This window comes from Oncorhynchus clarkii, chromosome 32, assembly GCF_045791955.1.
Source record: "Oncorhynchus clarkii lewisi isolate Uvic-CL-2024 chromosome 32, UVic_Ocla_1.0, whole genome shotgun sequence".
Lineage (NCBI taxonomy): Eukaryota > Metazoa > Chordata > Actinopteri > Salmoniformes > Salmonidae > Oncorhynchus > Oncorhynchus clarkii.
Window position 1 is genome coordinate 30,030,296 of NC_092178.1, and position 122,684 is coordinate 30,152,979.

The 122,684-nt window shown below is 42.0% G+C and overlaps 1 protein-coding gene across 1 annotated transcript; it reads left to right on the plus strand.

Annotated features, from left to right (window-relative positions):
• Positions 1-6,527: 6,527 nt before the first annotated feature.
• LOC139392293 (atrial natriuretic peptide receptor 1-like) lies at positions 6,528-117,123 on the plus strand. The gene is made up of 22 exons (XM_071140176.1): positions 6,528-7,281; positions 8,250-9,032; positions 38,694-38,881; positions 44,276-44,389; positions 51,984-52,119; positions 85,829-85,923; positions 86,108-86,243; positions 100,176-100,260; positions 102,727-102,847; positions 102,984-103,058; positions 104,306-104,386; positions 104,571-104,675; positions 105,078-105,149; positions 105,966-106,125; positions 106,762-106,917; positions 112,266-112,434; positions 112,705-112,851; positions 113,136-113,259; positions 113,567-113,635; positions 114,414-114,588; positions 114,735-114,833; positions 114,942-117,123. The coding sequence occupies exons 2-22, from the start codon at positions 8,264-8,266 to the stop codon at positions 115,091-115,093; spliced, it is 3,228 nt and encodes a 1,075-aa protein (XP_070996277.1). The 5' UTR covers positions 6,528-7,281; positions 8,250-8,263; the 3' UTR covers positions 115,094-117,123.
• The last annotated feature ends 5,561 nt before the right edge of the window (positions 117,124-122,684 follow it).

Sequence of the window (122,684 nt, forward strand, 5' to 3'; positions counted from 1 at the left end):
TCAGTTTCAAGGTCCCAGCTTTGAGAGAAGAAGCCCAGTGAGGTATCAATCAGTCACATGCAGGAACCAAAGTTAATAATGAATAATGTAAATCATGCATATGACTTGTTTGTGTAGCAGTATATAAAGCCTGAAATGTTTCGCCCTTTTCAGAGTTTTCATCAAGCTTGGATTGAGTTTGTGAACCTCTTTGTTTGTGATAATAAAGAGTGATTCATTTAATTTTGACTTCCGGTGTCCTTGGTGTAGAATTTCCACGACATTAGCATCAGTGTTGGCAGCTACAAAGGCTAGGATTCTAACATGCAGCCATGTTGGATGTGGCTATGACCATATCAGGACGTGACTGTGAAGTATGTAACATGGGATTTCAGAAGGCAATCCTGACATAAACATCTTAAGGAAGCATATAAACTCAGTTTATGCCCCTTTTTCAGGACCCTGTCTTTCAAAGATAAATCGTAAAAAATCAGATCTTCATTGTAAAGGGTTTAAACACAGTTTCGCATGCTTGTTCAATGAACCATAAACAATTAATGAACATGCACCTGTGGAACGGTCGTTAAGACACAGACAGCTTACAGACGGTAGGCAATTAAGGTCACAGTTATGAAAATTTAGGACACTAAAGAGGCCTTTCTACTGACTCTGAAAAACAAAGAAAGATGCCCAGGGTCCCTGCTCATCTGCGTGAATGTCCATTAGGCATGCTGCAAGGAGGCATGAGGACTGCAGATGTGGCCAGGGCAATAAATTGCATTGTCCGTACTGTGAGACGCCTAAGACAGAGAGGCAGGATGGACAGCTGATCGTCCTTGCAGTGACAGACCACGTGAAACAACACCTGCACAGGATCGGTACATCCGAACATCACACCTGCGGGACAGGTACAGGATGGCAACAACAACTGCCCGAGTTACACCAGGAACGCACAATCCCTCCATCAGTGCTCAGACTCTCCGCAACAGGCTGAGAGAGGCTGGACTGAGCGCTTGTAGGCCTGTTGTAAGGCAGGTCCTCACCAGACATCACCGGCAACAACGTTGCCTTTGGGCACAAACCCACCATCGCTGGTCCAGACAGGACTGGCAAAAAGTGCTCTTCACTGACGAGTCGTAGTTTTGTCTCACCAGGGGTGATGATCGGATTCGCGTTTATTGTTGAAGGAATGAGCATTCCCCCTGGGCCTGTACTCTGGAGTGGGATTGATTTGGAGGTGGAGGGTCCGTCATGGTCTGGGGCGGTGTGTCACGGCATCATCGGATTGAGCTTGTTGTCATTGCAGGCAATCTCAACCCTGTGCGTTACAGGGAAGACATCCTCCTCCCTCATGTGGTACCCTTCCTGCTGGCTCATCCTGACATGACCCTCCAGCATGACAATGCCACCAGCCATACTGCTTGTTCTGTGTGTGATTTCCTGCAAGACAGGAATGTCAGTGTTCTGCCATGGCCAGCGAAGAGCCCGGATCTCAATCCCATTGAGCACATTTGGGACCTATTGGATCGGAGGGTGAGGGCTAGGGCCATTACCCCTAGAAATGTCCGGGAACTTGCAGGTGCCTTGGTGAAAGAGTGGGGTAACATCTCACAGCAAGAACTGGCAAATCTGGTGCAGTCCATGAGGAGGAGATGCACTGCAGTATTTAATGTTACTTTTGATTTTGACCCCCCTCCCTTTGTTCAGGGACACATTATTCCATTTCTGTTAGTCACATGTCTGTGGAACTTGTTCAGTTTATGTCTCAATTGTTGAATCTTGTTATGTTCATACACATATTTACATATGTTAAGTTTGCTGAAAATAAACACAGTTGACAGTGAGAGGACGTTTCTTTTTTTGCTGAGTTTATAAGCATATACTAACAGAGCAGTAGCAGCTTATAACGTGTATACAGATCAAATGCACACGAACCCTAACAAAGTCCACTTACATGTTCAGTGATGCACTAACACAGGGTTGGGGAAGTCTGTTACCTCCAGAAGGTAGAGCCTGTGAATGGCTGGCCCTGGTCAGCTGACTGAGTTCCCTGGCAAACTGGTCCTTAGCACACAGGTGTGAAATGCCCTATGCCTGAATAATAGAGTCAGGCTGAGGCGGGGGATGGTAGCCTACCTCAGCAGTAAAAGGCTACAAATTTTGTGTCTCTTCCAGGGTCAGAGAGAGGGTTAATGAGAGAGGGTTTTTAACACCCATGGTAGATCTGTAAACTTAGTTTCAGAAAAGTTAAGGGATTGCTTAAGAGATGGCTGTTATGTATACATCAGGAAATCAGCCGATGTCAAAGTGCTATACAGATACCCAGCCTAAAATCCCAAACAAGCAAGCAATGCAGATGTGGAAGCACAGTGTCCATTTAAAGCCTTCGTAAACTCCACAGTGGCCTATCAACATGAAACTTTCTTGGGTCTTCAAAACCAATACCATGATGAACCATGTTACATTTGGCATTGATATGAAAAAAAAGCTAACTATTAACAATATATTTGACTATGTAACACCAATGCTCAAAACCGTCTGCAATCATCTTCTTATGAACCAAACATCAGATTCACTCAGTCTTTACTGGTTTTAAGAAAAAATTGTTGCTGCATTCCTATAGATGCACTTTAGCACACATGCTACTGCTAAAAATACTTTAAAAATCTTCTCCTCATGAACCACACATCAGATTGACTCCAGATTTGGAATACAGACTCAATGAATTAGCCTCTAATCAATTTAAGAATGATTCATTTTTGCATTCAACGTCGGCAATGCAACACCACTAGATGGCACCATGTCACACCAGGGCTATAATAACTGAACAGATGGACATGGGGCCATAAAATTTGGTATGTAAACTTCATGTACATTTCTTTAGAAGCTGTGTGAATATTAAGTCACCGCAACCTTAGATGGCTGCACCGGACGAGTTGGTGGCACTATAGATGTCATTGGCACCATAGGATACTAGAGCACTAATTAATGATCAACTAGACTTTGTCTCATGCAAATGAATGTTAGATTTTAATTATGCAGACGAACAATGTAAAATATTGTGAAAATATTTCACAAATCTTAACATAAACCATTAGCCAAATCGACCCCAGAATTGGTATACAAACTCGATACATTAAGTAATGACTTTAAGATTGAATACCTGCTGCATTCAAAGACCACCAACCTACAGCACTGAGCACCTACTGTGCACAGTACGAACGTTTTCATTTTGACCCATTAGGAATTTAATGCTGGAGATTTTTTAATTTTTTTTAAGTAGGTTAAATCAAAACCATGTCTGGTGTGTTTGATGTTTTCGTAAACTGATTAAAGGGTAACCAATTAACTGTGTCTTTGATTGGTTGCATCCTTTAACTGGGCACGCATACTAATAAGTGTTTAAGTAATGGTCTAACAAATAATGCTTTGATTATATTGTCACAGGTGTGATTCATTTGCATGTTTATGAAATAAGCCTTTTTATTGGTTGATTAATGCATCTGTATTTAAACCCCCCAGTTTGTATGTGCCAGGTGGATGCCCATAGGAAGTGAATGCAGTCCGGAGGCATGTTGGAGCCCAGGTTTGGCCAGAGTGTGTTATGGCTTTGTTTGGTGAGAGCAATGGCTAATGGAGTTTGGTTAAGCTGAAATAGAGATATTGAGAAAATGGACGTGTGCTTCCTGGGCTGCATCACTTCCTGTGCTCCTTTTGTTTTCTGTTGGTTTGGTATGTATGTGTGATTAAAAAAAAAATAATAATAATTTGAACTACCATGGCTTTTAAAAGTAAAGAAAATTGAAATTATACGTATGGTAACAAAGTATGCTGAACTGAATTGACAATGGAATAAGATTGTGCTGTAATGTTCTGAAAGGAATGCTGGAAAACCTGGGAAACAACATTGATTCAACCAGTTTGTGCCTAGTGGGGGGGTTGTTTCAACTGTGACTCAGTTGTCTCACTCATGCAGTAGCAGCTCGACTGTGGCGGCCTCGCTATCTATCTATCACTCCTTGACTTGTCGTCTTGCCTCGCTGTTTCTTGTCCACACTTGTCTCCGTGCCCTCTGGAAAGTGATCAGAGCCTTGTGCAATTGGCTGCCCTCTCTTAAACTCAACAATTCCAGCTGCTACCAGGAACTTGCACTGCTGTGATTACCCATGGTTGGCAGCTGCACAACAACAAACCCCCCCTCCATACGGGGCATGGCGGTTTCCTGCGCTCCCTCTCATGGGCTAACTAATCAGAAATGAGTCATTCAGTTGAGCTTGTCAGCTGTGATGCCTTCTAACGAGCCTCCTGCGGGCTACGGCCTCCTCTGAGGGCAAAGGGTCTGTAAAAAAAGTTGGTAGCTGCTGTAACTGACTTTTTGCATCCTGAGCCAGTATACGACATATACACTGCAGGTCTATGCAATATGTTTATCTATACGGGACTTGCACCTGTTTATTTGTAGTTTTTTTTTTTGGTTTACATCAGCCTCTGCCCAGTGACTATTTGCGACGATAACAGTGATTTGTACCTCATTTGTTGTTATTTTCTTGCACTGGCTCAATGGGGTGGGGGTGTTTAATGTATGGGAATGTGAAAGGTCCTGCTACATATGGTATTTACCAAAAAAGAGGTGTGTGGTCTATGTTAACTTCCATTTTCAGCTAACGCCAAGATGTGTGTGTGTGTGTGTGTGTGTGTGTGTGTGTGTGGTACATTCCCTGCTTTTTACTAGACTGTAGCTTACTCACACACTCACAGGCAAACACACACGGTGATGGCAAACCATCATTAGTGAAGCTGCATCATGTCAGAACCATGGAGGCAAGTGGTAACTAGTTTTCTGTAGTAAGATCAAGGCACTCTCCCACTCCCACACAGACCCGCAAATGTGTGTGTGCGTCCACACACACACACATCAATATCTGTCACCACAGCGATGTTCGGCTCTCTATTTTACTCAGTGAGACCATTAGCAGCTTTGGAACAGTGTGATTCAGCAGGTTCAAAGGGACAGAGACCAGAGAGAAGGGGAAAAGGACACAGAGAGGTTAGGCATCATCACATGCAACTCGCTGGGCAGAAAATGCTAGTGGGAGTGCAGGGAAAGAGTCATCAAGAGCTGGAGGAAAGCAAAACACCACACAAAGGAATTGTGGAGGTTTTCTAGTCTTATATCTGTACGTTCATGTGTAAGATAGCTACATAAGAGACTACTTATCTCATGCTATTTTATCCGGAGGTATTCTGTCTTCCACCAGTTAATAGTGTGGGTAGGGAAGAGGGAAGCATGTGTTTAATTGTCAGAGCAGTGTGATGACCAATAACCTGAGTGCACAGGCCTAGTGGAAGAAAAGAGGGAGGGGGTGGAAGAGTGTGTGTGTGTGTGAGTGAGGTGGGGGGGGTCAGTCCGGAGGTCGGTGATAATATCCAGGAAAAGGCAGAGGGGAGAAAGGGAGTGCACAACTGTGCCGCATCCTGTTTTGTAAACTGTATCCTGCAGCCTTTTGGAGTGCGTCTTGGGCAGAAGGATGAGGGAACGAGAGGGGAGAGAATGGGTTAGGTGGGTGGACAGTAGTGGAGGAGGGTTGTACATTAGCCAAGAAAAAACACATGCCGGGGTAAGAGGAGCATGGTGAATGAACTCCTCCTCTGTTGGAAGTAAAGGCAGCATGCGTCCCGCGGATGATTTACGAGTGGCCATGACTCGGGAAGCTTCACCTCCGCTTGGCACTTTGCATACATACACACGTTCTTCCGCCTCCCGGCGTCCGGGAAGCAAGCGAGCGCTTGTTTTCCCTCTATTGAGCTGGAAGTTAAGCGAGCAGAACACGCTTGCAAGTGATGCAAGACACGAGGTAGGGCAAGGTGAAATTAAAGTGCAGTGAAGACTATTGAGGGGAGAAGGACTAAGTGGCAATAAAAGCTTAATGGACTTTTACAAAAATAGTATGTTTTAGAATGAAAAGGAAGCGGAGCGTGCGATGGGCAGAAATTCTTCAATATCTAGTTTAGCGACAGTCAGTAGTAGGCAATTTTAAATACATTGTTGCTCTCCTTTAGCAGAAGTCACGAACATTAACCTACATCGCTATCCAGTCATAATAGGAGTGACTGGATTACCGTATGCAATCACAGTTAACCTTAGTGTATTTTTTTTGACAAATGTCTATCTCAGCTTGCTTACTCAGTTTGAGGAACAATGGTTTCAGATGTGCACATCGAACAAGCTCACCCAATTAAGCATTTATCTGGAAATCAGACCACCAGCCCTGATATTCTAACTATTACAGTGCATGCATTTGGGGACACTGACAATGCATACGTTCCTTATGCACACAATCAAACAACATGTTTTGGCATAAATGTCCCTGCAATGGCACAGCTCCCCATCCATCCCTTAGGCGCAGATCTCTTGTTATTGATGACACATGGTAATGTAATGGTATATGCCTCACCCTTCCCAGCCCTGTGCACAAAAGCAAATATAGCCTATCACACTGCAGCGCACACAGACTGGTTACCCTTGTGCGCGGAGCTCCCCAGCGCTTATTCATCAGCGCGATAGATCCTTGTGTGTTGCTGTATGAGCTGAATGTTGGCGATGTGCGCAGAGAGGAAACCACCGCACGCAACGCTAAGAATGACACTTCGGTTTATCGGTCGGCTTCGAGAACTTTGGATGTTTAGTTGCTATTTTAACTTTGAGCATTAATGGAATCAACAAGAGACGAGTAAAATCGCTGCCTTCACAGCACCAGCAAAACATGTGTTGGAATTTAGGCTAAGAAGCAGCGGCTACAGATTGAAATAATTAGCCGTTTTTTTCATTCTTCAAAACAACAAAAGTGATATACATTATGCAATAATTCAGTCGCCTACTGCAGATATTCACCTAACTGTTGTGTTATTTATGATCCCAAATACCAGCCAGAGCTTAGAGAATTTTCCTATAGGCCTAGTGTTGCCAATTTAGCTTAGCCTATAGCCTAGTTCATAGACACTCCTGGCATACCTAGAGAGCTCTTTTTTTAATAAACGGTTTTCTGCGTTAAAGTAGGCAATTAAAGAAAACAACAGTTCAAATCTCCTGTTCAAACTAAACTGAAGGAAAGAGTCAGGAGATCAGGGATTTGCACTCCAGTAGGAGTGGTGCGCAACAAAATATTTCTCGCGCGAGGCGCAATGTCTTTACAGCCTCGCATCTTCCATTGACAGGACAGCCGGGAGACAATCAACTGAGAACATCTGTGCCACTTGTGGAAGAGATACAAAAAATGGCGAGAAATAATCATCAACATTAAGGTAAAATTTCATTTTAATTCAATTTAGGCCAATCATGGAAAGTTTCACGCAATAGTCCAGGGTTCCCCAACTGCCATCCAACTGGTGATTTTATTTGGCTCCCGGAGATTTGTTTGTGCGGAAGAGGGGGGACATAAGACTGTAAAATACCAGCAAATCTGTTATTAGTGATTTTAATTTTGGAAATCTCTCCCGAAGTACGCACGCACAATAGAGATGTGATCTTATACAAATGTAAGCACGGTTTGAAATGCTTGTTTTAGTCAACTTTTATATCTGTTTGGGCTTCTTGGTCAATTTGCAGTCTACAAATTATTTGTAGTTAAGTTCGAACCCCGTGACCATCTTCTCAAGAAAACATCGTCTGAATCTAGTTGATTGATGATCCCTACAATAGGCTATCTGATATTAACAGTTCGAGTAGCTAGCCTATTTGGCTGCAAAGATGAGCACGCACTGACAGCTGAGTTAGTTTTGGCTTCACACACGCAATGGCATAGTAGTGAATCTAGTCACAGGTTGGCTACGGGGTTATACTACATTTTTTGGTGTCTCAAGTAAGAAACTGACTGTTAGGCAATTGCTATATAAGCTAAGTATACAGTGGCAGGTCTAGCCATCCTCACTAACAAAGCAGTCAAATGCTAGACTTTATCATATCATGTGTCTTATCCACACACTAAATAAGTAGATTAGAACCTGTTAATACCATGATGCTTCCCTTATCCCCCACCACCACCTTTTTAAATGCTTATTCTGTCATCTCCATCCAAATTCCATGATATTTCACATAGAATAAATTCAACACTACTTTGGTAGTCTTATCTAGTGGTTATTCAAAATCCTGCAACAGAATTGAACTGAATCATTCAATATAAAGGCCACATGCCTCTGGGAGTTGGGTTGGTGTCATGTTATAAATCATTATTCACAGGCCACCTCATGCACTGTGTGTTTGTTCCTGCCAGCCCCTCTGTGGTTGATGGTGATGCCCGAGTCCAACCCAGCAATGCAGAGGACGAGAACCTGGTGGTGGCAGGGACAACTGGGGGTTCCTCTGCTGTTTCTGGTTTTCCCGCTCCTCAAGACCGAACCGCTCCAGCTCGAGCTGTCTTTCAATGGACTTTCGGAACCCCAGAATGTGACACTGGCTGCTATTCTGCCTTTGAGCAACACTGACTACCCGTGGGCCTGGCCTCGCGTGGGGCCCGCTCTGATGAGGGCTCTGGAGCGAGTCAATGACGACCCCACCCTGCTACCGGGCCACCGCCTTCGAATAGTCTACGACAGCAGCGAAAACAAGGACGGCGTCTGCTCCGACTCAGTGGCGCCATTGGTGGCCGTGGACTTTAAGTTCTCCTACGACCCATGGGCCTTCATCGGCCCTGGCTGCGACTATGCTTCGTCTCCCGTGGGCCGCTTCACTACCCACTGGGACGTTCCCATGGTGACGGCCGGGGCAGCGGCCATCGGCTTCCACTTGTACACGTCCATCACCAACACGGGCCCCACGCACAAGAAGCTGGGCGAGTTTGGGGTGCGCCTGCATCGGCATTTTGGCTGGCACAGACACGCCATGCTCATGTTCAGCGATAACAAGAACGACGACCGGCCGTACTACTTTACGGCCGAGGGGTTGTACTCGCAGCTGCAGCTGGACAACATCACCACAGCAGACAAGGTCTTCAATGAGCAGAATGGACCGGTCCAGTATGATAACCTCATCAGTGTCATCAGCCAGAGTGCCCGAGGTGAGCTCCATGTCTAATCTCTGTCCATCTGACCTTTATCCTTTTTCTACCTAAAATCTTCTGGACACCCTCTGCCATTATCTGGGTGACTGTTCCTTGTTCTCATCTTGATATGAAATGTTTTTGGTTTGTTTGTACAATTGCATACAGACACGTACATAAATGTTGACATGGTTTTCTCATGCCAAAGACATGAGAAAATAGCTATCAACCAGTCACAAACTCAGCTAGCAGTAGATTTGGTCCAATTTTTATGACCGCGCATTAAAGCCATATGTTTCACGTGTGAAAATAAGTGGCCTGAATAATTGCTTTTGGCAGTAATGGTATTTTAATTCCGTTATTTCATGAAGCTGTAGCGAGCAGTCATTCCCAGTTGGTCCTTATTTTAAGACCCCCATGTGTATGCTGTTTTCATTTCCAACCACTCTTTTAATTATTTTGAATTGACCTGTAAACTTACTAATTATGTCGACACATGACGTCCCAATTACCAGAATTAGGCCTACTTGCACATGCACAGTTTAAGTCCAATAGATTTAATGATATTATTTGAGCTTATGATTTGTTGACCTAGTGAGTCAAACAGATGGACCTAGATGGAAAATGTAACCAAAAGCCTAATTAATGCATTGCCCTGGCAGATCGAGTATTCAAAATGCTGTCAACTTGCCACAACGACAATTAACACACAACACAGTGAGGGAGAGAAAACAGACATCTGTTAACACACATTTAACAGACAGCATGACAATGTATACAACAAAGACAACAAACACAACTCATTTTTCACTCTCCACTTTTAAATTCCACCAAGAGAACAACTATTTTAGAGAAATTGGAATTAAAACAAGGCAACAGTAAACATCTCGTCCTCCACGAACGATCTCTGTGCCATCTCATTCACCCTAGTATCGTCAAAATTGGGCCAGTGCTGTGAGAGATGTCGCGTGTGACTAACGGACGGAGACAAATCCACAGTCCCCTCCCCGATTTCATTGTGGGGGACAATGAATCCTGGCAGGTAAAAAAAAATGGAGAGTGGAGAGGGAGTTAGAGTGAAAAAGAGAGCATGTGCACAAGCAAAGTGATGGGTCTGTCAAAGATATAATGGACGAAACAGGATGGTGAAAGATAAATAAAGATCTACAGATAGAGTGCAAATAGTTAGACGACGTAGTCCTGCTGTCAGAGAGACGGTAAGTGTTGAAGTACAATAGTGTTGAAAGGAAGTAGAATAGTACTCCCTGCTTTGCTGGGCTATGGATGGTATTTTTGGTATTTTATTAGGATCCCCATTAGCTGTTGCAAAAGCAGCAGCTACTCATCCTGGGGTCCACATGAAACATGACATAATACAGAACATTAATAGACAAGAACAGCTCATGGACAAAACTACATAAAAACATTTTTTTTACGGCACACGTAGCCTACCAATCAATGCATACACATAAACTATCTAGGTCAAATATGAATCATAACTAGTCCACTCCTCTGCTTTAGCTCCGTGTGTGGCAGTGGTCCTATCCATATGGCAGCAGGAGAACACCCTGTGTGCACATTCTGAAACGACATCTCACCACGTCTTCCCATTTAAGAGATGCTGCGTCTGGCACTGTGTCTGCAGGTGTGAGGAGCCTCGCTGGCATCACCTTGCTGCAGCTAGGCCACACAGGCACTAAAGTTTAGGAGAGAAGTAGAGGAAATGCGTCCAGGAAATGCTGACAGAACATGTTCCTGAAAACTCTCTCTCACACAAACACACACACACACACACACTAAGTTGGGCACCTCCCCACCAAATAGCAATGGAAAGTTAAGGCCAACGTCAGCAGAGGCAACTCCACTTGGCATACAGATAACCTTATTATGTACTTGAGTGCTTCATTGTTATTTCAAATATGTAACTAATTAAAGGTGCACAATGCCAAAATTTCTCCGACATTTCCTGGTTTCTAAAATTCAAATAGTTTGCCTAATTTTTATTTTATGTGAGCAAGTATAGTGTAGAGAATTACTACCATGTAAACCGCTGTTAAATATATTTTCCATAACCAAAAATATTGTTATTTCAGCTGTTTGAAGCTGATGTACAAAACTGAAAGTAAAAGACACAAAAACTCAACTTTAGAATGGAAAGCATAGAAATAGCGTACATAGACAAAATCTACCACTTCTTAGACTTGCTTTCAATGAGAATGACAGATCTATAATTCACATTTCTATGTGATTTTGTTTAGATCACCCAAAAAGTTACTATTGCAGTTATAAGTGCTCCCTGGCTAGCACCCTTAACTGAACCACCACCAAGCAATCAATATATCCAATATGAAGTTTGCGAGTACTGTGAACTTTAATTCGATGTGGCTTTAATTCGGCTTTAATTCGATAATTGGCTAGTTCAGATGTTGAAATGTGTTGTCAGACTGGGTCTTCCCCCAAGAGAGAGTCCAAGACATAACTGGAGGAGGCCACCTAGAGAGAGAGGATGAAAATAAACATGTTCTGGAGCCCTTCAGTTGGTGTGCTGTTTGAGCGTGAAGTTGACCTGAGACAAAGCTGTCATGTCCAGGCAAAATAACTCTTGTACAAAGGGCAAATGTGAACGGAAGAGGGAGATGTACAAAGGGCAAATGTGAACGGAAGAGGGACATGTACAAAGGGCAAATGGGAACAGAAGAGGGACATGTACAAAGGGCAAATGGGAACGGAAGAGGGAGCTTGTTTTACCTTCTAAGACCTACAGCATTTCATTAGCATTTTTTCACACTACTGAATTCTTTATTTTGGAATTAATCCACAAGAAACTGTATCTAGTTGGCTGTAAAATCCAACAATGTGTGAATGGGAACACTTGATTGGTTCTAGTTGGATTGTAATGGAGAAAGTCTTTGTTTCCTTCAAGTAGACATGCATTTCTGTTGCCAGTACTTTGTGTTCTTAGCCTCAGGACACACTGAAGAAGGTACATGAAAGCACATTGAATGATCAGAACTCATTGTTTTCTATAGATTTTACTTTTGACTTCTTCAAATTGATCATAAGCTATTTGATTATTATTAGCAGATGGTATTCATTTTAACACGGCTTCTTTCAATTTATTTGGCTTGCTGCATAGCTGTAAATGTGGAATTTTGATAGTGTGGCTCATGGTTTCTGAAAGAGGACATTACATGAACTTGAATGGTAGAATGTTGGTGGTATAACTGCCCTGTCAGGAACCACCTCGCGCTGTGCCCGGCCTCAGCCCACTCCCCCAGTTCCCACATGGGTACGACAACATTTCTAATTAAAAGTCCCAAACTTAAGCAAGAGGTCAATCCAGTGGCCCCTCTTTGACTTTATAAGGCAAACGGCTCGGGACATTTCTGACACCAAGATATTTCCTGTGAAACATAATTTGTCCAGATTTTTTTGTTCTCTAATGTTTTGTAGGGCTATTTCTGGTACCGGCCCCGTATGATCGCCATCTGAGTTTATTGACTGTCACACAGTCGTTTGTCTCACCGAGCAACCGGGGAATCAATTTGCAGGCTAAGCTGACCCAGCAGGGGTGGAGTGGTAATGAGTGGGAGAGAGAAGGAGAGAGAGAAGCGGGATGGCTGGCTCTTCAGCTCTACCCTAGTCCATTGTGAGGGATGCTCCGTTCTCACATGGTCTTCACTGCACTCCCTCACCAGGAGCCTGAAGTTTTCGTGGTTGGTCAAAAATAATACAGGACCATCAGTGCCCCCTCTGCCTTCCTTCAACAACCACCGCTTCACAAGATTAGGAAACCAATGGGAACCACTCTTAACTGGTCAGAACACACCGTTTAAAATGAATTATTCTTTCAATTACCCAGGGCTCCGTACAATATCAGAGTGTTTTCCTCTTGTATTTTTTCGGTTATAGCCTGTCCAAGCCCCAGGGCCTCTGGAATGATTTAAGGCTGGTGGTAAAAGGGGTTTGGGTTTTGGGGGAGAGGCGTTGGGGGGAGCTCTGTAACAACGTCATTTGATGAAGTGATTTGAAAGCAGAGATCTATATTGGAGCCAGCAGTCCCATTTAAAAGGCATAAATATAAGCCTGGTTTCTCTGGCTCTTTTGGGTTGGAGTGGAGGCAGAGAGCGCCCCTAATTCAAACAGCATGGAGACTTCCAGTGTGGGATTACTTAGTGGTGCTGTGGCTGTCTCATCCTTCTTGTTTACCCCCCAGCAGCATTTAGCAAATCAAAGCTGGGGATAGTGTCGGTTTGTTAGACTGGCAAGAGAAGGGGATAGAGAGAGAGAATGAGAGAAGGAAAACAGTTTTCAGAATGTTTTCTAACTGATTTGACATTGGGAATGTTTTCAAATAGTTCAGAGAACATTAAGAAACAACGTTCTTCTGGGGGAATTTCAGTACTTCAGCATAACGTTTCTTCAGGATTCTATTTAAAAATGCACTATGCAGAAATCTCTCCGCCGTTTCCTGGTTGCTAAAATTTGAATAATTTAAGTTTATCTGACAAAACAAGGAGTTATTGTGTAGAGAATCATTGTACCATCTAAACTGCTGTGAAATGCAGTATATTTTCCATAATCACAAGTATTGTATTTTGAGCTGTTTTTGAAGCTGGTGTGCAAAACAGAAAGTAAAAACCATCAAATCAAATTGTATTTGTCACATGTGCTGAATACAACAGTAGACCTTACTGTGAAATGCTTACTAAAAGCCCTTAACCAACAATGCAGTTTTAAGAAAAATATGTGTTATTTACTAAAATAAACTGAAGTAAAAAATATATATAAAAAAATAAGAAAATGTACATGTAGGTAGAGGTAAAGTGACTATGTATAGATAAGAAACAGAGTAGCAGCAGCGTAAAAATGGGGGGTGAGGGGGGTCAATGCAAATAGTCCAGGTAGCCATTTGATTAGCTGTTCAGGAGTCTAATGGCTTGGGGGTAGAAGCTGTTAAAAAGCTGAAAAGAAACTTAAGAACGGGAAGTATAGAAATAGTGCACATAAAACAGATCTACCATGTAGACTTACTTTCATTGAGAATGAAAGATCTATAACTTGCATTTCTATGATAATTGGGTCGATCATGTTCTCAAATTGTTCTGAGAACATTAAGAAAACTTTCCATAAAAACCACAACTTTAACGTTCAGAGAACGTTCTAAGAATGTTATTTAAAAATATACACGCCATTCTCAGCATCAACAAAACTCTTATTATCTTGTTTTATGTGTTCAGGTGTGTTGGTGGCACCCACTGATTGGCCACACCTGATCTTAATCAGTGCTTTGTTCCTTTGAATGGGGTCTGTTTGAATATACTAAAATGAACAGCTTTGAATGCGTAAAAAACTAAAGGAATGCTAGCTCCATTCTGGTGGGACAGTGGACTCATTCCATGGATAGAAAACAGAAGATTATAGGTTCAAATCTCACTGATGCCATGTCACAATAAAAAAAAAAAATGTGTTTGCATGTTTAGGCCTAATGACTAAGGTAATTAATTTCCATGTGTCCTATCTGTGATTGGTACAACAAAGTTAACTCAAAATGAGCTAGCAGTGTTATTAAAAGTCTTAATGAAATGTTCAATTAAAGTTTTTAGAAAGTTATTCAAAAACCTCCAAATAACCTATAATTCCCATTGTTAGTGTTAATAAAACCTCCCAGGAAAATCTCCAACGAACCAGAGTAAAACATTCTCAGAACCTCCCTGCAACCTAAAAATGAAAGTTCCCAGAACAGGCAACATTTTCACTTCTATTCTCAGAACGTTTAAAAAAAAAATCAGTTTACCTGTCAGGAAATGCATGACTTCGTTCCCACAACCAATGTGAAACCAAAAGCATACGTTCCCACAGCTTCCAAGAAACTAAATGTGCTAGCTGGGAGAGCTTTTGTAATACTGTTCCATTATTACTTTTAATTTCCCCGGTAGCATTGCGTCTTTCACAGTCATGCTGATAAAGAGTATTTGGATCAGAACATTAATTTGCCAGAGAGTCATAGATCTCACCAGAAGGGAAGACTGAGTGTGCCAGAATGTGGCAGCTTGTCGAACAACCCGAGGGGCAATGAGAAAACAGTTTGGTTTAACTTACTCCCAGAGAAATATGCAAAGTCATTTTTTTGATCGCATTCCAAACGATTTAGTTCTGGCTGTTTATCCTCCTGTTCAAATTTCAACCAATTGTAGTACCTTACTTGCATAAATATTACTTGCCCTGTGTAGATGCAAAGAAAGTTACAAAACAATTAGTTTGAAACATAGAAACGAGTGAGAGAAGTAAAGACAGAAAGAGATGGCGGAGTCTTGGCCAGTGAGGGGTGTCTCTGAGAAAGAAAGAAAAATACCAAGAGAGCCAAAACAGAAGGAACGAGAGAAATACACATTTAGTGTGACTGAAAGCACAGAGCTGCTTTGTAAAGCTCACTACGTCTAAACCGCATTTTAGCTGGATTTGTGAGTTTACCCTTCACTGAGGAGGGATTATGAGGCACTGGCATTGTCAAGGTATTTGGATAGATGCTCCATTTTCTTTCCTACTCCCGATGTGCCATGATCAAAGTTTGACGGAGAGGAGGATCCGCAATCATGTCTGAGCCGAGGAGATAGTTTCTATGGCGACAGGCAGCATCTGCGCAGGAACGTGTGGGCATGACAGGAGCTGTCACCTGCCCTCCTGTGTCGTATATTTTCATCGGGAGCACAGTGAAACTGTCAGTGTGACCACCACTCTTTACTCCCTCTCTTTCACATGCTCTCAAACATACAGAAGCACACAGTCTCTCTCTCTCTGTCTCTCTCTCTCTCTCTCTGTCTCTCTCTCTCTCTCTGTCTCTCTCTCTCTCTCTGTCTCTGTCTCTCTCTGTCTCTGTCTCTCTCTGTCTCTGTCTCTCTCTCTCTCTCTCTCTCTCTCTCAAATACACACACAATAAACATATGTTGGAAAACATGTCACTTTGTCTATGCATGTGCATCTGACAGGCTAAATTGAATGTGTGGATGTTCAATACTCCCAGATACACGTAAATCAAATCAAAGATTTGCTTTTTACCTAAACATCTAACTGGAATTGCCATAAATAATTTACAAGCCAGGACTTCGAGAACTGACATATGCATGCTTCAGCAGAGTAACTTTGGACTTGCCTTTACCAGACTGATTACTGCTGAATCCGTGTAGGTAAACTGAATGTAAGCTCGCAAGACTTCCAGAAGGTTGTACGAGGTTAACTTTGGAAAAATCCTATCTATTTTGACCCTCACCTCAATTGCTTTAAATTGCTTGTCTTTTTCTAAATACGAGGATGTAGAAAAAAGAACGGACCAGTTTCTACAGGAGCAATATGGCAGAGCCTTACCTCATCACACTCTAGGTGGGATATGTTGACAGGACTCTGCATTCTTAGAGTATCTACAGTGAATTGTACCCCAGGGGGAATTATTTTACATTTTAACTCTGGGGACGTGGTTACAAATTGAACAGACAAACTCGTGTTTGCTTTAATTGTTTGTTACATTGTTAGGTTGCTGAACTGTAGAGATTATTTGCAAGCATTTATTCACTTTTTTCAACTTGCCTGGATTTGATTTACTTCAAACTAGAAATTGGTTGTGCAAGCAAGGGCGTCCCTAGAAGTTTTGTCACGCACATTAAATCATGAATGGGAATAGTTGCTTTATTTTACATTAGGCTATGTTCATGTGTTTTATTTGCCACTATCGACAACAGTTCAAGTCAGCACTGACTGTTTGTCAATAGAATGGATTATAGTTTTTGAGTGAACACGCTCCCTGTCATCATTTCAAATGATATGCTTGAACAGAGGTTGATCATTGGTTGAGTTGTCACATCAACTGAGAAGGTAAACTGATGCCTTGTGCGCTGGGGCAAAATGATACGATATCGTTCCACTTCTCTGAATTGGAGAGAATTACTTTCACACCAGCTGGGAATCTAACATCTTTTCCTATTGGCAAACTAGGTCGCCTTTTTTTTCTCTTCATTTTGGCAGAAAATGCTATCACACCTGTTAAAAAAAATAAACAAGCAACCCCTTTCAAACGATCCAGGTTTGACAGATATCCACCTTAGATGGTCCATGGCGGTCAGTACGGGTATGAAGTACAGTTGACAGGACATTGCTGAACGCACCCTGAATCTAACACCCCCTCCAATTGAGCCAGATGTGAAAGACAACTGAAGAGGAATCCACCTGAGGGGGGTCAGTGTTTAGGCCTAACACTCAGACAGGACGATGCACCTGGACACCGGCGCGGCTACCCAACAGACGTGGCATGTTCTTTGGCTGAAAAACCACTGAGGCGCGGCTCCAGGGTCGTCGCCTCGCTAAATGGCACAACACACACACACACACACAGGAAAACACACAGAGGAGCGAAGGGTCTGACCCTATCTGATTTATTACGGCTGATACGGTTGAACATGACGCTGGTCGAAAGATTGCTGGTCCGGTTAGCATGGCAAACGCTTCCCTGGATTCAGTGGGCTATAATAAAGGGGGCCATCTGTTGCCACTGGAGATGCGAGGCCTACGTGCCGTGTGCCAAGACAGGAGAGGCTGTAATTGCTGCTGTTTGCCGTATTCAAGGCCTGCCGTCGCTCGTCATGGACGTGCTGGACGTAGTGTGTAAACAAGATGGGCCTGCTGCTGCTTTTCTTTCACCACGTAGAAGCCAACTCTACCATATGTACTTCCTCGACACAAGAAAAATGGGTTCGACGGAATGGAAATATGTTACTCCGAGCTAAACATTTGAACATAATGTCAGAGAGCTTAGTCAACCTGCTAATATTCCCTGGCAGATATTTTATCTTAAAAAAAAACTCCCAGTCCTTGGTGATGACAAGCATACCCATAACTTGATGCAGCCACCACTATGCTTGAAAATATGAAGAGTGTTACTCTGTTGTGTTGGATTTGTCCCAACATAACGCTTTGTATTCAGGACATGAAGTTAATTTCATTGCCACATTTTTGGCAGTTTTAATTTAGTGCCTTATTGCAAACAGGATGCATGTTTTGGAATATTTATTATTCTGTATGGTCTTCCTTCTTTTCACTCGGTCATTTAGGTTAGTATTGTGGAGTAACTACACTGTTGTTGATCCATCCTCAGAGTTTAATGGCTGCCATAAGAGAGAACTATCTGTTTTTAAAGTCACAATTGGCCTCATGATGAAATACCTGAGTGGTTTCCTTTCTCTTAGGAAGGACGCCTGTATCTTTGTAGTGACTAGGTGCATTAATACAACATTCAAAGTGTAATTAATAACTTCACCATGCTTAAAGGGATAGTCAATGTCATTTTAAAATGTATTTTACCCCATCTACCAATAAATGCCTTTCTTTATGAGGCATTGGAAAACCTCCCTGGCTTTGTGGTTGAATCTGTGTTTGAAATTCACTGCTCGACTGAGGGACCTTGCAGATAATTGTGTGTGGGTTACAGAGCTGAGGTAGTCATTCAAAAGTCATGTTAAACACTATTATTGCACACAGAGTGTGTCCATGCAACTTATGTGACTTGTTAAGCACATTTTTACTCCTGAACTTATATAAGCTTGCCATGATAGAGGTTGAATACTAATTGACTCAAGATATTTTAGCTTTTCATTTGTAAATCATTTGTAAACATTTCCAAAAACATAATTCCCCTTTGACATTATGGGGTATTGTGTGTAGTCCAGTGACACAAATTCTCAATATAATACATTTTCAATTCTGGCTGTGACACAACAAAATGTGGAGAAGGTGTGAATTTGTTCTGAAGGAACTGTACATCATCGACAAGATAGAGACCATGTGAGCAAGGGAGAGGAAGGGCAAGAGTGGGAAAGTGGGAAAAAAAGAGAGAGAGAGGGAAATGAGAGAGCGATGGAAGAGAGCAATGCAAAAGAAAGAGGAGAGTGACGACCGAGTATACATAATGAGTGATTATAAGGCAAAAGAGGAGAGAGATGGAGACAGAATGTGTGTGTGAGAAATGGATTAGCAAGTCCTCCAGTAATTAAGTCTCCCAGCCCCTCAGTCTTAAGTCTCTCACCACGTCTAATTTACATTAGCCGCTTCACAGCCACATCCAGCAGAACCATTTCATTTGGCAGAATTTGTTTAGAATAATGAACCTTTCTTTGTCGTGATGCCAAATGTAAAGCTTCATAGGTTGTTTCAGGTTAGGGAATAACTTGTCAGTTGGTATTGTTTTTGTCCATATACACCTGGTTGTTTTGTCAGGTATAGGGTGGATTTTTTCAGGAAAGGTTGATTTATGCCACAATTGATTAATTATATTGATCAGATACTATAGTGGCCACTTTTCAATTAAAGAAATGTCTTCAAAAATGGAAGGCAGTCTGAAGGAGATCAGATGGGACCATTCTAGCCAATGAGAGTCCAGATATGCGTGTGAACAACAGGCACAACGATTTCCACTAGTTATCACAGCCACAAAGTCAAAATTGGCTATATCATAAATATTCATGAAAACAAACGTGTTTTTTGGTCATATTTTAAGGTTAGCAATGTGGTTAGGGTTAGAATCAAAATGTAAGAAAATAAATTCTAGAAATAGGCAGGGTTTATGACTTTGTGGCTGTGGTAACTAGTGGAGACCAGGCATTAATCCGATATAAATTGTTTTTTCTCAAAGTTTCTGGTATGTCACAGTGGGTCAGAAGTTTAGATACACTCAATTAGTATTTGGTGGCATTGTCTTTAAATTGTTTAACTTGGGTCAAACATTTCGGTTAGCATTCCACAAGCTTCCCACAATACGTTGGGTGAATTTTGGCCCATTCCTCCTGACGACAGAGCTGGTGTAACTGAGTCAGGTTTGTAGGCCTCCTTGCTCGCGCACGCTTTTTCAATTCTGCCCACAAATTTTCCATAGGATTGAGGTCAGGGCTTTGCAATGGCCACTCCAATACCTTGACGTTGTTGTGCTTATGCCATTTTGCCACAACTTTGGAGGTATGCTTGGGGTCATTGTCCATTTGGAAGACCCATTTGCGACCAAGCTTTAACTTCCTGACTGATATCTTGAGATGTTGCTTCAATATATCCACATAATTTTCCTACCTCATGATGCCATCTATTTTGTGAAGTGCACCAGCCCCTTTTGCAGCAAAGCACTCCCACAACATGATGCTGCCACCCCCATGCTTCACGGTTGGGATGGTGTTCCTCGGCTTGCAAGCCTCCCCCTTTTTCCTCGAAACATAACAGTGGTCATTATGGCCAAACAGTTCTGTTTTTGTTTCATCAGACCAGAGGACATTTCTCCAAAAAGTATGATCTTTGTCCCCATGTGCAGTTGCAAACCGTAGTCTGGCTTTTTTATGGTGGTTTTGGAGCAGTGGCTTCTTCCTTGCTGAGCGGCCATTCAGGTTATGTCGATATAGGACTGGTTTTACTGTGGATATAGATGCTTTTGTACCTGTTTCCTCCAGCATCTTCACAAGGTCCTTTGCTGTTGTTCTGGGATTGATTTGCACTTTTCGCAACAAAGTACGTTCATCTCTAGGAGACAGAACGCGTCTCCTTCAAGAGCAGTATGACGGCTTGCGTGGTCCAGTGGTGTTTATACTTGCGTACTATTGTTTGTACAGATGGATGTGGTACCTTCAGGCATTTGGAAATTGCTCCCAAGGATGAACCAGACTTCTGGAGGTCTACAATTTTTTATCTGAGGTCTAGGCTGATTTCTTTTGATTTTCCCATGATGTCAAGCAAAGAGGCACTGAGTTTGGGGGTAGGCCATGAAATACATCCACAGGTACCCCTCCAATTGACTCAAATTATGAAAATTAGCCTATCAGGAGCTTCTAAAGCCATGACATAATTTTCTGGAATTTACTAAGCTGTTTAAAGGCACAGTCAACTTAGTGTATGTAAACTTCTGACCCACTAGAATTGTGATACAGTGAATGATAAGTGAAATAATCTGTCTGTAAACAATTGTTGGAAAAATTACTTGTCATGCACAAAGTAGATGTCCTAACCGACTTGCCGAAACTACAGTTTAACAAGAAACTAGTGGAGTTGTTGAAAAACAAGTTTTAATGACTCCAACCTAAGTGCATGTAAACTTCCGACTTCAACTGTATATATATTTTAAATATATCTAAAAATAATTTTAAAAACATTGACTTCCAAATGACACCACATTGTAGGAATGACCCAGCTATGCTTTCCCACCTTATTTACTAGCTAGGTAACTTACCATCTGACTGCAGGTAACATTACCCAGAGTAGCTAACGTTAATGTAAACCCCTGCGATTATTTTTGGTTTTGATAATGTTAGCAATCTACACACACACCAATGACCTGTAAATCACCAGCAGTAGCTACAGTACATTTGGCCAACTCATTTTCCTCATCTCTCCTTCTTAGTAGCTTATTAATGCCCCCCCCTCTCACAAACTATGATAGCTAGTTAGATACAGTGGGGAGAACAAGTATTTGACACACTGCCGATTTTTGCAGGTTTTCCTACTTACAAAGCATGTAGAGGTCTGTAATTTTTATCATAGGTACACTTCAACTGTGAGAGACGGAATCTAAAACAAAAATCCAGAAAATCACATTGTATGATTTTTAAGTAATTAATTTGCATTTTATTGCATGACATAAGTATTTGATACATCGGAAAAGCAGAACTTAATATTTGGTACAGAAACCTTTGTTTGCAATTACAGAGATCATACGTTTCCTGTAGTTCTTGACCAGGATTGCACACACTGCAGCAGGGATTTTGGCCCACTCCTCCATACAGACCGTCTCCAGATCCTTCAGGTTTCGGGGCTGTCGCTGGGCAATACGGACTTTCAGCTCCCTCCAAAGATTTTCTATTGGGTTCAGGTCTGGGGACTGGCTAGGCCACTCCAGGACCTTGAGATGCTTAAGGAGCCACTCCTTAGTTGCCCTGGCTGTGTGTTTCGGGTTGTTGTCATGCTGGAAGACCCAGCCACGACCCATCTTCAATGCTCTTACTGAGGGAAGGCGGTGGTTGGCCAAGATCTCGCGATACATGGCCCCATCCATCCTCCCCTCAATATGGTGCAGTCGTCCTGTCACCTTTGCAGAAAAGCATCCCCAAAGAATGATGTTTCCACCTCCATGCTTCATGGTTGGGATGGTGTTCTTGGGGTTGTACTCATCCTTCATCTTCCCCAAAAACACGGCGGGTGGAGTTTTTAGACCAAAAAGCTCTATTTTTGTCTCATCAGATCACATGACCTTCTCCCATTCCTCCTCTGGATAATCCAGATGGTCATTTGCAAACTTCAGACGGGCCTGGACATGCGCTAGCTTGAGCAGGGGGACCTTGCGTGCGCTGCAGGATTTTAATCCATGACGGCGTAGTGTGTTACTAATGATTATCTTTGAGACTGTGGTCCCAGCTCTCTTCAGGTCATTGACCAGGTCCTGCCACGTAGTTCTGGGCTGATCCCTCACCTTCCTCGTGATCATTGGTGCCCCACGGCGTGAGATCTTGCATGGAGTCCCAGACCGAGGGTGATTGACCGTCATCTTGAACTTCTTCCATTTTCTAATAATTGTGCCAACAATTGTTGCCTTCTCACCAAGCTGCTTGCCTATTGTCCTGTAGCCCATCCCAGCCTTGTGCACGTCTACAATTTTATCCCTGATGTCATTACACAGCTCTCTAGTCTTGGCCATTGTGGAGAGGTTGGAGTCTGTTTGATTGAGTGTGTGGACAGGTGTATTTTATACAGGTAACGAGTTCAAACAGGTGCAGTTAATACAGGTAATGAGTGGAGAACAGGAGGGCTTCTTAAAGAAAAAGTAACAGGTCTGTGAGAGCTGGAATTCTTACTGGTTGGTAGGTGATCAAATACTTATGTCATGCAATAAAATGCAAATTAATTACTTAAAAATCATACAATGTGATTTTCTGGATTTTTGTTTTAGATTCCGTCTCTCACAGTTGAAGTGTTATAATCTCCACCCGGCACAGCCAAAAGAGGACTGGCCACCCCACATAGCCTGGTTCCTCTCTAGGTTTCTTCCTAGGTTTTGGCCTTTCTAGGGAGTTTTTCCTAGCCACCATGCTTCTACACCTGCATTGCTTGCTGTTTGGGGTTTTAGGCTGGGTTTCTGTACAGCACTTTGAGATACCAGCTGATGTACGAAGGGCTATATAAATAAATTTGATTTGATTTGAAGTGTACCTATGATAAAAATGACAGACCTCTACATGCTTTGTAAGTAGGAAAACCTGCAAAATCGGCGGTGTATCAAATACTTGTTCTCCCCGCTGTAGCTAGCTTAGTTAACCCAGTTAACAGCAAGTTAGCTAGTTAGCAGATCAGTTAGCTATGCTTTCCCTCCTTGTAGCTAGCCAAAGATATTTAGCAATCCACCTCTGTTTGGATTGTAACATTAGTTAGCTAGCATCTGCATTCTTGAGAAAAGTCTACATAAAATAATTGTTTCGACTTGGACAGATTACAAAATGTTTAGAAAATTATTCAGAAAAAATGTACTTACAGTCCCCACTCTCACCTGTCCTCCACTTTTTGAAAGTCATCAGTGTGCTGTGTGGCTTTTGTGTGGTCTTGAGAGGAGCAAATGGTGCGAATGGTTCAAAGTATTTTGTCCCTCTAGCACTTGCGCAGTAAAGTTGTCACAGAAGCAAATGGTTGTTAAAATATCTAATTCAAATTGGTATGAATTCATTTCTTAAATTGTGCACCCATAAGATTACAGGCTGTTTTCAGTCATATTCTTCCTGTGTCAGAACATTTGACAACTTGACAGGGTAAATTTGACAGGGAAAAATATCCATATTTTGTGGATATTTCCATGAAGCCACCATCATTTTATCAATATAGGCTATGCAATACATGATTATTTTTGTGGATTTCATGTTTTCAATGAGTACAGCAAGCTAGAGGTAAGGCTGATCTTTGGTAAAATTTAGACCAAAACGAACTGACTATTTTTGGGCGAAATAGCGGCCATGACGGACCGACCAGATATCACCCATAATTTGACGAGTGAGATGTTCTCCAACCAGATATCAACTAATTGATCTTTTTTCCATGCAATGTTTTAATTCTGGGATGATTTCACCAATGATACTTCACTTTATCCTCTGTCTTAGCCTCAGAAATGATAGAACTGTGTTACACAGAACAAAGCCATTAGAGTCCCCTTCAAACCCGTATATGCCTTTTTCATATTTTGTTCCTATGGGCTCAACAGTAATTAGCTCTTCTTTAGTTGATTGTTAAGCGGCTCGTAGAGATTGACCTAGCATGTGAAGTCATCAGTGAAGCGCAGTTGACCCCATGGAGAGGGGGATATTGAGTTTCCCTCACTGTATAATAGATATAGAAATATAATGGGGGTTGGGTGAATTGGTTAAACTGTGTGTGTGCGTATGCCTGATGCGTAAGGGAGAGCCTGGATGAAAGTAACACGCCCATTTTCTCAGATAACACAGAAGCTAGAATGGTGCACTGAAGTCAGCATGTCTCTAATACGGAGGACGACCTCCCTTTTTAAAAAAGAGCCCAGTCCGACCATGTTTCGCCGAGTTATCAACAAAAAGTGGTTTTGAGCAATGAAAGTTTAAAAAAGCAGACATGACAAGGACAGCTGCAACACACCTGATTGATAGGCCTAAGCATGAATAGTAATAGAAAATCTCCCACTACATTTACATTAAAGTGAGATGATAAAATGATAGTTAATATAGCAATTATGTGATCCAATTTTGTCCGATTAATATTGTAAGGCAAAATATAGTGCTTGCGCAACATTACGATGTTGACGTATGGTTCATTTTCATAAATGTAGAACCTATAGCATTCATTATTCAAATCAACAAAAACATGAAATTAGAACTGATTTGTTTGTTGAAAGTAACAACCATTACAAACCAGAAACATGGAGATAAGACAGATATTGTGCACTTCTCGCCACGGGTTACTTCTGTCCCAGGGCTGTGTTACTGCTGCCACGCCGGCAGGTACAAAAGTAACGTTGTGGTCAATGTTCCCTCTAAGCTGCACACGTGCCCACTCAAAAGTAATATCAGCCTGCACAGAGAAGCACGAGATTGAATTTCACTCAACTTTCTAGAGTTTTCCCCGTTAGTCAACACATATCGTTTCCCTTTACTGTGGGAATTGTGATTGAATCAACGCAATATTAGCGGCCACGTGTGCACATTTGTTCATATCCTTTGCTCGCTAGTGAGTTATTAGCACAGTTATAGATTATTTGTAGTCAGCAATGGGGGAGTGATTGCTTCCTACAAGGACACAATGTGTGCATTTCTAGTGTCGTGTCTTTACTATCATTAAACTGAAGATTCATCTTTATCAAATGACTCTCTGTAATTATTATTACGCGATTAAACTGATTAATTATGTAACTGTAATTAACTAGGAAGTCGGGGCACCAAGGAAAATATTCAGATTACAAAGTTATAATTTTCGTAATATAACTTTTTCAGATATTTTCATATCTGATCAATAGTCTTCTGGTTAATGAATTCTTCTTTACCTCACGTTAGTCTCATTTCAAACGTCGTAAATTGTTGGTTATCTGCACGAACCCAGTCTTCACTATGAGTCATCCATACATCAATTGTCTTAAAATAATGTATTTACTAACTAAGTAATTCACAGAAATGCATTAACAAACAGTAGATAGTTACAAGGAAATTATAACGGAGTTTCCCTAGTGGGATAAACCGGCATCGCTGCTTGGTGTACAAAAGGGAAGCGGGGGTCGACTGAGATAAGACAACACATAGTTGATAATTATAACAATTGAAATGCTAATCCTTTGCACATGAACGCTCACCCATTCGGGAACAACTGCAATCAATATATATATTTACGCTCAGTGTGTCGTCGGGGTCTCTGTTGAAAAGTTTGTTTCTGTTGGAGAGTTTGTCCGCCTTCTCTGTCGTGGTTAGATTGGATAGTTCAGAGTGACATTCATTCATATCGTTATGGATAGATGTTTTGCCGGTTGTCGGTCTTTGTGTTCAATTATACCGAATTCCTTGCTGCAGACTAGTAATTCATATCAAAGACTTGTTCTTATTCTGTCGGTATCGATAGTCTAAGAGTTTAACCACGTGGGATGGTTAAAAGATTCAGCAGTCTGGTTTCAAACCTTGGCCCTCTCGTTATCGAGGTAAGCTGGTCTGCAACCTTTGTCCTCCTGTAATTGAGAGCAACATGGTCTGTTGAGAAATTCTCTAGGTGGGGCTTATATTCGGAATTGCAGAAAAGGGCCTGTTCCAGGATGCCCGACCATAACTGTGCTCATGGGCGGTCCTCTGATTTAGTTAAACTCAAAAGGGAATTGGAGTTTCCTTCATTAAACAGTCCAAAATCACATTACACAATTTTACAAACCGTATCATCCTCACTCATTCATCTTATACAACAACTAGATGTAAACCTCATATCTGAGGCTATTATATAAACAGCGTTATGGTAATGTGGCCGTATTGTCTCCCATGAGTTTCACAAAATTGTACCAAACGGACCAGTCCGTAGCTGGATTATTCACCGATCTTTTATACCTTCTCCGGAACATAAATGTTGTTCGGACCTCTACTCTCTCTCTCTATACTGTGACCATGAGGAGATAATCTCCTCCAGGAATTTACGACCTCTCTCTGACCACAGCAGCCTGGGTGTAGGAGACAGGGAGAGGGGGATGGGACTTGCTGTACCCAAAGAGGGCAACGTCATGACACTAGCCATCTTTGAAAAGTGAGTCGGGTAAAGATATATATTTTTTTTAAGGGGCAGTGTGGTATTTTAGAGAGGCTTAAATAATCTAAGTAGCCAATAGGCAGAAGGTTGCATAATTTGTCTGATTATCTGTAATAATGCTATGGGAATAATAATGCATTTTAATTTGTAAAGGGGTTTCTTGCATCAAACAACACAAAAACATTTTCAGTCACCTCCTTGTCTGAAGGACAAATAGCTAAACAGGTTAATGTCAAGCCTTGCATGTTTTTTTTCATAAGTCTCATTGAATCTAGGCCTAAATTGAACACCACATATTGGCTGCTACTGTAGGCTGAATGATAGAACAGCCATTTCCATATTAAAATGTTATGGGATATTTTCTCCATTGTTTTTGATGATGGGCCACTCTGTTAGGCCTACTTGACCACAGTAGCCTATTTGACCACTGTTAAAACTAACTTAAAGCAGAAAAAATGTAAGCGATCATTGGTTGCGGTAGTTCTTTTCTTGGTCTATTTCATTTAAAATCATTTACCCTAGAAATGAAATTACATTTGTTAATGGTAGATGATATATATAAGTTGTTTGTCATAAAATATGGTGTCTCTAGATCTATCGATCTCTGAGTAGTTAGGAAAAAAACTAAAAGTGTCACTTTCATCCCGGTTCTCCCCTATGTGTGTGTGGGCGGGTGAGGTGAATTGGCAGTATATTGTATTGCTAACAGCAACATGGGCCGTTCACATCATACTGTCATCAGCACATCTGCTGTGAATCAGTTTGAGACCTTCACACAGAACCTGTCAACATATTCGCTCTGTCTATGTAGCCTACTGTATGTCTTCCCCTTAGAGTGGTTCTTGGTATGTTGCAGAATGCACTTCATGTTGTGTGTCTTTACTAGTTGACCTTGTGTAAAGTATTCCTTTCACTTGTACCCTATAGTATAAGCAATAAAGAACACTATTTCTATGGAAAATCACCACAACGTGGGATGTAATGTAGTCGAGTATTATATCTTCTCTCTGACACAATGTACACTACAGGACCAGTGACGTGTATTCATGGATGCCAAGGGAAGCCAGGCTTCCCCCCAAAAATGTATTTTAATAATGTATCTTTCGCCTCTCTGTGTTTCACAATTTTGCTTCAATTCGCAAGAGGCTTAATGTATCTCACTGGAGAAAGCATCCAAGCGAGCGAAACAGCGCCCTTCTTTCTCAGGATGTGTTGCCCATGTATCTGAGGCTGTCTGGTAATTAAGAGTATGACATTGTTTTCGCCCGTAGCATTGAATGCAAGGGAAGCCAGCGAGTATTTGGCCTCCCTTGATAAAAAACAGTTATAATTATAGCCCATCAGCATTGAGCTACACTGAGTGAGCGCAACTGTGAATTGTCCTAAGCGGTCATGAACTTTCGTCAGCCGGTGATTGTCAAGCAATTAACTATCTGTCTCATGGTAATTGACCGTTAATTAACGGTAAATCCATGATTTATTTTAGTCATGTCTAAAGAAACATGATATGAAGAAAATGTAGTCTATTTCAGAAGAACAGAATAGCATATTCTGAGTTGTCCTGGTCTGGCTATGCCATATGGCTGTGGGCTACAGTAGTTTATTTAGCAGACAAGATTTGCTTAGAATTCCGTGGAATTATTTTATATATTTTTTTAGTATGAAGAATACAACCGAACAAAGCTGAATAAAATAGAAAGGATATTTTCTCCAAACGACTTCAGGGAGTGCGCACATGCGACGATTCTGTGTTGAGCGGTTTGCAAAAAAATAGGTGCTCCTATATGCTTTACATTTATTGATGTAACTGCAGTTCTACAAACGTTGGGCTATATGTTTTGATTTTTAATATATTGTAACGCTGCATGATGCGACTCTAATGATGATTTGAAAAAAGTTACTTGAAAGGCATGAGGTCTGCTTTGTTTTTTTTGCACAGGCTGTACACACTTCATCAGTCTCCCATTCACAATTTGAGGAGCACTTGATAATGCCTCAAATTTCCCAGAGGCTTCTCCCCAAAAATGTATTTTAATAATGTATTTTTCGTCTCTCTGTGTTTCACAATTTTACTTCAATTCGCAAGAGGCTTAATGTATCTCACTGTGTGGCCATAATGCACCCCAAAAAATCCATACCTTTTACAGCCCTTCTTCTCCCTGAGTGCTGCCTGCTCCGAAGCACCTCTCACTCACACAACTCTCCATCAGGTGATTAGGTCTTTCTCACAGGCTATAAGTGAAGACAGACACATAGGAGACTCAACTGCGCACATTCATATCCATATTGGATGAACTGTCCACATTTACTTTTCGTCAGTCAACAAGATGAGTAGGCCTAATGAACAGTGAAAGCACTAGCCTATGTCAATCTACTATCCCCCATAGTACAAAAGTTGACATATTCTGTGCGAAAAATAATTATTCCAAACTTAGTCTGGGACAGTTGTGGGATGCGATAGATCCCAAGTGAATACAACCACTAGTATCAAAAATATGTTTTACGCAATGAGGTTGGCGCAACAGATCGGAACGATTAGCTTAAAATGTTGATAAACTGTTAGGCTATTTCTTCACATTATAAGCACAGCAATTCGCACACACCAGTAGGCTGATAACCGCGAATGTTCCATTTGCGGGATTTTTTTTCTTTTTCTCGCACATTATCAAAAGTGACCACAAATGCGATTATGCATGTAATTATTTTAATATTATTAAGGTGCATTTTTATGGTGAAAATGATCTTCCCCAAAATTGGAACTCACGTGTTGCTTATGTACTGTTGAATTCGGAAGTTTACATACACCTTAGCCAAATACATTTAAACTCAGTTTTTCACAATTCCTGACATTTAATCCAAGTAAAAATGCCCTGTCTTAGGTCAGTTAGGATTACCACTTTTATTTTCAGAATGTGAAATGTCAGAGTAATAGTTGAGAGAATGATTTATTTCAGCTTTTATTTATTTCATCACATTCCCAGTGGGTCAGAAGTTTACATACACTCAATTAGTATTTGGTAGCAGTGCCTTTAAATACTTTAACTTGGGTCAAACATTTTGGGTAGCTTCCCACAATATGTTGGGTGAATTTTGGCCCATTCCTCCTGACAGAGCTGGTGTAACTGAGTCAGGTTTGTAGGCCTCCTTACTCGCACACGCTTTTTCAGTTCTGCCCACAAATTTTCCATAGGATTGAGGTCAGGGCTTTGTGATGGCCACTCCAATACCTTGACCTTGTTGTCCTTAAGCCATTTTGCCACAACTTTGGAAGTATGCTTGGGGTCATTGTCCATTTGGAAGACCCATTTGCGACCAAGCTTTAACTTCCTGACTGATGTCTTGAGATGTTGCTTCAATATATCCACAAAATGTTCCTCCCTCATGATGCCATATATTTTGTGAAGTGCACCAGTCCCTCTTGCAGCAAAGCATGCCCACAACATGATGCTGCCACCCCCATGCTTCACAGTGTTCCTCGGCTTGCAAGCCTCCCCCTTTTTCCTCGAAACAGAACGATGGTCATTATGGTCAAACAGTTCTGTTTTTGTTTCATCAGACCAGAGGACATTTCTCCAAAAAGTATGATCTTTGTCCCCATGTGCAGTTGCAAACCGTAGTCTGGCTTTTTTATGGCAGTTTTTGGAGCAGTGGCTTCTTTCTTGCTGAGCGGCCTTTCAGGTTATGTCGATATAGGACTGGTTTTACTGTGGATATAGATACTTTTGTAGCTGTTTCCTCCAGCATCTTCACAAGGTCCTTTGCTGTTGTTCTGGGATTGATTTGTACTTTTCGCACCAAAGTACGTTCATCTCTAGGAGACAGAACGCGTCTCCTTCCAGAGCGGTATGACGGCTGCGTGGTCCCATGGTGTTTATACCTGCGTACTATTGTTTGTACAGATGAATGTGATACCTTCAGGTGTTTGGAAATTGCTCCCAAGGATGGACTTGTGGAGAGATCTACAGTTTTTTTCTGAGGTCTTGGCTGATTTCTTTTGATTTTCCCATGATGTCAAGCAAAGAGGCACTGGGTTTGAAGGTAGGCCTTGAAATACATACACAGGTACACCTTCAATTGACTCAAATTATGTCAATTTGCCTATCAGTAGCTTCTAAAGCCATGACATAATTTTCTGGATTTTTCCAAGTTGTTTAAAGGCACAGTCAACTTAGTGTATGTAAACTTCTGACCTACTGGAATTGTGATACAGTGAATTATAAGTGAAATAATCTGTCTGTAAACAATTGTTGGAAAAATTACTTGTGTCATGCACAAAGTAGATGTCCTAACCGACTTGCCAAAACTATAGTTGGTTAAGAAGAAATTTGTGGAGTGGTTGAAAAATGAGTTTTAATGACTCCAACCTAAGTGTATGTAAACTTTGACTTCAACTGTATTCCAGTTAGGCTCTACAGCCCTTGTAAAGCTGATTAATGTTCTTAATTTGAAGAAGTTATTTTTCCACTTTAGTTGTGATACAAAGCTTATCAAAACATATAGACCTATAGGCTATGCTACATGAGGTGTGCGACAATGAAAAAAAGTCACAAAAAAAGGCATTGTTGCTTGTCTTACGCTGGGCATCATTCACAAGTGATAATATATCATTCACAAGTGATAGGCTAATGTTGTCCCCCATCAGACTATTCTAAATAATATGAAATATTTTTTTATTTTGAATGGAACATTACCATGCACCTGTCTCAATATACATGTCATCTCTGCGCTTAAGTAGCGAATGGAGGACGTTTTTCCCGTGGTTCATTTTCATGCCAGCCAGGTAGACTATACTCCTGTTGTAAAGATAAGCAATGTGCTTAATATTAGGAAAGTTTAGAAACAAATATAGTAGGCCTAGCCTATAGAAAGCTGATGGGATCCTCCTCTTTTTAATAGAGGCCATCACTCTGTTTTCTCGCACATTGCATAGCCTATAGAAATGTTGCACAACATGAGCTCATTGGCTCTCATGAAGTGTTTGATTAGATTTTTTTTAACACATTTGCATTTATGTCAGTGATTAGAGGGACAATAGAGTGATGAGTACCAGGCAGTTAGCAAGTTTGGTAGGCTACTAATGACCATCAGCAGCATCAGACCTTGGAGAAGCCTAATTACCGTGACTAAACAGTCATGTGGAAATTTGACTGCCTTCATGACTCGTGACCGCCGGTGTGGCGGTAATACGGTCACTGCAACAGCCCTAGTCCTGGCACACCTAAAACAATTGTCAAGGGAAGCCAGTTTTGATTTGCCTTCACACCAATCACATCAAAAACAGAACGTAATTTACAGAAAAAAATTGTTGCATCTCGTTGTGTCGTTGTCCTCCAAGGGATAGCTAGCTAAAATCATACCTTTCCTAAATTAGCCATGGATGGAGGTAGGGATTTGGACTTGCGGTTTTAATTAATTCCCCGCACTTGTCAATGATTATAACGGGGATTCTGATCCAACAATACATTGTGCCCCTGAGAGGATGGAAGTTCAATATGTAGCTAGATGTATTAGGCACATTTTAACTAGGTGGCCTGGCGCATAATTGCCCATTAAAGGTAGTTAGGCTTGCGAGCAAGCATTTTAGCCAGGTAGCCTAGGACAATTTAAAACTAAAAGCCAAACACAAACACACACACACAAATCAGTTCTATGGACAGCGAAATCATATTTAGCTTACTTTGATTGGACTAAATTGTTTTTGGTATCGTTTAGTTGTCACTGTATTAAACTAAGTATACAGTGCATTCGGAAAGTAATAAGACCCTTTGACTTTTTCCACATTTTGTTACGTTACAGCCTTTTTCAAAAAATCTATTAAATAGTTTTTTTGCTCATGAATCTACACACAATACCCCATAATGACATAGAAAACACTGGTTTTTAGATTGTTTTACAAATGTATAAAAAACTGAAATATTACATTTACATAAGAATTCAGACCCTTTTACTCAGTACTTTGTTGAAGCACCTTTGGCAGCGACTACAGCCTCAAGTCTTCTTGGGAATGACGCTGCAAGCTTGGCACACCTGCATTTGGGGAGCTTCAGTCATTCTTCTCTGCAGATCCACTCAAGCTCTGTCAGGTTGGATGGGGAGCGTTGCCGCACAGCTATTTTCAGGTCTCTCCAGAGATGTTCAATCGGGTTCAAGTCCGGGCTCTGGCTGGGCCGCTCAAGGACATTTAGAGACTTGTCCCGAAGCCACTCCTGCATTGTCTTGGCTGTGTGCTTAGGGTCGTTGTCCTGTTAGAATGTGAACCTTTGCCCTAGTCAGAGAACCTGCTCCAGAGCGCTCAGGACTTCATCAATGATCTCTCTGTACTTTGCTCTGTTTATCTTTCCCTCGATCCTGACTAGTGTCCCAGTCCCTGCCACTGAATAACATCCCCACAGCATGATGCTGCCAACACCATGCTTCACCGTAGAGATGGTGCCAGGTTTCCTCCAGACATGACCCTTGGCATTCAGGCCGAAGAGTTCAATCTTGATTTCATCAGACCAGAGAATCTTGTTTCTCATGGTCTGACAGTCCTTTAGGTGCCTTTTGGCAAACTCCAAGCGGGCTGTCATGTGCCTTTTACTGAGGAGTGGCTTCTGTCTGGCCACTCTACCATAAAGGCCTGATTTGGTGGAGTGCTGCAGAGATGGTTGTCCTTCTGAAAGGTTCTCCCATCTCCACAGAGGAACTATGGAGCTCTGTCAAAGTGACTATCAGGTTCTTTGTCAACTCTCTGACCAAGGCCCTTCTCCCCCGATTGCCCATTTTGGCCGGGCGGCCAGCTCTAGAATTAGTTTTGGTTGTTCCAAAATTCTTCCATTTAAGAATGATGGAGGCCACTGTGTTCTTGAAAACCTTCAATGCTGCAGAAATGTTTTGGTGTCCTTCCTCAGATCTGTGCCTCGACACAATCCTGGCTCAGAACTCTACGGACAATTCCTTTGACCTCATGGCTTAGTTTTTGCCCTGACATGCACTGGCAACTGTGGGACCTTATATAGACAGGTGTGTGCCTTTCCAAATCATGTCCAATCAATTGAATTTACCACAAGTGGACTCCAATCAAGTTGTAGAAACATCTAAAGGATGGTCAATGGAAACAGGATGCACTTGAGCTCAATTTCGAGTCTCATAGGAAATAATACTTATGTAAATATTTTGATTTTTATATAATTTATCAAAAATGTCAAACCTGTTTTCGCCTTGTCATTATGTGGTATTATGTGTAGATTGATGAGGAAATCTTACCCAGGCACCGCTACTGTACAGGACTACATAACAATGACTCTATTTCTCTGTAGTGTATTAAAACAGTCATATACAGTGGGGCAAAAAAAGTATTTAGTCAGCCACCAATTGTGCAAGTTCTCCCACTTAAAAAGATGAGAGAGGCCTGTAATTTTCATCATAGGTACACTTCAACTATGACAGACAAAATGAGAAAAAAAATCCAGAAAATCACATTGTAGGATTTTTAATGAATTTATTTGCAAATTATGGTGGAAAATAAGTATTTTGCCATATACCGGTATTTATGCACGGACCGGTTTGGGTTTTTACTTTACCTGCTAGAACAGTATTTTAATGTTTGGTTTGTTAATGAGATACGCCGTGTGTAATGTCCATTTTTATGTTTATGTTTTATGTACTCCACTCCTTGAGTCATCTCTCTCTCCATGCCGCTTTCCACCCAGACCTAGCCCCGCCCCCTGTCACTCAAGGAGAGCATTTGTTGTTGCTTGACCAGAGACACATTCTTTCAGTCTGCATGGTCAATGCAGCACATGCAACAATGTTGATGACAACGATGTTGTTTCCACTTTGATCTTAATATAAGTCCACAAGCATTTTATAATTACAATATTAGTTTGTGTTTCTTACATCTGCAAACAGCTAGTTTGTATTTTCTTAGCAAGTTAAGCAAATTAGCACATTTTATTTGTCACATACACATGGTTAGCAGATGTTAATGCGAGTGTAGCGAAATGCTTGTGCTTCTAGTTCCGACAATGCAGTAATAACCAACAAACCATCACTATGAATGAGTGATGGTACAGAGCGGCATAGGCAAGATACAGTAGATGGTATTGAGTGCAGTATATACATATGAGATGAGTATGTAAACAAAGTGGCATAGTTAGTGGCTAGTGATACATGTATTACATAAAGATGCAGTAGATGATATAGAGTACAGTATATACGTATACATATGAGATGAATAATGTAGGGTATGTAAACATTATATTAGGTAGCATTGTTTAAAGTGGCTAGTGATATATTTGTCACGTGCGCTGAATACAACAGGTGTAGGTAGACGTTACGCTGAAATGCTTACTTACAGGCGCTAACCAATAGTGTAAAAAAAGATATTAGGTGAACAATAGGTAAATAAAGAAATAAAACAACAATAAAAAGACAGGCAATATACAGTAGCGAGGCTATAAAGGTAGTGAGGTTACATACAGACACCGGTTAGTCAGATTGAGGTAGTATGTACATGTAGATATGGTTAAAGTGACTATGCATATATGATGAACAGAGAGTAGCGGTAGCGTAAAAGAGGGGTTGGCAGGTGGTGGGTGGCGGGACACAATGCAGATAGCCCGGTTAGCCAATATGCGGGAGCACTGGTTGGTCGGCCCAATTGAGGTAGTATGTACATGAATGTACAGTGACTATGCATATATGATAAACAGAGAGTAGCAGCAGCGTAAAAAGAGGGGTTGGGGGGTGGCACACAATGCAAATAGTCCAGGTAGCCATTTGATTACCTGTTCAGGAGTCTTATGGCTTGGGGGTAAAAACTGTTGAGAAGCCTTTTTGTCTTAGACTTGGCACTCCGGTACCGCTTGCCATGCGGTAGTAGAGAGAACAGTCTATGACTGGCTGGGGTCTTTGACAATTTTTAGAGCCTTCTTCTGACACCGCCTGGTGTAGAGATCCTGGATGGCAGGCAGCTTAGCCCCAGTGATGTACTGGGCCTGGGCCGTACGCACTATCCTCTGTAGTGCCTTGCGGGCCGAGCAGTTGCCGTACCAGGCAGTGATGCAACCAGTCAATGTTGCAACTGTAGAACCTTTTTGAGGATCTCAGGACCCATGACACATCTTTTTAGTTTCCTGAGTGGGAATAGGCTTTGTCGTGCCCTCTTCACAACTGTCTTCGTGTGTTTGGACCATTCTAGTCTGTTGTTCATGTGGACACCAAGGAACTTGAAGCTCTCAACCTGCTCCACTACAGCCCAGTCGATGAGAATGGGGGCGTGCTCGGTCCTCCTTTTCCTGTAGTCCACAATAATCTCCTTAGTCTTGGTTATGTTGATGGATAGGTTGTTATTCTGGCACCACCCGGCCAGGTCTCTGACTTCCTCCCTATAAGCTGTCTCGTCGTTGTCGGTGGTCAGGCCTACCACTATTGTGTCGTCTGCAAACTTAATGATGGTGATGGAGTCATGCCTGGCCATGCAGTCGTGGGTGAACAGGGAGTACAGGAGGGGACTGAGCACGCACCCCTGAGGAGCTCCAGTGTTGAGGATCAGTGTGGCTTTGAGGGTACTATGGTGTTGAATGCTGAGCAGTAGTCAATGAATAGCATTCTCACGTAGGTGTTCCTTTTGTCCAGGTGGAAAGGGCAGTGTGGAGTGCAATAGAGATTGCATCATCTGTGGATCTGTTTGGGCGGTATGTAAATTGGAGTGGGTCTAGGGTTTCTGGGATAATGGGGTTGTGAGCCATTACCAACCTATCAAAGCACTTCCTGGCTAGAGACGTGAGTGGTACGGGTCGATAGTCATTTAGGCAGGTTGCCTTTGTGTTCTTGGGCACAGGGACTATAGTGGTCTGCTTGAAACATGTTGGTATTACAGACAGGGACAGGGACATATTGAAAATGTCAGTGAAGACACCTGCCAGTTGGTCAGCACATGTCTGGAGCACATGTCCTAGTAATCCGTCTGGCCATGCAGCCTTGTGTATGTTGACCTGTTTAAAGGTCTTACTCACATCGGCTACGGAGAGCGTGATCACACAGTCACCTGGAACAGCTGATGCTCTCACGCATGCCTCAGTGTTGCTTGCCTCGAAGCGAGCATAGATGTGATTTAGCTCATCTGTAGGCTCGCGTCACTGGGCAACTCGCGGCTGTGCTTCCCTTTGTAGTCTGTAATAGTTTGCAAGCCCTGCCTCATAAGACGAGCGTCGGAGCCGGTGTAGTATGATTCAATTTTAGCCCTGTATTGACGCTTTACCTGTTTGATGGTTCGTCGCAGGGCATAGCAGGATTTCTTGTAAGCTTCCGGGTTCCGGGTTCCCGCATCTTGAAAGCGGCAGCTCTACCCTTTAGCTCACTGCGAATGTTGCCTGTAATGGCTTCTGGTTGGGGTATGTACGTACAGTCGCTGTGGAGACGACGCCCTCGATGCACTTATTGATAAAGCCAGTGACTGATGTGGTGTAGTCCTCAATGTCATCGGAAGAATCCCAGAACATGTTCCAGTCTGTGCTTGCAAAACAGTCTTGTAGTTTAGCATCGGCTTCATCTGACCATTTTTTTATAGACCGAGTCACTGGTGCTTCCTGCTTTAATTTTTGCTTGTAAGCAGGAATCAGGAGCATAGAGTTGTGTTTGGATTTTCCAAATGGAGGGCGAGGGAGAGCTTTGTACGCGTCTCTGTGTGTGGAGTACAGGTGATCTAGATTTTTTTCCCTCTGGTTGCACATATAACATGTTGATTTGGTAGAACTGATTTAAGTTTCCCTGCATTAAAGTCTCCGGCCACTAGGAGCGCCGCCTCTGGGTGAGTGGTTTCCTGTTTGCTTATTTCCTTATACAGCTGACTGAATGCGGTCTTAGTGACAGCATCTGTCTGTGGTGGTAAATAAACAGCCACGAAAAGTATAGGCAAGTAGTGTGGCCTGCAATTTATCACAACATACCGTCCTTCAGGTGAGCAAAATCTAGCGACTTCTTTAGATTTCTTGCACCAGCTGTTTACAAATATGCACAGACCACCCTCCCTCGTATTACCGGAGTGTGCTGTTCTATCTTGCCGGTGCAGCGTGTATCCCGCTAGCTGAATATCCATGTCGTCATTCCGTGAAACATAGGATATTGCAGTTTTTGATGTCCTGTTGGTAGGATATTCGTAATCGTACCTCGTCTAGTTTATTGTCCAATAATTGCACGTTGGTGAGTAGTATTAGCTTTCCCACTCGCCTTTTTCGGGTCCTGACCAGGCATCCGGCTCTGGTGTGTGTACAGCAGCAGAGGCTATGTTGTTCTCCAAAGTCTGCACAAGTGTACATTAATTGTGTCTGTCATTCCACTTTAGTAGTGTACCTAAAGTCTACTATTCATAATCAGTAGATGCTACAGTATTCTGTCTCTCTCTCTCTCTCCTCTCTCTCTCTTGCTCTCTTGCTCTCTCGTGCTCTCTCTCCTCTCTCGTGCTCTATCTCCTCTATCTCTCTCTCTCTCCTCTCTCTCCTCTCTCTCCTCTCTCTCCTCTCTCTTTAGTAATGCACATAGCACAGTCGTTGCTAAATTCTTTGTCCCTTTTCTTCAGTGATGCACCTGTATTTCCCATTAACAGTAGTAACCAATTCCCCTTATTGTTTTCTGTCCACCCTCTGTAGTTGCTCACAAACAGTACCACAGGGGTCGAAACTTTTTCCTGGAGTGCTGCAAGTACTGCAGGATTTTATTCCAACATAGGCACCACATCTGGCCAACTGAGCTAATTGATCAGTTCAGTGATTGCCTAAATTTAACACACACAGAACATTGGTAAATTCCACTGTGAATCACAAACCGTAGCACATGGGTAAATTCCACTGATATATATGTCTTTGATACATTCTCTCTTCTATGTCTCTTCTTCTTCAGTGGTGTACATGTGCTGCTCATGGGACACTTTCCGGATGCTGATGGTACAGTTTTGGAGGGAGGGCTTGCCCCCGGAGGACTATGCTTTCTTCTTCATCGACCTGTTCGGCCACAGCCTGAGGAAGCGGCCCGCTAGGCCCTGGTACAGAGGAGACGCAGATGACCATGCCGCTAAGAAGGCCTTCAGGGTGAGAGGGGGATGACAGAGGGATGGATGAGGGAGGTCTGTAGGAACGAAGGGAGGGGTAGATTGAGTAGGGGGTATAGGAGATGGATTTAATGGGATTTAGTGGGGACTGCATTACTGTCATTACACTGCAGTTATGAGTGAGATTTGACTGGTATGAAGGAGGGATGAGATAATTGTTTCATTTGATTTAACTCTACTTTTACCAGATAGCCTAATAAAGAGGAATGTAGGGGGTATATCATGAGTAGGGGATAGAGGAGAGGAATTTAGTTGTATGCTGTACTGTCGTTATAAGTGATATTACAAAGGCAGGGAGGGTAAAGGAGTGATGACTCAGCAGCAGATAAGAGAAAAAAGGCATCAGTCATGCAGCTGTATTGGTAGGTAATGAGAGGTACATGATACATTTTGAGAATATTGTGAAATAGGACGTTTTATCGCAAGTTCAAGGAAATAGCACAGTGAAATAGCACAGTGAAAAATTGGAGAGTGGTTGGCTAAACATGCATCTTTTTTTCTGCGATATATGTACCTTTTTCAAGAGAGAAATGGATGAGAGACGAAGGAATGAGGAAAAGGAATGACTATGGCAAAAATGGAACAAAGGACTATGGCAAAAATGGAACCAAACATATCCAGTTGTAGCATATCTCCCATTACACTGTCAGATAGAGTAACACTGAGTGAGGAATATAGGGTGTTAAGCATTCAGATGACTCGACTTGATGACAGTACCCAGACAGCAAAACTATTACGGCCCAAATCCAGTCCACATCTACAATGTTACAGCCAGTTATAACTTGGTATTACGGTCAATTAACCCAAGCTACTCCATTTTCCCGGCATACTAAACCATTTGACAAAACAAACTTGCACAGTGAATTGAAGTTATGTTTGTCTCTCTGGCGGACAGTTTAAATAGATGCAAGCTGCACCACACTACTGGGGGAAAAAACATGCATCTCAAGGGGGAAGGCCAGCTTTGTACAGCGCTGTCAGCATGTTTTCTCACCCTAAATAGCCATGTACTGCAGTCTGTACTGTAAATCAAATATTTTTCACTCCTTCACAAATAAAGTCTAGAGCTTCGTTAGCATACTTACTGTGTAGTACATGCTTACAAAAAAGGTGCTATCTGGAACCTAAAAGTGTTCTTCAGCTGTCCCCATAGGATAACCCTTTGAAGAACCCTTTTTGGTTCTAGGTAGAAACCTTTTGGCTTTAGCTGGAACCAAAAAGGGTTCTCCTATGGGGACAGCCGAATAACCTTTTGGAACCCTTTTTCTAAGAGTGTACAGCATAAAGTTTGGTAGGATTGTTAGATTTTTGCAGAATGCATGCTCTGAACATTATCGCCACATTCCTAAATTACAGCCATGTTTTTACTCACAAGCTCGTGGGAGATCGGGCCCATCGTCTTAAAAGTGTTATATGTAGCACAGAGCCCATTTGTCATACATTCCTAATTATTACATCGATAGAATATGTCTCACGTCCTGAGCATTATAGATTGCCTAAATGTATACAGTCATGTTAAATGACTAATTACTTGGTCTATGGACAGTATGTACAGTTCAGCGGGTAATCTTTAGAAAGTGCATCGGCGATGTTATACCCACAGCAATGATTAAAACATTCCCATACCAGAAACCGTGGATTGATGGCAATCAAGGCAATCAAACAAGCTAAGCGTCAGTATAGAGACAAAGTAGAGTCGCAATTCAACGGCTCCGACACAAGGTATGTGGCAGGGTCTACAGTCAATCACGTATTACAAAAAGAAAACCAGCCCCGTCGCGGACCAGACTTTTTCCAGTCTGCTGTTCCCACATGCTTCAAGAGGGCCACCATTGTTCCTGTTCCCAAGAAAGCTAAGGTAACTGAGCTAAACGACTACCGCCCCGTAGCACTCACTTCCGTCATCATGAAGTGCTTTGTGAGACTAGTCAAGGACCATATCACGTCCACCCTAGACTCACTCCAATTTGCTTACCGCCCCAATAGGTCCACAGACGACGCAATCGCAACCACACTGCACATTGCCCTAACCCATCTGGACAAGAGGAATACCTATGTGAGAATGCTGTTCATCAACTACAGCTCAGCAAATAACACCATAGTACCCTCCAAACTCTGGGTCTCGACCCTGCCCTGTGCAACTGGGTACTGGACTCCCTGACGGGTCGCCCCCAGGTGGTGAGGGTAGGTGACAACATCTCCGCCCCGCTGATCCTCAACACTGGGGCCCCACAACGGTGCGTTCTGAGCCCTCTCCTGTACTCCCTGTTCACCCACGACTGCGTGGCCATGCACGCCTCCAACTCAATCATCAAGTTTGCGGACGACACTACAGTGGTAGGCTTGATTACCAACAACGACGAGACGGCCTACAGGGAGGAAGTGAGGGCCCTCAGAGTGTGGTGTCAGGAAAATAACCTCACACTCAACGTCAACAAAACTAAGGAGATTATTGTGGACTTCAGGAAACGGCAGAGGGAGCACCCCCCTATCCACATCGACGGGACAGTAGTGGAGAGGGTAGTAAGTTTTAAGTTCCAAAGGCGTACACATCACGGACAAACTGAATTGGTCCACCCACACAGACAGCGTTGTGAAGAAGGCGCAGCAGCGCCTCTTCAACCTCAGGAGGCTGAAGAAATTCGTCTTGTCACCAAAATGACTCACAAACTTCTACAGATGCACAATCGAGAGCATCCTGTCGGGCATTATCACCACCTGCTCCGCCCGGCAACTGCTCCGCCCACAACCGTAAGGCTCTCCAGAGGGTAGTTAGGTCTGCACAACACATCACCGGGGGCAAACTACATGCCCTCCAGGACACCTACACCACCCGATGTCACAGGAAGGCCATGAAGATCATGAAGGACAACAACCACCCGAGCCACTGCCTGTTCACCCCGCTATCATCCAGAAGGCGAGGTCAGTACAGGTGCATCAAAGCAGGGACCGAGAGACTGAAAAACAGCTTCTATCTCAAGGCCATCAGACTGTTAAACAGCCACCACTAACATTGAGTGGCTGCTGCCAACATACTGACTTAACTCCAACCACTTTAATAATGGAAATTGATGTAAAAAATGTATCACTAGCCACTTTAAACAATGCCACTTAATATAATGTTTACATACCCTACATTACTCATCTCATATGTATATGTATATACTGTACTCTCTATCTACTGCATCTTGCCATCTTTATGTAATACATGTATCACTAGCCACTTTAAACTATGCCACTTTTATGTTTACATACCCTTCATCACTCATCTCATATGTACAGTGCCTTGCGAAAGTATTCGGCCCCTTTGAATTTTGCGACCTTTTGCCACATTTCAGGCTTCAAACATAAAGATATAAAACTGTTTTTTTTGTGAAGAATCAACAACAAGTGGGACACAATCATGAAGTGGAACGACATTTATTGGATATTTTTGCACGCCCAATTTTAATAATAATTTTGCACGCCCAATTTTTCAGTTTTTGATTTGCTAAAAAAGTTTGAAATATCCAATAAATGTCGTTCCACTTCATGATTGTGTCCCACTTGTTGTTGATTCTTCACAAAAAAATACAGTTTTATATCTTTATGTTTGAAGCCTGAAATGTGGCAAAAGGTCGCAAAGTTCAAGGGGGCCGAATACTTTCGCAAGGCACTGTATATACTGTACTCGATACCATCTACTGCATCTTGCCTATGTCGTTCTGTACCATCACTCATTCATATGTCTTTATGTACATATTCTTTATCCCTTTACACTTGTGTGTATAAGGTAGTAGTTGTGGAATTGTTAGGCTAGATTACTCGTTGGTTATTACTGCATTGTCGGAACTAGAAGCACAAGCATTTCGCTATACTCGCATTAACATCTGCTAACCATGTGTATGTCACAAATACAATTTGATTTGATTTCCATCTACACTACAATAAGAAGAGTGAACAAGAAAAATGAATAAAAATAGATTGGAAAATGTAAATAAGGCAGCATATCACAAAGATGTAGCTTTGCTTTGAACATATAAAAATACAGGAAAAAAAGAGGAAAGGATGATGAGTCGGAGGTAGGGAAGGGAAACAGAGGGTTTGGTCCAATATCCACACTAGCATACCACTTAACTTCCTAGACTAGAGTCTAAGCCTCTAGATGGCGACATGTACTAACTTATGGAATTGTTTTACGATGGTAATTTACCTACCCAGACTCCTTGCTCTGGCTAAACGCTACGCCACACCCACGGACGTTAGTTTCTTTTCCTCGATGACTTCCTAACGATTTCTAGATTGAAAACACATTCTAGTCCCAAAAACCGATGGGTTGGGCCAACTATATTGATTTGGGGACAGGTCGAAACACACATGAAACATTTATGGACATTTAGCTAGCTTGCTGTTGCTAGCTAATTTGTCCTGGAAAATAAACATTTGGTTGTTATTTTACCTGAAATGTATATAGTCCTTCTTTGTCGAATTTTGACCCATGTCGAGTCATACAAACAATGTTCTAGTTGGTTTTTCTCCTTGTTCATTCTTTGTTTTTGTTCATTCAAAATTTTCTTTGGATTTTTACAAATGTAAAATATATCTGTCAGCAGCAATGAAAGAAGTTCATAGGATGCCAGAAAGGACACAAGATCAGTTGGATAACAAGCAGGCCCTCTATCGTGTAGGAACTACCTTCCTTTATGTGCCATTATGAGACAAATACAACATTTGGAGTGAATCTGACTATGGTTCATGAAGAGAGAATTATTTTGAGAATTAGCATTACATATGCAAAGAATGAGTTGCTAATAGTTTCCTTGTTTTTCAAGATGGCAATACCAAATTCAGTGTGGTTTTTGAAGTATTTGTAGCATATCTTAGCATATGTACTAATATGCATCTACTAGAATATTGTGGCCATCAACGTTATTTTCACAATCTCCTTAGGGACAATTGTGATGAGTTCAAAGACTACATTTGGAGTGAATCTGACTTCTAGTCTAAGAGAAGATTTTTACATAATCAAAAGTGAATTGTTAATTGTTTCCTTATTTTTAAAGATATCAGTGCCAAACATGGTTCATCATGGTAATGTCTTTGACGATCCTAAAAAGTTGATTTACAAAGGAGTGGATTTACAAAGGATTTAAATGGACATGTAAAATCCGATTTCCTGATTTATCAATAACTCAGCTATCTCTTAACCAATCCCATAGCTCAAACTAAGTTAAGAGATTTACCATGGTCATACATACTGAATTTGGTGTTATTTCAAAGATTTTGTGTTTTTCAAAGATTTTCAAAAAGTTCCAAGATGGAGGAAAGTCTGTCCTGATGGACCTTATTTGTTATTGTGTTTTTCTGACTGGTTGTCATTCATTTTTCTTGACAGAGTGTGAAGATCCTGACCTACAAAGAGCCACAGAACCCAGAGTACCTGGAGTTTGTGTCCAACCTGAAGACGGACGCATTGAACATGTTCAACTTCACCGTAGAAGACTCGCTGGTAAGTGGGGATAACTGATTGGTTGCTTGACTGGTTTGTTGGTTGATTGACAGGCATTGGGAGGTCAGAATAGAAAGCAGGTAGAAATAAGTCAGTAAGAGTGGTAGAGACAAAAAATCGAGGACGTCTCTCTTACTCACAGGATGAACACTCAAGAAAATCCAACTTTGAAAAGCATTGTACCTATTTCAGACCCACAGGCAGAATGAAATAGACTAAAAGTATTCATTATTTTTTTTGTTTTTTTATTTCACCTTTATTTAACCAGGTAGACTAGTTGAGAACAAGTTCTCATTTGCAACTGCGACCTGGCCAAGATAAGGCAAAGCAGTTTGACACATACAACAACACAGAGTTACACATGGAATAAACAAAACACACAATCAATAATAAGGTAGAAAAATCTATATACAGCATGTGCAAGAGAGGTAAGGCAATAAATAGGCCGTTGCGGCGAAGTAATTGCATTATAGCAATTAAACTCTGGAATGGTAGAATGTGCAGAAGATGAATGTGCAGAGATACTGGGGTGAATAGGAGCACGATAAATAAAAAAAATACAGTATGTGGATGAGGTAGATTGGATGGGCTATTTACAGTTGAGCTATGTACAGGTGCAGTGATCTGTGAGCTGCTCTGATAACTGGTGCTTAAAGCTAGTGAGGGAGATATGAGTCTCCAGCTTCAGAGATTTTTTGCAGTTCGTTCCAGTCATTTGCAGCAGAGAACTGGAAGGAGAGGCGGCCAAAGGAGGAATTGGCTTTGGGGGTGACCAGTGAGATATACCTGCTGGAGCGCGTGCTACGTGTGGGTGCTACTATGTTGACCAGTGAGCTGAGATAAGGCGGGGCTTTACCTAGCAGAGACTTGTAGATGACCTGGAGCCAGTGGGTTTGGCAACGAGTATGAAGCGAGGGCCAGTCAACGAGAGCATACAGGTCGCAGTGGTGGGTAGTATATGGGGCTTTGGTGACAAAATGGATGGCACTGTGGTAGACTGCATCCAATTTGTTGAGTAGAGTGTTGGAGGCTATTTTGTAAATGACATCGGCGAAGTCGAGGATTGGTAGGATGGTCAGTTTTATGAGGGTATGTTTGGCAGCATGAGTGAAGGATGCTTTGTTGCGGAATAGTAAACCACCTATTTCTCAGGACCAGATGCTAGAATATGCATATAATTGACAGCTTAGGATAGAAAACACTCTAAAGTTTCCAAAACTGTAAAAATATTGTCTGTGAGTATAACAGAACTGATATTGCAGGCGAAATCCTGAGAAAAATCCAATCAGGAAGTGGCTCTTATTTTGAAACCTCTGTCTTTCTATGCATCCCTATTGCCCATTGAAAGGGATATCAACCAGATTCCTTTTTCTGTGGCTTCGCTAAGGTGTCTACAGCCTTTAGACGTAGTTTCAGGCCTTTATTTTGAAGAATGAGCGTAAACGACTACATTGCGCCAGTGGCCAACTGAGGGCTCTCAGAATGATTCTTGCGTAAAAGACAGAGGTAGTCATTTTTCCTCTCACTCCTACTGAAAAGCCAATTGTCCCGGTTGATATATTATCGAATAGATATTTGAAAAACACCTTGAGGATTGATTATAAAAACTTTGCCATGTTTCTGTCGATATTATGGACATAATTTGGCGTTGTTGTGACTGCTATTTCCAGTGGATTTCTCAACACAACGTGACCAACAAAAGGAGGTAATTTGGGTATAAAAATAATCTTTATGGAACAAAAGGAACATTTGCTGTCTAACTGGGAGTCTCGTCAGTGAAAACATCCGAAGATCATCAAAGGTAAACGGTTAATTGGATTGCTTTTCTGATTTTCGTGATCAAGCTTCATGCTGCTAGCTGGACATAATGCTATGCTAGGCTATCGATAAACCTACACAAACGCTTGTCTTGCTTTGGCTGTAAAGCATAATTTCAAAATCTGAGATGACAGGGTGATTAACAAAAGGCTAAGCTGTGTTTCACTATATTTCACTTGTGATTTCATGAATATGAATATTTTCTAGTAATATTTTTTGACCGTTGCGCTATGCTAATTAGTGTAGTTGATGACAATTCTCCCGGATCCGGGATGGGTAGTTCCAAGAGGTTTTAAGAGCCGTTGGAGGCCATGGAAGGAGAGTTGTATGGCATTGAAGCTCATCTGGAGGTTAGTTAACACAGTGTATTAAGAAGGGCCAGAGATATACAGAATGGTGTTGTCTGCGTAGAGGTGGATCAAAGAATCACCATCAGCAAGAGTGACATCATTGATGTATACAGAGAAGAGAGTCGGCCCGAGGATTGATCCCTGTGGCACACCAATAGAGACTGCCAGGGATGGGCAACCCCCTTTTGTAGGCCCGCTGACCAATAAAAAAAATCTAACCAAAGAATATTTTGGAACTCAGTCCTGGCCTCAACTTACTGTTGAAAGTTATAACAATATAATACAATAAAATGTTAGAATAATAGAAGGTGCAATTTCAAAATTTGGTTGTGCATCAGCAGTCACTCAATTATCCCATGACGGCAAATTATTTTTTAGATTGATACGGTAGTCTAGCGGCCAGCTATCGAAACGTGTAGTAATCATGGTCAAATCCCCAACCGGGGTCGGGCCAATTGATCATCAGTTATCATATTAAAAACAGCTAAATCTTTCCCTCAGCCGCATGGCAAAATGTGTAGAATTACAGGAAATGAACTTAACATTTTTTGTTTTAGTCTTCGCTGTCATGAAGGGGATTGCTAAAATGTTTTGCTCGCAAGGTGGGTAACTGGCTCACTGTTACCGATGTGAGCCCAAACTGTACCACCTCTACCTGCCTTCACAATGCATGACCTTTCAAAGGCTGCTGGGACCAAGAGAGGACATCCAAGAGGCTGTAGAATTTTCATGATATCCCCTCAGTGCTAATGGATCTCATGGTAAAAAAACGTAGGTAGGTTTATTCTTCACCAATACGGATGTTCTGCAATGGGATGTGTGCAACACTAGTCCTTAAATGGTATTTGAATCGCAACCGTAGATATGGAATATTGTCATTTGATGCACCATTGTCAACGATTTAATTATGTCCAATGAGGAGTGGATGGAAAATTGTACGATATACTGCTATAGTAATTCCTCATTGTCCCCACTACAGATCCTTGGGTTGTCCCATTCCATCAACAGGGTTTACTGGATAAATATTGCTTGTATGAGTTATTCAGGGCAGAGCATGCCAGTGAAGCTTCTGGTGACATAAATGGGGGTGGTTAAGACTCTGGCCCCTCATATATCAAAAAACACCTTCACAATTTCCTCTACCCTCTCTTTTCTCCTCTCCCACTCCCACTCTTTCTCTTTATTTAGATAGTTTTGCTCTCTCTGTCTCTCTCTCCTTTCCTGTTCTGAAACCAGCTGTAATTATTTATATAAAGGTGAAGATTGGAGTCTATGCTTTGAATCTACACCCTTAGAAAAAACAAAATGTTTTTGGGGGTTGAACCCTTTGAAGAACCCTTTTTGGTTCCAGGTAGAACCCTTCTACCTGGAACCAAAAAGGGTCCTCCTATGTGGACAGCTGAAGAACCCTTTTGGATCCCTTTTTGTGTAGAGAATTAACATTCTGGCATTTTGCCTTCTGGCTCTGGCTGGATTTGCTAGTATAGAATTACCTTAATTACCAGTATGCAATTATCAAACTGTAAGTATAGGTGTTGCATTTAAATTCCACTATTTTAAAGTCCGTCAGTGATCGCTGTGGGACATCTAGAAATGGTAATTTCCTTGCACTTGGTTTGCACAATCCCTAAGTATGAATGTCAAGTAAAATGACAACTTAATTAGACTGTTGTCTGGCAACAGATTTAGATGTTCCACTTAAATGCTAAATTCTGCATGTTGGGACATGCAGTTCTGGTAACCATTGCTATAATAAATGGTTAGCTATGCATTCATAAAAAAAAATGTTATTTTTGGCTATGCTAATATAGTATAGGTTATAGAACCGATAACAAGCTCACAATGTGATATACTGTACAGAAGCATCTTACAGAAATTAAAATAGGCTGAGTGCCAGTGGCTTACTGCTTTTTCTGTCTCTGAGAATCCTGGTGTTGAAACATACAGTAGTAGCATTCATGAATCTCATGCGTCACCCTGTTTTCTAAGTGGATTATTGGGCTTGCTAGAGTGTATATTTTCCACACAAACCTGGCTTTTGATGGATGAAGTTATGCCACAGGTCTTTTTACACTGCAAACAGGGATTTATCTGTCAAATAGAGCATATTGAGTTACATATCTCCCCTTGGGAAGATTTTGGGCGTCTTTTTGGTGTGTGGCATCATGTTGTTTATGGAAAATAACAAACTGTTGCTTTATAGCCACTGCTGGGTTCAATGTCAGTGAGCTAAGGTTGTTGGAAAGTCTCTCACAGACTCTCATAAGCATGGTGGGGCTGACCTAAATTTGAGTGATAGGGCTGTGTGTCACACTCCAGTGTCTCTAGTCTCAGCCCAATCAATGGCCCCTCAGTTAGGAAGCTAGCGAGCTGGTCACTAATTAGCGCAGCAGCAGTCCAGGAAAGGTAGAAAGTTACGCTTCCCCTCTCATTTGGCACTTAGGAAAACGTGATGATATCCTAATTGCCATAGCAACACAGATCCAATGTAGAAATGGCAGCCATTATTGCACAGTATACTTGAGCAGCCCTGCTTATTACACTAGGAGACAGGCTAAAGTTCAGGCTAAACATCTATGTGGATTTGTCAGCTCGTGAAAGCAGTTCCATGCATCTTTAGATCACATTGAATTTGTGTGGTAGACATAGTAAGTTTCACCTAAATACACAAATGAAAATGTCTCTGAACATTTTGTAAATTACACGGTTTGTGCAAGACTTTAAATGTGTGAAACCATGTCAAGGTATATAAATGATGTTATTATGTTTGAGTTGTGGGTGGTAATAGAGTGAGGTGTAGGGCGAGTGTGGGTGTAGAGAGCTGCCTGGCTAAAATTCAGGGCTTTCCTCTGTAAGAGAGCTTAAATTGGTACTCAACGTCCCTAGGTGGTGCCTGCTAAAGTGCTGAACGAGAGATGTGGGGGGCAGGCGCTCCACCTTTATTAGAGCCAACAAGGGATGGAGTGTGGGGAATGTTGTTCGCTCAGGGGCCAGCTCATGTACCTGTGTCTGCCTGCCTGCCTGTTAAAGGTCCAATGCAGCCATTTTTATCTTAATATCAAATCCTTTCTGGATACAATTAAGTACCTAACTGTGATTGTTTTCAATTAAAATTGTAAAAATAATAGCTTCTTAGCAAGAGCAATTTCTCAAGCAAGAATTTTACTAGGACTGTCTGGGAGTGGCCTGCAAACTAGCTGTTATTGGCAGAGCAGAGAGGTTTGGAACTCTCTTTCTTATTGGTTTATTTACCAATTTACAGTGATGTCACCAGACAGGCCAAAACTCCATCCCACCAAACAGCTCCTACACTAAAAGGGCATTATCATAATTTTCACAATTTCACAGTATTATTCCAACTTCATAGTGTGGAAGAATATATAAAGCACAGAGAAATCACGTTTTTGACTGCACTGGGCCTTTAAGCCACATTTATGGTAGAAAGGTGGCGTCCTGGTGAGTCAGACACAATTCTGTGCGACTCCACTGTGGCCAACACCTACTTAATTTTGTCTGCTTTGCCGTCACATCGGTCTGCGACTCACCAGGACGAAACTTGCCTTTTCGAACATAAATTTGGCTTTTGTCTGTCTGTCCGCCCGTTAGTCCGTCCGTCTGTCCTTCCTTCTGTCTTTTGCCAGTGAACAGCTCTCTCCACACACCAAGCTTTATTTTTCTCTCTTCTATGTGTCTGTACTGGGCTTGAATCAGTCCACCTGGCCACTGTTTCACAGTCTTTCAGCCGCCCAACACTTTAAATGCCCATATTGGAAGTTTATTTTTCTCACCCCTACAACTACTTCTGCATGCTTTGGAGATTCATATGAAGGAATAGTTGGTTGGTTGGATGGTTCGGTGTATAGTTTGTCGGCAATGTTTCAGCTAACATTGCTTGGATTTTAAGGTTTGCTGGTGGATGGGTGGGAGGATGGATAGATGGATGGCTGGACGACAGGTAGCCTAGTGGTTAGAGCGTTGGACTAGTAACCGAAAGGTTGCAAGATCAAATCCCTGAGCTGACAAAGTAAAAATCTGTCATTCTGCTCTGTACAAGGTACCCACTGTTCCTAGGCTGACATTGTAAATAAGAATTTGTTCTGACTTTCCTAGTTACATAAAGGTAGAATAAATGGACATACAGTCAAGTCCAGAATTATTGGCACCCTTGATAAAGATGAACAAAAAGACTGAATAAAATAAATAATACAAATATTTATTTATTATTGTATCCTCCCAAAAACATTTTTCTTTTAAACTAATACAATTGCTCAGAGAAAGGTCCTGGGACTCTTCTTGAGGTCAATGGCATCATGAACCTTACCCAGTACCTGGACATTTTAGCCAAAAACCTGTTTGCCTCGGCCAGAACATTGTAGGCAAGTGGATCTTCCAGCAAGACGATAACACATACAAATCCACAAAGAAATGGTTAATTGGCCAGAAAATCAACATTTTGCAATGGGCATGTCAGTCTCCCGACTTGATCTGAAAAGATTGTGGAGGAATGGTCTAAGATCCCTCCCAAAGTGTTCTGCAGTCTTATAAAACATTTTAGAAAAAGTCTCAGTGCCGTTATCGTCACAAGGTGAGGTATTGAAAACAGGGGTGCCAGTGATAAAGAAGATAAAGAATTATTACTTGTTAAACAAAATCTCTTTCTCTGAGATTTTTTTTTTAGCATACTCTATAGCTCAGTATTTGCATTATTTATTTTATGCAATCTTTTTTTCTCATCTTTTATCAAGGGTGCCAATAATTCTGGACCTGACTGTAGATGGCTTGAATTATGATTCAGTGAAAGATACGAAGCTACTCCGAGGATATTCCAGTGGACTGTGCCATTTACAGCATCGTCAAGGTTCATTTACAGGGCTTCTCCAGCTGTCCCAAGTCCGCAGTGGGAGGTTAGACATATTTCTAACCTCAGGGGAATAGGATCTATTTCTCCATGTCTGAGTGATGTGGAGATATGGCCAGTTTTGGCACAAGTGTAAATCCAAGCTCCTAGTCTGGGCTCTAACTCAAACAAATACAGGTTTTTACTTATGAGCCTGTGTTAGGCATTCTATAATAGTTCATATTTATAGTTACACAGTTACATTCGGGGCCAGTAAATAATCCCTATGTCAGCGTGAACTCTTTCGAGGGCTATTCAAGACACCCAGTCGTGCTTACAAACACCGAGTAACATACAGGCTTGACTCTGGCTCACACGCACACACACCCTTACACGCACAAACAAACACACTGTTATGCATACTCTCAGACGTGAGACGTGTGTCAGAGAGGTAGAGGACTAAAAAGTGACTGAAAAGATAGACAGGTGGAAAAGTAACAATAAACAGATGAAGAGGAGAGAACAACAGATGGTATGAGAGTGGATATAACCAGATTTGATGACGGTCCTCCTCCCTCCATCTTTCTAGACAAACCTGATAGCAGGAGGCTTCTATGACGGGGTAATGCTGTACTCTCAGGCCCTGAACGAGACCATGGCCGAGGGAGGGGGCCGGCCGCGAGGGGACATCGTCACCAAGAGGATGTGGAACCGCACGTACCATGGTGAGTCAATGCAGATACACACACACACACACACACACACACAATGCCCGTATCAATACAATATTCCAAACTTATTTTGCAGTAGTGCCATACCATCCATTTGAAATGATATGGTTGTTTTTGGTAAGATCACTATTTAGCTCACTTTAAGGCCTGTGCGTTGGACAGAAAATGTCACCCATCATCTGTACACTTTTGGGAAAAAAGGTGCTATCTAGAACCTAAAGAGTTCTACCTGGAACCAAAAAGGGTTCTCCTATGGGGACAGCCGAAGAACCCTTTTGGAGCCCTTTTTTCTAAGAAGTGTACATATAGCTTTCACAATGAGATAGATGCCACAATATGCTGTACAAAATATTACAATAACAATCCCACATAAAAAATACTATGGTATACAATGGTATAAATACTATAGTATTCAATGTAGTGTTTTTGAGAACTTTACTGTAGTATTTACTGTAGTATACTGTAGCATTTATAGTTAACTATAGTATAAATAATGTAGTAAAATAAAACTGTAGTATATACTATATTATAAAGTGGGTGGTTCGAGTCCTGAATGCTGATTGGCTGACAGCCGTGTTATATAATGGCAATAAGGCACTTCGGGGGTTTGTGGTATATGGCCAATATACAACAACTAAGGGCTGTATCCAGGCACTCCGCATTGACCATACACCACACCCACTCAGGCATTATTGCTTAAGTAATTAATGTAGTGTTTTTGCAGATTGTGGTATACTGCAGACTGTAGTATATACCGTAGTTTTTGCAGACTGTAGTATATACCGTAGTTTTTGCAGACTAGTATACTGTAGTGTTTGCAGACATTAATCTATTATTTACCATAGTGTTAATGTCTTTGACTTATAAATGGAGTCGTTCTCCTTTTATTTATTTTTACAATGACAGCCTAGGAACAGTTGGTTATCTGCCTTGTTCAGGGGCAGAACAACACATTTTTACCTTGGGGATTCGATCTAGCAACCTTTCGGTTACTGGCCCTACTCTCTAACCACTAGGCTACCTGCTTCCCCAAATTCCTCCTTGAGGAATTAGTTTTATTATTATTATTTTAATTGAACCTTTATTTAACTAGGCAAGTCAGTTAAGAACACATTTTTATTTACAATGATGGCCTACCAAAACGCAAAAGGCCTCCTGTGGAGACGGAGGCTGAGATTAAACATTTAAAATAAAATAATAAATATAGGACAAAACACACATCACGACAAGAGAGACACCACAACACTACATAAAGAGAGAACTAAGACAACACAGCATGGTAGCAAACATAATGGAGAAATAATAAAATAGCACATTTTCCATAACCTCTAAATCAAATCAATCAAAATCCAATAAAATTGAATGTTATTGAGTCACATGATTCGTAGAAAACAGGTGTAGACTAACAGGGAAATGCTTACTTACGGGCCCTTCCCAACAACGCAGAGAGAAAGATAAATAATATCACAAGGAATAAATAGACAAGGAGTAACGATAACTTGGCTATGTACACGGGGTACCAGTACCGAGTTGACGTGCAGGCTGCGAGGTATTTGAGGTAGATGCAGTATGTACAGTGCCGTCAAAGTATTCACACCCCTTGACTTTTTCCACATCGTGTTGCGTTATAGCCTACATTTTTAAATCACTGGCCTACTCACAATACCCCATAATGTCAAAGTGGAATGATATTATTAGAAATGTTTAGACATTTATAAAAAATGAAAAGCAGAAATGTCTTGAGTCAATAAGTATTCAACCCCTTTGTTATGGCAAGTCGAAATAATTTCAGAAGTAAAACATTTGCTTAACAATTTGCATGCTCACTCTGCAATAATAGTGTTTAACATAATTATTTTATAACTACCTCATCTCTTGTACGCCACACATACAATTATCTCTAAGGTCCCTCAGTCGAGCAGTGAATTTCAAACATTGATTCAGCTACAATGACCAGGGAGGTTTTCCAATGCCTTGCAAAGGATGGCACCTATTGGTAGATGGGTAAAAGAAAAAGCAGACATTGAGTATTGAGCATGGTAAAGTTATTAAAAACCCTTTTGATGGTGTATCAATACACCCAGTCACTACAAAGAAGCAGGCGTCCTTCATAAATATTGCAAAACATGCATTCTGTTTTCAACAAGGCACTAAAGTAATGATGTAATTCATTTTTTGTCCTGAATACAAAGTGCTCTGTGTTGTATTAGATTTGCATCCCTAACATTACTGAGTTAAATCCTAGAAGAAAACCTGGTTCAGTCTGCTTTCCACCAGACACTGGGCGATGAATTCACCTTTCAGCAGGACAATAACCAAAAATACATGGCCAACTCTACACTGGAGTTGCTTACCAAGAAGACAGGGAATGTTCGTGAGTGGCCGAGTTACAGTTTTGACTTAAATCTACTTTAAAATCTGTGTCGGTGGCTAATAATGATCAACAACCAATTTGACGGAGCTTGAAGAATTTTGAAAGGAATAATGGGTAAATGTTGCACAATCCGTTCCCTGAAAGTGGCAGCTCTAGCCTTTACTACAGTGCGAATGGTACCTGTATTTTGTGGCTTCTGGTTGGGATATGTACATGCCAAGGTTTCCCTTAGGAAAATGTGGCACCGGACAGCGTTACCGGGAAGATTTTAAATTAGGGCGTCCACCCACTGTGCTCAAAATGACAGAAATCACATTTAAATGATGGTAATGCGTCTTAACAGAACATGCAACTAATGTAATGAAGCAGCCAATAAAATGTCATTTTCAAACATTTGCCAAAATGCAATTCACAGGAAAAGACCAGTTCTAAACAGCACACCTGATAGCGGTTCCATATGTGACAGATGAAAATCTCTTTTAGAAACTTAGAAAGAGGGGTAATCTAAAAATTCAACAACTAGGATGGATTGCTAATATGACTAGGATTGTGCCTTTGGCTTCATGGAAAACTAAATAAAGTTGATATGAAAATCAATAGAACGGGAAAGAGAAAGCATAGCGGATCCAATAGGGAAGTAAACAGTAATCAATTTGCCAAAATTATTCCTGTCTTTACAGAAATAAATAAAATAATTCAAAATACTTCACCAGAAAGCATGACTTAGCCACAGAGGAAATGAGGATCATAAGCTTCTTTAAAAAAATATCTGTGGATTGTTTCAAATCCCAAGCTCGTAGGCCTATGCCTATTTTGGAAGCCTGCAATTTGGGCAGCGTGACGATAGGCCTAGCTGATTACTGAGTGGTGGCAGTCAGTGAAAAGCATCTAAAATATGTGTGAAGATAATGTGTCTTGAGTATAATTTTAAATGTTGAGACAAGAAGGTAGGGATGTGTGGCGAAGATACGGTGCATCTCAAAAGTATTCAGACCCCTTGACTTTTTTCATATTTTGTTACATTACAGCCTTACTCTAAAATATATATTTTTATCCCTCATAAATCAACACACAATACCCCATAATGACAAAGCAAAAACTAGGTTTCAGAAATTTTAGCTAAAGTTTTAAAAAACGGAAATATCACATTTACATACGTATTCAGAACCTGTACTCAGTACTTTGTTGAAGTACCTTTAATAGCAATTACTGCCTCGAGTTTTCTTGGGTATGACACTATAATCTTGGGGCACCTGTATTTGGGGAGTTTCTCCCATTCTTCTCTGCAGATCCTCTCAAGCTCTGTCAGGTTGGATTTGGAGCGTCGCTGCACAGCTATTTTCGGTCTCTCCAGAGATGTTCGATCAGGTTCAAGTCTGGGCTCTGGCCGGGCCACTCAAAGACATTCAGAGACTTGTCCCGAAGCCACTCCTGCGTTGTCTTGGCTATGTGCTTATGGTCGTTGTCCTGTTGGAAGGTGAACCTTCGCCTCAGTCTGAGGTCATGTGTGCTCTGGAGCAGGTTTTCATCAAGGATCTCTCTGTACTTTGCTCTGTTCGATCCTGACTAGCCTCCCAGTCCCTGACGCTGAAAAACATCCCCACAGCATGATGCTGCCACCACCATGCTTCACCGTAGAGATGGTGCCAGGTTTCCTCCAGACATGACGCTTGGCATTCAGACCAAAGAGATCAATCTTCTTTTCATCAGACCAGAGAATCTTGTTTTTCATGGTCTGACAGTCCTTTAGGTGCCCTCTGTAAAACTCCAAGCGGGCTGTCATGTGCCTTTTACTGAGGAGTTGCTTCCATCTGGCAACTCTACCATAAAGACCTGATTGGTGGAGTGCTGAAGAGATGGTTGTCCTTCTGGAAGGTTCTCCCACCTCCACAGGGGAACTCTGGAGCTCTGTCAGAGTGACTATCAGGTTCTTTGTCAACTTCCTGACCTAGGCCCTTCTCCCCTGACTGCTCAGTTTGGCCGGGCGGTCATCTCTAGGAAGGTGGGTCCAAACTTATTCCATTTATGAATGATGGAGGTCACTGTGTTCATGAGAACCTCCAATGCTGCAGATATTTTTTGGTACCCTTCCCCAGATCTGTGCCTCGACACAATCCTGGCTCGGAGGTCTATGGACAATTCCTGAGACCTCATGGTTTGGTTTTTGCTCTGACATGCACTGTCAACCGTGGGACCTTATATAGACAGGTGTGTGCCTTTCCAAATCATGTCCAATCAATTTTGAGTATCATAGCAAAGGGTATGAATACTTATGTAAATAAGATATATCTGTTTTTTATTTGTAATACGTTTGCTAAAAAAATCTAAAAACCTGTTTTCGCTTTATCATTATGGGGTATTGTGTGTAGATTGATGAGGATTTTTATTTATTAAATCCATTTAGAATAAGACAAAATGTGGAAAAAGTAAAGGGGTTTTAATACTTTCCAAATGCACTGTATAGGCAAATCTCTCTCCAGAATGTCTCAGCTGTCCCCCGCCAATTCTTGCGCATTCATTGTTCCATTGTGTGAATTATTTTCCCTTTGTTTTTTGTTTTCAATCAATTCCCCATTACATATGTCACCAGTAGTCAATGTACCCTTAATCCCTGTCATTTGGTTACATCAATTTCTGTTAATGCATGTATTAATCACAGTCATTTACTGTTCTCATTCTCGGAGTGGAAACGTTGTTACAACCTGTTACCCTTGTGAGAAACAAGTTTTGAATTATTTCATAACCAACATATATGAGATTTGGAAAAACATTTATGTTGTCTTTTGTTTGGAGTGCACCATATGAGCATGTGTCTGGTTTCTCCTTCCTGATAATGTTTAGTCACTGGAAATGTAGGAAAGTGTTGTTGTTTTTTTTACATCCATTACGAATGATAATATATTAACCCTATAAGTTCCTCACAGTAAGCTATTTGAAAAATCTTTCCAACAATCTCCACCTCGATAATCACCAATCCTCAGTGTGAAAGAGACATGGAAGTTAAAGGCCTAGTGCTGCATTTGGCCTATAGGCTATGAGTTCCATGTACTCATTTCTTTAGCTGCCAATGGATCACGATGTATCAATGTGTCCATATGGCAGAGACAGAAATGCATATGCGAAAATCATAACTGGCATGCCGAATGGTAGAAATGGCAGGCAAGTATTCTAGCGGTTAAGAGCGTTGGGCCAGTAACGAAAAGTTTGCTGGCTTGAATCCACGAGCTGACTAGGTGAAAGATCTGTCCATGTGCCCTTGAGCAAGGCACTTAACCCTAATTGCTCCTGTAAGTCGATCTGGATAAGAGCATCTGCTAAATGATGTAAATGTAGGATGAATTGTAAGCTTCCCCAAACTTGAAAGTCTTTATAAAATAATTGCCTCCACGTCCATGGTCAGATTTAGCCTAAAAGCTACTTTGAAGTAAGATAATAATATTCAGAGTTCAAATAATGAATTATGTTTTCAAAATGCATACTGCCTCCAGCTCACATTGTAAAGTGGTCGGTGACACACTGATAGCTTGTTGCCTGCGCTTAATTGGTGAATGGGAGACGTGCTTCAATTACCAGTTGAGAAATAAAAATAGCAGTTCTTTTTACTCGTTCCCCAAAAGTTTTTTAACATGCGATTGCATTTAGAGTTGTTGCGTATTGAATTGGCTTTGAAAAGCACATTTTTTACTACAGTAGAAATCCAGTTCAAAATAGTCTCTGTATACAGTACTGTCACGTTGGTATGAAGGGTCAGGAGACAGGCGCAGGAATGCGTAATAGTTTTTTTTATTAAGCCCAAATTACGGCGTGCCTTTCGTGTAAAGGCACGGGGACGGGCCAGTTGCAGCTGCCGAAGTTGCGTCGTCGGACGGACCCGTTGTGGCAACGTTGGACGGGCCAGTTGCAGCTGCTGAAGTTGCGTTGTTTTTTAAAAACAATTAAGCCCAAATGACGGCGTGCCGTGTAAAGGCACGGTGACGAAGACCAAATAAACACTATACAAAACACAGGGTTGAAACGCAAAACAAAAGAGCGAGGAGTACCTTGAATAAATAACACGCACGCAATGATTAACACACGGGACGAGACTCGTAATCATCTGCGCAATCCACAATGGCACGAAAGCCCAAAACAAACAGCACTGGTACTCACACAACGGACATAGTAAAAATAATCGACAAGACCATGGTGAACAAAGGGCACATATAAACAAATAGAATCAGTGGTAATAGGGGCCAGGTGTGCGTAATGAAAGTTCTAAAGGGATCTGTGACAAGTACGCATGTAATAGTTATGTTGGATAAATTAGATAGGCCTACATGATGACTAATGAAAATACACACAGGCCAATTTAATTCCACAGAATTATGCAAACTAACCTACAGACCAATTAGCAAATCTATTAACATCGACTGGTATTTCCATCAATGAATAAACAGCATTATTTTGCAACAGGATTTTCTTCTCCCTGTCATTTTGGTCGGCAACAATTTTAATTATCTGCTTTTTTTTCTTTCAATTACCAGTTAACGGAAACCCTGGTATGTATGGTCACTGTGGGGATGACGTTGTCGATGCACTGATGTGGTAAACTGCTCAATGTTATCTGATCAATCCCAGAACATATTCCAGTCTGTGCTAGCGAAACAGTCATGTAGCTTAGCATGCACTTCATCGGACCACTTCCGTATTGAAGGGCGTGCGTCACTGGTACTTCCTGTTTTCAGTTTTTGCTTATAAGCAGGAATCAGGAGGATATAGTTATGGTCAGATTTGCCAAAGGGAGGGTGAGGGAGAGCCTTGTATGCGCTTCTGTGGGTGGAGTAAAGGTGACCGAGTTTTGTTGCACAGGTGGTACAGCTGGTAAGAAATAGGTCAAATGGATTTCCGTTTCCCTGCGTTTAAAATCCCTGGCCACGAGAAGTGGCTGCTCTAGATGTGCATTTTCTTCTATGCTTATGGCCCTATACAGCTCGTTGAGTGCGTTCTTAGTGCCAGCATCAGTTTGTGGTGGTAAATAGATAGCTACAAAAAATAGTATAGTCTGCAGCTTATCATGAGGCATTCTAACTCGGCAAGCAAAAACATGAGACTTCTTTAACATTCTTTAACATTCGAGAGCACCAGCTGTTAACAAAGAGACACACCCCTCCCTCGTTCATCTTACCCAAGGCTGCCGTCCGGACTTGATGATGCATGGAAAAACCAGCGAGATGTAAATTAGGAGCCTGTCAGAAGCCTGTAAAAAGGCTGCTATCCACTGCGGCGCCATTTTCATAGGTAGGTTGGATTGAGGTCTAAACAGATAGTCCAGGGCTTCTGTTCTTTTCTATAACCTGTAGGGAAGGTAATACAGTATATGATCTATACTTGGCATGTTCAGTAGGTTTCTCACTTATGGGTGGCAGAAATTGGGATAGAGGGGAATGGGCAGGGTATATGCAAATTGTATACTCTAGTATTTACTATAGTTAAAGTGTCATATTTTTGCGGAATGTAGTGTTTTTGCGGGCATTACTGTAGTATTTACTACAGTGTTTATTTCCAGATAGTACTGTAGTATTTTCTATAAACTGTAGTATTTTTTCATGTGGGTAGCGAACTGGGCTGTAATTCGGTACATTTTCTAAATAGACTAATCCAGTTACCTAGGCATTATCTGTGTGGAAAAGAATCTAATGACACACTTCAAAGTGCTTAAATGTGCATAAAATCTGATAAAATAATTTAAAGTGGTGCAGTAATTGGAGGCCTGCAGTGACCACACACTGTCAGAGCTTTCAAACGTTGAAATGTTAGTATACTTCTCACAGTCAGTCTTTGCATCAAAGCGCTACTTCACTCTGCACCCTGCACAGCATGGAATACAACCCCCGTCTCCATAACAACAGTCTAACCCCCACACACCCCGACTACCCATCCCCCACCCCACCTCTAAAACTGATTACGCTGATGACTGTAGAGCACACATAAGCTCCTCTCGCTGTCCCCAATAAGCACTAACCAGCCAATCAAAGGGTCAAAAGGCAATTTAAGCATTTCTAGAACGTTCAATATCAAAGATGTCAGTGCAGGCACACACACACAGAATGTATAATCACCTGTATTTGTGAAGAGTTGACCGATGAAGGGAGAATATTGAACTAATGCATTCCTGTGTGTGCTGGCGACTAACTGAATCTCAACTTGTAGAACAAATCATCAGGGCCGGCCCTAGAGTTTTGGAGGCCCTAAGTGACGTTTTATCCCTCCAGGATACTGCAATTCTGTGATCGCACGTCAACAATTTCCTACATATTATGCAAGGGATTGCAAATTTGGGTAACACTTTACTTAACACCTAGCGTCATAACACGTTATGACACTGTCATAACCATGTCACAACTTGTCATAACCTTACCATAATTTGGTCATAACACTGTCACGACCAATATATTCAAACCTGTTGTGACACCTTCATTATCGTTTCAAAACCCACATTTATTGAAATGTGTTTTTTCCCTGCCAAGAAGTTTCCTTTCATTTGAACGTTTGTTTATTAAATCCTTTGTTGTTGCTATTGTATTAAATCCTTTGTTGTTGCTGTTGTATTAAATTCTCTTTTTTTTTCATCCTATTTTAAGTAACTTGTAGAAAATACACTTTATGACACTGTCATGAAGCATTATGACTATACTGTGTCACATTACTTGCACTAAGAAAATACACTTTATGACACTGTCATGATGCATTATGAACGTCATAATCATATAAGCCAGATAGGCCTGCCCTTGTCAGCCCCTTTCAGAAAATGTTAAAAACAAAAAAATATATACTGTTGACAGGCTATGGTGTAATGGAATGTTTTGTGGGTTTCGACACTCCTATGTAGGTTTCATAACCAGCCATAAAATACCTACCGTGGTATGTTATGTGGGGTTTTGACACTCCTATGTCGGTGTCATAACCAGCCATAAAATAATGCAATACAGTATGTCACAGCGTGTCTAAATATATTTTTCATGACAGTGTTATGACAAGTTATGTCAGCTTTTTTAAAGAATGACTACCTGCCTAAATGACTACTGCCCCGTAGTAGCACTCAAGTCGGTAGCCATGAAGTGCTTTGAAAAGCTGGTCATGGCTCACATCAACACCCTCATCCCAGAATCCCTAGACCCACTCAAATTCGCATACCGCCCCAACAGATCCACAGATCAATCGCACCACACACTGCCCTTTCCGACCTGGACAAAAGGAACACCTATGTGAGCATGCTGTTCATTGACTACAGCTCAGCGTTCAACACCATAGTGCCTTTTAAAATGATAAACTTGGATAAACTAACACAACGTGCCATTGGAACACAGGAGTGATGGTTGCTGATAATGGGCCTCTGTACGTCTATGTAGATATTCCATAAAAAAATCTGACGTTTCCAGCTACAATAGTCATTTACAACATTAACAATGTCTACACTGTATTTCTGATCAATTTGATGTTATTTTAATGGACAAAAATTGTGCTTTTCTTTCATAAACAAGGACATTTCTAAGTGACCCCAAACTTTTGAACGGTAGTGTATATACTAGGCGTGTCAGAGGAAGGCTCCAAAAATGGTCAAAGACTCCAGTCACCCAAGTCATAGACTGTTTTCTCTGCTACCATACAGCAAGCGGTACCTGAGTGCCAAGTCTAGGTGCAAAAGGCTCCTGAACAGCTTCTACCCCCCAGCCATAAGACTGCTGAACAATTAATCAAATGGCCGCCCGGATTATTTGCATTTTTTTTTACACTGCTGCTACTCGCTGTTTATTATCTATGCATAGTCACTTTACAGTTGAAGTCGGAAGTTTACTTGCAACTTAGCCAATTACATTTAAACTTAGCTTTTCACAATCCTGACATTTTAATCCTAGTAAAAATTCACTGTTTTAGGTCAGTTAGGCACCACTGTATTTTAAGATTGTCAAATGTCAGAATAATAGTAGAGCGATTTATTTCAGCTTTTATTTCTTTCATCGCATTCCCAGTGGGTCAGAAGTTTACATACACTCAATTAGTATTTGGTAGCATTGCCTTTAAATTGTTTAACTTGGGTCAAACGTTTCAGGTAGCCTTCCACAAGATTCCCACAATAAGTTGGGTGAATTTTGGCCCATTCCTCCTGACAGAGCTGGTGTAACTGAGTCAGGTTTGTAGGCCTCCTTGCTCGCACATGCTTTTTCAGTTCTGCCGACAAAATTTCTATGGGATTGAGGTCAGGGCTTTGTGATGGCTACTCCAATACTTTATGCCATTATGTCCTTATGCCATTTTGCCACAATTTTGGAAGTATGTTTGATGTCATTGTCCATTTGGAAGACCCATTTGCGACCAAGCTTTAACTTCCTGACGGATGTCTTGAGATGTTGCTTCAATATATCCACATAATTTTCCTACCTCATGATGCCATATATTTTGTGAAGTGCACCAGTCCCTCCTGCAGCAAAGCACGTCCACAACATGATGCTGCCACCCCCGTGCTTCACGGTTGGGATGGTGTTCTTCGGCTTGCAAGCCTCCCCCTTTTTCCTCCAAACATAAGGATGGTCATTATGGCCAAACAGTTTTATTTTTGTTTCATCAGACCAGAGGACATTTCTCCAAAAAGTACGATCTTTGTCCCCATGTGCAGTTGCAAACCGTAGTCTGGCTTTTTTATGGCGGTTTTGGAGCAGTGGTTTCTTCCTTGCTGAGCGACCTTTAAGGTTATGTCGATATCGGACTCGTTTTCCTGTGGCTATAGATATTTGTATACCTGTTTCCTCCATTCATCTTCACAAGGTCCTTTGCTGTTGTTCTGGGATTGATTTTCACTTTTCGCACCAAAGTACGCTCATCTCTAGGAGACAACGCGTCTTAATTCCTGAGCGATATGAGAGCTGCGTGGTCCCATGGTGTTTATACTTGCGTACTATTGTTTGTACAGATGAACGTGGTACCTTCAGGCATTTGGATTTTGCTCCCAAGGATAAACCAGACTTGTGGAGGCCTTGAAATACATCCACAGGTACACCTCCAATTGACTCAAATTATGTCATTTAGCCAATCAGAAGCTTCTAAAGCCATGACAAAATTTTCTGAAATTTTCCAAGCTGTTTAAAGGCACAGTCAACTTAGTGTATGTTAACTTTTGACCCACTGAAATTGTGATGTGAATTATAAGTGAAATAATGTCTGTTAACAATTGTTGGAAAAATTACGTGTGTCATGCACAAAGTAGATGTCCTAACCGACTCGAGTTTTAATGACTCCAACCTAAGTGTATGTAAACTTCGGAGCGAAAAAGAGCCCCTCTGTCTCTGTGTGTGTAGGCCATCTATCTATAAACTGAGTGAGCTCAACTATGAATGGTCCTGGTGCAGAACAAAAAGTGTCAAAGGAAGCCAGTTTGGATTTGGCTTCACCCCATCACTGAGAAATGTGTCACTGTTAGAAACAACTTGAATTGTTGCATCTCATTGTGTTGTTGTCCTCCGGTGGCTAGCTAGCTAAAATTGTCCCTTTCCTAAATTAGCCATGGATGGAGATAGGGATTTGGACTGGTTGTTTTTCTTAATTCTCTGTTCTGGCCAATGATTATAACGGCGAATCTGATCCAACCATAAAATACATTGTGCCCCTGGACTGAGAAGATGGAAGTTTCATATGTAGCTAGATGTAGAAGGCTAATATTAACTAGAAAACATTTGCCATGAGAGGAAATTAGGCTAGCCAGCATGCATTTTAGCCAGGTAGCCAAGGACAATAAGAAATAAAAGAGTGTAGGTCATGTACCTGTTTGTTACATGCAATATGCTTTGTGGACTTCACCGGACAGAGGTTGCTCTCCAGTTTTGTGATGAAACAAAGGTGTGGTTGAATTTATTCTGCCGCTGTGTTTTCTTATTGTGTTGGCCTTAGGCATATAACACAGTCACAAGGCATATGAACTAACAGGTTATAGAGTAAATGACACAATTATCACAATACCTATGTTGTAATATGGCATTTTTTTCTGGCTTGACTTCCCCAATGATTTTACCCACACACCGCGACTGACTATTTCCTCAAAAAACAATCAAAGCATTGCAATATTATCGCATAAAACTAACCCATCAACACAGTACAAAAAAAAATGTTTGCTCTCAATTTCAACCATTCACCGCACATTTACTGCATAACATGGTTCAATCGAGCCACACATCAACAAAATGTTTCCCTCGTCAGTGCATATTGTCATGTGAAATGTCAGTCGCCAGAGCAAAATCAAGCATTTTTGGCCACAAATATCACAAAGAAATCTCTCTGAGAGATCCTGGAGGGACTGAAACCATAAGTGGCCCCCGTATCGATGGCTGATTTGAGGTGTAGAGAAAATGATGCAGTTTTAAAGCGAGTTTGCAGCAATTCTACACATTTTGCCATGGGGTGGCGAGACATTCTTGCTGTTTTAAAGCTAATTTCCTGCAATTCTACACATTTTATCATGACTTATGCCATGTTCATATGATATCTGAGTGAGAGTGACTAACTAAATCAATGGGGGCCCTCTAGATAGCTGATAGCTGGCTAGACTAACTTACAATCAAAATTGAGTGACAGACATAAGAGATGCACTGCCAATGCACAGCCACATTTCGAAATGGCACCTTGTGTATTCTACTATTCTAACGCTCAACAGGAAGTTGAGACGCCAACAGAGTTCCTATAAAATACCACTTATGTCGCTTATGCCCTGCCTATCATCACCTCGCAGCTAAACCTTAACTTGATTGCACTGATTAAAAAAAAATACAATTATAAGATTACAAATGATCCTCAGGGGTTTCTCATTCTAACCACAGAACGATTAGCTTGTCGTGCCGAAGTCCTACTTCTCACTTGAGGCCTTTCCGAGCTCTTATCTCTGGTTTTGTTGTTGATGTCATCGTGCTAACGAGTTAGCTGACTGGGCACCGTTTGCGTCGCTACACCAGCGGGCCTTCTTTTCATCATGAAGATAAGCTCACAGCGACCGATGGTCACATTCAGCGACAGCCTGTTACAGCACCATCGATTCGTATCTGTGTTTGATAGGATTGCACTGTAAGATGTTGTATGGGTACATTGTCATATTGACGGTTTGCCTCGAAGGATTTATATTGGGCACATTGTGTTTGGTGGCTGACAGGGAATAGCATAATGTAGGGAGAGAAAGCATGTGAGAGAGAGAGCGGGGAGAAGAGATATGTAGAGGAAAGAAAGAGACAGATGGATAGAAAATGATGAGAGCGATGGAGACGGACACTGATTAATACAATAAATGTTGATGAAGGGTCTATCAGGTGTCTTAACTGTCGGCGCTATTAGGGAGAGCACCAACTTCAGCTCTATTCTGTTCTCAGTTAGTCCCTCAGGGTTTTTGTGTCTGCTCCGACCAAGGCACACAAGAGCCAGTCACCTACCACAGTCATCCCACGCGTGTGCGTGTGCGCGTGTGTGTGTGTGTGTGTGTGAAAGAGAGAGTCTGTGTGTATTTGGTATTTACTATTTTAATAGGATCTCCATTCACTACTAAAGCATCAGCTACTCTTCCTGGAGTGCCGTGCGTGTGTTTATTGAGACTACTTAGTGGGAGGAAAGCTTTCTGTTCTACAGTTGGTTATTTTAAGCCATCTCTGCTGGGTTGTCTTCATGTGTCGGCAGATAGGAGTAAACACACTGGGACATGAGATAGATAATACGTAAAGGGTAGAGGTGAACTCCTCCGAGACAGCACGCCGACACTGGAATGTGTGTGTATATTATACAGTATAAACACCCAGGTCTGTGCACCTTCTTGACTGGATTCAAGTGTGATACTTGTGCGTGAATCTGTATTAACAGGACTGCACATGGTCAGCACAAGTTCATCGCTCTCCATGTTTATGTTTGTACCTACTGTACCTGGATCACTAACCGGGGTTGGGGCCTTGTGGTGGCACGAGCAGCACCATGAAAGGTACTGCTGGCAAGTACAGCATAAATACTATGTTTTGAAGCTTTCTAAAGCTGCCCTGATCCCTTTACATTACATTGAGGAGCCTTGCGTGATCCAGGGGCGCTGCTCTGCCGCACACCTCTCCAAAGTGTGCACAGTTCCTAAGTCATTTCAATGCACTTTTATGACTCAAGGAAAGAGCCTTTAACTACTAGGTGCTCTTTTAAGCACTCAAAGCTGTGCCGTTGAAGGACTGATGCCAGCACACTTGTAGTTTTTGGTTTGGAACACAGCCGTGCATCCCCCACCCTCACACGATGACCATTGTTGTTTATTCGTTCCGTTACAAATCGCAAACTGGGTCCCGAGGGCATCATTTGAAAGCTTATTCGATTGCCAACATGACTAGCTAAGTTCTAAAGTAAGATCTTACAGTGTTAGGTTCTCGCAAAGCACAGAGAAACACATTGTAACTGTTGGTGCGTAGAGAATTGCATTCCGTGGCTACGTTTCTTCAGAATACAGCGAACAGAGGCTGATTCTTTTCAGAACAACCGGGGGTGTGACACCATGTCATCTTCGTAACGGTACATACTGTGACACTTAGCAGTTCTGAATGTCGATACTGTAAATGAAATGAGTTTTGTTGCATATGCGTTTCAAGAGCACATTTGGACTCATGGGTGTGTGGTTTGCTTGTGTGACATCAAAGTCTTATTCATTATAATCCTCAAGGTTTCATCTCGAATTTACTGCATTCCCTTCACTTTACTCAGACAACACCAACGTGTGCAAAAGTAACCCCATTGGCAGGAAGGATGTGGGCATCTTTCTGTTGCAGGTCCTGCTCCCGCTTGGAACGTATTTCAGTTGAATCGCATACAGCTCTGTAAAGCAGAGACCCTGAGCTCTGACATCATGTATAGCATGTTACTGTACAGCAACTGTTCCTATTTACACGCTTATCAGTGGACAGAATCTGCTACAGCAAGCACTTGTTGAACTTGTTTCAAACAAACAGAACTTAACAGGCGTTAAATAGGGTTACACTTGATCAGGGCGCAGGATGCAGCACGGTTGTGTTGTCAGTACCAGAATAAAATGAATCTTATTTAAGAAGCGCAAAACACCTGCTTTCCTAATATTAAGCGTCATTTATTGCACTTACCTTTCGACAAACAACACTTTAACTGACGTTTTAGAGGGTTGCTTTTGAGATCGCTTTAATGTGCCATCTCTTCATTCTGGCCTTCTATGGCACTGATAATGTCATCCTTATATCAAGCTTCATCCTTCAATGAAAGACACCTACTGTATTGATGCCAGCCCTTGATTAGCTGAAACCACCTTCAGCTGGGGCTGAAGATGCAAGGTTCCAAAAGGGTTCTTCGGCTGTCCCCATAGGAGAACGCTTTTTGGTATCCAAGTAGAACTCTTTTGGGTTCCCTCTGGGTTCTACAATGGAACCCAGTAGGGCTCTACCTGGAACTCAAAAGGGTTCTTCAAAGGGTTCTTCTATGGGGATAGCCAAAGAACCCTTTTAGGTTCTTGATATAACCTTTCTTTCTAAGAGTGTAGGTTGTGTGTGCTCATGGGACGTGTAGTCTTTGTGGGCAGAACAATGACTGACATCTTCACGAGATATACCACAAAATGCCACTCCGTAGTAAACCTCATTCTGGCTTAATCCCTTCTCCTCTACACTGACAGACCCAATCTGTTGACCATTTAAAAAAAAAAAAACAGATGCTCAGCCCGCTGCCTAAATGACCTGTCTGCTCTACTCTCCTCCATGTCCATTATCACCATCCCTCCATCCTTTCACCTCTTCATCTCCATCCTCTCCTCACCACCACCACCGCTTGATACAGTGCCTTGCGAAAGTATTCGGCCCCCTTGAACTTTGTGACCTTTTGCCACATTTCAGGCTTCAAACATAAAGATAGAAAACTGTTTGAAGAATCAACAACAAGTGGGACACAATCATGAAGTGGAACAACATTTATTGGATATTTCAAACTTTTTTAACAAATCAAAAACTGAAAAATTGGGCGTGCAAAATTATTCAGCCCCCTTAAGTTAATACTTTGTAGCGCCACCTTTTGCTGCGATTACAGCTGTAAGTCGCTTGGGGTATGTCTCTATCAGTTTTGCACATCGAGAGACTGAACATTTTTCCCATTCCTCCTTGCAAAACAGCTCGAGCTCAGTGAGGTTGGATGGAGAGCATTTGTGAACAGCAGTTTTCAGTTCTTTCCACAGATTCTCGATTGGATTCAGGTCTGGACTTTGACTTGGCCATTCTAACACCTGGATATGTTTATTTTTTAACCATTCCATTGTAGATTTTGCTTCATGTTTTGGATCATTGTCTTGTTGGAAGACAAATCTCCGTCCCAGTCTCAGGTCTTTTGCAGACTCCATCAGGTTTTCTTCCAGAATGGTCCTGTATTTGGCTCCATCCATCTTCCCATCAATTTTAACCATCTTCCCTGTCCCTGCTGAAGAAAAGCAGGCCCAAACCATGATGCTGCCACCACCATGTTTGACAGTGGGGATGGTGTGTTCAGCTGTGTTGCTTTTACGCCAAACATAACGTTTTGCATTGTTGCCAAAAAGTTCAATTTTGGTTTCATCTGACCAGAGCACCTTCTTCCACATGTTTGGTGTGTCTCCCAGGTGGCTTGTGGCAAACTTTAAACGACACTTTGTATGGATATCTTTAAGAAATGGCTTTCTTCTTGCCACTCTTCCATAAAGGCCAGATTTGTGCAATATATGACTGATTGTTGTCCTATGGACAGAGTCTCCCACCTCAGCTGTAGATCTCTGCAGTTCATCCAGAGTGATCATGGGCCTCTTGGCTGCATCTCTGATCAGTCTTCTCCTTGTATGAGCTGAAAGTTTAGAGGGACGGACAGGTCTTGGTAGATTTGCAGTGGTCTGATACTCCTTCCATTTCAATATTATCGCTTGCACAGTGCTCCTTGGGATGTTTAAAGCTTGGGAAATCTTTTGTATCCAAATCCGGCTTTAAACTTCTTCACAACAGTATCTCGGACCTGCCTGGTGTGTTCCTTGTTCTTCATGATGCTCGCTGCGCTATTAACGGACCTCTGAGACTATCACAGTGCAGGTGCATTTATACGGAGACTTGATTACACAGGTGGATTGTATTTATCATCATTAGTCATTTAGGTCAACATTGGATCATTCAGAGATCCTCACTGAACTTCTGGAGAGAGTTTGCTGCACTGAAAGTAAAGGGGCTGAATAATTTTGCACGCCCAATTTTTCAGCTTTTGATTTGTTAAAAAAGTTTGAAATATCCAATAAATGTCGTTCCACTTCATGATTGTGTCCCACTTGTTGTTGATTCTTCACAAAAAAATACAGTTTTATATCTTTATGTTTGAAGCCTGAAATGTGGCAAAAGGTCGCAAAGTTCAAGGGGGCCGAATACTTTCGCAAGGCACTGTACTTATTATCTCACCTAAAGATCAGCCTCCCTTTTGATAGGCGCCTTAATTCCATCTAAAATATTTAGCGACCACATCTAGCTAGAATTGAATCTTGCTCTCTTTGTATTGCTGCTGTTCTGAAGATGGACAAGCCATCAGAAATCAGTAATAAAGCCTTTAGGCCTGAGAGAATGAAAGGGAGATAGAGGGGAGAGTGAGATATAGAGAGGGGAGAGTGAGATATCGAGAGGGGAGAGTGAGATATCGAGAGGGGAGAGTGAGATATCGAGAGGGGAGAGTGAGATATCGAGAGGGGAGAGTGAGATATCGAGAGGGGAGAGTGAGATATCGAGAGGGGAGAGTGAGATATCGAGAGGGGAGAGTGAGATATCGAGAGGGGAGAGTGAGATATCGAGAGGGGAGAGTGAGATATCGAGAGGGGAGAGTGAGATATCGAGAGGGGAGAGTGAGATATGGAGAGGGGAGAGTGAGATATAGAGAGGGGAGAGTGAGAATGAGATATGGAGAGGGGAGAGGGAGAGTGAGATATGGAGAGGGGAAAGGGAGAGTGAGATATAGAGGGGAAAGGGAGAGTGAGATATGGAGAGGGGAAAGGGAGAGTGAGATATGGAGAGGGGAAAGGGAGAGTGAGATATGGAGAGGGGAAAGGGAGAGTGAGATATGGAGAGGGGAAAGGGAGAGTGAGATATGGAGAGGGGAAAGGGAGAGTGAGATATGGAGAGGGGAAAGGGAGAGTGAGATATGGAGAGGGGAAAGGGAGAGTGAGATATGGAGAGGGGAAAGGGAGAGTGAGATATAGAGAGTGGAAAAACTGAGAAAGCAGAGGCCCAGAGGGTCCCTCCACATAAAGAGTAACTTTATATATATAATTATTTTTATTGTCACATAGATGCAGTGAAATGTTTTGTATTACAGGGTCAGCCATAGTAGTAAATCAGGGTTATGTGCCTTGCTCAAGGACACATTGACAGATTTTCCACCTTGACGGCTCAAGTATTCAAACCAGCAACCTGTCGGTTACTGGTCTAACACTCTAACCGCTAGGCTACCTGCCGCCCTATAAACTGGTCTCTCAGTCCTGAGCAAACTGTCCCTCAGTATATTTATAGTCTAAAGTGGGGATCTGGGGGAGTTTGCCCTGGATTTGCGTCATGAGAGGCCGCGCGGTCAGCTAATTGCTCCTCTGTGGCTAGCGGGTGTAAACGGCCAGGGGAGAGATGGAGACAGATGTGGTGTAGAATTGGAGCGAGCCCCGCTTATCACATTAGTTGATGGGGCCTGATTGAATCTGAACTGGGTGATATAGCATGGTTTTTATGTTGGGAATGGTTACAAAGTTTTCAACACAACAAAATACAATCATATTCACCACCCCTGTAGATAAAGCAAGCAATGACCATAATCATTTTCATTCCTTTGAATTTGACATTTCTGCTGTTATGCTGAAACCCCTCCAAAAGATCACCCTACCAAGTGCTGATCTCCTGAAGAGCTCAAGTTACCCTAATGAGCACAAAGATCAGGAATGTTACCTTTTCCCAGGAGCAATGTACTGTAGTTTCAATTACTTGAAATGATGTGTCAGAGTAATGGCCTATGGGAGGAATTTGGCTCAGTTCTGCTGAACTAGGTTGTCCTGCTGGGTTGTCTTCATGTGTCGGCAGATGGAAGTAAACACACTGGGACATGAGAGAGATAATACGTAGAGGGTAGAGGTGAACTCCGACCAGACAGCACACAGACACTGGAATGTGTGTTTATGCTCATGCTGATATGCATATGTGTGTGCGTGACTAGAGAAATGCGCGCGCGCGCATGTGTGTGTGCGCGTGATGAGGATACATACAGTAAGTCCACACCTCAGTGAGTCAGTCAGTGGAGGGAGTATCCATGCGTTGCATATCCCCCCCCCCCCTCTCTGTCCAGTCCAGTCCAGTCCTGCAAAACACCCGTGTGGGTTCTGTCAGGACACACGGCGCTGCAGGACCTCAATAATAAATGGGAGGGAATCTAATAAAGGGGAAACAGTGTCCTGTTTATCTCTCCCATCTGGGTCCCGTCTCGCTCTGCCTCCGTCATACAGAGAACAGCACAGCAGAGCAGCACCCTCCCCTCTGAAATCAGTTTTACCCTCACACTTTGTCTCTGTCTTGTTGCTAGTCCTACCCAGTGTGCTGGTGGCGGTAAAGTTATTATGGAGTGTTTTGGGACGTCACGTTCAGGTCGTTTACTAGTTATAGAAGGACGTTTTCTAGACATTTTTTGAGTGATCAGAAAAATACATCTTTCACTGGTTGTAATCTGGTAATCTGACCAGAATAATGTATTTAAGTAACGTCTGGATGACGTCATGAAAAAAGACGTCTCGACATGGTTCACACAATAATCTGACGTCTCTACAACCACAAAGCTTGTTTTCAACTAGATAATGACATCATTATGCAAAATGTTGCCTTTATTTTTCCCCTCCTCAAAACTGCTGTGTCCTTTTAAATTGGTCTCATTCTGTCCATGCTCTCGATTTTGTGGTTTATTTTACCCTCTTTTTATTACCCCTTTACCTGTCTAACTTCTTTATCCTGTTCATCTTGTACTCTTGTTACTATCTTTCTACTTTACTTTTACGGTCTGTCTGGCTACTTTGTCTTGTTTATCTTCTCTTTTCATTACCCCATCTGTTTATCCTTTCTTCTCTCCCTTGGTCTGTTCCTTGAAGCCAGGATTCCACAACTGGCGGCCCGCCGGCCAAAATTTGGCCCACAATATTTTTATTTGGCCCCCCAAGTGATATGAAGAAAACAAATTAAGGCTGTTCTGAGGGCAGAACTGGGTGTGCAACTCAATATTAGGAAGGTGTTCTCAATGTTGGGTACAGTATGCTCAGTGTATGTGACCGTATACAAATGTAAGCAAGGTTTGAAATGATTATGTTTTGGTCAAATATGATATCTTCTTGCGCTGAATTTGCAGTCTACAAATGATTTGTATTTATGTTCCAGCCCCCAGACAATCCTTTCAAGAAAATAAAATCAGCCTACAGCTGAATCTATTGATGATTTGCTGCTCTAAGCTCTCTTTCCCTTTCTTGATGCTCCCCGACTTCTGAGGTCTCTTCAAAGTTTTTTTTTTTTGCTATCCATCCCTCTCCACACTCTATTTCTCCTTCTTTCTTCTCCTTTTCCTTTCTAATTTTACACAGTGGGCTCACTCTCTCTGACCCGCCACCCCCAACCGAAGACTTTCTCTAACTTTGCTATTACCTCCTGAACATGTATTTTAGACTTTCGTTGCTTCAAACACCCCAGTCTCCCCCCTCCTTTCTCCCCCTCTTCTTTCTTTCCTCATTATCAGAAAGTATTCAGACCCGTTTACTTTTCCCACATATAGTTCGGTTACAGCCTTATTGTAAAATGGATGAAATTGTTTTTCTCCCTCATCATAATCCACACACACTACCCCATAATGACAAAAAAAAATTTTTTTGTGAAATTTGTGCTAATAAAAAATGGAAAAAACGGAAATATCACATTTTCCGTAAGTATTCAGACCCTTTACTCAGTACTTTGACACTTTTGGTAGTGATTACAACCTAGAGTCTTCTTGGGGGTGACGCTACAACCTTGGCACACCTGTATTTGGGGAGTTTCTCCCATTCTTCTCTGCAGATCCTCTCAAGCTAAGTCAGGTTGGATGGGAATCGTTGCTGCACAGCTATTTTTGGGTCTCTCCCTAGATGTTCAATCGGGTTCAAGTCCTGGCTCTGGCTGGGCCACTCAAGGACATTCAGAGACTTGAGCCACTCCAGCATTGTCTGTGCCTCGACACAATCCTGTCTCAGAGCTCTATGAATAATTCCTTCGGCCTCACTGCTTGGTTTTTGCTCTGACATGCACTGTCAACTGTGGGACCTTATATAGACAGGTGTGTGCCTTTCCAAATCATATCCAATCAATTAAATTTACCACAGGTGGACTCAAATCAAGTTGTAGAAACACATAAAGGATGATCAATGGAAACACAATTTTGAGTGATAGCAAATTGTCTGAATTTCTATTTATTTTTTACCTTTATTTAACTAGGCAAGTCAATTAAGAACCAATTCTTATTTACAATGACGGCCTAGGAACAGTGGGATAACTGCTTTTTCAGGGGCAGAACCACAGATTTTTATCTTGTCAGCTTGGGGATTTGAGCCACCAACCTTTCCGTTATTGTCCCAACGTTCTAACCACTAAGCTACCTGCCACCCCAATACTTATATAAATAAGGTATTTCTATTTTTATTTTTAGCAATTAGCAAACATTTCTAAGCACCTGTTTTCGCTTTGTCATTGTGGGGTATTGTGAGTAGATTGCTGAGGATTAAAAAAAAAAGCAATTTCAGAATAAGACAAAATGTGAAAAATGTCAAGGGGTCTGAATACTTTCCGAAGGCACTGTAAAAGACAGTCTGGACAAAGAGCAGAGACACATCATCACACCACCAGAGCCGTGTCAGCTGACCCTAACCGGCACAAAATGGACGCTGGTCGCCCAGTCACCCTTATGAGTGGGAAGGAAAACCAAGGCAGCCGCTCGCCTGATGTCAGTCTATGCCTTTCGCTTGGTCATTATTCTTGTACTGTAGTTCTGACGGACAATGTACAGTGTTGGACTGTCATAGCCACATGCTGTGTTGGTATAGTGCCCTTCTTATCCCAGTTTGGTCTATATGACTCACTATATGTATAATTATTTGGTGTTCTTAACATAAAGTATTCCTTACCTAATTTGCGTCAAACGTATGCTTATTGGTTTGCTTTAGCTATCATGGATGTTTTATATGCTAGTCAATTGTGTAAATAAAATGACAGAATATGCGTTATTTACATGCAGTAGGTCACTTGGTGAACTCATACGCTTCCTAACTCATACACTGCATGGGTAGATCATTCAGTAATTGATTGGTTGAACTTATGGGCATCAAGTAGCCTCAAGGTTAGTGCGTTGGCCAGTAACCGAAAGGTTGCTGGATGGAATACCGGAGCCAACAAGCTAAAAATAAATACAAAATCCTATCGCTGTACCATTGAGCAAGGCACTTAATCCTAATTGTTCCAAGGGCACTGTACAATTGTGACCCCACTCCCTGCGGGTGTCTTGGGGAGGGTTGGGATATGCAACAACAACAAAAATATATTATACACTTGTGTGTAACAGGACAAATATAAGCACCCCCCAACTGATATTATTATCTTGATAGAGCCGGTCAGAGGTCACATTACTCTAAGTGGTCTGAGCCTGACGTCTTCTTCTTCAGCAATGACCAAACAGGTCTGAGGTCAGTGGATCATGGCTTTGAGCGTCTGTTCGGAATGGAGTGACAGTCCAATGTGACTGTTTCTGCACCTTTATACTACTTAACCAATTTACTCAGACTAATGTGTGTTTTACTGTACCTCCAAACCATTTATTTTACTAAGTTCTAAATGGTTCTAAACTGTGTTGTGGAATGACGGCTCCTGTGTGTACGTAAAATAGTTTACAGGTGCACATTGGTTGAGTTGTGCTTCAGAAATGGAAACATTCAGTTGCAGTTCATTGCAGCACAGCTTAGAATGTGATCGTTCAGCTGACTTCAGGGTTTGTTTTGGATCCAGTGTGGTTCGTTTCTATTGAGAGCAAGTGTCAAAAGTTTTGCTAACAAAGTGAAACAAACTGCACACGGTCCACATGACTTCAGAACCTGACAACGGTTCAACCCCTGGATTGATTCGATAAATCGCCCTTGACGCTTATGTATTATGTTTTATTAAGTCTGGTTACAAGTGGTTATTCAATCTATTCAGCCCTGGGGGATGTAGAGCTAAACCCTAAACAGCCATAATGTTGCCAGAGGCTGCCTGTGGGTAATGTGAGCTCTGTGGTGTGCTGCTGACTACTGAATCATCATGGCCTCCTGTTACACTGAGGTCAGCCTGCTTCCCTGTGTACCTCTATCCCCACTGTACTGACCTGTGTGTGTGTGTGTGTGTGTGTGTGTGTGTCCACCCCCACTGTGCTGACCTGTGTGCTACTGAGCCTTTTCACCCATCTGGACTACCTGGAGGAGGGAGTTTGTCATGAAGGCCTAAGTGAAGTCTTCTTTGCATAGGGGTTCATTTAAAAAAATATATATATGAAATGTAACCTTCATAGGACTAGGCAAGTCAATTAAGAACACATTCTTATTTACAATGACGGCGAAACCCAGACGACGCTGGGCCAATTGTGCGCCACTCTATGGGACTCCCAATCACGGCAGGTTGTGATACAGCCTGGAATCAAACCAGGGTGTCTGTAGTGACGCCACTAGCACTGAGATGCAGTGTCTTAGACCGCTGTGCCACTCGGGAGCCTCAAAATTGCAGGTAGCTCTTTGATGACTGTTGGTTTCTCTCTCTCTCAGTCCCCCTTCTCCCTCTCTCTTTATTTTTCAGTGTCTCTCTCTCTCTCTCTCTCTCTCTCTCTCGCATGCTCCCTCTCTCTTTGTCTCTTTCTATCTTTTTATTTTTCTCTCATAAAAGTTGTTTTGATTGACCAAAAAATCTGTTTTGGGAATTAGAAGATCTTTCCAGCTCCCAATTGTTAAATGTAAGTACCTCTTTGAATTATGGCCCTCTCCCCTGAATGAATACCCTCTCCCCTGAATTGAATACCCTCTCCCCTGAATTAAAACCCTCTCCCCTGAATGAATACCCTCTCCCCTGAATGAATACCCTCTCCCCTGAATGAATACCCTCTCCCCTGAATGAATACCCTCTCCCCTGTTTTTCTCCACCTCCCCATCTCTCCTCTCACTGATTAGATTAGCTGCCAGCTGCAGCTGGGCCCAGCCTGTCAATTCCCTTGACACACTTCCTGTGTCCATGTGTGCTTCCAAATGGCACCTATTCCCTATACAGTGCACTACTTTTGACCAGAGCCCTATGGGCCATTTGGGAAGCACCCATGTTTTGAATAAGAGAAAGTGGAGTCCCTCTTTTCTGTGGTTGGTTTCCAGGCACTGGTGGTACTTCTGTTTTGGATTTTGCACAATGTTGATTGGACAAATGTTTTATATATGGTAATATACTTAATGGTTTTATTACGGTATAGGACAGCTGGTATGAGTTGTATTTTGAATGGGAGAAAGTCCCTTGCTGCTGGTGGCACTGTACTTTTCCCTCGCATCTGGATCGATGTTTCTACCGCACTGTTGATTTTGAGTTGGACTAATATTTTAGTGTCATAAACCTGTAAACCTTTATATTTGTACAGGACACAAACATAAATGTTTTGATGATCAGATTGCCTGTTCTTGTTACAACCACCGAAGAAGCATTGGAATGATTGGGACTGGAGTAACACTGACACGTCAACAGTGTGATAATCGCTCTTGCTACTAATCATTGCCAGTCTGCCTTCCCTCCTTTTCCTGACGTGTGACATCAACCAGTGCAGAATTTCATTAGGGCTCTAATCAGTAGTAATCAGCAGTAAATATAGTCCATTCAGCGCCGGGGGCCTAATTGACAAAGCACTTCTATACTGAACAAAAATATAAACGCAACATGTAAAGTGTTGGACCAATGTTTCATGAAGTGAAATAAAAGATCCCCCAAAAATTAAGTCGGACAAAAAGCTTTTTTCTCTCAAATTCTGTGCACAAATTTGTTTACATCCCTGTTAGTGAGCCTTTCTCCTTTGCCAGGATAATCCATCCACCTGACGGGTGTGAGGGATCAAGAAACTAATTAAACAGCCTGATCATTTTTGAGGGAGTGTGCAATTGGCATGCTGACTGCAGGAAAGTCTACCAGAGCTGTTGCCAGAGAATTGAATGTTAATTTCAACATAAGCCACCTCCAACGTTGTTTTAGAGAATTTGGCAGTACATCCAACTGGCCTCACAACCGCAGACCACATGTAACCACGTTATTGTTGTCTCTACCTACTTGACCTTTGTGCTGATGACCTTGCCCAATAATGTTTGTACCATGTATTTGTGACGCTACCATGTTGTGCTGCTACCATGTTGTTGTCATGTTGTGTTGCTAGCATGCTGTGTTGTCATGTTGTGTTGCTACCATGTTGTTGTCATGTTGTGTTGCTAGCATGCTGTGTTATGTTTTGCTGTTATGTTGTTGTCTTAGGTCTCTCTTTATGTAGTGTTGTGTTGTCTCTCTTGTTGTGATGTGTGTTTTGTCCTATATTTATATTGTATTTGTTTTTATTTTTAATCCCCGTCCCCGCATGAGTCCTTTTGCCTTTTGGTAGGCCGTCATTGTAAATAAGAATTTGTTCTTAACTGACTTGCCTAGTTAAATAAAGGTTAAATAAAGATTAAATAAATAAAACCACACCAGTCAGGACCACCACATCCGGATTCTTTACCTGCGGGATCGTCTGAGACCATCCACCCGGATAGCTGATGGAACTGTGGGTTTCCACAACCAAAGAAATTCTCAACAGTCAGAAACCATCTTAGGGAAGCTCATTTGCGTGCTTGTCATCCTCACCAGGGTCTTGACCTGACTGCTGTTCGGCGTCTTAACCGAATTCAGTGGGCAAATGCTCACCTTCGATGGCCACTGGCATGTTGGAGAAGTGTCCTCTTCACAGATGAATCCCAGTTTCAACTGTACCGGGCAGATAGCAGATACGGTGTATGGCGTCGAGTGCCCATGGTGTCGGTGTGGTTATGGTATGAGTAGGCATAAGTTACAGACTACAAACACAATTGCATTTTATCAATAGCAATTTGATGCACAGAGATACTGTGATGAGATCCTGAGGTCCGTTGTTGTGCCATTCTTCCTCTGCCATCACCTCATGTTTCATCATGATAATGCATGGCCCCATGTTGCAAGGATCTGTACACAATTCCTTGAAGCTGAAAATGGCCCAGTTCTTCCATGGCCTGCATACTCACCAGACATGTCATCCATTGAAAATGTTTGGGATGCTATGGATCGACGTGTACGACAGCGTGTTCCAGTTCCTGCCAATATCCAGCAGCTTCGCACAGCCACTGAAGAGGAGTGGGACAACAATCAACAGCCTGATCAAGCTATGTGAAGGAGATGTGTCTCACTACTTGACACAAATGGTGGTCACACTGACTGGTTTTCTGATCCACGCCCTTACTTTTTTTTAAAAGGTATTTGTGACCAACATATGCATATCTGTATTCCCAGTGATTTGAAATCCATAGATTAGAGGGCCTCCCAAGTGGCGCAGCAGTCTACGGCACTGCATCGCTATGCTTGAAGCGTCACTACAGACCCGAGTTCGATCCCAGGCTGTGTCACAACTGACTGTGACCGGGAATCCCACACAACTGGCCAGGTGTCGTCCGGGTAAGGGGAGGGTTTGGCCGGGGGGGGCTTTACTTAGCTCATCGTGCTTTAGCGACTCCTTGTGGCCGGGCGCCTGCAAGCTGATTTCGGTCGTCAGTTAAACAGTGTTTCCTCCGACACATTGGTTCGGCTGGCTTCCAGGTTAAGCGGGCAGTGTGTTAAGAAGCACGGTTTGGCAGGTCATGTTTCGTAGGATGCATGACTCGACCTTCACCTCTCCCGAGCCCTTTGGGGAGTTGCAGCGATGATCGTAATTGGATATCACGAGAAAGGGGGTAAAATACAAAAAATAAATGATTCATAGATTAGGGCCTAATGAATATATTTCAATTGACTGATTTCCTTATATGAACTGTAACGTTTAGATTTTTGTTCAGTGTAATATAGATAGAAATAGAAGGCCTGAAATACACACATACAAACACAAACAGACAGGCTAGCTTGGATGATTAATGAATAAACAAATCTTACATTTGAATCCCCTACGTGGAGAAATCTCAATGACTGAACCAAAATGACAATAATAGGCAAGACTGGAAATGAAAGGCACAATCCCAGTTATCTGATGGTAGTTATTTAGATGATTACCTTAAATTAGTTTAATAGTATAATGTAATATATTCCAACCAAATAACCACCTACCACATCAAAGCTCACAATACACCTTTACCTGACGCACATAGTGGCTCCATGGCCTCTGTACTTCAATGAGCAGTTAAATAATGACACACTCTGAAAGCTCAGGGCCCTTGAGAAAAACAAGGACATTATCGTCTTTCAAGATATGATTTTACCCAGCTAAATGGTTGCCAAGAAACATCCAGAACTACAAAATGTCAATAAATCTGTTGAAAATCAACCACTCTGCCTTACATTACGCCGATTTTCAGCATAGCCTTCACTAGCGATATTGTGCCAAATTTAGCGTCACTGTACAATACCACATCCTTGAATCATTCTGAGAGTACATTTTTAGAGGAGTTGTATCGATTGAGCACATACAGATGTAGAATCGTAATTTGAGACAGTTTTCTACAGCAGGAAAATGATCCTGCAGGAACAGGAAATGTGCATTTTTATGTGGATTATAATTATTGGACATTTTTTTGTAGGGGTTGATATAAATAAATTAAGTGGAAAATACAAACTGGAAGCCTTTTTAAACCTCAATACACTACGTTTGCATGTCCTGCTATGCAGGGAAATTCTCAGCAACAAAAGAGTGATCAAATTAAGGTCCTACATCTGTTCAACTCTTATCGACAGAAATCAGGACCCACTAGCTCCTGAAGCAAAAGACGCTCAACCAAAAAAATCCCCCTCTTTACTCCATAAATTAAGCCTCGTCAACCAATCACCTCAGAGATAGGAAGGCATCTACCCAGTGGGGGTCCATGGAGGCTGGAGGTTGATGTTGTTCTCTTGTGATTTCCATCTTTCGTCTTTTCCTAATCCCAACCTGCGAGTGGGATCACTCGCTCTCTCCTTTTCCCACAGCCCACACTCTGAACTCCACAAGCCTCTTCTCATAGCTCTTCAGTTACCCACAACCCCCTCGGTGACAATACGGGGCGGCACTGTTGCATATCATAAGGGAAAGCCTGTATTATTGCATGATGAATCCATATGTGGTCATATGTGTGTGGTTGATCATTGAGCAGTGGTTGGTTCCTCTGTGACTTCTTGGCTGGTTTCTTCGGTGTTGACCATTATAAGAGGCCCCCGTTAGATTGAGACATGCATGTTTTGGGTTGTCTAACAGCCGTGGGTTCCTACGTGTTTCCTTGCTGATTGTTTCAATGTGACATGGAAGATGCCACTACATTGGAATGTATTGCTTTTAAACATACAGGGAAAAGAAAGGCTTGTGAATTGAATTAAAATATGTGAGAGATGGCCTTCATAATTGACATTTCTAAAGCAAACACGCATCTTCACAGTGAAAATTACAAAGGAAATGTCAACTTAGCTCGTTATCGAGTGACCTTCCTTTGCCATTTATTAATAATGTATAATATATTAATAAGGCATGAATAAAACATGAGTAAGGCATGAATAAGCTATATTAACAAGAGGGACCTACGCTGAAAGGGACTCGATTAATGTAGGTTTCAAAGAACAGGGGTAAGACAGGTACTTCTTCATTGACCTGAGCAGCAAGTGACAGATGGGTAGAGTGCTCTGCTCTCATCACAAAGGGACAGATTGGTGGAGGAGAGGGAGCTGTTAGTGGATTGGGCTATGTAATCACCACAATGGGTTAGCCAGGTCTCTTATAGAGACCTATACAGAAACCCACTGAGCCTTGCGACTCAGGCAGATTGGCAACAGATAGATGGAGAGATTGGAGGAGGTTACAAAAGTGTGGAGGAGTGGATGAGATGGGAAGAGGAGAGATGGATAGAGGAGAAGGGAAGAGGAGAGATGGATAGAGGAGAAGGGAAGAGGAGAGATGGATAGAGAAGATGGGAAGAGGAGAGATGGATAGAGGAGAAGGTAGGGTGATGGACTGAGGTGGTTACAGAGAAGGAAAGGAGAGAGGGAAAGAGAGGAGGAGAAGAGAAAAGGTTGAGAGAGTGCTTTTAGAACGAGTGGGTAAATAAGATGGGGAGTGGAGCAGAGAGGGGAAGGAGAGGTGAGAGAGATGAAAACAACATTGAACGACACAGAAATAGGAAAACAGTGAAGGGAATTAAAAGATACAGTAAAGAGAGAAATACATTAATATTGGACTAAATACAGTCAGGTCAACAATTATTGGCACCCTTGATAAAAAAACAAAAACACGGTTTAATAAATAATCCAAATGCTGTGCTATATTGAATGATCAGATTTGTTTACAAATGATATTATTTATACTATTAACCTTACTGTACATAGCAAAAATAGAGGGAGAATGAGGCAGAGTGGTCCTGTGAAGTGAATGACAGTGTTCAGTTAGGACTTGTCCTGCCAATGGAGCAGCACAGGCACCAGGGGCCAGAGCATTGTTTCAGTTTCTACACAGAGGAGCTCTTATTACAATGACTAATGGACCAGGGGTTGATGTGTGTGTGTTTTTTCAACATATGAGACTGAAAGCCAGAACGCTTTTTTCATCTTGTTTTTGTCAAATCACCCTGTGTGAAATTAAAAGCAGCATCACTGTTATCATTCAGTTAAATGCAAATTCTCTTCTTTTTTTTGTGGTGGTGCATGGCCCTCCTCGGGTTCTGCCTGTCTAAGAGCTGGGAAAACATGTCAGACGAGATCTGCTTCTCTTCCTCTCTCTCTCTCTATAAACACACACACACACACACACACACACACACACGCTTTACTTGCTTTAATTACAGTTCTGTTTTCAATGCACCCCTCGACCACTCCCCTGTTCACCCGTCAAGTTGAAAGCACATGCCACTGCTACCACGATTAGTCTTGTCAGAGACGAGCGCTGCTGCCACTGTGCTTTTTACTCCCACGCTAATTAGCCGGGTATTTTACAACACAATGGATGTAGATTTTAGAACAAGGACAGTTTAACCACCTGGCGAAGAGACGTGGAGAAAGAAAGAGCGATTATATTTTACATTTAGACAGGGCCCTGCTAGAATACTTTTCAAATGCATCCTTCCTTCCTTCAGTCCTTCCCTTCTTCCTTCCTTTCTTCCTTCTTTGAAGTAATCCTAGATCTGACATTTTTGAACTAGGTTCAATTATGTAGTGGAACCCTTGCTTTCACCTTTCCAGTTGTGTACGATTAGTGATAATTACTTCAAGGCAGGGAGCGGAGGGATACATTTCACAACTATTCAAAACGGTTTTAGTCAGATTTACAAGTGATAGATATCTGTCCTGGAGATTCGAAGTTGGGTAGCTGCTCAAATCAAATCACATAGTTAGCAGATGTTAATGCGAGTGTAGCGAAATGCTTGTGCTTCTAGTTCTGACAGTGCAGTAATATCTAACAAGTAATCTAACAATTCCCCAACAACTACCTAATACACACAAATATAAAGGGGGAATGAGATAATGTACCTGTAAGTATATGGATGAGCGATGGCTGAGCGGCATAGGCAAGGTGCAATAGAAGGTGCAATAGATGGTATAAAATACAGTATATACATGTGATATGAGTAATGTAAGATATGTAAGCATTATTAAAGTGGCATTATTTAGAGTGGCATTGTTTAAAGTGACGAGTGATTCATTTATTAAAGTGGCCAGTGATTGGGTCTCAATGTAGGCAGCAGCCTCTCTGAGTTAGTGATTGCTGTTTAGCAGTCTGATGACCTTGAGATAGAAGCTGTTTTTCAGTCTCTCGGTCCCAGCTTAGATGCACCTGTACTGACCTCGCCTATATAGTTTGACATTGAGAAGCCATAAATTGCCAGTATCATCATGATTCCTTATAGATGGACATCATGTATTGTAGAAACAAATTAGATCCTTTTTAGGGAACGCGTTTACTGTACATTATGTCCTTGGGGGTCTGTCATATGTATGTCAGAATAGACTGTGTCTGTTGAAATGATGACTTTGAAAGAACCATAGCCATCTGTGCCAAATACCTTTGGAAATAGAAACGCAGATGAATTATACGATGACTAACCCCCATACAATGTAAAGTACTTTGAGACCTAGGCCTTGAATGTTATATAAATGCATTCCATCCGTGATTCACCCTGTTAACCTTAGAGATCTTGTAATATATAAGCAGTAATTTGGTAGAGTGAGCTGTACTACCTCAGTCAACTATGAGCCTTATAGACTCAGGTCAGGGACAGCCACTGTATGATACCTTGCATATCTGATCTGAGGTCAGAGCAGTAGAACATGTTGGACACAGAGATAAATAAATGTATTAAATGAAATATGATTATGCAATGATTAATTTCTGATGGCGTTGAGCAATGTAGAGACTCAATCATAGAAGTAGTACATATAACATAATAAAGTGATTGTCACGACTTCCGCCGAAGTCGGTTCCTCTCCTTGTTCGGGCGGCGTTCTGCGGTCGACGTCACCGGGCTTCTAGCCATCGCCGATCCACCTTTCATTTTCCATTTGTTTTGTCTTATTTTTCCACACCTGGTTTACATTCCCTCATTACTTGTTGTGTATTGAACTCTCTGTTCCCCCCATGTCTTTGTGTGAGATTGTTTGTTGTAAGTGCATGTGCACTTCTGACTGGTTTTGCGCCGGGTTATTTTACCCGTATTTTGTTCTTGTGGGTACAGCTTGTTTTTGCATTATTAAAGTGCTCCAGTTGTTACCCATTTCTGCTTTCCTTCGCCTGACTTGCTGCAGTCAGTTACGCACCACTTACAGGGATCTTATTTCTATGGGCTCAAATCAAATCTGTTCAACTCTGACTCAAGAAGATAGAGGAATTTGAGAGTGCCGAAGGAGAGAGATTTTTTTCCAAAACTTTATTACTACACTCTTCCAGCACAGTGGTGTGAAGAAGTGGGAGGTTTGGGTTAGGAGGCTTTTCACTGTGAGGTTGCAGGTTCAGTTTCCAGATACTGTGTGTCTCTGTCATTGATCAAATAAGCCTAAGAGGTGAAGTATGGGAAATGCCTAGGTGCCTGTGAAGTTCTAAAAACTTCCAAACTAAAAGTCAGCTCACGCCACTTTATTTGGCAGAATTATTGCTGCAGTGCATGTGCAACACAGTGCTATAACATCTTCTAGTACAAGTTTTCTTTGAAGTTTTTTTTTGTAACAAGCTAACTTTTTAGGTCTTACAACTGTAGGGCCAAGAGCCAAACTAAGAGATGGTTTGAATCAACTCATATGTTTTCCTTGGTTTCCCCTAAACCCTATTGATATTTTAAACCATGTCTGTCTCAAGTGTGCACGGTGTAGTTTAAGTTTTTTTAAAAGCGAGCTTGATAAATGTGCCGTATGGATTATTTAACCAAAGACTTGATTCAAGAGAGGGGCTTTACATCACGCTCCTATTTCCCATTACCCCCTCCACAACATTAAAGACGGTGTACGGAAGTTAAGTTGTTAATTTACCTCAAATTTTGACTTGAGGTGTAGGATCTTAATTTTAAATCTGAAACTTGTTGTGTATTTCAGGTTTTAAAAAGGTTTCTGAAGTTTGATATTCCCTTACGAAAAATGTATCAATCCCTACAAAAATGTCAATTTCTAATCCAGATAATAATTCACATTTCCTGTTGCTGCGGGATCATTTTCCTGCTGTAGCAAACTGGCTCAAATGACGATCCTACATCTGTACTTGTGACTTGGCAAGGCTAACTTTCTGCATCCTGTTGGTTTGTTTTACTGCGGGGGACAGGATATAACAACACACAGGGACTGGCAACAGGTGGTGCTACACAATATGGACCCAGCTGGCTAGTTTGTTCATTTATTTTGTGAAGGGCAACCAAATCAACTAACGGGATTGAACAAAGGGCCCATCTCTCAATCTTGAAAGCAATGAGGAAAAAGCACAGCTTGCGCCCAGATTGTGCACCTGAATCCTTTGTGTTAATCCCTCTGTTCTCTCTGTCTCTCTCCTCTTCTGTGGCAGGTGTTACTGGCTTGGTTCAAATTGATGGAGAAGGCGATCGGGAGATTGACTTTGCCTTGTGGGACATGACCGATCTTGACTCTGGGGTCTTTCAGGTAGGCACTGACTGCTCCTCTAGCAAAATGGTGGTTAGGCACAAACACACACATAAATACACGCTCACACTCTGTAGCTGTGTTCTTTGTCCTCTTCCAGTGTAGCAGCTACAAAACCTGCAATGACATGCACTTTCATTCAACACCCAAAGTTAGGCTAACCATCTATCCTGTGTATCTCCAGATCGTATCCGTCTACAACAGCACCCTGAAGGAGTTGGTTCCAGTGCCGGGCATGAAGGTCCAGTGGCCGGGGGGCGCCCCGCCCCAAGACATCCCCGACTGTGGCTTCAAGAATGACAAGCCTGCTTGCTTAGCACGTATGCACTGAGGAACCCCTGGGGCCTCATTTATCAATATAAAAATACAGTGGGGAGAACAAGTATTTGATACACTGCCGATTTTGCAGGTTTTCCGACTTACAAAGCATGTAGAGGTCTGTAATTTTTATCAAAGGTACACTTCAACTGTGAGAGACAGAATCTAAAACAAAAATACAGAAAATCACATTGTATGATTTTTAAGTAAGTAATTAGCATTTTATTGCATGACATAAGTATTTGATACATCAGAAAAGCAGAACTTAATATTTGGTACAGACACCTTTGTTTGCAATTACAGAGATCATATGTTTCCTGTAGTTCTTGACCAGGTTTGCACACACTGCAGCAGGGATTTTGGCCCACTCTACAGACCTTCTCCAGATCCTTCAGGTTTCGGGGCTGTCGCTAGGCAATACGGACTTTCAGCTCCCTCCAAAGATTTTCTATTGGGTTCAGGTCTGGAGACTGGCTAGGTCACTCCAGGACCTTGAGATGCTTAAGGAGCCACTCCTTAGTTGCCCTGGCTGTGTGTTTTGGGTCGTGGTCATGCTGGAAGACCCAGCCATGACCCATCTTCAATGGTCTTACTGAGGGAAGGAGGTTGTTGGCCAAGATCTCGCGATACATTGCCCCATCCATCCTCCCCTCAATATGGTGCAGTCGTCCTGTCTCCTTTGCAGAAAAGCATCCCCAAATAATGATGTTTCCACCTCCATGCTTCACGATTGGGATGTTGTTCTTGGGGTTGTACTCATCCTTCTTCTTCCTCCAAACACGGCGAGTGGAGTTTAGACCAAAAAGCTCTATTTTTGTCTCATCAGACCACATGACCTTCTCCCATTCCTCCTCTGGATCATCCAGATGGTCATTGGCAAACTTCAGACGGGTCTGGACATGCGCTGGCTTGAGCAGGGGGGCCTTGCGTGCACTGCAGGATTTTAATCCATGACAGCGTAGTGTGTTACTAATGGTTTTCTTTGAGACTGTGGTCCCAGCTCTCTTCAGGTCATTGACCAGGTCCTGCCGTGTAGTTCTGGGCTGATCCCTCATCTTCCTCATGATCATTGATGCCCCACGAGGTGAGATCTTGCATGGAGCCCCAGACCAAGGGTGATTGACCATCAACTTGAACTTCTTCAATTTTCTAATAATTGTGCCATCAAATGTTGCCTTCTCACCAAGCTGCTTGCCTATTGTCCTGTAGCCCATCCCAGCCTTGTGCAGGTCTACAATTTTATCCCTGATGTCATTACACAGCTCTCTGGTCTTGGCCATTGTGGAGAGGTTGGAGTCTGTTTGATTGAGTGTGGGGACAGGTGTCTTTTATACAGGTAACGAGTTCAAACAGGTGCAGTTAATACAGGTAATGAGTGGAGAACAGGAGGGCTTCTTAAAGAAAAACTAACAGGTCTGTGAGAGCCGGAATTCTTACTGGTTGGTAGGTGATCAAATACTTATGTCATGCAATAAAATGCTAATTAATTACTTGAAAATCATACAATGTGATTTTCTGGATTTTTGTTTTAGATTCCGTCTCTCACAGTTGAAGTGTACCTATGATAAAAATGACAGACCTCTACATGCTTTGTAAGTAGGAAACACTGCCGATTTTGCAGGTTATCAAATACTTATTCTCCCAACTGTATGTATATTTGCATATGAATTAACAAAACCCCTGTAGATTTTATAAACACTGAGAGAAACATTAAAATGTTGTGCTGCTCACAATTATGGCTGTTGCGGTGGCCATATTAACACCACACCGGTAGTCATGATGATAGGAGACAAATTTCCTGTGACCGTTGATCACAGTAATCTCAATCCAAAACTATGCAAATTAATGGCGCTGATGGGTAGCCTACCAAACTTGCTAATGGCCCTTGCTAATTACCTGGTACTCAGCGCTCAGCATGCTTTTTGCAGTTTGGAAGAGTTTGTGCAAATATTATGATGACATTTTGACATTTTTGTTAATTTTGGACTCCGCTAAGGATTTTTACGTCAAAATTATTGACAGATTTCTTCAGTTATCTTAGACTAATTCTGCCTATTTTGAGGAAGTGTATGCTGGCTATGGCATCTTAAAATGGTCAAACAGTACTACTGCCGATTTAGTTTCTCATTCGGTTCGACTAGCCGACTTTGGCTAGCCACCAGCCGAACTGAAGCGTTCTGACTCCTTTTAGAGTGCTGTTATGAAATGGACACGGTAAAGCCTGACCCGGACCCATTATGCAGACATTTTTTAAACCTGTTCCGAAAGGACCAAAAGGACAAACTGTCCAATACAAGTGAAGGAAGCAGCAGAAATTGTTTTGCCAATTGCCAAATGTTTTTCTACTTTATTCAACCGGAGCCATGGAGAAAGGGGGAGAGAGAGAGAGGCAAAGAGCGAGCAGCTGTAGGCTATTAGGAGGAGTGGGGGCCGTTTGGTGTGTGTGTGTGTGTGTGTGTGTGTGTAACACATGGAAAGCTCAGAGCACCATAAGGCACAGAGGGAGAGACCACAACCACTTATCTCATGCTAGACTAACTTCTTGCTAGTTATTTATCATCCCATCTGGTTACATAGTAGCGGTCTTCAAATCAAATGTATTTATATAGCCCTTCTTACATCAGCTGATATATCAAAGTGCTGTACAGAAACCCAGCCTAAAACCCCAAACAGCAAGCAATGCAGGTGTAGAAGCACGGTGCTCGGAAAAACTCCCTAGAAAGGCCAAAACCTAGAGAGGAACCAGGCTATGAGGGGTGGCCATTCCTCTTCTGGCTGTGCCGGGTGGAGATTATAACAGAACATGGTCAAGATGTTCAAATGTTCATAAATTACCAGCATGGTCAAATAATAATAATCACAGTAGTTGTCGAGGGTGCAACAAGTCAGCACGTCAGGAGTAAATGTCAGTTGGCTTTTCATAGCTGATCATTGAGAGTATATCTACCGCTCCTGCTGTCTCGAGAGAGTTGAAAACAGCAGGTCTGGGACAGGTAGCACGTCCGGTGAACAGGTCAGGGTTTCATAGCCGCAGGCAGAACAGTTGAAACTGGAGTAGCACGGCCAGGTGGACTGGGGACAGCAAGGAGTCATCGTGCCAGTTAGTCCTGAGGCATGGTCATAGGGCTCAGGTCCTCCAAGAGAGAGAAAGAAAGAGAGACAGAGAGAGAGAATTAGAGAGAGCATACTTAAATTCACACAGGACATTCGATAAGACAGGAGAAATACTCCAGATATAACAGACTGACCCTAGCCCCCTGAAACATAAACTACTGCAGCATAAATACTGGAGGCTGAGACAGGAGGTGTCAGGAGACACTGGGGCCCCATCTGATGATACGCCCGGACAGGGCCAAACAGGCAGGATATTACCACAGCCCCCACACCACTAGAGGGATATCTTCAACCACCAACTTACCATCCTGAGACAAGGCCGAGTATAGCCCACAAAGATCTCCGCCATGGCACAACCCAAGGTGGGGCGCCAACCCAGACAGGAAGACCGCGTCAGTGACTCAACCCACTCAAGTGACGCGCCCCTCATAGGGATGGCATGGAAGAGCACCAGTAAGCCAGTGACTCAGCCCCTGTAATAGGGTTAGAGGCAGAGAATCCCAGTGGAAAGAGGGGAACCGATCAGGCAGAGACAGCAAGGGCGGTTCGTTGCTCCAGAGCCTTTCCGTTCACCTTCACACTCCTGGGCCATACTACACTCAATCATAGGACCTACTGAAGAGATGAGTCTTCAATAAAGACTTAAAGGTCGAGACCAGGTGTGCGTCTCTCACGTGGGTAGGCAGACCATTCCATAGAAATGGAGCTCTATAGGAGAAAGCCCTGCCTCCAGCTGTTTGCTTAGAAATTCTATGGACAATTAGGAGGCCTGCATCTTGTGACCGTAGCGTACGTGTAGGTATGTACGGCAGGACCAAATCGGAAAGATAGGTAGGAGCAAGCCCATGTAATGCTTTGTAGGTTAGCGGTGAAACCTTGAAATCAGCCCTTGCCTTAACAGGAAGCCAGTGTAGGGAGGCTAGCACTGGAGTAATATTATTCAAAAAATAAATAATTTGTTCTAGTCAGGATTCTAGCAGCCGTATTTAGCACTAACTTAAGTTTATTTAGTGCTTTATCCGGGTAGCCGGAAAGTAGAGCATTGCAGTCATCTAACCTAGAACAGGTAATAAAAGCATGGATTCATTTTTCTGCATAATTTTTGGACAGAAAGTTCCGGATTTTTGCAATGTTACGTAGATGGAAAAAAGCTGTCTTTGAAACAGTCTTGATATGTCAAAATAGAGATCGGGGTCCAGAGTAACGCCGAGGTCCTTCACAGTTTTATTTGAGACGACTGTACAACCATCAAGATTAATTGTCAGATTCAACAGAAGATCTCTTTGTTTCTTGGGACCGAGAACAAGCATCTCTGTTTTGTCCAGTTTAAATGTAGAAAGTTTGCAGCCATCCACTTCCTTATGTCTGAAACACAGGCTTCTAGCGAGGGCAATTTTGGGGCTTCGCCATGTTTCACTGAAATGTACAGCTGTGTGTCATCCGCATAGCAGTGAAAGTTAACATTATGTTTTCGACTGCATCAAACCGAAAGAAGCTAGCTAACTAGGCTAATTGAGCCTAGCCATAACATTACTGAGCTTTTCACTGTCCTACAGTTAGCCTACACATTTTTTTATTTTTTATTTCACCTTTATTTAACCAGGTAGGAGGGTTGAGAACAAGTTCTCATTTACAACTGCAACCTGGCCAAGATAAAGCAGTGCAAAGCAGTGCGACAGAAAAACAGAGTTACACATGGGATACATAAATGTACAGTCAATAACGCAATAGAAAAATCTGTATACAGTGTGTGCAAATGAAGTAAGGAGGTAAGGCAATAAATAGGCCAATAGTGGTGATGTAATTACAATTTAGCCATTTACACTGGAGTGATATATGTGCAGATGAGGATGTGCAAGTAGAAATACTGATGTGCAAAAGAGCAGAAAAACAAATATGGGGATGAGGTAGGTAGTTGGTTGGATGGGCTCTTTACAGATGGGCTGTGTACAGCTGCAGCAATCGGTAAGCTGCTCTGAAAGCTGACGCTTAAAGTTAGTTGGAGAGATATGTCTCCAACTTCAGTGATTTTTGCAATTTGTTCCAGTCATTGGCTCGCAGAGAACTGGAAGGAAAGGCTGCCAAAAGAGGTGTTGGATGACCAGTGAAATATACCTTCTGGAGCGTGTGCTACTGGTGGGTGTTGCTATGGTGACCAGTGAGCTGAGATAAGGTGGAGCTTTACCAAGCAAAGACTTATAGATGACCTGGAGCCAGTGGGTTTAGCAACAAATATGTAGTGAGGTCCGGCCAACGAGTGCATACAGGTCGCAGTGGTGGGTAGTATATGGGGCTTTGGTGACAAAACGGATGGCACTGTGATAGACTGCATCCAATTTTCTGAGTAGAGTGTTGGAGACTATTTTGTAAATGACATCGCCGAAGTCAAGGATCGGTAGGATAGTCGGTTTTACAAGGGTATGTTTGGCAGCATGAGTGAAGGATGCTTTGTTTCGAAATAGAAAGCAGATTCTAGATTTAACTTTGATTGGAGATGCTTAATGTGAGTCTGGAAGGAGAGTTTACAGTCTAGCCAGACACCTAGGTATTTATAGTTGTCCACATATTCTAAGTCAGAGCCGTCCAGAGTAGTGATGTTGGACAGGCGGGCAGGTGCAGGTAGCGATCGGTTGAAGAGCATGCATTTAGTTTTACTTGTATTTAAGAGCAATTGGAGGCCACGGAAGGAGAGTTGTATGGCATTGAAGCTTGCCTGGAGGGTTGTTAACACAGTGTCCAAAGAAGGGCCAGAAGTATACAGAATGGTGTCGTCTGCGTAGAGGTGGATCAGAGACTCACCAGCAGCAAGAGCAACCTCATTGATGTATACAGAGAAGAGAGTCGGTCCAAGAATTGAACCCTGTGGCACCCCCATAGAGACTGCCAGAGGACCGGACAGCAGACCCTCCGATTTTACACACTGAACTCTAACAGAGAAGTAGTTGGTGAACCAGGCGAGGCAATCATTTGAGAAACCAAGGCTGTCGAGTCTGCCGATGAGGATGTGGTGATTGACAGAGTCGAAAGCCTTGGCCAGATCAATGAATACGGCTGCACAGTAATGTTTCTTATCGATGGCGGTTAAGATATCGTTTAGGACCTTGAGCGTGGCTGAGGTGCACCCATGACCAGCTCTGAAACCAGATTGCATTGCAGAGAAGGTATGGTGAGATTCGAAATGGTCGGTAATCTGTTTGTTGACTTGGCTTTCGAAGACCTTAGAAAGGCATGGTAGGATAGATATAGGTCTGTAGCAGTTTGGGTCAAGAGTGCCCCCCCACTTTGAAGTTCGGGATGACCGCAGTTGCTTTCCAATCTTTGGGAATCTCAGACGACACGAAAGAGAGGTTGAACAGGCTAGTAATAGGGGTGGCAACAATTTCGGCAGATACTTTTTGAAAGAAAGGGTCCAGATTGTCTAGCCCGGCTGATTTGTAGGGGTCCAGATTTTGCAGCTCTTTCAGAACATCAGCTGAACAGATTTGGGAGAAGGAGAAATGTTGAAGGCTTGGGCGAGTTGCTGTGGGGGATGCAGTGCTGTTGACCGGGGTAGGAGTAGCCAGGTGGAAAGCATGGCCAGCCGTAGAAAAATGCTTATTGAAATTCTCAATTATGGTGGATTTATCAGTGGTGACAGTGTTTCCTATCTTGTGGGCAGCTGGGAGGAGGTGTTCTTATTGTAAGCCAGGATTCAGACACAGCTAGAACATCCGGGTTGGCAGAGTGTGCTAAAGCTGTGAATAGAACAAACTTAGGGAGGAGGCTTCTGATGTTAACATGCATGAAACCAAGGCTATTACGGTTACAGAAGTCGTCAAAAGAGAGCGCCTGGGGAATAGGAGTGGAGCTAGGCACTGCAGGGCCTGGATTCACCTCTACATCGCCAGAGGAACAGAGGAGGAGTAAAATAAGGGTACGGCTAAAAGCAATAAGAATTGGTCGTCTAGAACGTCTGGAACAGAGAGTAAAAGGAGGTTTCTGGGGCCGATAAAATAGCATCAAGGTATAATGTACAGACAAAGATATGGTAGGATGTGAATACAGTGGAGGTAAACCTAGGTATTGAGTGATGAAGAGAGAGATATTGTCTCTAGAAACATCATTGAAACCAGGAGATGTCATTGCATGTGTGGGTGGTGGAACTAATAGGTTGGATAAGGTATAGTGAGCAGGACTAGAGGCTGCTGCCAATAAACACTAACCAGAACAGCAATGGACAAGGCATATTGACATTAAGGAGAGGCATGCTTAGTCGAGTGATCAAAAGGGTCCAGTGAGTAGAGAGGTTGGTTGGGGGTCACGGCGATTTAGACAGCTAGCCAGGCCATTGGTAGCAAGCTAGCATAGGATGGAGGTCTGTTATTAGCCACCTCTTGCATTCCGTCAGTAGATTAGTGGGGTTCCGTGTGGTAGAGGGGATTAATCCAAATAAAAAATAAAAAAAATAATAAAAAAAACAATAGATATAGTTATAGAGGCCCAAGAAGAAAAAAATAAATAATAAAAAATAAAAAATAAATTGTCCGATTGTCTATTCAGATAGCAGCCGATAAGACAGCTAACGGTTAGCGGGCCGCATATGGGCGTTCAGGTAACGTCGCGACGGAGGAGCCAGCCGGATAACTCCTTCGGGCAGATAACGTCGGCAGTCCAGTTGTGAAGGCCCGGTGGGGCTCCGTGTAGGCAGTAAAACGGGTCCGGATAGGTGATTGTAGCCCAGGAGTGATTGATGGAACTCTTCAGCTGGCTAGCTCCAGAATAATTGATGTTTGCTCCGGAATCGACGAAAGCCGATAGTCACACGGATAGCAGCTAGCTAGCTGTGAGATCCAGGTATGAATGTCCAGAGTTAGCGGTTGAAATCCAGGGACATGGAGAGAAAAATTGGTCCGGTATGTTCTGTTCCGTGCCGCGCTGCGCCTTACAAAACTGGCGATAGATTTTCGAGCTAAAGGATAGCTGATGACCACAAACCGTGGTTAGCTGAATACTAACGATTAGGCAGTAAAGAAGCTAACTAGCTTCTGATTAGCTTCTGATTAGCTTCTGGATTAGCTTCTGGCTAGCTTCTGGCTAGCTCCTTGCTAGCTTCTGGCTAATTTCTGGCTAGCTTCTTGGAGGATTACAGATTTGAGGTAAATAATACTTTTTTATAAATATAAATTGGTGAGGCGGGTTGCAGGAGAGTGTTTTGAAGATGAGTTTATGGAAAATTTAAAAATATATATATAAAAAGGTATGTGAAAAAAGTTGTAATACGGGACACGACAAGACGAGGACAAAAGACGTCTGAACTGCTATGCCATCTTGGGGGGGGGGGGGGAAGTATTTCAAGGCCTACCTTCAAACCCAGTGCCTCTTTGCTTGACATCATGGAAAAATCAAAAGAAATCAGCCAAGACCTTAGAAAACAATTGTAGACCTCCACAAGTCTGGTTCATCCTTGGGAGCAATTTCCAAACGCCTGAAGGTACCACGTTCATCTGTATAAACAGTAGTATGCAAGTATAAACACCATGGGACCACGCAGCCATCATATCGCTTAGGAAGGAGACGTGTTCTGTCTTCTAGAGATGAACGTACTTTGGTGCAAAAAGTGCAAATCAATTCTAGAACAACAGCAAAGGACCTTGTGAAGATGCTGGAGGAAACAGGTACAAAAGTATCTATATCCACAGTTAAACCAGTATTATATCAACATAACCTGAAAGGCCACTCAGCAAGGAAGAAGCCACTGGTCCAAAACCGCCATAAAAAGCCAGACAACTGTCTGCAACTGCACATGGGGACAAATATACTTTTTGGAGAAATGTCCTTTGGTCTGATAAAACAAAAATGGAACTGTTTGGCCATAATGACCATCGTTATGATTGGAGGAAGAAGGGGGAGGCTTGCAAGCCGAAGAACACCATCCCACCTTGAAGTACGGGGTTGGCAACAGCATGTTGTGGGGGTGCTTTGCTGCTGGAGGGACTGGTGCACTTCACAAAATATATGGCATCATGAGGCGTGAAAATTATGTGGATATATTGAAGCAACATCTCAAGACATCAGTCAGGGACTTAACCTCTCTGGGATCGTTAGGGACGCTAGCGTCCCACCTCGCCAACAGCCAGTGAAATTGCAGGGTGCCAAATTCAAAAGAACAGAAATCTCTTAATTAAAATTCCTCAGCCATACAAGAATTTTACACCATTTTAAAGATACACTTCTCGTTAATCCAACCACAGTGTCCGATTTCAAAAAGGCTTTTCGGCGGAAGCAGAACGTATCATTATGTTAGGTCAGCAACTAGTCACAGAAAGCATTCATCCATTTTCCAACCAAAGAGAGTTGTCACAAAAAGCAGAAATATAGATAAAATGAATCACTAACCTTTGACGATCTTCATCAGATGACACTCCCAGGACTCAATGTTACACAATACATGCATGTTTTGTTCGATCAAGTTCATATATATATCCAAAAACCTTAGTTTACATTGGCACCATGTTCAGAAATGCCTCCAAAACATCCGGAGAAATTGCAGAGCCACATCAAATAACATAAATACTCATCATAAACTTTGATGAAAGATACATGTTTTACATGGAATTAAAGATAAACTTGTTCTTAATGCAACCGCTGTGTTAGATTTCAAAAAAGCTTTACGGCAAAAGCACAATATTCAATAATTTGAGAACAGCGTTCAACCACAAAAGCAAGCCATACAGTTACCCGCCAAATTGTGGAGTCAACAAAAGTCATAAATAGCATTATAAATCTTCACTTACCTTTGCTGATCTTCATCGGAATGCACCCCCAGGACTCCCACAAGAAAGGTTTGTTTTGTTCGATTACGTCCCTATTTATGTCCAAATACCTCCATTTTGTTTGCGCGTTTAGTTCACGATTCCAAAGGCACAATGCGTGAGCGAAAAATCAAGACGAAAAGTCAAGAGTTCCATTACAGTTTGTAGAAACATGTCAAACAATGTTTACAAGCAATCTTTATGGTCTTTTTATAGTAAATCTTCAATAATATTCCAACCGGAAAATAGTGTATTCATTACACCCGCGTGACCGCACAGTAAACAACTGATTGGCCTCAGCCTAATCCACTTGTTGAAACAGCTCTTATTCGACACCCTTCCACAATAGAAGCCTCAAACGACTTTCTAGCCTTGGGAAGTGCAATCTGGCCCCATAGACACAGCATATTGGATAGGCAATCACTTAAATGAAACTACAAACCTCAGATTTCCCACTTCCTGGATGGATTTGTCTCAGGTTTTCGCCTGCCATATTAGTTCTGTTATACTCAGACATCATTCAAACAGTTTTAGAAACTTCAGAGTGTTTTCTATCCAATACTACTAATAATATGCATATATTAGCATCTGGGACAGAGTAGCAGGCAGTTTACTCTGGGCACCTTATTCATCAAAGCTACTCAATACTGCCCCCCTGTCACCAAGAAGTTAAAGCTTGGTCGCAAATGGTTCTTCCAAATAGACAATGACCCCAAGCATACTTCCAAAGTTGTGGAAGAATGGCTTAAGGACAACAAAGTCAAGGTATTGGAGTGGCCATCACAAAGCCCTGACCTCAGTCCTATAGAAAATGTGTGGGCAGAACTGAAAAAGCGTGAGCGAGCAAGGAGGCCTACAGACTTGACTCAGTTACACCAGTTCTGTCAGGAGGAATGGGACAAAATTCAAGCTTGTGGAAGGCTACCCGAAACATTTGACCCAAGTTAAACAATTTAAAGGCAATGCTCCCAATTACTAAAATAACTTTATAAAGTAAAGTAAAAAAAAATAAATGTAAAAATAAGTAACACAATAAAATAACAATAACGAGACTATATTCAGGGGGTACCGATACTGAGTCAATGTGCGAGGGTAAAGGTTAGTCGAGGTAATTTGTACATGTAGGTACGGGTAAAGTGACTATAAATAGATGATAAACAGCGGGTAGCAGTAGCGTAAAAAAATTACGGGGGGGGTCAATGTAAATAGTCTGGGTGGCCATTTGATGAATTGTTCAGCAGTTTTATGGCTTGGGGGTAGAAGCTGTTAAGGAGCCTTTTGGCGCTCCGGTAATGCTTGCCGTGCGGTAGCAGAGAGAACAGTCTATGACTTGGGTGACTGGAGTCTTTGACCATTTTTTGAGCCTTCCTCTGACACCGCCTAGTATATAGGTCCTGGATGTCAGGAAGCTTGTCCCCAGTGATGTACTGGGACATACGCACTCCCCGCTGTAGCGCCTCACGGTCAGATGCAGAGCAGTTTCCATACCAGACGGTGATGCAACAGATCAGGATGCTCTCGATGGTGCAGCTGTATAACTTTTTGAGGATCTGGGGACCCATGCCGAATCTTTTCAGTCTCCTGATGGGGAAAAAATGTGTTATCGTGTCCTCTTCACGAATGTCTTGGTGTGTTTGGACCATGATAGTTTGTTGGTGATGTGGACACCAAGGAACTTCAAACTCTTGAACCGTTGCACTACAGCCCAGTCGATGTTAATGGGGGCCTGTTTTGCCCGTCTTCTCCTATAGTCCACAATCAGCTCCTTTGTCTTGCTCACATTGAGGAAGAGGTTGTTGTCCTGGCACCACACTGCCAGGTCTCTGACCTCCTCGCTATAGGCTCATCGTTGTCGGTGATCAGGCCTACCACTGTTGTGTTGTCAGCAAACTTAATGATGGTGTTAGAGTCGTGTTTGGCCATGCAGTCATGGTTGAACAGGGAGGACAGGACGGGACTAAGCACGCACCCCTGAGCGGCCCCAGTGTTGAGGTTCAGCATGGCATATGTGTTGTTGCCTACCCTTACCACCTGGGGGCGGCCTGTCAGGAAGTCCAGGATCCAGTTGCAGAGAGAGGTGTTTAGTCCCAGGGTCCAGAGCTTAGTGATGAGCTTTGTGTGCACTATTGTGTTGAACGCTCAGCTGTAGTCAATGAACAGCATTCTCACATAGGTGTGTGTTCCTTTTGTCCAGGTGGGAAAGGTCAGTATGGAGCGCGATTGAGATTGAGTCATCTGTGGATCTGTTGGGGCGTTATGCGAATTGGGGTGGGACTAGGGTTTCCGGAATGATGGTGTTGATGTGAGCCATGACCAGCCTTTCAAAGCACTTCATGGCTACCAACATGAGTGCTATGGCGTGGTGATCATTTAGGCATGTTACCTTCGCTTCCTTGGGCACAGGGACTATGGTGGTCTGCTTGAAACATCAAATTGTATTGGTCACATGAACATATTTCGCAGATGTAGTGAAATGCTTGTTTTCCTAGTTCCAACAGTGCAGTAGTGTTTAAAAACGATTCACAATACACGCAATCTAAAAGTAAAAGAGTGGATTTAAGAAATATATAAATATTAGATCAAGCCATGTCGGAGTGGCAGCGACTAAAAAACAGTAGAATAGAATACAGTATACACATATGAGTTGAGTAAAGCAGTATTTAAACATTATTTAAACATTATTAATGTGACCAGTGTTCCATTATTAAAGTGGCCAGTGATTCCATTTATATAGGGCAGCAGCCTCAAAGGTGCAGGGTTGCGTAACCGGGTGGAAGCCGGCTAGTGATGGCTATTTAACAAACTGATGGCCTTAAGATAGAAGCTGTTTTTCAGTCTCTCGGTCCCATCTTGGATGCACCTGTACTGACCTCGCCTTCTGGATGATAGCGGGGTGAACAGGCCATGGCTCGGGTGGTTGATGTCCTTGATATCGTTTTACCCTTCCTGTGACATCTGGTGCTGTAGGTGTACTGGAGGGCAGGTAGTTTGCCCCCGGTGATGCGTTGGGCAGACCGCACCACCCTCTGGAGATCCCTGCGGTTGTGGGTGGTGCAGTTGCCGTACCAGGCGGTGATACAGCCCGACAGGATGCCCTCAATTGTGCATCTGTAAAAGTTTGTGAGGGATTTAGGGGCCAAGCCAAAAACATGTACGTATTACAGACTCGGTCAGGGAGCGGTTGACAATGTCAGTGAAGTCCTGTAGCGTAGCATCCACGTTATCTGACCACTTCCGTATTGAGGGAGTCACTGGTACTTCCTGCTTTAGTTTTTGCTTGTAAGCAGGAATCAGGACGATATAATTATGGTCAGATTTGCCAAGTGGAGGGCTAGGGAGAGCTTTGTATGCGTCTCTGTGTGTGGAGTAAAGGTGGTCTAGAGTTTTTTTTTTTTACTCTGGCTGCACATGTGACATGCTGGTAGAAATTAGGTAAAACGGATTTAGGTTTGCCTGCATTAAAGTCCCTGGCCACTAGGAGTGCCGCGTCTGGATGAGCATTTTCTTGTTTGCTTATGGCCGTATACTTCTCATAGATATGGCTTTATACAGCTGCGTCATGCAGCCCTTATGTTTTGATTTCTAAGACATTCTCAGGTTTAGAAGCCTATCACAACTAATTAAATAATAGATTTTATTGTGATGGCTATATTAAATGGATTTATTTACTTGTTTAAGCAACTTATATTATTTGGTTATTTTTACCTACCTTAGCTGAATGCACATGCTATAAGTGGCTATGGATAAGAGGGTCTGCTCTGTGTATGACTCAAATGTTAATGTATTTATTTTATTTATTTAACCTTTATTTAACTTGGCAAGTCAGTTAAGAACAAATTCTTATTTGCAATGACGGCCTACTCCGGCCAAACACGGACCAAGCTGGGTCAATGCTCCTCCCTATGGGACTGTAGTAGCTATATGAACAAAACATTGCCATATACTACACATACTATGACAGATGTTATTGAATTTGCCCTGGGTATAACTTCATAGAATTCAATAACATAGTTTGTTCTTTTGTCCCAGGGACTGTCACTATGCACCAGATGGTGGCCATCGTTGTGTGCTTCATCTTCATCATCATCGCCACCGTCACCGTCTTCATCTACAGGTCAGTGGTACCCCTTTTTTTACCGTACAGTGTACCCCTTCACTGAGCAAGACACTGGTCGATGGTTATGGGTTCTTATGCCACCCCTCCACTCCCGACCCCTCCTCCACCCATCCTCTATTGCTCTCGCCATTCTGTTTACTCTCTTCCCACACTCTGCACATCTTTCCTTTTCTCTATTTTATCCCCCCTATCTCTTCCTCTTCTGTTTGTTTTTCTACCTTCTACAATCATGGTATGCTTTTGCCTCCCTGTTTAACTTTTTTACCCACATTGTTACTCTGTCTATCTCTCTCTTGTCCTCTTCACCCTGTGACGCTCCTCTTTTCACTATCTTTCTTCCTCTGCCCTCTTTTTCCTTACTCTTTCTTCACACATTACAGGGAGATCACTGCCAGGCCAAGAAGGAACGAATAAAAGTGTTTCTGTCTCGTCTTCAGTGATGACTCACCACCAGGGTCATGTTCATTAGGCACCACACAGAAATAAACAGACAGAAACAGTGAGGGACTACCTGGACCTGTTTTAGTAAAAAAACATTCATTTTCGTTTTCCATTGAAAAGTGTTTTTATTTACCTCCAGCCCCGTGTTTGCCCTTTGACCCTGCTCTCTGGCCTGTTTCCAGCTCCATCAGTCTTGCAGCTGAAAAGGTCACTTGCTTTATAGCTTGTCATGTCTTGTGATAAAATTGTTTAACATTGAGTGCAACTCCAGGTGAATGTATACCTTACTTTCTAAATAATAGTTTTCTCTGGAGGAATATCAGGCCTAAGGTCGAAGTATATTATGTCCTGTATCAAATATAAAAAAGCAATATGTTTTTACATTTTCTAGAGATTTATGTTAACTTTGATAGGTGAAAAGTGAAATAGTTCAAGTTCAGTGACATATTCTAGCCAATAATTATGCTGAAGTCACTTTGTGTTTGATATAACTTATCCTCAATCTTTACTTTTGTCTGATAATTCCGATATTTCACATTTTATTAAAGGAATACTTCAAAATGTTGTCAATGAGACCCTTATCTACTTCCCCAGAGTCAGGTGAACTTGTGGATACCATTTTTATGTTTCTAGCGCTAGCACAATTGCTAACTAGCGTTAGCGCAATGACTGGCACTCTATGGGTATCTGCTAGTGTGCTATGGGTATCTACTAGCACTCGAGCAGATAACCATAGACTTCCAGTTATTGTGCTAATGCTAGCTAGCATTGGCTCATGAAAGTAACTTCCTTTTTAAATGGATACACATTTTATCCACAAGTTAATCTGACTCTGAGGAAGTAGATAAAGGGCCTCATTGCCAAAATCCCAAAGAATCCCTTTAAATGTGCTGTAAAATTACAGACCCTTTTTTTCACTTTTTTTTCACGTTATAAAATAGAGCAACGTGTAGTACATTTGAATAGCACATAGCCGTAGGCAAATACATTTATGAATGTTTATTTTCATATTCTTGTAAAAAAAAGTGCTTATTATATGAATGACTTAATCTATGGATTACTTAGTCTATCTGTAAATGTATTGCTTAAAGTAAATGGAAGCTACTGTATGATGTGTTTGTATGTTCATAGATTTTTTTTAAACAACATAAATGTGTTATTACTACACATGAATAGTGACTTTTTTACCTTTTCTTACATAATGTTCCATTACAGTAAAGAATGTTAGATCAAGCAGAGGAGGCTACTGAGGGGAGGACGGCTCATAATAATGGCTGGAATGGAGTGAAAGGAATAGTATTGAACACATGGAAACCATTTGTGTGACGTGTTTGATACCATTCCATTGATTCCGTTCCAGCCATTACTATGAGCCCTTCCTCCTCAATTAAGGTGCAACCAGCCGCCTGTGATATCAAGGTACATGTCGGAACAACTTCACACAGGCAGCACTGTTGGTGAATGATGACTCGATTAAGTTGTATTCACAAATTGAGGGGCGACACTCCAATCAGGTCACCCACTATAATAGAGCACTATAATAGAGCTCAGATATTAATTTCTATCCAAACTCAATTAATTAATCCCTTCCCCAATGCTTTAGTTAGGTTGCATTTGTTTCTGAGAAATGTGTGTGTGAATACAGTTTGGTGGTGGGTGATAGAGGTTCTGATTTTGGAGTGTTGATGGCCTGTGTGGGTAGAGGTTCAGTCCTACACAGTGTACACTCACGCTGAAACACATCCATCCCTCTCCTTAATCTCTCTGTCCTTTATTCTGGATTCTCTTTCTCTTTATTGATTTCTCTTTCTCCGTCGCCCTCACACAATTTTGTCTTCCACCATCCTCACCTCCTTTCTCTACTCTATCCTTCTACCTATTTCTCTCTCTCCCTCTCTCTCTCTCTGAACCTCTCTCAAGCCTCCTCTTTCCATCACTCTTTGTCTCCCTTTCTCTCACCTTCCACCTTCTCTCCCTGTTTGTCCCTCTCTCCCCCCCCCCCCCCTACACCCTCTCCATCAGGAAACTGAAGTTGGAGAATGAGTTGGCTGCTCAGCTCTGGCGGGTGCAGTGGGAGGACGTGCAGATGAGCGACCTGGAGAAAGTGATGCGCAGGGCCTGCAGCAGACTCACCCTGTCTTTGGTACTGCACGGAGAAACACACACGTACAGCATATAGAGGCTTGAAATACAGTGCACCTACACAATTACACAGGGAAACACACTGTTGAAAAGGACACTGTTCTCATTCCCTCTCTATGTCTCTATATGGTCCACAGAGAGGCTCCAACTATGGTTCCCTCCTGACCATGGACGGAAACTTCCAGATCTACGCCAAGACTGGCTACTACAAGGTCTGTCCTTTTACACAGGGATTGTTGTAATAGACTGACAATGCTTATGATGTTTGCTTTATTAAGGATTTGTGTAGTGATACCTACAGTAGTTGGATACATAAAGGCTTCATAAGCACTACATAAATGCTTCACAAATCATCTATAAGCGTATGACATACTCTATAAATCAGGGGTTCTCAAACTTTTGGGGGGGCTGGGGATCCCTTTTATGATAGCAAATTCATCAGGGACCCCTCATAATCAGAACACAACTGGAGTGAGATACAAATATCATAAAAGGAGTATGATTATGACTCTGGCAGTGCCGGACGAACCAAGTCTCGGCCTTGGGGATGACATTTAAATCCCGCCTCTTAAGAATCTGAGAGAAAATGTTGCCGTTTTCAAGCTAATTTCCTGCAGTTTGACACATTTTGTCATGGGGCAGAGATTTTTTTTTTTGATTCAGCTTTAAAGGATATTTATAGGTAATATCCTGCAATTCCATGTATTTTGCCATGAGGCAGAGAGAAAACTTTATAGTTTTGAAGTTTAAATTACAGTGCATTTATGTTTTAAAAACAATTTTTGGGGAATACAAGAAGTATTCAGTTAAAACCTTGATAATTGGTTGAGAACTGTGGATACTAATAACCCGGTGACCCTCCCAGGTTCCATGTTGCCTTGGGTTAATAACATACATTGTAGATGAATAATATTACATTGTAAACGTACATCTAAACGTATTCGTACATCTAAACGTATTCCACAGATCCCTTTGCCAAAATGAGTTCAATCTGTTGTCGTTAGTAATATTCACACAAAAAATATCTGTCCGCGGACCCCCCTGCAGTACCTGGAACACACTTTGAGAACCCCTGCTATAAACAGTGTATAAACATACATAGTGTGTTATGTCACATTTGGCGATTTGCTCTACAGTAGGAATGATTATGTCACCTTTTATTAACCATTTATAGTGTATGACATACGCTTACAGATTATTTGTGATGCATTTATGTAGTGCTTATGAAGCCTTTATGAATGCTATATAAAGCCTTTATATTGGGACCCAATATTTGCCAGTGAGAAGTGTTCGTCCCGGGATTCTGATAGGCTTCACCTGGGCATTTGCATAGTTTACATCCTTGGAGTCGGGATTACAAGTGAATTACAGTCATTTTACATCACCCCATATTACCGACGGACACAGATAGTAAAATCATGGTGAAATATTGTGTTAATTAATGTGTCCTCCTTTCCAGGGAAACATTGCGGCCATTAAGTACGTCACTAACAAGAAGCGCATCGAGCTCACCAGGATGGTGCTCTTTGAGCTTAAACATGTGAGGGTTTTATTCAGTAGGCTTGTAAACATGTTGCCAGAGCAACAATGTCCTTTCTAGTATTCTGTCTACTCATTATGTTGTAAGGTGTATACTTGTCTCAGGTGTAAATGCTTTTGTATGTTGGTGATTATATATGCAGTTGCTAGTATGTTGGTATTGATGTTAATCTTCTTTCCTCCAGATCCGTGATGTTCAAAACGAGCACCTGACTCGCTTTATCGGAGCCTGTATTGATCCTCCCAACATCTGTATCATCACAGAGTACTGCCCCCGGGGCAGCCTGCAGGTACTTCACACAGCCTATAGGATCTAATTGTTCTAACCTATATTATTCCATTCTATTCTTTAACTTTATATAACCTTAGGGTTGTGAACCAAAACCCCTATTGGTCTCTTATCTCCCTCATCACACATTCTCACAATGAATTCATGAACCATCTAGCCTACAATTACAACCCTTGGGTCTTGAGATGGTTGGTTCATCCTCTAGGCTACATGTGTTGAATACCGACAGCCTGTGTGAAAGGAGTATGACATGTCATGTATATTCTGATGTTAGCATTGTGGACTGGGATTATTAACCTCTGGGTGACTTTCATGTCTGGCTGATTTGAAATATGTTCTGAATATTTGTGTGTGTGTGTCTGTGTAAATTGTCATGTTTATGTTCATGTGCTGTGCTGTGCAGGATCTTATGGAGAGCGAGACCATCACCTTGGACTGGATGTTCAGATACTCTCTCATCAACGACATTGTTAAGGTGTTTCTCCATCCTCCATTCAGAGGTTTTAAACAAAGACATAAGACACTGTAGGAGGAAAGAGAGGAGGAGGTTTGTGATTAAGTTGCGATTGGTCCAGGATTCTCAACCAACGGGGTCACGGGCATATATGTATTGATTGTACTGATACTTAATGTTATATTCACAGTATGGGGGCTAACGTTGTGCTAGGGGAGAGGTAGAAAATATTCAAATAATATTTATTCTATCATACTACTTCAGGTTTTTTTATTTATTGTCAATACAAAAAGTTATGCCAGGCATGTTACCTCTCGCTTTATTTCATGCTCTTACGCTGATTTGTATCATATATTTTCAACAAGATGTTTGGGATTACACCAGATCCAACCAACCCGTCATGTGTATTGCCTGCAGCAGGAGTTGGGGTTGTCCAGGCTTTGTAGATGCATGCAGCCAGGCATGTGCAATGCTTATAACGAAGGGTAGACGGATGGTGTCTGACACCTCCTGGTGTCCTGGTTAGAATGATGAACGACGAGTTCACGGCTTTTACTTGAGTTAGCCTCGATTTAATGCCCCTCAATGTGCATTCTATCAGAGATAGCTGTCGTGAGAAGGCTACCTCCGTACTTTGCAAAGGAAGCTATGCACATCTTCAATGGAAGTTAATGAGAGGGTACAGAATTGTTGGTTATTTACTTACAATGCATACTGTAGATTGTTCAGCAAATGCAATTTCGTTGGCCTAAAGCATGTGTGACAGTTTCCGAAACATTTTACACAGGGTCATCCACTGGTTGCATACCTTGTGAATCACACTGTCTTTGATTCTAGGGGATGGCCTTCCTTCACAACAGCGTCATCGTCTCCCATGGTAACCTGAAGTCCTCTAACTGTGTGGTGGACAGTCGCTTTGTTCTGAAGATTACTGACTACGGGCTGGCCAGCTTCCGCGAAAAGTCCAATATGGAGGACACACACGCCTACTATGCCCGTGAGTTACCTGAGCTGCAGAAACACACTCACTCGTAGACAAAGACACACAGATTCGAACCCACGAGTAAACACACACACACACTCTAAATAACTCAAACCAAGTGATTTCCCTGCCATTGTTGTTATTCAAAAACCAAACATGCCCATTTTCTGATACAATTGGCTGTTTGTTTTACACAATAGATTTCTGTCTAAATGTTGTGTAACAATGTCCCTTCCTGAGAGAAAGCCCTTGCTGGCTCCATTGAAATACATGTCATTGATGTGGCGCAACAGTCAAATCACCTGGCTGAAAAAGTCTTGACTAGTTGCTGATTGAAAAGGTGGGTATTAAAACTCTCAGTTAATCTGGCTCTTTCTCTCTCTCTAAGTACATCTTTGGCTAAAGAAAACTCATAATACATCTTGAAATGGCCTTTTATTCTTATGTCACGTTAAATGTGTAAATATATATTTTGTGTATTTAAGTTGTGTTATACAAGGCGGATTTGAAAAAGAGACCTAGGTCTCAATACGTCTTCCCTGTTAAAACAAAGGTTCAATTAAAACAATTAAGGATACTGTATCCACCTCTTCTCTCTCCCTCTTTCCCCCTCTACCTCCCTCTTTCTTTCTCTCCAATCCCACTTTACAGGGAAATTGTGGGCAGCTCCAGAGCTGCTGAGGGCAGAGTGTCCCCCACCATGTGGCACTCAGAAAGGGGACATCTACAGCTTCGGCATCATCCTGCAGGAGCTGGCCCTGCTCCGAGGGGTCTTCCACATCGAGGGGGACACCTTCAGCCCCAAAGGTGTGTGTGTCAAATCAAATTAAGTGTTATTTGTCACATGCGCCGAATACAACAGGTATTTTCAACCTTACCGCGAAATGCTTACTTGCAAGTTCTGAATCTCTTGGCGCACCGATCCCTTTAGCGGGATAATTTTCGTCAACATCAGTTTAAGAAATAGAGTTAACTAAACTAGAGTTTAAAGTTTAAAAAATTACATCAAAAAGTAACACAATAAAATTACATAACAATAAAGAGGCTATACACAGGTATAGGTTAGTTGAGGTAATTTGTAAAGTGACTATGCATAAATAATAAACAGCGAGTAGCAGCAGTGTAAAAACAAAGGGGAGGGAGGGGGGGGGGGGGGGGGGGGGGTCAATGTAAAGTCCAGGTGGTCATTTGATTAATTGTTCAGCAGTCTTATGGCTTGGGGGTAGATGCTGTTAAGGAGCCTTTTGGTCCTAGACTTGGTGCTCTGGTACTGCTTTCCGTGCGGTAGCAGAGAGAAGAGTCTATGACTTGGGTGACTGGAGTCTTTGACAACTTTTTGGGCCTTCCTCTGACACCACCTAGTATACAGGTCCTGGATGTCAGGGAGTTCGACCCCAGTGATGCATTGGGCCATACGCACTGCCCTCTGTATCGCCTTACAGTCAGATGCCGAGCAGTTGCCATACCAGGCGGTGATGCAACCGGTCAGGATGCTCTCGATGGTTGCAGCTGTATAACTTTTTGAGAATCTGGGGACCCATGCCAAATCCTTTCAGTCTCCTGAAAATATTTGTGTGTCTGTGCGTGTTCTTCAGGCAAGGACAGGCATGTACAGTGCCTTCCGAAAGTATTTACACCCCTTGACCTTTTCCACATGTTTTTGTATTGCAGCCTGAATTTAAAATTGATTCAATTGAGATTTTTTTGTCGTCACTGGCCTACACACAGTACTCCATAACGCCAAAGTGGAATTATATTTTTAAAAATGTTTACCAATTATTTAAAAATGTCAATAAGTAAGCCTAAATATGTTCAGGAGGAAACATTTAAGTTGCATGGACTCTGTGTGCAATAATAGTGTTTAACATGATTTTTGAATGACTACCTCATCTCTGCACCCCACACCATTATCCCTCAGTCAAGCAGTGAATTTCAAACACAGATTCAACCACAAAGACCAGGGAGGTTTTCCAATGCCTCGCAAAGAAGGGCGCCTATTGGTAGATGGGTAACGGGGAAAAAAGCACACGTGAATTGTGCATTGTAAAGTTACCAATTACACTTTAGATGGTGTATCAATACACCGTCACTAAAAGATACAAGCGTCCTTCCTAACTCAGTTGCCGGAGAGGAAGGAAACCGCTCAGGGATTTTACCATGAGGCCAGTGGTGACTTTAAAATAGTTACAGAGTGTAATGGCTGCGATAGGAGAACACTGAAGATGGATCAACAACATGCAACCGTGTAGTTACTCCACAATACTAACCTCATTGACGAGGTGAAAATAAGGTGAAAATAGGCACTCAAGTATAACTGCAAAAAATGTGGCAAAGCAATTACATTTTTGTCCTAAATACAATGTGTTATGTTTCGGGCAAATCATATACAACACATTACTGAGTACCACTCTCCATATTTTAAGCATAGTGGTGGCTGCATCCTGTTATGGGTATGCTTGTAATTGTTAATGACTGGGGAGTTTTTCAGGATAAAAAAGAAACAAAATGGAGCTAAGCACAGGCAAAATCCTGTAAGAAAACCTGCTTCAGTCTGCTTTCTACCAGATACTGGGAGATTAATTCACCTTTCAGCAGGACAATAGCCTAAAACAGAAGGCCAAATCTACACTGGAGTTGCTTACCAAGAAGACTGTGAATATTCCTGAGTGGCCGAGTTACAGTTTTGACTTAATTAAATCTGCTTGAAAATCTATGGAAAGACCTGAAAATGGTTGTCTAGCAATGATCAACAACCAATTTGACAGAGCTTGAATAATTTTGAAAACAATAATGGGAAAATGTTGCACAGTCCAGGTGTGGAAAGCTCTTAGAGACTTATTACCCAGAAATACTCACAGCTGTAATCACTGCCAAAGGTGCTTCTACAAAGTATTGACATTTACTTATGTAAATGAGTTATTTCTGTATTTCCTTTTCAATAAATATGCAAACATTTCTAGAAACATTATGGGGTATTTTTTGTAGATGGGGAGAGAGAAAAAATCTATTTAATCCATTTTGAATTCAGGCTGAAACACAACTAAATGTGGAATAAGTCAAGGGGTATGAATACTTTCTGAAGGCACTGCAATTATATAAGAATATATATCAAGGTAAATACGGTTAGGGTTAAAGATGAAAGTACAGACAAATATGGATGGGCACTTGGAACAATGAAAATAAAATAAAAATGAATGAGGTTGGCGTCTTTTATTTTGATTATTTTTGGGAAAGACAAAGCGTTTCATTGCACAATATTGTACAAATAAATATGACCTTTATTTATCTAGGTTAGTCTCATTGAGATAATAACTATTTTTCAAGAGAGACCTGGACTATATAACCTTCTGTGTAGAACACAAATCATTTTGAAAAGAAGTTCAAACAGGTGCCATTAATACAGGTAACGAGTGGAGGACAGAGGAGCCTCTTAAAGAAGTTACAGGTCTGTGAGAGCCAGAAATCTTGCTTGTTTGTAGGTGACCAAATACTTATTTTCCACCATAATTGCAAATAAATTCATTAAAAATCCTACAATGTGATTTTCTGGATTTTTTCTCTCATTTTGTCTGTCATAGTTGAAGTGTACCTATGATGAAAATTACAGGCCTCTCTCATCTTTTTAAGTGGGAGAACTTGCACAATTGGTGTCTGACTAAATACTTTTTTGCCCCACTGTACCTAGGTGTCTGGTTAGACTGTAAACTCTCCTTCCAGACTCACATTAAGCATCTCCAATCCAAAATTACATCTAGAATCAGCTTCCTATTTTGCAACAAAGCCTCTTTCTCTCATGCTGTCAAACATACCCTCGTAAAACTGACTATCCTACCAATCCTCGACTTCGGCGATGTCATTTACAAAATAGCCTCCAACACTCTACTCAGAAAATTGGAGGCAGTCTATCACAATGCCATCCGTTTTGTCACCAAAGCCCCATATACTACCCACCACTGCGACCTGTATGCTCTCGTTGGCTGGCTCTTGCTTCATACTCGTTGCCAAACCCACTGGCTCCAGGTCATCTACAAGTCTCTGCTAGGTAAAGCTCCACCTTATCTCAGCTCACTGGTCACCATAGAAGCACCCACCTGTAGCACGCGCTCCAGCAGGTATATTTCACTGGTCACCCCCAAAGCCAATTCCTCACTGGCCACCTTTCCTTCCAGTTATCTGCTGCCAATGACTGGAACGAACTGCAAAAATCACTGAAGCTGAATCACTGAAGCTCACTAACTTAAAGCACCAGTTGTCAGAGCAGCTCACAGATCACTGCACCTGTACATAGCCCATCTGTAAATAGCCCATTCAACTACCTCATCCCCATACTGTATTTATTTTGCTCCTTTGCACCCCAGTATCTCTACTTGCACATTAATCTTCTGCACATCTATCACTCCAGTGTTTAATTGCTATATATGGCCTATTTATTGCCTTACCTCCCTTATCTTACTTCATTTGCACACACTGTATATATACTTTTTCTACTGCATTATTGACTGCATGTTTGTTTATTCCATGTGTAACTCTGTGTTTTTGTATGTGTCAAACTGCTTTGCTTTATCTTGTCCAGGTCGCAGTTGTAAATGAGAACGTGTTCTCAACTAGCCTACCTGGTTAAATAAAGGTGACATTTTAAAAAATTTAATAATGCCTAGGCATGCTTTTATGAAAGCACATTAAAATACTGTACCATTTTCTATAGCTCAATCGGTTGGTACGTTGTGGAGCGGACGGTCACATGTGTTGGTGAGGTAGAGCAGGGGTTCCCAACCTTTTCCCCCAGGGCCCCCTGTTTCACATTTTCATTGTCATTTTCTTTGTCATCAACATTTTCATTATTGAGATTGTCTATTTTAAATACACCACCAGCTTGGTTTTGTTTCATTTGAGGGACCTAGGAAAAGTATTCTTTGAAGCTTTCCCGCAATTCCTTCGTAGTTTAACAAGACTCATCTTTTAGGTAGGCTATTTAATGATAATAATAACAATAATTATTATAATTATGATAATAATGTTTAAGGAAATAAAGTCTAGACCCAATTTCCCAAAATGTTATTCCGCTACCGAATATGTTTCATTATGATAATTTATATGAACACTTAATTTAATTATACATATTCTCTTTTACAGAAAGTGATTAGATCAATTGATAGCGACAGTGACACATTGTATAAGATAACGTCCTAAGCCAATTCCAATTTCTTTCACTACTCGACTTTAGAAGGTCGTAGCTCAGCTTCATATGAATGTCTTAGAGACAAGTTGTATGCGTCATTTTAGATCGATATAAACAATCGTTAATTGTGTATTTTTTAAAAATATTTTTAAAAGGAAGGTCCCGTGCACCCCTACAAAATGTTGGCTCCCCCTAGATTGGGAACCACTGAGGTAGGGGACCCTGGTTCAGGGAGGCAGCGCTATATGCTAAGCTAGCACACTTACGGCAGTTATATACACATTGAATTGAAGAGGTGGGTGGGTCATATCATTTATGTGTGAGACACGAGACAGAAGTTGGGAACGAAAAATAAGAGTAAAATAAATTAAATGAGAAGAGAGAAGGGGGATGGACAATGAGTTCAGGCCATTAGCACTGGAAGAGCCCAGTCCCCGGGTGGAAATATTGTTGGTTTATTAAATGAAGAAGAGCTGATATAGAGTAAACACGGGAGGTGACCCAGATACAGTATTGACGCATTTAACAGAACACATCATTTCTTTCAACCTCATTCTGCATTGCCTTTCATCTTCCATATTCAAGTCTATTGGCATGGCGCTGCGTTTTGAGTGCCGCCCTCCTTCTTCGGAACAGAAAAGAAAGGAAACGGAGAGAGGGAAGAAAGGAAGGAGATGGAGAGATTAGATGACAGAGTTATGTCTCTGAAACTATTGACCATGGGAAAGAGTCTGGTTTTACTGTCACCTTGGGAATATTTTAACGTGTCGTGTTCTTGTTATGTGAAAGGAAAAGAGGCTTGCCTGTCCAAGGGCTGTGTAACTTTTCTAAATGAAGCTCCCTTGAACTCCACCTCTCTCTCTCTGCTTCTCTATCTCTTGTTCTCTCTCTGAAATTGATGTGTGCCTTAGTACAAAATGGTTATATGAATTCGCACATCCCCCTTTCTTCCTCCCTCCCTCTTTCTCTCTACCAGAGATTGTAGAGCGTGTGGCCCTGGGCCAGTGGCCCTACCTGCGGCCCTCCCTCTGCCCCCAGAGCCACAGTGAAGAGGTGGGCCAGCTCATGCAGCGCTGCTGGAGCGAGGACGTGAACGAGAGGCCCGAGTTCCACCACATCAAGCTGCTGCTGCGCAAACACAACAGGTACTCTATTTCTGTACGCACTGCTTAAACCTCTCTTGACGCCATGCACTTTCTATGGTTCCTGATCTACAGACACGCACTTATACCCATCCACTCACTTTAGAGATCTTCCTTCCTCTGCATTCAAAATAACACAAGCATGTATTTATTATCCCCAGTGACTTTTTATACTCACAACAACAGGTTTGCACTGCTCTGACCATTATCTTCCAATCCTCCCTCCAATGTGTTACCTGTCCTTTACTCCCCTCTCCATCATTCCCTCCCCAGAGGTTATGGGTCTAATATCCTGGACAACCTGTTGTCTCGTATGGAGCAGTACGCCAATAACCTGGAAGAACTGGTGGAGGAAAGAACACAGGCTTACCATGAAGAGAAACGCAAGGCCGAGGCACTGCTCTACCAGATACTTCCACAGTGAGTCTATGAAGAGGATCACAATGGAAATATGTAGTTCAACTTTTTTGTGTTGTCCTCAATGATTTTGAATGCAGTGTATCCACTGAGTTGTGACAAAAAAAATGACACAAACACACCCCCACACAGAAATACTCAGAGGTTCCACTCTGCAGAGGACAAATAATCCAAACATCATTTGGTGATTAAACTGAATCACTCACTCACACACACACACACACACTCCGTTGCACACGCACACACACACACAGCCTACTCACTCTGATTAACACTGTCTTACATAGCTCTGTAGCGGAGCAGTTGAAGAGAGGGGAGACAGTGCAGGCTGAGGCCTTTGACTCAGTCACCATCTACTTCAGTGACATCGTTGGCTTTACCGCCATCTCAGCAGAGAGCACGCCCATGCAGGTCAGTCCAGAATGAACGTAGTCAACAGCAATTTGCCAGTACAGTCTACTCCTGATATGCAATGGCTTTGGGCTGTCATGAATGAGAAGTGGAGTATGCCGATTTTTCAAAGCAAATTAAAATAATATATTTGAGTTGGGCCCGATGAACTGCACTCCATTTCAGCATACTTGTGTTCAATGTGCACTTTTCAGAAGTTGACTGTATTGAAAATGCCTTATATTGCTCGGCAAATGAATAAACTGTTATTCTACTGAAAGGAAACATATTTTATGCAGGGGCTAATAATCTTCATGTTTTCCCATAGGTGGTGACCCTATTGAATGACCTCTACACGTGCTTCGATGCCATCATCGACAACTTCGATGTTTACAAGGTGAAGTCAGAGTCTAAACCTTGTTTATTCACACATGGTCACAGGGTGTGCAAGCTTTTGTTCCAGTCCAGCATTAATACAGCTGATTCAGCTAATCAAGTGCTTGAGGATTAGTTGAATCAGCTGTGTTGGAGCTAGAATGTCACAAAGACCTGGACACACTGCGGCCCTCCTGTACTACACTTACCCACCACTGGGTTAGGGACATATTTAAAGGGAAATTTGTAATAATTTCAACTTCAAATTCATCATCTCCAGCATCACCCCAACATCAACATATGTGAAAATGGCACTTTTCTATGTTTTGTCATAAAAAAGGTAAATTAAGATGTATTTCAAATCTAATCAAATTAATTTATATAGCCCTTTTTACATCAGCTGATATATCAAAGTGCTGTACAGAAACCCAGCCTAAAACTCCAAACAGCAAGCAATGCAGGTGTAGAAGCACAGTGGCTAGGAAAAACTCCCTAGAAAGGCCAAAACCTAGGAAGAAACCAGGCTATGAGGGGTGGCCAGTCCTCTTCTGGCTGTGCCGGGTGGAGAATGACATCATAAACCAATTAGTAGACAATGCCTACTCACACGATGCACACCGATGATATCATTGGAAACACTTTTCTTCCTCTATCTTTTTTACTACAAAACATAGAAATGCACCATTTTCATATGTTGATGTTGAGGTGGTGCTGGAGACGACAAACATGGAGTTGAAAAATGTACCTTTAAGAACCCTAGTGACAGTGTGACCGTCTCGCTCTCTCTGTGGCGTCCTCAGGTGGAAACAATAGGTGATGCGTACATGGTGGTGTCTGGGCTGCCGGTGAGGAACGGCAAGCTGCACGGCCGAGAGATCGCCCGTATGTCCCTGGCCCTGCTGGAGGCCGTACACTCCTTCAGGATCCGCCACCGACCTGCTCAGCAGCTCCGTCTGCGCAGTGGCATCCACAGTGGTGAGCAGCGGTGGGGGCAGGATTGTAGAGTTCAAGCAGTACTGTATTTGTTCTCGGACAAATGCACTTCATTGAGCTTTTCTGACACTGTGGAATCATTGGAGTCTGTGGAATATTGAAATAGGTTGTCTGTGTGTTCTCTCCAGGCCCTGTATGTGCTGGCGTCGTAGGACTGAAGATGCCTCGGTTCTGTTTGTTTGGAGATACAGTCAACACAGCCTCTCGCATGGAGTCCAATGGGGAGGGTGAGAGTGACCAACCTCTTTTATCTACTATCTCATGACCTATCAGGACAAACACTATTCCTTCTCTGGTTTAAATGACCACATTTCTGTCATGTTCTTATCCCTCAGCCCTGAAGATCCACGTGTCGGAGGCCACGCGCTCGGTGCTGGACGACTTCAACTGTTTCCAGCTGGAGCTGAGAGGAGACGTGGAGATGAAGGGCAAAGGGAGGATGAAGACCTACTGGCTACTGGGGGAGAGCATCAACAACATGGCTTAGTAGAGAGCGAGAGAATTAGACATAGACAGTATTGGAAAGATGCCGTAGAAAAGAGAGGTAAGGCAAGGGAGGACTGAGGTAAAAGGAACAGACATGCGTACAGATACACATAGGAATGGGGTGAAATAGAAATAAGCCACAAACAAATACTCCTGACAACCCCCTCCAGAATGATAGTCAAGGGCATTCCTTGGCTCCTTTAGGTGGAAACGCTCTCTCTAGATTGACCTACTATGGTGCATAAGCTATCAACGTTGACCTTCCATGGACAGCTTTAGACTTGTACCTCTCCAACCAAAGGAAAGCTATCACTGTTACACCGCCGTGTGCCGAATGGTGAGGCCCCACCTCCTCCGATTGGCAAGGACGATGGGCATTTGCGAACATCTCCACCCAGTGTTCAAGAGTTGGAACTGTCGCTTTCAAGAACGAACATTTTGGGACAATCTTGTTGGACCTGTTGTTTATCGTGACGAGAGTAGTCCAATGTGTTATGTTGTGGTTATTTCACTTTGTGACTGACTTGGTGTTCTCTAACATGTAGAGGCCTTAGTGTTATGTGAAGCCTTCACAGGCTTTATTCTATTTGTTTCACGGTGGTGTTTGTTTTGTATCACAATATCAGTTTGTTCTATATCTATATAATTGAACATTAATCAAGTGGAGACCAGAGGGGTATACTACGAATGTAGCTAGATGTACTCAGGCTTTTCTGAAATGACCTAACTTCTTGAACTGCGCGTTCATGTCGTACATGGCTAGTCGAACTCCGAACTCTTCATTGAGACAATGCTGAAACATCAATCCGTGGGCGAGTCAGTGCCACATTTACATTTTTGCCAAAATCAATTTACCTGCAAATTCAGCAGGCTATGGTGTGAAATGGGCAACTAGACGGTTTTTATATTTTTTACACATATTGTGTTTGTTTGTTGTGCTTATCAATGCACAAGTCCCATGATTCCCCACTCCTATCGATACAAAAATAGTATTAAGTCATACGAAAGTTTTACTGCATGTGAAGTTTAAAATGTGTTACTATTTTTAACACAAGAATTTGATTGGTCCTTCGGCTCAAACACTTCATTCAATAGAAGTGGGACAAGCCCCGAGTTAGCCTGCCCGGGAGCAGGCTACTTCTGAAGTATTGGTTGCCATAGAAATGTTACTGGCTAGAGCCATATTCGTGTCACCACGTATCCCGAGTTGACCAAAGTTACTTCAACTCCTCAAACCTGATTCATAGTGTAATGCTCAGTTCCCCATAATAATACCAGTCCACAAAGTGTGCTCTACAGCCTGCCTGGCTATGTGCTTTAGGAGGAAGTAGTGGTAATCACCACCATGCCATTGCGGGCTATCTAATTGACATTGGTGAAATGTCTCAAATGGACACTTATGGCTGTTAAGTTGTGAATTAGCATTCAACAGGACATATGTATTCAACAGGACTGTTCAGAATCTTTTTGGTCATAAAAAACAATTCATTGCTTTAGTCTGCTCAAAATAAACTGCGATGACAAGGAAGAATGGAGAGTTAGATTTGGCCATAAATGACAACTTCTGGGTGAATTAATATTGTCGCAACCTGTTCTCAGAGCATTTCGATTTATTCTATACGTAAATCCAAGACACTCCATTTAGTATGATATGTTACATAAGACAGATGGTCACTTATAGACAGATGGTTACTTATAACCAGCTAACCCTCTCACATTAAGTTCTTATATTCCAGACTCATTTTGAGTTTCATATTTTCTAATGATCCTTTTTCCTTTACTTACAAGATGATGTCAAAATAACTTTCACACACAAGGGTACAAAATAATGAGGATGTCTAGCTCTTCACTTCTCTTACTGTTACTGATGGGAAAGGTGAATCTTTTCAGAATGGGAGTCCTACTAAATGACATACACAGTACAATGAAAATATATACACTGAACAAAAAAATAAACGCAACATGTATAGTGTTGGTACCATGTTTCATGAGCTAAAATAAAAGATCCCCGACATTTTCCATACACACAAACATATTATTTCTCACACATTTCTTTACATCCCTGTTAGTGAGCATTTCTCCTTTACCAAGATAATCTACCCACCTGACAGGTGTGGCCTGTCATGAAGCTGATTAAACAACATGATCATTAGAGGTGCACCTTGTGCTGGGGACAATAAAAGGCCACTCTAAAATGTGCAGTTTTTTCACACAATGCCACAGGTGTTTAAAGTGTTGAGGGAGCAAGCAATTGGCATGCTGACTGCAGGAATTTCCACCAGAACTGTTGCCAGAGAATTTAATGTTAATTTCTCTACCATAAGCCTCCTCTAAAATAATTTTAGAGAATTTGGCAGTATGTCCAACCGGCCTCACAACAGCAGACCATGTGTGAGGCCCCATGGTGGCAGTGGAGTTATGGTATGGGCAGGCATAAGCTATGGACAACGAACACAATTGCATTTTATCGATGTCAATTTGAATGCGCCGAGATCGTGAGGCCCATTGTCGTGCCATTCATCTGCCGCCATCATCTCATGTTTCAGCATGATAATGCGCGGCCCCATGTCGCAAAGATCTGTACACAATTCCTGGAAGCTGAAAATCTCCCAGTTCTTCCATTGCCTTCATTCTCACCAAACATGTCACCCATTGAGCATGTTTGGGATGCTCTGCATCGACGTTTACGACAGCATGTTCCAGTACTCGCCAATATCCAACAACTTCGCACAGCCATTGAAGAGGAGTGGGACAACATTCCACAGGCCACAATCAACAACCTGATCAACTCTATGTGAAGGAGATGTGTCGTGCTGCATGAGGCAAATGGTCACACTAGATACTGACTGGTTTTCTGATCCACGCCCCTACCTTTTTTTGAAGGTATCTGGGACCAACAGATGCATATGAAATCCATCTTAACAAATTTATTTTAATTTACTGATTTCCTTATATGAACTGTAACTCGGTAAAATCTTCGAAATTCTTGCATGTTGCGTTGATATTTTTGTTCAGTATATTTAAAAAATCTCAAAGTTGACTTCTTTGGCTTGTGATTTGCAAACATGTCACAACAAACTGTACTCTTTGTCCTTTTGTTCTCTGGTATTTTTGGGTGGTTCTGCTCAGTTGAAAGGGAACAACTGCACCACCTAGCTTATGAGTGGAGCATCACTGATAGGCAGTAGGCACCCATTTGCCAACCAGCGCTATGGACCATGTGAATGTGCTCTCAGTTGAACGCCCCTAAACCTTAATCTTATCAGTGAGATTTTCCCCTTTCCAACTTAGGTGATAAATGATCAAACATTTAGACTTAAGGCCAAAGCCAATACTCCTGAAATGATCAGGATTAGTAATGAGACGTGGTAAATGATAACAGGTCTGTGTAATGTCAGGGAGACAAGTTATTGATCAGCAGTAACTCACCCAATGTCAGGCTTAATCTGATTTCAATGATGTCAGTATAATCTATTTTATGAGGTCATGGTCAGGTTGCATACTGGCTATTTTTAGCAACCAGAAAAATATGTCTTTGTCTAGTTTTAATCTGACCAGATAACATCCAAAATATGTCTTTCCCATTGTTTTCTTGTCGTGAAAAATGTCTTTACCAGGTTGTAAGAGACCAGTTGGTTGTAATATCATTTTTTCTCAATCAGATCAGAATAGTACATTATTAAGACGATTCCAAGTCAGGTCCGTCTGCATACGGTATATGTCCACTATGAATGTACTCCCATGGGTTCTGTAAAGGGGTCTCTGATGCAGTAAAATGTATTGTGTTGTTTTGGTTGCTTTGTATTTTAGAGGAGCGGGTTGGTCTTCGTGTGTTACCATGTATTGTTTGGTGTGCTTTAAAATATGACATTGACATTGTTTTTGGGGCGAGAAAGAAATGTTCAGTTACATTGCCTGTCTTGTTTCTAGTCAGTTGAATGTCTTTATAAAAGCAGTTGAGAACCAAAATCTTCTGAGTTAATAGCAATGTGTTATTGTGCTTTGTCCTTTTAGCCAATGAACTTGCCATGTTTAGTTATTTATTAGACCTTACAAGTGGGGCAGTCTATGCATACAATTGCATTTTGTATCATAGTAGGGCACAACAACCCACATACTTGTAGTCTAATCTACAGGTTACAAATGTCCATCGTTACAGTATATAATCTTGAAATAATGGGGATATAGAGTAACTACAAACAACACGTACAAACACAGTAAAAAAAAAACAGCTCAAAGACACTGACTGCTTTTATTTGTACTGTGTAGCAATTTGAAAAAAAGTTAGTCACACAGCACTTAAATAATCGGCTGACAAGGCAGATACTTTCCCACAGATTTAACGAGGAAACATGAAAGGAAAAGGAACCAAATGAGGAGTCTATTTCTCTCTGGCAAGTGAGCTGAATGTTCAGATTCTGTCCATGTCAAGAGACCAGTCCCTGCATCGGTTTAGGAATCCGATGGAAGCAGGCCTGATGTGGTCTTAAGCGTCCAATCCAATGAAGGTCCCATCCAATTGGGAACTCTGACAGAGGCTGGAACAGTTGGCAGTCATGGCCAGACCGAGCTCGGGCTGTGGTTGACACAGCAGCCAGGGCATAACGGGGAAGAAGCTTCAGTCTAGCGATGGCAGGGGGTTAAAGTCATATCAACTGTAACAGAGACAACATTGTAACATAGACCGAGGCTCAGAGAAAAAACACAAACATGCAAGCAGAACAAATGAGTTAGTGCCTCATTGAGGAATAAAGAAGATAGTCTATTGAGCATCTGGTCTGGACATTCTTCCTATGTGTAGACCATCGGAATTACAACCAGAGTGATGGCTAGATTTGGGACCTTTCTGTTGCATTTCAAAGATGGTGGTAGAAACAGAAAAGTAGTTTTTTTTTTCTTTGTATTTTCTCCTACCAGATCTATTGTGTTATTCTCCTACATTCAATTCACATTTCCACAAACTTAAGGGTTTCCTTTCAAATGGTACAAAGAAAATGCCTATCCTTGCTTCAGGGCCTGAGCTACAGACAGTTAGATTTGGGTATGTCATTTTAGGTGAAAATTGACAAAAGAAGAAGAGAAGAAAAAAAATCTAATTCACAAAAATGTAAAGTGCCCTCCAGAAAGGATTCACAACCCTTTTTCCACATTTAGTTAAAATTGATTTAATTGTAATTTTTTGTCAACAATCCAAACAAAATACTATTATGTCAAAGTGGAAGAAAAAATATATATTTTTAATTAAATTCATCCCCAGAAAGCAATCAATACATGTTAGAATCCCCTTCGGCAGCAATCACAGCTGTGAGTCTTTCTGGGTACGTCTCTAAGAGCTTTACACACCTGGATTTTATAACATTTGCCCATTGTTCTTAATAAAATTATTCAAGCTCTGTCAAGTCATTGCTAGATGGCCATTTTCAAGTCTTGTCATAGATTTTCAAGTAAAAACTGTAACTAGACCACTCAGGAACATTCAATGTCAACCTGGTAAGCAACTAGTGTATTTTTGGCTTTGTAAATGTGTGTGAAGAGATCATAACTATGAACTAACACATATGGAATCACGTAGTAAGCAAAACGTGTTAAATCCAAATATATTTTATATTTGAGATTCTTCAAAGTAGCCACTCTTTGCCTTGATGACAGCTTTGCATTCTCTCAACCAGGTTCATGAGGTAGTCACCTGAAATGCTTTTCCAAACAGTCTTGAAGGAGTTCCCACATGCTGAGCAGTTGTTAGCTGCTTTCCTTCACTCTGTGGTCCAACTCATCCCAATCCATCTTAACTGGGTTGAGGTCGGGTGATTGCGGAGGCCAGATCATCTGATGCAGCAACCCAATCTCCTTGGTCAAATAGCCCTTACATAGCCTGGAGGTATGTTGAAAAACAAATGATGCAAACCAGATGGGATGGCGTATCGCTGCTGAATGCTGTGGTAGCCATGCTGGTTAAGTGTGCCTTGAATAATAAATAAATCATTGACAGTGTCACCAGCAAAGCACCCCCACCCCATCACACCTTCTCCATGCTTCACAGTGGGAGCCACACATGCGGAGATCATCCGTTCACCTACTCTGCGTCTCACAAAGACACAGTGTTTGGAACCAAAAATCTCAAATTTGGACTCAGACCAAAAGGACAGATTTCCACCGGTCTAATGTCCATTGCTCATGTTTCTTCTTATTATTTGTGTTCTTTAGTAGCGGAGCCAGAAATCTTGCTTGTTTGTAGGTGACCAACTACTTTTATTCCACCATAATTTGCAAATAAATTCATTAAAAATCCTACAATGTGATTTTCTGGATTTTTGTCTGTCATAGTTGAAGTGTACCTATGATGAAAATTACAGGCCTCTCATCTTTTTAAGTTGGAGAACTTGCACAATTGGTGGCTGACTAAATACTTTTTTGCCCCACTATGTCTGTTCCCTATTAAAATGTTTGACTCCCCACACCTGCTTCTCCTCTCCAGCGTCACTCCTTACATTACCTACTGATCATAGCATGCTTGTATTAGAGACTCCATCTGACCTGAAATCCCGTAGCTGTGGTCTTGAATTTGTACATATACATTTGATTACAAAGATTTTTGGCTTATCAATCTAGAGTTATGGTTTCTCAATCCAAATGTGGACATTTTGATCATTTCTGAAACCTGGTTGAATAGTTCTCTCTAACTGGTTATGTTTACAGATCGGACAGATTTGACAGATATCGGTGTTTCCATATTTACGAAGGACAATTTAAATGTGTCTGGATCTCTTGCTACCTCGGTCACTAAGCAGTTTGATTGTCTTGTTCTTAACGTGGGCCTTGGTCATTATAACCAGCTGAAACTAGTAGGGGTGTATCGCCCTCCCTCGTCTCCCTTAATTTTTCTGAATTGCTATCCATGTATGGTCTATCTGAACTACTGATTATGGGCGATTTATAATATTGATTGGAGGATGTCAGTGTCAGATACGCTGAAATATATTTGCTCTGAGCTAAAACTGCCTCAGGTGATAACTGAGGCTACACTGCCGAATCCTAAACATCCATCGAAATCTACCTTAATGGATCTTATTTTGACGAATACTCCAAATAAATATACTGAACCAAAATATAAAATCACAACATCCAACAATTTCAAATATTTTACTGCGTTACAGTTCATAAGGAAATCAGTCAATTGAAATACATTCATTAGGCCCTAATCTATGGATTTCACATGACTGAATACAGTGTGGTCACAGATACCTTTTTTTAAAGGTAGGGGCATGGATCCGAAAACCAATCGGGTATCTGGTGTGACCGCCATTTGCCTCATGCAGCGCGACACCTGTCCTTCGCAGGCTGTTGATTGTGGCCTGTGGAATTTTGTCCCACTCCTCTTCAATGTCTGCGAAGTTGCTGGATATTGGTGGGAACTGGAACACGCTGTCGTACATGTCGATCCATAGCATCCCAAATGTGCTCAATGGATGACGTGTCTAGTGAGTGTGGATGGTTTCCATAGGAAGAACTGGGACATTTTCAGCTTCTAGGAATTGTGTACAGATCCTTGCGACATGGGGCTGTGCAATATCATGCTGAAACATGAGGTGATG

Coding starts and splice junctions, on each gene's coding strand:
- LOC139392293 (XM_071140176.1), top strand. CDS start 8,264: ATGGTGATGCCCGAGTCCAACCCAGCAATGCAGAGGACGAGAACCTGG. Junction 105,150..105,965: donor TCATCAACGACATTGTTAAG/GTGTTTCTCCAT, acceptor CTTTGATTCTAG/GGGATGGCCTTCCTTCACAA. Junction 112,435..112,704: donor CTGCTGCGCAAACACAACAG/GTACTCTATTTC, acceptor TTCCCTCCCCAG/AGGTTATGGGTCTAATATCC.